The following is a 144179-nucleotide window of genomic DNA, read 5'->3' on the forward strand; positions in this document are numbered from 1 at the left end:
TTTAAAGTGTTGAGCTATCGTCGGAAGCTCTCGGTCGCGGTGAAGGTCAACGTTTCGGATGAACCACGGGGCTCCGGTTGCCATGCGCGTGAAATTATTTTGAACTACTTGCAAACGACGTAAGTAGCTCGGTCGGGTGTGCGCGAAAACGACGCTTGCGTATGACAGTATGGGCCGTACGATGGTTTTGTACAGCGTCACTTTGTGTTTGAGCGGAAGTTTGCTTCGCCCACACACAAGTGGATAAAGGCAACTGAGGACAAATCGGGCTCTATTGCATACCGTATCAATATTTTTCTTGAAGTTCATATTGCTGTTGAACGTGACTCCTAAGTATTTGTAATCCTTCACCCACGGTATGGGTGTTTCATACAATTTAATGACGTCGGTCGGTCGTTTATTAGCGCGGATGCTATTCGCGTTACCGAAGAGTACCGCTGCACTCTTGGTGGGGTTCACTTCAATCCGCCATTTTCTGAACCAGTTGCCTAGTTCATCGATGGCGGCTTGAAGTACTTTAATGTTCCTGCTCAAGGTTGAGCGGTTCAATAGAGCGGAGCCAAAGTAGAGTACCGTATCGTCAGCGTACTGAGCGTGCTGGACACTTGGAAATTTGGGAATGTCGCTCGTGAAGAGCGAGAAAAGAGTGGGAGAGAGGACTGAACCCTGTGTCACGCCAGACCTGATGGGTCTGGGTGAGGATAGGGTGCCCTCTTCTCGATATCGGAAGGAGCGATCAGTAAGGTAGGCTCGTATGATGCGCACGAGCCTGTCTGGCACTCCCAGTTGATACAGCTTCAATACTAAGCCGTTGTGCCATACCTTGTCGAATGCCTTCGCGACATCGAAAAACACGGCTGCCGTGGTAGCGTGAAGTTGACGCCGTACGAGAATGTACTCGGTGAGTCGGTGAGCCTGCTGGGGACACGAGTGAGCGGTTCTTTAGCACCAGGAGTTCCTAGAGGACTAGGGGGGCCCCCAGGTGCAGAACAGCGCCCGTCGGAATCTCAGGTACATTGGCCTATTATTCAGCCATAACTGATTGCAATCTTAATAATATCGTATGTTTTCCTACGCACTAATAAATAATAAATTGAATTTCTACAAATTTTGTAATTAACAAAAAATATTTTGAATTTTCATATGAAATTTTGTATATGATATGTACTAGCTAGTAAAATATAAATTTTGAATCCTTTCTCTTGGATTGTGTTGGTATCTAGTTAGTCGGAGGTACTTTCATTATTCCATGTGTATTCTATGAATGTCTGTCAATTACTCTGTATCGATTGTGCGTTAGAATTTAAGTTCAAAAACTGGGTTTTAGGCAAGTATTTTTAATAAAACAATCTTATTGATAAAATGTTCAATAAGATTGTTATTTCCAGTATTTGTAGTGAGTACACGCAGTTGCATGACAGCATTAAATTGAAAAGGAGGTAGAGAGATTTTGACAAGTTACAATAGAGTTACATAATTTCCCAAATATGTTTAGACACGGGCGGTTTTCCGTGAGTTTCTGTGGGGCCAGTTCCTATGAAAATGCGCAAACACAAACTATTTCCAATATAGGCATAAATTTGAGTGTGAATTCTTTTTCATTGTCTTTATACGTTGCTCAAAATAACTTCTATGTCCACACACGGACTAGAAAAAAAACAAGGACTCCGCGCCGTGATATAAGCAAGTGAAGCACCTTTATGCTAGTGTGTGTGCGGTTACGGGGTATAAAAGTTACACCATTTTTTCTCCCTTAAATAATCATATGTCTACAAATAATGTTATATTATTGTTTTTACACTTTATCACAACGCACGACGACATTTTAAAAATATTTTATTGCGACGCAAACTGATCTGTCACAGACGATGGCAAATCTCATAATGGCGGCCGATCGGCTTGTATTAGTGTAAGTGTATGCGAGGGGCTATGTATTTACACGTATTTACCGGTTTGGTGCCTCACTGTTATGTTAGTTCACACGGAGTCCTTAATTTTTTACTCGTCCGTGTGTCCACATTCCTGGATATTCAAATTCTATTTTGACTCACAGAGAAGTTTTATTGGAGAATATAGAGCAAAATTAGTATTGGTTGCGATTTCACGCCAGCAGGTCGTTATAGAATTTAAACTACAACATGCCTAAACAAACACGAAAGCAGTGGTGTAAATTATTATACTAACAGACAAACTATATTGACTGGAGGTTACTGACCACGCCTACTGAGCTAGAGGTCCAAAGTTCGAATCCCGGTAGGTGCAAGCATTTATATAGTATAGTTTCCGGGTCACGGATACCCCTCGGTTACTATAATATATTTATTTATGTTTTAGTTAGTATATTATATTAAATATATCGTTGTGTATGCACTTATTGCACAGGCTATGTCTAGTTTGGGGTAGATAATTAGTGTAAAAGTGTGTCACTATTGTAATAAAATGCCAATGGGATTTCTGTCCAGGTTGACAAAGTTGCGGTCTCAGCTAGTGTTTTAGATAAAAATACCGTACAATAAATGTTAACATTAACAGAAACAAATATGTCATGAATTCATATTCATTTCAAACAATAAAAAACTACTCAACCTTGTTAGAATAATTTAAAAAAAGAAAACAAAATCTATATAATAAATTAAGAAATAAACTACAAACATAAGAGAAAGTAAAAACATAATATTTATTATTAATAATGTAATCTGATTTATCAAATGATATTTAAGTTAAAATTAGGCATAAAGTAGGCTTTAGAATTGAATTGATGGATGGTTTGATTATTGAAATCAAACCATCGAGAATTAGTTTAGAGAGGACTAACGATAGACGATTAACCAAACAGATTGGGCTGATTAGCATGTCTGATGAAATAGATCGCAGATAAGCAAGATACAAATTGGAACAAGACCTCCGAGATACAACGCTAAGTAATAGGTATGGTGCTTAGTTGAGCATTGCAAGAATAACAATGCAATAATGCGACCATTTTTTTATATACCTAGTCTTGCCGGCCAGATCTTTTTCTGTCATAAATAGAGGTGGTCTCATTGTACCTATTATAGCAGTACACAAACATTTTACTAATACCAAGCGTATAGAGAGTTTTAAAAATTGCATTTGGCTCCATACCTACTTTTTGTAATGCTATCAAAGCGATTCGGTTCTCTTTATCATCCCACTCCATTTTAATATCGCAAAATATTGTACAATGTATTGACGCCAAAATGAGAAAACTCAATGAACAATCATATAAAAATGACAGATTCCAAATTCAAATGTAATATTTTGTATATATTTTATATGTAACAGTATTTATGGCCAGACTAAGTATATGACGGTGAAATGCCGGTCACATGATTAGGATCTTCGTGGTTGTTCATTCTTGTGGGCGTTGATCACGACAGCAAGTAAAACATAGTCAGACGTTCCACACGGTATCATTATAAGCAATAAACGTTACAATTACAATGGGAGGAGCACTTCCCAAAGCCTTATGATTAATAATAAAGTGCTGTTCCCAGTATGCCCGTGCGACACAACCACCTCGCTCGATAGTTCTTCTCTGACTGACTGCTCGGTGCTCACTCGATACCCGCTCTCGCTCGCACTCGTACTGTATGCCAATTACACCCTAGCTACGATACATAGCTAATCATCTTCGAACTACCTTCTTGGCTTGACGTTCTTGGCTACGACATATATTTATATTTAATAATAATCATATTGACACACTTTTACACAAATTATCTTGCCCCAAACTAGGCATAGGCTGTACTATCATGGGTACAAGACAACGATATATTAAATATAATATACAGGGCGTCCCAAAGTTATGGGACATGAAGGGAAAGTACCTTAAATATTGTAGATAGGGTATTTTACTAAAAGAAGACTTTATGTTATTTTTAAAAGCTAGTAATTCTGCATTCAAAGATTTTCTAAAAATTACATGCCTCGTCTGGGAATCGAACCGACTTACATGTAAAAAACAACCCTACTTCTATGATGCCAATCGAAAGAATGGCAAAAAACTAATAACTCTTCTTAAGTAACATAGTATTTTAAAAGAAAGGAACAACGTAAAATGTTTGAGACAAATTTCAAGAAAGTTATTTATTGCCAATGACGACGTTCGAAAAGTAGCGATAGTATCATTCCATAGATAGCATTTATTATTCGTAAATAAGTACCCACTTCACATGAAATTCTTTATAGCATCGTTTTCCTTATTATAAGTGGACGTGTAGATAAAATGATAAAACTCAGTATTTCAATACGTCCTCTGTTTTTTTTACATTTAAGTCGGTTTGATTCCCGGACGAGGCAAGTAATTTTTAGAAAATCTTTGAATGCAGAATTACTAACTTTTAAAAATAACATAAAGTCTTCTTTCAGCAAAATACCCTATCTACGATATTTAAGGTACTTTTCCTTCATGTCCCATAACTTTGGGACGCCCTGTATATTGTATTAAATTATAATACAATATACTTACTTAGACATACATAAAAACATGTATGACTCAGAAACGAACATCCATATAAATGATTGCACCTACCGGGATTCGAACCCGGGACCTCTAAGCTTAGTAGTCAGGGTTCGGCTATATCGGTCGTAAAAATATTTAAATATCAGGATAAATGCGGTTGAAGACAAACTATGATGCGATCTACATTCTTTTATAGATACGCAATTATTAAGATAATATAAAAGTCTGACGGAAACATAACGGATTTAATATGTAAGAAAATTACAACCAAGAGGAGGTTTAATGTACAAAATCATAAATTGAGTTTTTTTGTAAATCAAACAACAAAAGCAATATAAAAGTAACAAACCCGTTAGAAGCTAATATTAAAAAGTTGCTTAAGATCAGACAAATCAAAGACTTAATATTCTATTGTACAAATATTTGCCTCCGATATGAAAGCGATAACTTTTAAAAGAGTATCAAGTTGGAAAGCTCAGTGTAAGCTTTTTTCTTTTTCTTTTAGTTTGCTTGTCAGTTGACGGCAACCTTTCGTTTCTTCGAACTTTCGAAGCTTATTACTTTCGAAAGGCGCGATCGCAGACGTGGTTTGAAATATAACAGACCCGAATTTAAGTGCTAAAATAATGTCATTTCAGAATAAAATTTCTGTCATGACATTATTTTATTAAATTCACGATATCAATCATTTGATACATTTTATGAATGTATTCATAAAATGTATCAATATATTATTATGAATGTATATATTATTATGAATGTATTCATCTGAATCCTTTGAATTGAATGAGTCGGATAGAGGAATTCCATCATTCTTTTCGTTGATTCGAATCTGTAAACCAACGACGGAGTTGATAAATGAAAAAATAACTCTGTGTGCAACAGCACTATGATAAATATGTTTATAACGTTGGCGCCATTCGAAAGGGCTTGAAAAAACATAGATTTTGGATACAATTCGGGCCGGTAGAATTTATTCTTCTTCGCGTGCCTCTCCAACTAGCGAAAGTTGGCAGTTAGCTTTGTAATTTTAACTTTTTGTTCTTCGCGAGGCGAATTAGTTCTGCCGCACACGCGATTCCTGTCTACTCTCGGATGTTGCGCAGACTTTTCACCGTCTTACGCCTCTTCTTTCGGCAGCTAATCCCATCATGATGAGTTGTAGGAGTTCGTGCCTCTCGTGCCTAAGCACGTGCCCCAAATATGTGACTTTCCTCATATTGATAATTTGCATTAGTTCGCGTTTTTGATTGACGTGGCGCAGAATTTCCACATTCGAGATCTCAACTAATGCCCAACATAATATGTCTTTATGCTTACATTTCAATTCGATGTGACACTACGTCTTCCAGTATGTCACCATGGAATGGTGGTCATATGTGCCCTGCGCACTGCCACTGCAGTTTGCATACAATGAAGGGCGACTCGAATCATCGCCGAAAAAGTCATCTCCGATCGGCTTGATGCTTTGGCGTTGAGATGTGGGTTCTCTCCGCATCGTCTACTGTATATATTACGCAGAGATCTCAGAGGAGTTTTTCAGTTTGAAGCCAGCACCATCGGACATTTTTTTTTAATACCAACTACTACTACTAATAAGAGACGAGACGAGCAGGACTTTCAGCAGTAGGTAACTGATACGTCCTTTCAATTACGATGCAGTGTCGCTCAGGATTCTTGAAAAATCCAAAAATTCTGAGCGGCACTTCAATTGCGATCGTCTCCTTGAGACATAAGATGTTAACTCTCATTTGCCCAGTAATTTCACTAGCTACGGCGCCCTTCAGACTGAAACAGAATAATGTTTACACATTACTGCTTCACGGCAAAAATAGGTGCCACCCATTATCTAGTCGGCATCGTGTGCAAAGGAGCCTCCCACTGGTAACATTTACATCTAAATCATGTTGACGTATGACATTCCATAACCACGTGTTTTACGAGGAACTTCTTACCTCGCACAGCCACTTTGTGGAATCAATTACCGGCGGCATTTTTGCCAAACCGATACCACTTAGATACCTACATACATAGAGCATACTTTAAAGGCCGGAAACACATCTCTCTTTATCCCTGGTTTTGTGGATGTCCATGGGCTGTTGCTAACTACTTCCATTACGTTAGTTTCTTGCCTCTTTGCCCCCCATTATATTAAAAAAGCTTTAACTTTTGAACAGTCATTGCAAGTATTTGCATTAGTTTACTGAATCTCACTCTTTATAATCACTAACGATTGCAATTTATAACAAATAAGTTACTGGGATCCTTTCTTTACTCTGATTCAATTAAATTTGATACATAAAAAATGGTAATGGTGAAATCGGCGTATGATAAAACAAAGGCACATAACCACCATCAACCAATGAATCACCATTTTATGGGTACCACAACGGCACCTATTTCTGCTGTGAAGCAGTAATCTGTAAACATTACTGCATTTTGGTCTGAAAGGGGCCGTAGCTTGTAAAAATACTGGGCAAATAAAGACTTAACGTCAAAAGTCTCAAGGTGACGAACGCAATTGTAGTGCCGTTCAGAATTTTTGGGTTTTTCAAGAATCCTGAGTGGCACTGCATTGTAATGGGCAAGGGGAATCAATTACCATCAGCTGAACGATCTGCTCGTCTCGTCCCTTATTTTCTATAAAAGTAAAAAAAAATACATTTGCCAGTTTATTTCAAAAATTTCCACAATTTTCAATCCGTTCAAACTAACCTCTATAATATTCCTTAATAATAATTTTATATATAATATAATCTCCAATAATATTCTCCTAACTAACACTTTTATAAACCATGTTCAGCGAACAATCTATAAATAGTCTGAAGGTACATTGCAAGATACCTGTACATTATTGTACGAACTGAGTGCGCATTGAGTTAAATATACCTTAGTATATATACCACATAACACTCGAATTATTCAATTCACTTGTAAGGGCTTGATCGTAACTTTAAGTTGATTTGAGTTTTGGCGTGGTTAAACAGCTTCCACTTTGGTTGTGCCTTAGGCTGGCTACGCAAACATATTATTTGTTTGCATGTGCCTACAGCATCTAGGCTCGTAGCACAAGTAAATTAGTTTGCATTTTGCGAAGCGTAGCATGTTGCTACGCTACGCAAGTTATTCGATTAAACTGTTTTGTCACAATGAACAAAATCTTTTAGTATAATTTTTTAGTGAAAAATATTTAGTTACGCTTAAATTTATTATTGTTATGTTAAATATAACTCCTCCTATAAATAAAGAAAAATCTCGTAACACAATGATGGGTACTATGAACTTACAGACAACATAATGTTACGCACACTTTGGATAACATAGAAATCTTTATAAGGAGAACCTATCATTTTATTTTGTGGATATGGAATAAGATCACATAATTATATGCCGTAACTTAAATATGCCTGTTTTAATATGCCTGTTACTTTTTATATTAAAGTAAATATTGATTAATATATTATATTTTTATATTATATTTTTATATTTCCATATCTCAAAAAGAAAAATAGAACCTTTATAGGATTACTTTGTTCTCTTTCCGTCCATCTGTCAAGACTCTTTATCTCGGCAACGCGTGTAGGTATCGATTTGAAATTAAAATTATATACTAGAGTCTGCAGTCTTTTGAAACTGTGAAATATCAAATTTCTTGGTAACGTAAAACATGAAACGGCCTTTTATTCGGCATAAAACCATATATGATATCTCTCTCATGGGATGTAGAATTTATAGAATATTTTTCGTTGACATATGAAATTTGGAAAGTAATACATTTTAGCGTCTTATAATATAAGTTGTTACCTTGAAAAAAAATAGGCTTACAAGTTACAATTAATTTACTGTCTTCAAAGTCTTATCACAAGATTTATAGTAATTATTTACTTTATGTTAAGTTGACAATCGAAGTATCTACATTAAATTGGTTCTACCCTTTTAAGGTATCTATTAAGTTACAAATTTAGATTTTCAAAATGTATAGTATTAAAATACATGTCCCGTTTTTGTATGGAGTGTGGTTTTCTTTTTTTGTGGTCATTAAACAAAACCAAATTGTGAACGCCTATCAAACATTAAGTTAAGTAGTCTAAAAAGATACGTAAATAATTTTAAACACCTGTGTTTTTGTTAACATAAATATCAAAGTTAGAAAACTTTATAAGAGCAACATTATAAAGCAAAATATATAGCCTTAATGCTAGCCTTATGTCAACATGGTATTAATGTTATCTGCCTTGCAACTGTCAACGCCAAAATGTTTGTATAGCAAAAAGCGTAGATAGAAAACATTAATTTAAATGAAAAAAAATCTAGTGAATGTTAATTTTACAATAAAACAATTATTTCATCGAATCCATACTAAAATAATCATAAAAAATGATAGTTTTAGATATTAGTGAGAGTGATTTTCAAAATTATTTTAAAGTGAAAACGCAGATGCTAAAAATTATTTCAATCATCAAATAAAGTTAGATTGGAAAGCCTAAATCTAAAAAACTTTCAATTATAAAGTTAAAAAAAAGAACACTTATGGACTAATCCTTTAAGGAAAAGCCAACTGCGGTGTTATTCTTATAAGATAATAATACCTGGCTAGATTTAGAGTGAGCGTGGTCATCGGCTTAGGTAACCCTGATATACCATTGCTTACTAGCATAAAAAAACTTATATGTTCCCCAGTCCCTGGCGAGGATTCCAACCCGTGGCACTTTAGTACGGAGCACGGTTAGTTGAAATAACCAACGGGCCCCGTCATCTATTTCAACAATCAAATATATTTTAGCACTATCGGTAAAAACCCATTCAATCGTGGTGAAAATTGAATCAAACACCATCTCGGCGACGCGTCGTGCAGTTAGTGTTTTTCAACAAAATGTAAATGTGTGTCCTCATATAAGAATTAAGACTTAGAAGACTTTACCAGTGGGAGGCTCCTTTGCACAAGATGCCGGCTAGATTATGGATACCACAACGGCACCTATTTCTGCCGTAAAGCATTAATGTGTAAGCATTACTTCTGTGTTTCGGTTTGAAGGGCGCCGTAGCTAGAAAAATTACTGGGCAAATGAGACTTAACATTAACAGTCTCAAGGTGACGAGCGCAGATGTAGTGCCACTCAGAAATTTTGGGTTTTAAATAATCTTGAGCGGCACTGCATTGTAATGGGCAGGGTGCAGGGCAGGGCAGGGTCGTCTCGTCCCTTATTTCCATAAAAATATGCAAACTCTACATTTGTGATTAAATCATAAAAAAAAATACGGAACACTCGGAGGGAAAGGCGGAGTCGCACTTGTCAAGTTTTTCTTGTAAAAGATCCCGTGTGTCGAAAGTTGAAGTACAATAAAACCATTTAACTAACGACGTAGCAATGGATCTGTCATGTAGATAAGTGAGCTACAAAATCTTCCAATTCAATCTTACTTCGCCATTTGCTCGTTAAAGGAAACAAAAAAGATTTCAGCTGGAAGCCATAATAATAAATTATTCTCTAACGACATGGATGGGTTCCAAATAGAGCGGTTTGCAATCAATTGTTTTGGTTTGTATATTTTACTGTTACGTTTTCAGGCCTTGAATTATTGTACTTGATGACTGTGGGATTTAAGCGCGCATTTGAATTTTATTTGCTGATTTCGAGGCTTTGTAATATGTTTTGTTCTGAGTTAAAAGCATTATGATATACAACCTGAGAGTTGAACAAACCATACAAGATTTTATTACGATACGTCACTCAAACGGTTAGGTCAGTCGGAAGAGCACTCGCACGGAACGTGAGAGGTCGTGAATTCGAGTACCGCATCGTTCATAAAATTTTGTTTTCAAATTTTATTTGTGTATTAATCCTAGAAGTGAGGGTTAACACTTTAAAAACATACCAAATTGCTTAGATTTGCAAGAGCAACATCTCAAGTCAATATCCTAATATGTAAATAATGGGGTTGAGCAGGTCATCAACTGTAAATAAGATCCTGTAGATGAAGCCACAACCTGAGAGTTGAACAAAGCATACAAGATTTTATGGTGATACGTCACTTTACGGTTAGCTTAGTTTAAAGAGCACTCGCACGGAACACAAGAGGTCGTGGGTTCGAGTCCCGCATCGTTCATAAAATTTTAGAACTAGATGTAGGTATACTATTTTGCTGCTTTTTAGCGTCCACGCAGATGATGTCACGGGCAGTAGCTAGTTTTAATTTTGTTGGAAGAATTATAAATAAATTATAATTATATATATTTATCGTAACTGTTATCGTTTTAACCAAGCTATGTTTTAATAAATATTTATATTATAGAGCTGTTTGATCTGATTCCTGCCCCCGTATTCCATCATGGCCACGATCTTCAATCCTCACCACTAGGACGTGGACACCACACATTCCAAATTTAGTTATCATGGAACTTCCTTTTCTTTTACATACAATCAAGCTGTTAAATCAAATGTTTTGCTTTTTGTTTCCAGGACTGTATGGGCGATTTCAAAAAAAGCGCGTACACCTACCCAAGAAGCCAGTACCTATTCTGTTATTCACCCGGAGAAGAAATTATGGGCGGCAGAGATTACTTATTATCAGGCAATCCTACGCTCGTTTTTTTTATGAAATTAAGGGACGAGACGAGCAGGACGTTCAGTTGATGTTATTTGATACGCCCTGCACATTACAATGGAGTGCCGCTCAGAATTCTTACACAAAACTTCTGAGCGGCAATACAATAGCACACGTCACCTCGAGACATAAGATTTTAAGTCTCATTTGCCCAGTAATTTCACTAGCTACGGCGCCCTTTAGACCGAAACACAATAATGCTTACACATTATTGCCTTCACGGCAGAAATAGGCGCCGTTGTGGAAGTCATAATCTAGCCGGCATCCTGTGCAAAAGAGCCTCCCACTGGATCTTATTTCATCGACGTTAGTCTTCTTACATTAAAAAAATTCATATTAAAACGGACGTAAGCCAGAAAAACGTTCTAAACCACAATCATGTCAAATTGAGTTAAGATCACAAAACTGGTCACATGATTCATATTAACGGACTGACACATAATGACACTCTTTAAATGAGATTATGACTTACGTCCGTTCCCAATATACTACCTACAGATAGAGATAAATTACTACCTTCTACTGTCAGCAATTAGCTGTCAATAATCTGATGCTGTCCCAATATACACGATAAGTCATTCTTATCGCGGGACGCGTGAATTGCATTAAACTTTAAACACGAATTACTTAAAATGTGATGTTTGTGGCTTAGAACGTTTTTCAGGAACTACGTCCAATTGTAAGACTGTTTTTTTCAAATTGTGCATTTATTCATTATCATACGAAAACAACTCATAATATGATGTTTTTGGTAACAGTTATATTAAGTTTACTCTTGAAGCTTCTCAATAAAGCATAAATACCACAACTGTGTTCCAAACCTATCAATAAATCAAACGGGGTTCCAACCACTACCCCATTCATCTAAAACGCCCCAACAATGCTCATGATAATACAAAGACATACAAACCATTGTTAGACGCGAGAATAACTTTATGTGTATAATATATTACTTGACTTTCCCGAACATTAACGAACCCTCTTTAGCGTCTTAAAGAATTGCTGTATCCCTAATTTTATTGAATAATAACGCTTCGTCCCGCCACATTTCCACCCTAAGGAAAGAATGTTATGAAATGAAACGCAATTTGTCCAATAATTTATTAAAAAATTATAAAATATACATCATGGTTGTGCTATGTGTATTGTATGTATGACATTAAGTGTGAATTTATTGTGAATAAGTTATAATGAGACCGATAAAGAACCGTTAAGAATCATCTAGTAAGAAAGCTGAGATTGGCGATGAAATAGTGCGTGATTTTTGAAGATAGCCTTTTAAATTATAATTTATAATATTTTAAATAATAATAATAACATTTTACGCACTTTCACAAAAAATACGTAGTTTCACAAAAAGTACTAGGTTTCGCTTTAATTATGGATACGAGATAACAATATATATACTTAAACATATTACATATTGTAATATTCAAAGTATATTGTTTACAAATTTTGAAACTGATTCAAATCCGATAGCTTTAATAGCCAGGGACACAAAAGAAAAAGAATATATTTTAAGATAGATTAAATTAGATAAATTAGATTAATTATTAATGGTCTCCGCTGGGCTCCAATAGATACCGCACCACCTAAGAACATTGCGTGGCATCTTAACACTCAATGGCATCTTTCAAATTTTGTAACATACACTTTAGTGACACGTCAACGTACCACATTGTCTAAGACTGGCTCAAGTATGCCTACTTAGGCGTATTAGTTGCCGCACGTTGCCGTTGGAGCGCAGCGGAGACCATTTTTTAATCAAAGTATTAAAGCTACTCTGATAAATAATGCTTACTATAGTATAGCAGATTATATAGAAGACAATAGTGCATGGTTCTTGACAGGTGACCTAAATTAATATTACTTTATATTCGCTAAGCAATTTTCTTATTCTCTGATTTTAAAGAAGGGCTGCTTCTTATCAGTTATTTTACGAACTGATGTATCTTCATGACTTTTACCAACTATTTTTGCAATATGTTATGTTACTGTCACTCCTATGGTAAATAAATATATTTATATTCTATTTATATATATTGTATAAGCATTCATGTTTTAACAAAGTACATTAGTATTAATTAGTCACGGACAAGAAACGCTAGGTTAACAGACTCACTGTCTCGTTTCTAAAGAGAAAGATACTATGAAAGTGAGTTAAAATAAATAAGAAATCATTTGAATATTGAGTTCAAGGAGGAAATCTTACTAGACCATCTTTAATATACTTTTTTTGTACAATAAAATTGGAGTGAAAAAATGTTTTATTTCAAGGTGTAAGAAGTGTTGGTAGCTGATGTAAAGGAAGCTACGTCATTCCATGGTGATGTACAAACCATTCAATCGAGATGTATCAAATGCTCTATTATGATGTGGTTGCGCTGAGTAAAAAACCTGTGTTGCTCATAAGCTTCTGGATCCTAAAGGTTATGAGACGACGGCAGACTGCTGGAAGGCAAAGAAATTGCAACAGGCTCAAGTTGGACCAACGGCTATAAAAATGTCGCAGGAGTTCTGTATGAGTAATTTGCAAGACTGATTATAGTGACGAAATGGGGGGAAAGGTTATGCAAAAGAGGGGACTTTCTGGGAATGATGTTCTAGTAAAACTTTCTCTTCGAAGTTAAGTGCACACGGTCTTTTCTAGACAATTTTGTGGTCGCTTTCTGGATACGCATTGAATGGCCAAATTCTAGAAATTTTTTGGCATGAAGTAAAGTATAGCTTAATTCAGTTTAACATTCACATAGATATCTCTATAATTTGTGCAGTCAATATACAATAATCCATCCACGCTACATGACCAAATCACCCAAACATTCTCCATTAATCTATAGATTTCTAAAAGGCTGGATTTATTTCTCCTTCCAACTAAGGAGCTTAGGTAATTTCTATATACGGGAGTTTCTTAAGCGTCAAATTATACATTAATGTAAAATAATATTATAGTAAAAAGTAAACGATATAATATATTAGTACCTAATGGTAAAATAATTTACATTTTCGGCCTTTATGATCACGGTAATACTAATTCGATTTATAAGTTTCATAAACCTTATACACGTTATCATTTTAAGCTTTATAATATAGAGTAAATATTTTCAAATGGGAGACGAAATCTAAAATGTTAAATTATTCAAATAATCAATTCAATAATAGCAATTAAGAAGCTTTAGATATGTGCTCTGTCACATAAGTATGGGAGCAATAGATTAATTATTATGATTAATTATATTTTGCCCTGTGCTTCCCCGGGCGTAAAGAGAATCTCTGTGAATGGCTTGATCACTTGGCGTTGCGTAGAGATATCGCTTCATTGTGTGTCTTCTACCGCAACTATCACGGGGAGTATTCCTAAGAGCTGTTTCACCCTGATTCCTGCTACCGAATTGCACCTTCGCACGACACGAAACAAGTTAGGATATCATGACCACCATCTGGATGTGTTGCGGTCCTCCACAGCGCGTACTACAAAACTGGGTTTCATGGACGATAACTCATGGGTATCTTCAAAAAAAAGCGCGTACACCTTCCTTGAAGGCCGGCAACACTCCTGTGATTCCTGTGGTGTGGCAATGTGGGTGGCGGTGATCACTTTACACCAGGTGACCCGTACGCTCGTTTGCAATCCTTTTCCATAAAAAAAAAACATATTTTGAAGAACACGAATTTAAATACGAAGTACATTCATGAAATCGTCACCCATTATTTGAATTTAAACTATATTTACATAAAAATAACCCATTAAATAGGGGTGGGCGTGCTAGTTAAGTTTAATAACCAAACTTTCACATGCAAAAATGAGCTTTTTGATATTCTGATTTATTTATTAGTGTTTATTTTACAAAATTCTATTGATACAAATTCTTAATAGAATACAATAAATATGCAACACCTATGAAAGCACCGCGTTTATAATATTGTTATAACTCAGTGTCTACTTCAATTGATTCTTCATTTACATCTTTATGTCAGCCATAATTGAACTGTGTATTTGTGTAACCTCTCAAACTCTTCGGACTTAAAATTTCAGGATCATTTTCAAATCCCAGTGTCTGTCGGGGAACGTAATCCACTCCGTACATACTGGCGCCTGCAGTGGGATATATCGTTGATAGAGGCTTCATCGGTCTAAGATTCCTAGTGCCATAAATCATATCTGGGTGTGCTGGATCGTAGAATGTTTCAGATATATGAGTAACGCTGCCCTCATTGTCTATATCAGATACAGTATCGCTGAATATATTTGGCGCTTCCGTTGTGAACATATTGCCATTTTTAGCATTTCGTTTCTTTTTCCTGTTCATATAATATTTGGCTGCTATAATGAAGCTGATAAAAACAATAATAATAATAACAGCAGCGCCGATGTACAAGTAGAATTTCTCGTGCGCCTGTGAACGTTCTGAAAAGAAAACATTTTAGGTATTTATCATTATCATCATCCGGAAGACGTCCACTGCTGAGCAAAGGCCTCCCCCAAAGATTTCCACGACGATCGGTCCTGCGCTGCCCTCATCCAACGTATTCCGACGATCTTGACCAGATCGTCGGTCCATCTTATTGAGGGACCTACCAACACTGCGTCTTTAGGTATTTATACTTATGACAAAAAAAATTTTTTGAAAATGTCGGACTTTCATGCAAGCCTTTTTTATTTAATTTTATACCCTGAGGGATGAAACTTCTTTTAATAATAAACTCACGTAATTTATAGAAACTTATGATGAATCAATCATTCAGTACAGATAATTATTATATAATAATATAATATTGACACACTTTTACACAAATTATCTTGCCACAAACTAGGCCATAGCCTGTACTATGGATACAAGACAACGATATATTTAATACAATATACTTACTTAAACATACATAAATACATATATATCCATGACTCGGAAACAAACATTCATATTCATCATATAAATGATTACACCTACCGGGATTCGCACCCGGGACCTCTAAGCTTAGTAGTCAGGATCACTAACCATTCGGCTCTATGGGTCGTTCAATATTGTGTATAGATTTTATTCAAATTCAATATAATAAAACAAAGCCTGCCGCCACGTCTGTCTGTCTGTCTTTATGTCATCCCTTTTTTTCCACAATAATTTATTTGATATAATAGATCATAATAGTATGTCGCTAGTGCATTGGGTATAACATTATAAAGCAAATTTCCAATTGAAGCTCATACATAATTAGTTGCAAATCATTAGTAGCAGTACGGCGTATTATTAATTTCAACTTCATAATAATATGCAACTTGAAACTGTCAATTTTAGCCTAAATGCTAATTTGATCCAATACCGGGTAATAATTATCGGCGTTTAGAATTGTGCTTAATAATTGAATTTGGAAGTGGTTAACCGCTTTTAATTCCCAATATAAAGTCGGATCCAATGAATAATTTCAAACGAAACTTGAATGTGTTTTAAATTAAATTATCTTTGGCACTTATATTTGTATGGTATAAAATTATGAAATGTAAGATTATGCTGGTATTTTATGATTTTAATCAACTACCAGAGGGAGTGGTGCTCTTTTGTACAGAATGCCGGCTAGATTATGGGTACGACAACGGCGCCTATTTCTGCCGTGAAGCAGTAATGTGTAAGCATTACTATGTTTCGGTCTGAAGGGCACTGTAGCTAGTGAAATTACTGGGCAAATGAGATTTAACATCTTGTGTCTCAAGGTGACGAGCGCAGTTGTAATGCCGTTTAGAATTTTTTGGATCTTCCAAGAATCCTGATCGGCACTGCATTGTTATGGGCAGGGCGTATCCTTAATTTCATAGAAAAAACTAGTTTTAAGAAATATTGGATTGAATATTATGTGATTATTTTATATTTAAGACAACAAGTGACTAGAAAAGCATGGTGTTCACCTTAATACGGTAAGTGATATTAACTGCCCATTACAATACAGTGTCACTCAAGATTCTCGATTGGGCCCAAAATTCTGAGCAGAATTGCAACCGCACTCGTCACTTATGATGTTAAGAGAGCTACACATAAGATGTTAAGTCTCATTACTCCAGTAATTTCACTAGCTACGGCACCCTTCAATCGAAACACAATAGAACTACTAACACAAATCTAAAGAACTTAAGAACGAAACGACATGGGTATCTACAGAAAAGGTAGTGCAACATTCCAAAAAAGTGGCCAAGTGTAAGTCGGACTCGCTCATGTAGGGTTCCGTAGCAGCAAGTAACATAATGTAAAAGTTCTTGAAGTTCGTTGTAACTTTCATCGATCTTTTAATAATATATATATTTTTTTTAATTAAAATAAACTATTTACTAAATCTCGTTCAGACCAATTTTCGGTGGAAGTTTGGATGGTTATGTACATCATATATTTTTTTAGTCTAATCATTCTTATTTTAGAAGTTATCATTTTTGAAGAGCAATCCATAGATGACACGTATGGGTTTGATGAAAAAAAACTTTTAATTTTAGTTACTAAGTATTGAGAACCCGCAAAATTTATTGTTTTTCTCTATTTTTACGTAAAAATCTTAATGCGGTTCACAGAATGCATTTACTTGCCAAGTTTTAACACTATAGTTCTTATAGTTTCGGAACGCACGTGTAATTCTGGTATTGCAAGATTCTCCAAGAGAGAGTTACTCCTTTACTATAAATACGATTTATTATATAGTTTATTATCAACTACTGTGGTATTTTCAATACAGCCATTGTGGTGTATCATCATAAAGATTTAATTTATAAACAGTTATCGCTGTAACACAATTTTCTCGCTAACAGTTTTTCCAGCTTAATCGATGTTCAAATAAGAGTAAAGATATATAAACGCTCTAGTAGTTGATCTGGTAAAGAGAGGGGACCGGCAGTACTTCATTCAATATGAATAAATACTATTTAATTTATTTTTAAATGCTAGTCATCAAATGATTAGCATTGCGCTCAATTAACCATTGAATAGCCTTGCTAATTACATCCTTAATATATAGCCAATCTAGTTTGCTATTTTAAATCCTAGCATTGGGATTATGAACATTCAAAATCTAAAAATGCAATGCGCCTTTTGCCCTTGCATTAATATATTCACAATTGGTTATGTTATTAAATTCACTTCTGGGATTAATTGCACAAATAAAATTTGAAAACAAAATTTTATTTACGATGCGGGACTCGAACCCACGACCTCTCGTGATTCGTGCGAGTGCTCTTTCAACTGAACTAACCATTATAGTGACGATATCAAAAAATCTTGTGTGCTTTGTTCAACTTTCTACTCTCTGGTTGACATCTCAAGTCAATTTCCTGATCTGCATATATTGGGGTTGCGCAATCAATTGCAAAGTAGATCCTGTACTAGCCACAACCTGAGAGTTGAACAAAGCATACAAGATTTTATGACGATACGTCACCCGAATGGTTAGCTCAGTTGGAAGAGCACGTGCACGAACCGCGAGAGGTCGTGGGTTTAATTTTTTATTAATGAAGAAGTGGACAAAAGAGGATACGATCTGGTTGTATGTAACACCAAAGGAATCACAAGAGCGTTGCCGACTATATAAAGCTTCAAATACACGAATATGTGTATGAATTTGAAAACTGTTTACAAATTGGTACGGTTCTACCTATAACGCTAACGCCGCTGTTTAAACAACTTACCCCTTATTCATAATAGTCTGCTAACTTAAAGCATTGTTAATTCTCACTCTGTCTTCTTCTATTGACCTAAGTCAGAATTAGAAAAAACACTCCTAAGCGGCTGTTTAAAGTTAGCGGGTTAGACTTCTCGAGCAGTAAGCAGTAAACGAATAGATTCTGAATGTAAAGCATTTTGCTTTTTACACCGACTTCAAAAAAGGGGAAGCTTGTCAATACGTTGGTATGTTTTTTAATGTTTGTTATATCAGAACTTTCATTGCGTGAACCGATTTTGATAATTCTTTTTTTACTTGAAAGAAAAAAAAATAACAATAATCGTAACTAGAATTAGCTTAAATAATTAGATTGTATAAAAGTGCGCAATTAATTTTATACTTTTTAGTGCATATTATATCTATTGTTTTGGAATAGTGTTTTTGAAATCGGTTGTTTTTTTTTTTTAATTTTTAGGTTTAAACATTTTGGAAGAATTAGAGACTGGACACGAAACACAAGGAGAATATAAAGAATCAAGATCGAAAATTTAACGAGTTACAAGGGGATTACAATTGTAAAATAAAAAACAGTAGTCTTTCAAGCTCTAGACGAAAAGAAATAACTTACTATGACTGAGTGTTTCATAATATAATCTGAATCCGACCTTCCAATCTTTGTAGCACTTTTACATTAAGTACTTTCTTAAAATGACGTATTATATTTTGTTTTCGTACAAATTTTTTAATTTATTTTACGAAAAATTCCTAATATAACAGGTTGAATTTGTACTTGTATATTGGATGCGCCGCCATTAATATTTTTATGTTATTTGGTTATGGCCAATTTATAGCCGACGCCTGTAGACAGAGAAATACCATAGACAACAGACGCATAGTCATCTGTGAGGTTAGTATAGTGACAGTTGTCTACTTCGCCGCTTAATAATACAACTAAAATTATCACCGAGCAATATACTGCTCACGCAAATTCTTCAGAAGACTTCAACAGTGATCAACGATCTAATCGATAAGTTCTCAGTGTAAGGCATCGCAAAGTCTTTTTCTACACACCCGAGAGGAAGTAGCACGCACCTTAGCACAAAGAGTTTCTAGAGAACATACCTTTCTTGAATGTCCGCTATTATTTTTACAAAACAGCGCATTTACCCGTTATTGTAAAAATGTTTCACTCCGAGACCTCGCGTCATACTGATAACGCCAAATTACTTACTGATTATATAAGGCTCAGTAAGTGGCTTAAGGGCTAATGGTGAACACGACCTTTGTTACGAGTCCAGTGGTTAATTCGTCCAAGTTGTTTACAAAAAGGGCCCTTGTATAAGTAATATAATTATTAGCATAACACCTATTATTACCTGACTTCTCAAAATTTCCCTTGTTGTTGTTTGATTCTGAAGTGAACACCTTCAATTTGATGTCCTGTATTGTTGGCAAAGATCCCAAGTCAGCAATTGGCGACACTGGATTTGTCTCACCCCATTTTTCTCCAGTATCTGTACAGTCAAGCCAAATTAATTTATGCAAGCCAAAATAATTAATTTCAGCAGCGTTAATTATACTGTGCACTTTTTAAATACTACATTTTTTAGATGGCAATATGGCCATCTTAGAATTCACTTTCTCAGTTTTATGAGTGATAACTTATTCAGGGGTGCGATTCTGTGGCGTCGTGCACGACAGTGAAACGCTTATTCAGGTAGGGTCGGTTCGAGTCAATTCAATTCGGTCTTGTGATATTAAGCACACGTCGGTTTTTGGAATGCATCTCGCACACAAAGGGACTGACGTAGGGACAGTAGAGTTTCTTCGTTAGAGTTAGAGGTTCATCTGACATAAAGATTTCACCGCCGCCCACATTCTCTTGCAACACCACAGAAATCACACGAGTGTTGTCAGCCTTTTAGAATGGTGAAAACCTCTCAATTATGAAGAGATGCACAGGGCATCCTGTTAAATAAAAACAAAGAAGTCCCAAAGGGCATTATAGGCATATAAGTCTAATTCAAGACAAAATAAAAACCGGTTATATGCATTAAGCATGAACCAGCCACCGCTTCCCTTGACCATATTTAAGTGAAGAGATAAGGAATAATTGTCTATTATATTTACATTTTTATAACATAGTAATTAATATATACCAAAAAAAAGGTGTAGTGTACGAGTATTTTACTCAGGTCTTCCAAATGGATAGGCTCAAATAAAATTTAATTGTATTCAGCATTAAAACTGGGTCACGGTCTATCGTCAATAGCATTACACATAAATCGAACTCAAATGTAAAAATACCTGATTCATCAAACAGCCCTTCATCACTGCTGACGACATGAGTGTTTGGTACTTCATCCCTTTCAACTGGGCTCTCGTATCGCTCGGTGAGTACTCCCAATGGCACTGTCCACAATTCAAAACTACTTCATAAATGTGAATGAATTTAATTTATAATCTGAGGCTCCGTTTATTACTTCTTTAGACTTAAACAGCATGAATGCATAGCTTTAAATCTTGTTCAATTATGACTTTATATTTATCGCAATTCAAATTAAAATATTTCATTAAACCTGTAGTCGCAATTCGAAACTTTGATGCAATAGAGTATGATGTAGATGAGCCTAACAGAACTGAAATTAATGTGAAGTAAAATAAAACAGAAAATCATTTTTGCTTCGCTTCAGTGCGCAGTTATATATCATGCAATAATGGGTTATGATCGGTTCCCTGCAAGATCGAATCATAAATCCGTAGGAAAACCAAAACCACCGACATAGCCTAATAATTGCGAAAATGAAATGAAAGTGGGCAGGGCACATAGTTCAATGGACAGATGGCCGATGGGGCAGAAAGGTCCTCGAATGGCGATCACGTACTGGATACGGAATACGTTGGATGAGGGCAGCGCAGGACAGATCGTCGTGGAGATCTTTGGGGGAGGCCTTTGTCCAGCAGTGGACGTCTTCTGCCTGATAATGATGATGACGATGCAATAATGGTTGTGCAAATTATGTTTCGTACGTTAATAATAAAAATACTTATTAAGTTATAGATAGAACAATTTGTTATGTTCTTAAAGTGATAAACCTCACTTCTGCGATTAATACACAAATAAAATTTGAAAACAACATTTTATGAACGATGCGTCACTCGAACGGTTAGCTCAGTTGGAAGACCACTCGCACGCAACGCGAAAGGTCGTGGGTTCGAGTCCCGCAGCGTTCATAAAATTTTGTTTTCTAATTTTATTTGTGTATTAATCCCAGAAGTGATGGTTATCACTTTAAAAACATAACAAATTGCTTAGATTTGCAAGAGCGACATCTCAAGTCAATTTCCTAATATGCAAATATTGGGGTTGAGCAGGTTATCAACTGTAAAGTAGATCCTCTAGATGAAGCCACAACCCGAGAGCTGAACAAAGCATACAAGACTTTATGAAGATACTCACTCGAACGATTAGCTCAGTTGGGAGAGCATTCGCACGGAACGGAACGCGAGAGGTCGTGGGTTCGAGACCCGCATCGTTCATAAAATTTTATAGAGAGAAGCCACACTTTGTACTTTTACCATATAATATTACAATTATGATAAGAGTGCCTTTAAAGGCGTTATGCTCGTATCTAAGCACTATCCATTATTACTTTACAGCAGCACTTGTTCGAAACATTATTGTTAGCAGGTTATTTTTATTACTTACTTGATATTATATCTACTATGTTATACAGACTATTTCACAAGATATGTTACTGAAAAAACTATGATAAAATTGAATTGTATAATTCTCATAATTCCCACAAAATTTTAATTTTATATCGAAAGATTACAATTATGAAAATTGCAATCACATGACGGAAATAATCTTAGATTAAGGATTAGTCTCCGCTGCGCTCCTACTAGATACCTTATTACCGAAGAACAAAAGCTTTCTTATTACGGCAACTTTATAGTAAAGCGTGTATTGGCTATTTCAAACGATGCTTGTGTGCGTGGCAACGCTTCATGTTATTTTAAATTGGAATTAATAAAATACAAAATACTGATGATATGTGATCCCAGTATCTTTCTTATTTCTAATAGTATTCTTTTTACAAAGTTTTACTACGCAACCCGGCATTAGCAAAGTTTAACAGAACATGTGACACGTCACACATGGTTCGAGACTGACTTGAGTACGTTCATTCGGGTGTTGTATTAGATGCCGCTCTTTGCGACTACGCCTGCGGTATCTATTTGGAGCGCAGCGGAAACCAATCCTCACTCTAAGATCTTAATAGTGGTTTATGTGATTTTAGTAATGAAGGGCATAAAACACGAGTGGCTGCTCGATTCATAATAACATCACACGAGTGTTTTAATGCCTAATTATGTACAGTTATACACTACTTTATATACCCACATATTATCATAAGCCTGCATGATGCATTTCATACATTTCGAAAAGTTTTCTGTCCACTTTCATAGTTTTTTTAATTCAGAGACAAACTAGAGTCGGTCCCAACTATCATAGTGTTCGTGCAACATTAATTGTCAAATTTGTTTGCAAATAGACATTTCATTTCGAATTAATTGTCATCTCGACTGATATTAGAATAGAGGTCAAATCAAATTTCTTTGTTTTTCAGAGATGTTCGAAATTTGAATGAAATAATATTATCGAAATCGATGTTATTATTTAGAAATAATAACATTTATACCTTACATTAAGGATTGGTCTCCGCTGTGCTCCTACTAAATATCCCAGTGTCATTCTTAATATTTTTAAAATGTTTTACCACGCAACTCTTCATTATACGCTTTATATTAGCTTCACCTGTATTTTTGTATGTATGTTTGTAACCGACTTCTTTGAGCGCGATTTTGACCCACTTTTAACGGCTAGATTTCGTTCAAACTTTGTAGATTTATCGAGGACCGACGACATTACATTAATTTGACTAAAAAATTAAAAATAAATAATAGTTAAAAAAACTAAAAAGCACGCTTGTTATAAAATTCAACTAAAAACTAAAAAATAAATTTAAATTGAAAATAGTGTATAAAAAATATATTTCATTGTAAAAAAAGCGTGGTGTGCTTTTTAAGATATTATTAAAATAATAAAAGCGTGCTTTTTAGTTTTTTTTAACTATAATTTTTTTAGTTTCAACGTCGCACATTGTTGGTTACTGGCTCAAGTACGCCCACTTCGGCGTAGTATTGATTGCCCCACTTGGCGACTACGCCAGCGGTATTTAGTTGGAGCTCAGCGGAGACCAATCCTCCAATTACGGTCTCTATCGTTAGTAAAATTATGATTTAAACATAATTGAAGAGCTTACCAGCTTTAGGAAGCTGATAAAATATTTTACATGCAAACAGGATTAAACTACTTAACTTACCACACGCATACACAACCTTCAGATAACTTTGCAAATGTGGCTTACAGGGTGACCCGAATGTTTTGCCATTCGCCACAATATGGCACCTTCGTTTTCCATGACATATCTGCATAACAGTCTCCACAGCGTAAGGCGCGGTACAGGCTGTGGTGATTTACATAACATTAAGGCATTAAATTTATTTACTTCCTGCTTTTCTTACACTCTAAGAATGTTTTAGTATACTGTTATGTCTTGTCTTTGAAGTTGGTATGTAAAGTTTTCTTATTTGATATTCAAGACCAGTCTCTGGAATTTAAATAATCTTTTGTTGTTCCAGTTCAGTGGTTGGTGATCGCAAAGACAAGAAATTTCAATTGAATTAATAAATAAGTTTAGACTCGTAGATGATAATGCTTTTTGACATTAACCTTATATTTAATTCCATATCTACAAAAGTTTATACAATAAAAAGATTCCATGATTTAATTTAATCATTTACATATACATCATTAAAAACAGTTTAGAGATTTGATGTGAATTTTTCATCTGATACAGTGATTCCATTGACTGAGTTTGATGTAGTATTCCAAAGATATATTGATCATATTCAGATCAAAGTATTTATTCTACACTTTTGTTACCATAACGATCTTGTATCATTCATCGAAAATGTAAGCTCTGAGTCGGAATATATCTATGTAATATACACGAATAAAATGTAAAATAATTATCAAACTTTGTATCACTATAAACATTACTAAAACCATCAATTATTTGTCTCATTATCGTGAATCCAAAATTTTTGAAGGTGTAGAACCTTCTACGACGTGTTTTTTTAGTAGTATTATTATGCTTTACTTTGAAAGGCACTACATCTAGTGGAATTACTTAACATCTAATGTCTGATTGCCACGAAGCGGCACATTCATTTTTTTTATGAAAATAAGGGACGAGACGAGCAGGACGTTCAGCTGATGGTAATTGATATGCCCTACCCATTCACTAGCCACGTCACCCTTCAGACCGAAACACAGTAATGTTTACACATTACTGCTTCACGGTAGAAATAGGCGCCATTGTGGTACCCGTAATCTAGCCGGCATCCTGTGCAAAGGAGCCTCCCACAGGTAAATTTGTAATTGTAATGGGCAGGGCTTACCATGAGAAGAACGTATTTCTCGTCTCATCACTTTTCTAACAAAATAAGAATAAATAAATTACATTGACTTTTATTAATACTTTACTAACTCTGATCTGTAATTCCCTGTGCTCGCGGACACGTAACGGAATCATGCGCTGTCCGGCCATATTGTGCGCTAAATATTGCCACTCTCGAGTAAGGGTTGCAACCTAGCTTTATGACGTCATCCTCGCAGCCCGTTCGACTCCGGAACTCATCTGTTACGACACAAAATAAAATGAAAATTGTCAATAATTATTATTAAATTCAAGACAAGATGATTTACGGTACGAAGACCTGGTCGCTATCTATGGGCTTTATGAGAAAGCTCATGGTTGCTCAGAGGGCAATGGAGAAGGCTTTGCTCGGAGTTTCTCTGCGAGATCAAATCAGAAATGAGGAGATCCGTAGGCGAACTAAAGGCAGCGACATAGCCCAAATGATTGCTAAACTGAAGTGACAGTGGGCATGGCACATATAACGACGGACAGATGGCCGTTGGGGCGGTAAAGTCCTCGAATGGCGACCAAGTACCGGAAGACGCAGTGTTTGTAGGCCCCCACAAGATGGACCGACGATCTGGTCAAGATCACCGGAATACGTTTGATGGGCAGCGCAGGACCGATTGTCGTGGAAATATTTGGGGGAGGCCTTTGTCCAGCAGTAGACGTCTTCCGGCTGATGATGATGATTAAATCCAAATCCACATAGCCAAGTGGTTAGTGAGCCTCCCTATGAACTAGAGGTCCCAGTCTTGAATTCCGGTAAGTGCTAACATTTATTTGATGAATATTTTGTTTGTTTCGATGTCAGCGATATTTATATGTATGTTAAAGTATGTATATCGTTTTAAATGAATTATTTTCTTGCACCCATAGTTCAGGCTATGTCTAGATTCGGGCAAGATAATTTGTGTAAGAGTTTTGTGTATTATTATTACGTACTTTCGTTCATGTACAAAATAATGTGCCACAGCGCTAGTTTTAAGTCCAGTTACTTCGCAGCTTAGAGTTAATGTAGCTATCGATCGCTTGGATACAGTTAACTAGAGTTTTATTAACACAAGCTAATGAGCGCGTCGCTTACTTGATAAAAGTGGAATTTTACTCGTTACAGCAGCAATAGATCATTTGCAAGTAGTCATTAGCATTTTTTTTATGAAAATAAGGGACGAGACGAGCAGCACGTTTAGCTGATGGTTATTGATACGCCCTGACATAAGATGTTAAATCTCATTTGCCGAGTAATTTCACTAGCCACGGCGCCCTTCCGACCGAAACATATTAATGTTTACACATTACTGCTTGACGGCAGAAAAAGGCGCCGTTGTGGTACCCATAATCTAGCCGGCATCCTAAAAGCAAAGGAGCCTCCCACTGGAAAGGTTAATGCAGATATTCTTTGAAATATTTCCAAACTCCAATCGATGATAGAGAAGATAACCTTATCAAAACCAATAGGGTCCAATCCGTCAGTGAATGTTCTACCGCTAACCCCGGAGACAAAACGTTTCAAAGAAATAGTTCAAGATTTAGAAACCATTTTATTGATTTTCAAATTTAGATTGTTTGTGCTTAGATAATTTATACGTCTAGATAGAGTCTCTTGCTGTTAAACAACCAATAAAAACAGGCCAGGAATATTAGTTTAGTGTGCGTGACAAGCTACGTCTTACACTCGCGATTTGTATGACTTTTTGTTAGTTTGCTTAAGAGTTTGTAAAGTGGTAATAACATTTTTCTAAATTCATGATTGTATTTATATTTACAAAAATCTACTGGTAAATATTATTATTCATATTTTAATATGCAACAGCAATTTCAGTAACGGTGATCAGTCAAAAAGATACTATTTACTACATTTTACCAGTGGGAGCCTTTGCACAGGAAGCCGGTTTGATTATGGGTACCGCAACGGGGCCTATTTCTGCCGTGCAGCAGTAATGTGTGAACATTACTGTGTATCGGTCTGAAGGGCGCCGTAGCTAGTGTAATTACTGGGCAAATGAGACTTAACATCTTTAGTCTCAAGGTGACGAGCGCAATTGTAGTGCCGCTCAGAATTTTTAGGTTGTTCAAGAATCCGGAGCGGCATTACATTGATATGGGTAGGGCGTATCAATTACCATCAGTTGAACGTCCTCCTCATCTCGTCCCTTATTTTAATAAAAAAAAATTGTCATAAAGCTTGTAAAGGAAAAGTGGTAAACATAATTAAAGAAGTAGCATATAGTTTTCCATACTTAATACCTACATCATTTAGATATATTTTTAAAGTACCCACACTTTCACTGATCGTCTTAAATATTGACAAAATAACATAATAAAGGAACAATTGTCACTCGCAATTATTCCAATAACATAAATTGAAGATTTTTTTATGGCAAATGGAACCTTCTGTGCTAGAAATAGCCTAGCACTTACATAATTTCAGTCGCGCGACGCGCAGTGAACATTATAGTATTGTTTACGTTTAGCAAAATAATATAATTAATAATTGCGTACTCGATTGTTTTGTTACTACCTAAATAAAGTTACAAATTGGCTACTAGTAAACTCCTTGTAGTGATCAATTAATAAGAATAACATATTAGTGCATTCTACAAGCATAAAGTGTGTAAATATTGTTTTGAACCTCAACTCAATCAACAACACGGATGACATCTTGCCTACTGCCGCTACATTGAATTTTCACGCTTAAGTACAGCGAAGACAGGTCAGAATTGCGTCTTTAATTCATTCTTTGTGTTCAATTGTAATGTGCGCCTACGGAAACCGGTCATAGATCCAGATTACAGAAGTGATATTCAACTAATAGTGATCAACTAATAACAATTCACCTTTTGCGTTCGACAAGCATAAGTGACCGAATATTGTTTTGTACCAACTGCCACTGTATTGAGCCAGAATCGCTTAAATAAGTACTGCGAACATATCTTGTGCTAACTTGTATGCATTGTGTACTCACGGCATCCATTCATAGACCGTGAATTATTGAAGCACTTTCTCACCGTTGCTTTATTATTTTCTGCGTATTACAGGCATACATATATATAAATATAGTCAAAGTATTATTATTTTCTAAAAATGATGACCTGTAGTCGCTGCGGAGATGAAGCAACAGAAACGATAAAATGTTCGGTATGCACGAAACAGTATGACTTTGAATGCTCTGGAATTACAGAACGCGGCTATCGCAGACTCGGTGATCGGCAGGCATCTTGGCGGTGTCCGGCTTGTAAAAACCCAGGCAATTTAAGTGTTGTGACTCCTACCCCAGTTTCTTCACCGATATCGCCATCATCGATAAGCTTGGAAACCATCATGCAGGAACTAACAAGCATCAATTTAAAACTGGCGCCACTCTCCAGCCTTGTAGCGGATATGCAGGTCGTAAAAAAAGAGCTTAGTGACCTTAAAGCCTCTGCTTCTGAATATTCAACGAAAATCTCGTCACTTGAAGCAAATCTCGCCAGGGTAGAGAAGGATCAAGAATGTTTGCAACCACTCAAGGTTCTGGTGACCAAACTAGAGGAAGAGCTTGCTGACAAAGATCAATGGCTTCGCTCTAACAATGTGGAGATAAAAGGCGTACCGATCAGAGACAAAGAATATCTTTTTGATGTAGTTAATAAAATTGGTAATAAGATCTCATGTCCTGTATCTAAAGATCAAATAAACTTTGTACATAGAGTTCACACAGGCACCAACAACGTCAAGAATATAGTACTATCATTCACAAACCGGTATAGCAAAGAAAATTTTGTTGCTGCTGCACGCTCCGTTAAAGACCGTCTCACACCTCAGGATATTGAGATTTCTGGATCTGGAAAAATTTTTGTAAATGACCACCTCACCACTAGAAACAAAATGCTGCTTACGAAAACTAAAGCACTCGCCTCGCAACATTATTTTCAGTTCGTGTGGGTCAAACATTCAAAAATTTTTGTTCGGCGCGACTCTACTTCAAAATCTTTTACCATACAAAGAGAACAGGATATTCAAAAGATACGATAATAATACTGCCAGAATTACTTATTTTACTTATAAGATTTTTTATTTTAATATTTTACATTACTTGTATTTCTTCTACCATACTTAAATATGTTATTATTTATGCTATTGGCATTACTATTGTATCTGCTTTTAGTATTATTTGTAGTATTTATAGAATATGTCATTACTACGCTAAAAAAGTTACTGCGTGTTTTTTCCATTTGCTGATAATTATGTTTATTGTTGTTCATGAGTATATTTGTATTTGTTATTTATCTATTTCGGGTAGCGCTGACTGGTATATGGAGTATATGGTTCGGTATACAAATGATTTATTCCAGTATATCATTGATCTATTTAGAAATTGTCTTGTCGGTAACAGTGTTTAATCTTAGTATTTATCACCAAAATGTACGGGGGTTACGAACTAAAACAGAGGTATTCTCAAGAAATATGTCTTTGAGCGATCATGATGTGATAACACTCACTGAAACATGGCTGACTGAATCAATCTCTGACAGTGAGCTATTTGATAGTAGGTATTTAGTCTTTCGGCGTGACCGTGATTACTTAGCACAAGGGCAATCACGTGGAGGTGGTGTCCTGTGTAGCCATTAGACGTGATCTGTTGGCTACACCCAGAATTGAATGGCAGTCGTGTGCCGAGGATGTGTGGGTTACACTGTTGATAACTGCATCTAGTCCGAGAACAACATTTAAAATACACATATGTACTCTCTATCTTTGCGAACAGAACCTTGGGAATAATTTTGCTGCTCAGCATAACAATTTTCTATGTAAACTAACATCTTTGATTAATAACAATCCGCTTGATAAGTTTATTATTATGGGAGATTTTAACATGAGCTCCGTATCGTGGGTTCCATGCGAAACTTACCTAAATCCAATTGCACCAACCACGTCCCACATTTTGCACTTCGTAGATACACTCAGTCTGTGTGGACTTAGACAATTTAATAGTAATTATAATGCATTTGGCAAATTATTAGATTTAGTTTTAAGTAACAATGAGCTCACTGTGTCAGCATGCACTGATCCGTTAGTACCAGAAGATCCCTATCATAAGTCATTAATTGTGCACTTTAACTTTTCATATATACCACACTTGAAACCAGCTGAGCGGACAATTTTTAACTATAACAAAGGTAATTTTGAGGAGATGAGTGCGGAACTAAGTCAGATTGACTGGATTAATATTCTTACTCAAAACTCTGTAGATGATGCCGTTAATCATTTTTATTCAATAGTTTATGATATAAGAAACCGTCACGTGCCGAAACGGATCATTAAAAATAATAAATATCCAATTTGGTATAACGCGGCCTTAATTAAAATCCTCAAAGAGAAAAATAAATATCTTGTGAAATATAAAATATATCATAATCTCAATGACTTACATACTTTCCACCTACTTAGAGACAGGGCTAAAGTTATTGAGCGTAGTTGTTTTGATCACTACATTAGTAAAATTGAAAATGATATATCTAATAATCCCAAGGCATTTTGGTCCTTTATGAAAAGTAAACGTAATTGTTCAAATATACCATCTAATATGATCTATGGAGACACTGAAGGCAATAAAGGACAGGACATTTGTGAGCTTTTCTCAAGATATTTTTATTCGACTTTCCAAGAATCCACTACCACATCCAAATCCTATAATTGTTCAGATGAATCTATTATTAGTAATATAAGTTCTATCGAAATTGATAATAAACAAATAGAAAAGCTCTTAAAATCACTTGATCTAAATAAATCACCTGGGCCAGATAGTTTACCAGCACTGTTCCTCTTCAAATGTACTGAAGTATTGGCATTACCTGTCACCTTGCTTTTTAAGAGATCAATTAATGAAGGTATCATGCCGATCAGGTGGAAGGCGGCATTCATATCACCTATACATAAAAAAGGTCAGAAAGACAAAGTGGAAAACTATCGACCGATTTCAAAATTATGTCTTCTTGCCAAAGTGTTTCAGCGCATCATCTATAATCAACTTTACCCTAGCCTTAAAAATGTGTTAAACCAACAACAGCATGGTTTTATAAAAGGAAGATCAACGATTACTAATTTACTTGTTTTCACTGACTTCTTAACTGATTGCATGGACGGTGGTCAACAAATTGACGTTGTGTATACAGATTACACCAAAGCTTTCGACCGCATAGATCATAGAATCCTTCTTCAGAAACTTGCTGGTCTTGGTATTAGGGGTAACTTATTTAGATGGTTAAGTTCGTACGTAAAAAACAGAACTCAGGCAGTTGTTTTAGATGGCTACACCTCCTCATGGATCACGATACCTTCTGGAGTTCCTCAGGGCTCACTCCTAGGTCCTTTATTATTTATCTGTTTCATAAATGACATCGATACATGCTTTCATCATTCCAATTATTTACTTTTCGCTGACGACATGAAGATATTTCGGCCTATCAACGATATCTATGATGTTGATCTCCTTCAGGAAGATCTCAACAGACTAGCAACATATTGTAGTAATAATAAGCTTTGGCTTAATATACCTAAATGTCTTTTTATAAGTTTTTCCCGTAAAAAGCTAATCATCAAATTTAATTATACTATAAATAATCAATTTCTATTGCGGGTCGATTGTGTCACAGATCTAGGTGTAGCTCTTGACTGCAAGCTAACTTACGAATGTCACATCGACAATATTGCAAATAAGGCATCACAAGCACTTGGGTTTATAATACGTTCAGCGAACTGCTTCAAGAGAATGAAAACATTAAAAATTATTTTTAGCACTTATGTTCGTAGTCATTTAGAGTATGCTAGTCAAATCTGGAATCCGGTATATATGATACATAGTAAAAGAATTGAACAAATACAGAAAAAATTTACGAGATTTTTAAAATATAAGTTCAGAATTCCCAAAACAGATTACAAGACTCGGTGTACTCGATTTCATCTCCTACCATTAACACTCCGTAGATCCATGGCTGATATTACGACTATTATGAAAATTGCTCAGGGTAAAATTGACAGTCCAACCTTGTTATCTAAAATAAACCTCAATATACCGTACCAACATTCTAGAAAAAAGAATCTCCTCCATATTCCACTCATGCGCACAAACTATAGATCACACTCCTTTATACCACGTACTTCGTATAATTTTAACAAACTAAAATCATCCGAAATAGATCTTTTTTGTTCCAGTTTAGGTAGTGTTAAGAAACATATTATACAAGATTATTTGCAAGTCACAGAAAAGTAATACAATGACAACATAATATATGTATACTTTTAGTCAATTTAAATTGCAAAAAAGCGTAGTTAACTAGTACATAGTAATGCCTTTAATTAGTTTAAGCATTTGTAAAAACGTAAAAAAAAATACTATTTAATACCTATTTGTGGAGGCTTTTAATTGGCCTATATATAAACATGTAGATATATGTTTTTGTATTGACGGCTGTTAGCCACCCTATGAAAATAAAATAAAATAATTTCTGTATAAATTTATATAATTAGATATGGATATTTTAATAATAAACTACATCGGTAACTGAACTAAAGTCAATCATGGAAGGCAGTTGCTATTATATGTATTATTCAATAAGGCTACTACTAATTAATTTATTAATACATCAGCTAATTGATGCTTACTCCCGGTAAATTAGCCGTATTAATTGCAATGTAAGCAAACTCTGACGTCCAACCCTTTCATTACATTAGAAATCCAAAACCCGGCACATGTTAAAAGCTTTGAGTATTCGTTGATCAATTAGATCCTGTCTGAGTGTTGTTAAGTAATGGAGTGTTCTATTGTAACCTGTAAAAGTGGTTTGGAGTGAACGAGCGTTCATTTCACGTCGATAGTTTTACTAAGCTATTTAAAATACCAACTATTTTAAACCATGTTTTTAACCGAATATAAAAGCGATAAGGCATGTCATGTATTGCTTACTTCATATCTCCGTCGTTTATTTTGATGATTATTTATTACGATTTGAATTATTTAAAGGTTACTAAACTAATATGCTACCAGATTGGTCGTATTCTAAAAAAATGAAATCTGGTTTACTGTTATTAATTTCCCTAGTGTTACATTATGGTTTCTAGTTTTTTCGGCACCAAAACAAGCATTTGTATATAGGAATTTAATGATATATGTCAAGGATGGCGATGAAATGATAAGCTACAAAAATAAAATATACTAAATAAATAGTAGCGTTGAGGTCATGTGCTTAGGAAGTTATAAACCATTGAATGCAACGCGAGCTTGTTATTATTTAAACTGTTATGAAAGAATTTTCTAGAGAATTTTCGAATTTGTGTGTCAGTTAATATTAATAAAATAAAAATATTATTACCAAAGAATAACCGACTTCAAGCACATAAATTCCTTACAAGAAAATGTAATTAAAAAGTAATTTCCCTTCAATATTTTGATGTTAGTTAGTTGACATACTTTAAATTATTCCCATCTGTAACCGCTGTCACTCTTAAAATGTTTTGAGTTTTCTTGAGCATTAATTCCACCAGTATCTTCAAACAATTAGACACGTGTAGAGGACACGAGGCATCCTCAGGAAATGATAACTCGCCAAACTCTGGCACGAGACGAAGTATTGCTCGAGCTATACAGCCATAATCGACTAAATAAATATATAACAGATTCAAAAATTCCTATTGTCAATGAAATTCTCCTTAATGCAAATATTCTCACAAAATACCAAGAAATTACCACTTATTTTCACATCTAACGGAAAAATGTTTTATGTAACTTTTGTTCACTCAAAGATCAGAGCTTTACATTTAATTAGTTTCAAAACTTGAAAAATAAGGAAGCGTTTCAAACGCTCGTTCGCTCTCCCGTTCTCATAATGATAACCACACCACACCTATGGCCGCTCCCAACCGCGCCCAGGGGCGGTGACCTCTACCCGGAATTTAATAACATCACATAAATCACACCAATACACTCGCGATGCCCTCGTAAAAACCATTGCTACGATTAGGGAAGCTCCATTGTTTCGGATAAGCGGGAATTACTTGACAATATGTGGATCGTAAGCCAGGAAATATCTGCCGTTATTAATTCTGAAATCTTTATTGTTATATGAAAAATTTGATACAGGCGAAATTTAATATTTTGGGATATTAACAAATTAAACATAATATATGTCCAATGTCTAAACAGAGCATGGTAGCTTTATATTTTTAAACAATGATGTTACAAACTTGAAATTTCTCAGAAAGATTTCCTTAAATATGACTTAATTTAGTCCCATATAGGGAGTTTTGCAAAATATTATGGTAGGTACAGATATTTTGATTAAATATTTATAATATGAGTACGACGACCTGTATAGCCGAGTGGTTAGCGATCCTACCTACTAAGCTAGAGGTCCCGGGTTCGAATCCCGGTAGGTGCAAGCATTTATATGATGAATATGGATGTTTGTTTCCGAGTCATGGATGTTTAAATGTATTTATGTATGTTTATATGAATTAATGTATGTTTAAGTAAGTATATTGTATTAAATATATCATTGTCTTGTAACACAGGCTATATTTGCTTAACTTGGGGCAAGATAATTTGTGTACAAAGTGTGTCAATATCATAATGACGATTAAAAAGCGCTTAGTAAGCCTTTGTTTAAGTTTTCAAGTTAAGTTTAAGTATTTGAATAAAGTTTATTTGACTTTGACCTGACTTTACCCCAAATGGAATACAATTATGGTTGTATGTCATTTAGACATCTTTAAAATTAAATTGTACAGAATATTATATATTTTGGTGTTACTGTTCCCTTAAGTGTATGCATAAGATGTTGAAAGAGTAAGTAGTGTTTTATTATTAATTGAAACGGCGGATGTGAATTAACAATATGGTGTATATAAATATATCTAGCTGCGTAATTTCTTCCAAAACCTGTAAAAATACTTATCAAAATAATTATTATTTATCGGTATCTCAATTTTCAATTTCAATTTATTGCAATTCCATAAATACAGTCCTTGTTGTTATATTTATAACATTTGGAGTTATTACTATAATTATACAAGGCAGTATTATGGATACCCAGTTTGGGTGTCGCAATTTGGTCTGAACAGCAGACCGTAGTAGGGAGACCCATATTTTTAATTAATTTAGTTTGGCTCGTTACAGCATAGTAGCACTTTTCTAATAATAAGCTTTTCAGAATTTTAATAAATTCATTTTCATTATTTATGCTTCGAATTTTGTTTGGCAGATTATTATATATTTTTATAGACATTACATAAGGACTCGATGTATGTAGTACTAAATTTGATTGTGGGAGGTTTATTTTATTTATATATCTTTCGGGAAATCTACGTGGCTTATTTTCTTTCTTTGTGTAATTGTGTAGATTACTTTTAACAAATTTGCATATTTCGAAGATATATATGGAGGGTAGGGTTAGAATATTTAATTCTCCTTTTTATCTTACTTGCTGTTTTATTATAAAATATATATTGAAAATTTTTCACAGTGAAATGAATTTTTTTTATTTGAATTGATAGTACACATTAATTTTCGAATAACCTAAAATAATATTTATAAAGGCGACAGACAATAAACAAATCTGGAAGATTAATACTACCTATACGTTAAAAAAATGGTCCCAACTCGGCATGTTTGCTGGTGTCAAAACCAACGCTGGTCTTCCGTTGGGCCATTTGGAGATAGACATTCTTCGTTTATTTGTATTGGCGTGATGCGTGGCCAGATTCTGGTAATCTGGTACTAAACAATATGTTATGTTTTTTAAAGTAATAACCCTCACTTCTAGGATTAATACACAAATAAAATTTGAAAAACAAAATTTTATGAACGATGGGGGATTCGAACCCACGACCTGCGGCGTTCCGTGCCGGTGCTCCAACCAACTGAGCTAACCGTTCGAGTACCGCCTCGTTATAAGATTCTGTTTGCTTTGTTCAACTCTCAGGTTGTGGCTTCATCTATTTGTCTAATCTGGTATTAATAAATGGAGAGTCATTTTTTCTTGCTAACGACCAATGTCTTGTTTCATATTTAATTCACTTACAGACACAGTATGGCAGTGCAATCGCATAAATCGATTTAGAAGTGTTTTTTTTCTAATGGCACTCCTACACTACTGTTTTAAGATGTTTACCACCATTTTCAAACACTAAGAGTGCAGAGTGCGATCCGTATCCATGGAAATACTGTCCAAAGTAATCCTAGAAGTATTTCTAAGGTTGACGGAAACAAATCAGATGACGGAAGCCGGATGTAGTGCGTTAACTATCATAGAAATAGTTCTACGACTACTCTAGACCATGTTTCACGGATACGTATAGGACTCTGATCGGACGGTGTGCGAAAGCGGTCTTATACTTGCTAAAAAAATTTTTTAGATATGTTTATTGGCATTACCTAACATGAAAACATTTCGTCACATGATCAATGTTTGTGAACATTTTATAACATAAATGTGGGAGCATCATAATTTCACACAAAGCCAATATCCGAGGGAAGATGAGAGATGGAGTCTTCTATCATTTAAAAACAATCCGCTTATTAGCGTATTATAGAATTCTGTTTACGATCTATATGATAAATAAAATGAAAAATTAACAAACACAACCGGCTTCAAAAACATAGTGTTAAACATAGTTCTAAACAATATAATATATTTTATGCACTAAAACGTAATTAAATAATTGCGTATTTTTATACAATCTAATCAGTTAATTTAATTCTAGTTACGATAATTGTTCAATAGAATACGGAAAGCACCAGCTTTCGAATAAAAATAGAATTATCAAAATAACAAAGATAAAAACGAAAAACATACCGACGAATTGAGAACCTCCTCCTTTTTTGAAGTCGGTTAAAAAGTTTTAAGAACTGATTAAGGACCGTTACCAATATACTATCTACAGATAGAGATAAATTACTAGATTCTACTTAGCAGTCAATAACCTGAAGCTGTCCAATATACTCGATAAGTCATACTTATATCCTTATATTGGGACGCGTGAATTGAAATTTCCATACAAACTTCTATCGCTGGTAAGCTATACGTCGTCCCATTGACAGACAGCGTGTACGGATAAGGTGAGTTACCGTCGATAAGTTTAATGGGACAGAAAAGTCGTAAAATCGTAACTATCGTAAGTTAGGATTTTTATCTCAAGTAAAAGATAGACTGAATATTGGGAACGGCCGTATCAAATACCAGCACAAACGTAATAAATCAAAAGAAGAAAAACAGAGAGGTACAGATAATGATGATTTTGATGTCATTTGAAAAAAAAAGGTCTTGTGTAAAAATCTAAGGAAGCAGTCGACAACGTTTATGGGGTAAAATTGCTGCTAATATTACCTCTCGTACTTTTAAAAATTCTTCTGCTTTATAAAAATATATTACCCTACATATAGGTTACAATGACGTAAGAACGGATTAACTTTAGCCTTTTTATTTTTTAAAACAACATTATGTTTTATACTTTAAATCTGAAAATGGGGTTTTGTTTTCGTATTAGAGAGTCCGCGTCGCGTAAAAGGATAAACACGAAACACAATAGCCCAAAGGCTTCGGTGGGTTTCATGTGAACTAAAATAAAGGATCTAATAACTTTCCTATAACGACTGTGACGACTAAAGGCTTATTCGCTTAAATAGAAAATTGTGTAGGGTTGATCGTTGTATATTTAGATTTTTTGTTGAATTTAAACACCAATTTTAAATGTGTTAGTTATTATTTTGTTTTGTATTGAACGGGAAAGCTGGTTTAATGGGAAGAAAAAACCAGATGAAGATCGGAACAAGAAAATTAATAAACTTATAACTTTGTGAAAAAGTTTACTCAATATTAACAATAATTATAAATTAATTACTACTCTACTCCATGGTATTATAACACAAATGCCTCTGTCCCCTCTCAGATTGTGATGTTATTAAATTGTTATTAGGTTATTAATTAGGTATTCATGAAATTATTTTATGGAGGCACATTAGAATAGAAGTTGATATTTTTTTCAGATTACCTACTTGTTTTTCCTTCTTAAAGATCTTGAAAACAATAGCTACGGTAATACCGACAGAAATTAATGTAGGTAATATAAATCTAAGTGTTAATTCCTTGCGAGACCACACACATCTTACACACTACTGCTTTGATGGTAGAAAAAGACGTTACATTCCAAATTTAAAGTATGAGGATGCCCGTGTAAAAAACAAGCCTCAAGTGATGGGTGTAGTTTGCACTCAATTTTTTATTAAAAAAATCCCTAAACTAAACTGTGTATGCAGTTGTATCTGTTACCACATATTTATTACCCATGAATATTTTTGCCCATACTCGAATCTATAACCCTCTATATTTTTATAATAAAATATTTTCCTATCAGCTCTGTGGTTTATTGTTTATATTATATCCAAAACCTGGGACGGGTTCGTATCTCGCCGGGTAGGTGCAATCATTTATATGATGAATATGAATGTTTGTTTCCGAGTCATAGATGTTTATAAGTATTTAGGTATGCTTAGTAAGTATATGGTATTGTAATATATCGTTGTCTTGTAACCATAGTGCAAGTTATGCCTAGTTTAGGGCAAAATTATTTTTTTAAGAGTGTGTCAGCATTATTATTATTAAGTAATCACCATGATATCATAATATACTCAAACCTTCTCCGAAATATGCTGCATTATCGTATAAGTATTATTCCGATAAATTTCTTGCAGTTTTCGCAGTATAAACGAAGAAAAAAGATCTCCGGTCATTTATTAGTATACATTTTCATTTAAAGTATTTTTATTTATGTATTGCATACGCATACGTACAAAAGCACAGGCGCAGTAAGTTTTATTAAGAATTTGTAAGCAGAATTATTCTGTTAATGTATGAATAAAAAATTAACTTTAATTTTGAGAATTTTACGACGTTTCTCGAATTCTCTCGGTTGAAAAATCACAATACTCTGTTGAATTAAGGATCTGACATACATCCTTGCCTCTTCAACAAGAGTTTGCCATTAATAAAGATTGCGTATGCCTTGCATGTTGTTAAGCCGAATGGCCCGCAAGTTTTTCCCCGATATTCCTTGATATTTAAGTTCGTTGAAAAGTTTCTCTTACTTTCGTTAACATTCACAATGTGATTCACATAAGATCTGTCGGCTCTATCAAAAACAAAGAGATTTTAAAATGTTAATAATTGTTTTTGTAAGAAATGACGAAAAGAGACATTTGGTAAGTGATACTCTTGATGGTAGTTTTTTTGACTTTCAATAAGTGATTTCACATCCTATTTTGAACAAAAATATTTGAATTTGAATTTGATGATGACTATGCAATGCCGTTTGGGATTTTCGATTGAATTCAATCTAGAGAAGACATAAGATGAATAAGATATAAGACGTTTAGTATCATTAGCTCAGTAATTTGACTAGTTAAGGAGCCCTTCAAACCGAAATATAATAAAGAATACTCATTATGCTAAGCGGCAGAAAAACTGGAAAAAAGTTTATAATTCTTTATAATTGTCATATTAATAAGTTGAGTAACATAAAATACTCAACATTTAGGTTTACCCGAACCGATACGCCTCAGGGACCTTCAAGAAAAGAGCATACTCCCTTAAAGGCCGGCAATGCATCTCTTGCCTCCAGGTTTTGCGGATGTCTATAGGCGGTTGCCTCACTACTACCTATCACGTTAGCCTCTCTCTCACTTAAAATTAGTTAAGACACAGTTTATTTATTTATTTACAAGTAGGTACAATAACAGATAAAAAGATAAAACTATCATCTAATAACAAGTACAGCATATTTTTATGATCCTGAGATCCAATTAAAATTGTACACATCATTCACCAAATACAGTAAAAAAATAAAAAAATAATAAGTGGACACAATAGTAATTACAGTATAACGAAATTTAGTTAAACATTAAATTATTTTACGTAAACTAGAAAGTTTTATAAAGAGTATTTTTAAAAATGTCTACATTTGTAAAGAATATATCAAAATCAGCACACACTTCGTTAAATTCTCTACAAATTCTCATAATCGGGTTGTTATGCGATACATTATTATTTGAGGAATTGATCGAAAATAAACATGGAATACGCACAGATCGTGTTGGAACTTTAAAGTTTATCAAACTTAATAGATGACTATCCATAAATCCATTCGCAATGTTATGTAAGACGCACATATCAGATACCCATCTCCGTTTATCAAGACTATGCAAGTTAAATTTACGTAAGCTCTCAGAGTATTCGGGAATTTTACGTCTAAAACCCCAACTCTTACAAACCGCCGCTGAATTGACTCTATTCTATCACGGTGAACATTATAAATTGGAGACCAAATCACAGAGCAATACTCCAGGATACTTCTCACTAAACCTTTGTATAATAATATCCAGGAGTTTTCCTGTTTAAATGGTCTGGCGATTCTAATAACAAAGCTTAACATCCTATTTGCCTTTGAACAAATATCATCGTAATGGCTTTTGAAGGATAAATCCGAGTCAAAGATGACGCCCAAGTCCCTTATCACATTCACACGATCTAGAACATTACCGTCGATAACATAATCATGAACAAATGGATTTTTCTTGAGAGTAAATGTAATCAGTTGACACTTTTTTATATTCAGCATCATTCGGTTACTTTTACACCACTGCCAAATAGTCTCGATGTCCCTTTGCAGCAATGAGCAGACTTCTGGACCATTTATTTTACGAAATATTTTTATATCATCGGCGTACGCCAGACACTCACATCGAATTTTGGATAATAAGTCATTTATAAATGCCAAAAAAAGCAAAGGACCTAGATTTGAGCCTTGAGGCACACCAGAGCTAGCAAGAAATGGGACTGACTCGAAGCCACTCAACGCAACTAGTTGCGTACGAATTGAATTCCCAGGTAACGTAACAATAACTTCTTACCTATATTTTGTTATGAAAAGAACTTTTGAAAAGCTTTGTCGTATCGGATAGCTACCAAAAGTGAGCAAAAAAATATTTTTTATTTATAAATGGGTTTGTTTACGTGTACAGAATATGCATAACATTACATACGCATACAATTTGCTATCATGAAGGTATTTTACATATTATTATCCTATTTATTAATTAATACATTTTACTGTTGGTTCATGTTTCATGCCAAATGTGAGCAGAAAATTGTTTTTAATGATGAATGGGTTTGTTTATTGTTTACGTGTACAGAATATGCATAATTTTTAGTTTATATTTGCTATCATGTAGCTCTTTAACATATTATTTTATCTATACATACAAATAAAATTAGAGTGTCTGTTTGTGATATTGAAGTAACCGTTTTTAATATATGTATATATACGGTACATAGGTACATACACCAAAATATTTTTTTTTACAATTTTTGTCTGTCTGTCTGTCTGTTTGGTCCGGCTAATCTCTGAAATGGCTGGACCGATTGTGACGGGACGGGACGGGAGTAACTTAGGCTACGTTTATTTTAGAAAAAACCTTTTATTTTAGAATAATAAAGTAATATTGCAATGTGTAAGAAACGGTCTAACTCTTAAAATAATTTATATAGCAAAACAACGTTTGCCGGGTCAGCTAGTTTTATAATACATTTCACTGTTGGTTTATGTTTTTCATCAAAACATCCGATTTTACATGAAACAGATCCTTATTGTTTCTCAGCCTTAATGAAAGTAAATAAGAGCCAAGCGTAGTTCAGGTAAGTTAGACACAATTCCAAAACCGCATATTCGGTTCGCGACGAAAACTTTATGTTTTTGAGTTCTTTTCGAGAGCTATATTGGAATAATGTGAGCAGATTATTCGATGATAATAGCAAACGTTGTATTTTCGATATTAAAAGCACGATACAAATGTAACTGTTGATCGTAGATGGGTGAAAATTTGAATTTGCATGTATTTTTTGATGTTGACTTAGAATCAAACAAATTTAAAAAAAAATCGTGTGGACCACCCTTAACATTTAGGGGGATGAAAAAAAGATGTTTTCCGATTTTCAGACCTACCCAATATGCACTCAATATTTCATGAGAATCGGTCAAGCCGTCTCGGAGGAGTTCAAAGTTTAACACCATGACACGAGAATTTTATATATTAGATGACAGTTTTTTAGAGAAAAGGCAAACTCTTCGTAGCGTTTCACGAAAATAAAAGTAAGAGTTACCTTTGAGAATAACTACGACCTACGTGCTATAATTTTACATTTTATGCGTTTGTAAAACGGAATATAATATAGTCTTAAAGTGTAAAACAGAGTCCATGAATAAAAATATGGCCATAATAATCATATTAAAAAAATACAAAATGCATTTTTTTTTTACCAGTATTTGTATAGTTACATAATTAAAATATTTATTTTATGTAAATACTCAGTTTTAATAAACAGGTTTCTTTTCATTCAAATTTATCAACCATTTATTTTACACAATTACTTTAAAAACATTTAACATTCAGTACGGGCCCACAACATGGAATACGCGCCGTAATTATTAAAAATAGAAATAAGAAAAATTGTTTCGAAGTTTTATAAATCTAAACCATATATCGTCTTAGTTATACTGTAGAACCTGTAATAAATTAAATTGAAAAAAATTCTGAGCTTAAAATACTTACACGGTCTGCATTTGTAGGCAACTTCAACGAACTTTCTGGCGTGGGGACACGGGTCGACGATTCCCGGCTTCGACTTTGTAGTGAACTTACATGCCGGCTTCTTTTGACACGCCTCGACCACCGTTTGCAACAGGGAATACTGTTCAAAATTCAGTGACATTAAATATTTAAATATGGCGGAGATGTGTACTCTACTTTGTATTTAGAGTACTTTCAATACTTTTTAAATTTTAAACCATTACATCCGGGTACTCTAGTAGTGGTTTTTATTTAGCATAAGTTAGCTTCTTTTTAAATTTGTTTTTATACTGAAATCATTTCTTGTTTTAACATCAATATATATATATATATATATATATATATATATATATATATAAATATACGAATGTATTATGTAACTGCATTACGAAATATATTTATATTTGTATTTATTTATTTAATACACCAACAAAGTATACACTAATACATACAAAAAATTATAGACAAAAATACAAGTTGAATGCCACTTTAATTATAGGCGCAAATAACATTCATATGTATTAAGCAAATTTATTTATTTATTTAAAACATCACAAAATCCACAGAACTTAAATTAGGTTATAGAAGTTAAATAGTTGCATTTTAATATGGTTGCCAATGGATTTTTCTTGCATTAATAAAAATAAAGGAATAATGTGGACTTGATATTACAGATATCATGACATCAAATCTTTTATTATAAAAAACAAATAAAAAAACATGCCGACGAATTGAGAACCTCCTCCTTTTTTGAAGTCGGTTAACATAGACAATTTGGACGCTTTTATGTGCAGAATTGTAGTTCTTTTAACATCTAGGTACCACAGCGGCGCCTTGGTCTGCCGTCAAGCGGTTTGAAAGGCGCTACATTGTCAAATTACTGGGCGAATTAAACTTAACTTCTTATGTCTAAAAGTGACAAATGCATTTGCGATACCGCTCAGAAAATAATCAGAGCGCAGCCTTATTGTTGAAGGCTTGGCTAAGATTTTTTGGAATGGTTTATTACACTCTTGTGAACATGATGTATCAAGGGTTGATTTTACAAGACTCCTTGGGACATCACAGAAGGGTTCAGGGCCGAATTGAGTGCTTCTAGCACCACCTCTTGTATATTTTTGAAGACTCCAAAAAGAGATTCTCCTGTAAACACGTTATGCTGAAAATTTGACAATACGTCGGGGTACATAAGTAATGTAATTATAACCAAATAATAAAATCAAAAGTTTATAACGTATTCCAAAGCATTTCAATCCCTCCTATTCCTGTCTCAGACTTCCAGTTTCGTACTCCAGTTTATCTTCATGATCTGTGTGTGTCATCCAGAGTGCGGTTCTAAAGGAAGTTTCTCCGAAGTTAAACCAAACATTGGAACATCCTTTCTTCCAGTTAAATATAACATGGAAATTTTCAGTATAAACATGTAAAATGTGGTCGGTAAAGCCAGAAAACTTAAAAAAATTTAACTCTTAGAGTAAATCATAGTTAAAATTTGTATAATAATATCTTTTTGAGATTGTTATAAATGAGTGATATACTTAATTTTATTTGACATAATATTTGTTTCATAAAAATTCTATGAAATTTTAGTTGGCTTCAGGTTTTTTAAGTAAAATAATAAACGATTATCTCATGGTACTACAATATATTATTATATTAAAAAAGGGAAAGCTTTCTCGATAACATCTTAGTAAATATAAAATTCCTGTATGAATTTTATTTACAACTCTTTGCTATCAAAACACACTGATTGGCTTACAAGCCATACAAAATAATGATTAATGCTAAGAGTTATGTCATTTCATTACCTAAAGACATATTAGTAACTCTTATTTATCAATATCAAACATGTTTAAGAAAACCACTTATTTCGTGTACTTTTAAAGAATGGATCTCCATAACAGTAATTTTTATTATTTTCATCTCCTTGTCTTTTCGGTTTCACCAGCATATTACGAAGTCAGTTTAACATTTTTTGGATGAGGTCACCGATCTATTAAACTTTGTTATGTTAACAAAGGTTTAAGTATTAAATTACCATTTTGATGTAGTTTGGATAAAAAAGAAAAAATTAAAAAAATGTCCAACAATGAATTGTATAACTCTCAATTGTCTTTTATTTGGCTTTAAAAGTAAAGGATAGGGAAGGAAATTAAAGTAAGTCATGAATACGAATTCCATATATAAAGCTATCATGTTGAACCAGCTCAGAAATGAAGGGACTCTGAGATTATTTGTGACTTGTCATGTAAAGGGGGTCGCAATGGCTTGCGATGTTGGAGCTTCGGGTATTCAATGATAACTTTGATTGCTATTGTAAGCTCCTTTATTGTACTATGGAAGTGCTTATATAATAATTGGAGAGATGAGTGTGTGCATATGTGTATAAAGGTATCACACACACTACAAAACTTCCGCAACATCACCCTAAAGCGAAGTTTACTCATAAAAAAAGTGATTATAGTTGTTTGTTGATAACTTCATAGTCTTATTAACTACAGCTTCCTCAGATCTGGTCAAGAAATGAGAGCATTGGAATTAAATTCGAACAATTATTAACTACAGCTTCCTCAGATCTGGTCAAGAAATGAGAACATACATGTCTATTGGAATTAAATTCGAACAATGATTAACTACAGCTTCCTCAGATCAGGTCAAGAAACGAGAGCATGCATGTCTATTGGAATGAACTTGGAACAATGATTAACTACAGCTTCCTCAGATTTGGTCAAGAAATGAGAGCATGCATGTCTATTGGAATGAACTTGGAACAATGATTAACTACAGCTTCCTCAGATCTGGTCAAGATATGAGAGCATGCATGTCTAATGGAATTAACTTGGAACAATAATAATTAACTACAGCTTCCTCGGATCTGGTCTAGAAATGAGAGCATGCATGTCTATTGGAATGAACTTGGGACAATGATTGACTATAGCTTTCTCAGATCTAGTAAAGAAATGAGAGCATGCATGTCTATTGGAATTAACTTCGAACAATGATTAACTACAGCTTCCTCAGAAATGGTCAAGAAATGAGAGCATGCATGTCTATTGGAATGAACTTGGAACAATGATTAACTACAGCTTCCTCAGATCTGGCCAAGAAATGAGATCTATGGGAAAGAACTTCGAAGAATGATGACGAAAGTCACAGTGAGACAGCATAGACTCGTCAATCCATCTTTACCATTATTGCTTTATGATAACACAAGCTATTCCACGGCTTGATATTCTCTAGTCTTCCCTTTTTTTCTTCAATAAAAATAAGGGACGAGACGTGCAGGATGTTCACAGTTGATGGTAATTGATACGCCCTGCCCATTACAATGCAGTGCCGCTCTGGATTCTTGAGAAACCCAAAAATTCTGAGCGGCACTAAAATTGCGCTCGTCACCTTGAGACGTAAGATGTTAAGTCTCATTTTCCCAGTAATTTCTCTAGCTGTAGCGCCCTTCAGACCAAAACACAGTACTGTTTACACATTACTGCTTCACGGTAGAAATAGGCGCCGTTGTGGTATCCATAATCTAGCCGGCATCCGGTGCAAAGGAGCCTCCCTATTCGAGGACGCAGATCATGAAGAGTCACATACCAACCGACTACCCTTTCATCCGTAATTTAAGCATTTTTGTATACGGTAAATAACAATTAAGAAGTGATACAAATTGCCTTCACAGAGTTTGTCGAGTCAAGATAACCAGAGTTCTATCACGAAAGCATAACAAAACTTCCCGTGATAAGGCAGAAATGTATATGTAGCGCGGAAATTTTTGCTTGCGAAATGCTTCAAATTAAGATGTATTGTTATTTTTATTTGAATTTTTCAGTAAAGAATGCCAATTTCAAACTTATACCCCTCTTATTTCAAACAGCTTGGAAATATAATGATTTGTCAAAATATATAATTATGAATTTGTCGCATACAAAGGTACGGGAAAATTTTTGTACACAGTATTGCTGATCAAATCTAAAGGTACACAGGGCTAAATATATTAACATGAGCTGATACTGAAATTATGAACCGTTTTATCTACACGTTGCTACGCTGCTACGAATAGTACCTCTGCTACGTTGCTACGTTGCTACGAGTACTTGATGATATTAGCTAACGACTTTCGATCGCAAAGCAGAAGCTTTAGCTCTGAACTCCGGAACTTTGGTGTCATCAACTTAAATGGATAGAGGGTAACGAGAGATTGCACTGAAAATTTCAGATTCAAAAACCTATAACGTCAGCAAACTTTTCAAGCATTACTATTACAATTCGGAAAATCGTATTTTGTAATATTATCACTTAAGTTAATTATTGTATATAATACTGTTATAAATATTATAATATAATTGATTTTCTATTTGATTTTACATAAATTTATTGCTGGAAGAAATATTTAATCGCCACGGCAATATCAGACTGATAAGCTTTGTAAATATCTCGGGCACTCTCTTATAAACTCTGGAGCTAGACTGCCAGACTGTCAGTCTCGTGCCAGAGTTTGGCGATTCAACATGTCCTGAGGATGCCTTGTGTAGGACGGAACATGTATTGAATTGTTTAAAGACAAATATTGGCGGAATTAACACTAACGAAAACTCAAAACACTTGGATAATTATGGATTTCCACAAAGTTACGCCTACTTCAATAAATTTTCCTATGCTTTATAAAATTTTGTTTTTATCGTTAAATCAAATAGGTTAGAATACGTTGGTTTCAAGAAATAACATAAAAGTCATACCTGCATAGAATTAGGCCATAAGCATCTCTCACTGTTCTCTAGTTCTTGAGCTGGTTCTGCAACACAACCGTGTCCACCTGGAGCGGCTTTTCCATACTGAGCTACTTGGATACTTATTGATGTTCCTCTCGGACAAGAGAGGGAGACCATTTCATCATCACAGGCAGCTCTTTGCATTGTCTTTAACGTGCCCGCTAATAACGCTGTGAACAAATAGAACTTGTATTTAGAACTATATTACCATAAATCTTTATTACTGAACACCCAAAAATTTGTGGTTCGAATGAAGTAGATAAAACCATAATAATTCTTAAGTCTAATAAATATTTCAAACATGGGAATATATTTTTGATACTTATTATCTATTTTATGTCTTTTCAATTAGACGCAAATTGTTCCTTTATGGTCAACTTTAGCAGTCTCAGAAAAGTATGAATCAATATTATTTTATTTTAGTTTTTTTATTTTTTAGAAAAGTGAAGTGGTTACCACTTGGATTAATGTAAAATTGAGTAAAAAAGCTAAACATCAGGTTCAGCGGCGTGTCCAATCCAGCAGTAGAGTAGTACTGGCTAATTCTAACTTTACCCAGTCATAATTATTCTTAATAATTTGTTTAGGTTTCACTTCCCTGGAGGTCAGGCGTACTTGCTACCATCTAAAAATTATGTGTCAAATTTTTATCTTCTCTCACAAAAAAAATAAACTTTACGTAGTCTCGCTTTATCGCATTGTTGCCCGAGCCATAGCACCTATACCGCGTTCATTGTCATCTTTCAACGCGCTCTTGGACAAGAATGCTCAATGAAATACTAGAGGTACGTGGAGAGCATTGAATTTGTTTAATTAATTCAATTATTCTGTAATATTCCTTTATTGTTTGTAATTTTTTTGTGTTTCTTCTAATTAGTGTAAGTGGCACTGCCATGCTAATTGGAAAATAAATAAATAATTAAAAAAAAAAAAAACATTCCTTCCACCAGAATACAAGGACATAAAAATTAAGAAAGCAATTAATCGAAACACAATTACTTATGCAAACAACGGCTTCGTACATCATGTGAAATAGAATATAATATATTTATTTGACTGTATCTTATGACAAGTATGGAAAACTAGAACGTATTTTCTTGTTGTATAATATATGCAGATTGACAAATAAAACGGAAAAACCTTCATCCACAAACATGGAAATATGTGTATTAGAAGCATCGTCTTTTGGGTTTATGTGTCGATTTCCGCGTCGGGAGCCACAATGTTTATATAAAGACATTTCTTTATACAGCCTATCATCATTGATACAGCGTAAATGATACATAAACCCTCTAAATTCTTAAACACAAAAACTTTAATATTACATCCGATCAACCATGAATAATACCCATTCGAAGATTCAACGCAAGCGTTTGATCGAAGCGAACGTTTGAAACCAATAGGCATGGCACAGTATGAAATTAAATGATTTATGTTTCACACCTGCCGAGTTTAGAAATGAAATTTCGAAATTGCAACGTTTCTGTACGGTATTATGTCATTGCATATCTTCAATTTTCAACCACATCTGTGCTTTGATACGGATATTGAGTTTGCCAGTGAGTCTTAAAATGAGCTACGACTAAAAACTATTTTTAGTATTCTGTAACCAATAGGAATACTTTTATTCAGATTTCGCTAAAATTCCCCCTGAGTATTTCCAGGTCTGTAGCTCAAAAACAACAATAGTTAGAAACATTATATTTCTTAGATTTACAAGAGCGACATCTCAAGTCAATTTCCTTATACGCAAATAAATATTGGGGTTGACCAGATCCTGTAGAATGTAGATGAAGCTACAACCTGAGAGTTGAACAAAGGATACAAGATTTTATGACGATACGTCACTCGAACGGTTAGCTCAGTTGAAAAAGCACCCGCACGGAATGCGAGAGGTCGTGGGTTCGAGCCCCGCATCGTTCATAAAATTTTGTTTTAAAATTTTAGATGTGTATTAATTCTACAATGGCCTTAGTGCGATCATTTTGCCACATATGTAAATATAATACGAAACTTAAGTCTTCAACTTAAAAGTCCTTAAAAAGTTCACAATGTTAGAATATCTTTCACGATGTTATGGAATTTGATTACATCCTAAACCTATTATTTCACTTCACATATTACTGTACAACATGTTATTGATTTTTAAGGAACAAGTATCTCCAATAAGCATTAATTCAAGCGACTTAGTATCTCTTTCCGATTTTCCGATGTCCTCATTGGTATTGTTCCACACCATTCACTTTGACACACCATCTGCGTCAAACGAAATGTTCCTTCTTGTTAGACTCCTAATGAACGTATTGTCGTTTGCTTTACATATATATATTGATTTATAAATATATACATACAGGGTGTCCCAAAGTTATGGGACATGAAGGGAAAGTACCTTCAATATCGAAGATAGGCTATTTTACTGAAAGAAGACGTTATGTTATTTTTAAAAGTTAGTACTTCTGCATTCAAAGATTTTCTAAAAATTACTTGCCTCGTCTGGAAATCTTGAATGAGTTCATTCATTCATTATTTTAATGAGTCCGCTGCCTGTTGATTTTCTTATCATTTTATGGTGAATACTCGATATGATATGGCACAATTCTGTTTGTAACTCGCCCACGTTCTCGTATCGTTTTTTGTATAGCATATCTTTCACGTATCCCCAAAAGAAGAAACCTAATGGTGTAAGGTCTGGGGATCTGGCCGGCCATCTAATCGGTCAATTCGTACCAATCCAAGTAGGAAAACATTTTACGTTGTTCCTTTCTTTTAAAATACTATGTTACTTAAGAAGAGTTATTAGTTTTTGGTCATTCTTTCGATTGGCATTATAAAAGTAGGATTGTTTTTTTTTTACATTTTAGTCAAATAATTTTTAGAAAATCTTTAAATGCAGAAGTACTAACTTTTAAAAATAACATAAAGTCTTCTTTATCAATATATATATATATATATATATATTGATTTAATGTTATTTAAGAATACATTACATTAAAAAAGATTTTTAGATTAATTGTCTGGTTTATAAATACACTTATTTGTAAACACATTCCCCCCTTGAATATTGTTTTTTTTTATGAAAATAAGGGACGAGACGAGCAGGACATTCAGCTGATGGTCAGTGGTCAAATATATTATCTGAAGTGCTATCTATTATAATGCTATGTAGGCGCAGGTCCACATATAGGTAATCACTCTTATTAGGTCTCGTGCACTTTCATATCAGGTCGCAATATTTGACCCTGTATAACATAAGTTCTGCTCAAAATGGTCGGAAATCTACGAATTGCTTCAATTTGCATCTTCTGAATCTTTAGTACAAGTTTTAATTTGTTAGGATTCGTTTAAAAAAGCTTTCGTGAGACATAATTTACATTTATTTATTTAAATCGGCTTTACTACCGAATCATCAGTGGTGTTACCGACTAGTTTCAGACCATTCGAAGGTTCTGAGTTCGCGTCCCGTCTCACACTACAGATTTGCGCTCACTCTTACTCACTCACTTATCTTCCTTTAACATGCGTCGCACAGCACTCATGTTATCTTCAGTAGTCGCTGTTAAAGGACGTCCCTCACGCGGACACTCATCATTGAGATTGCTACGTCCACGCTAAAACTCGTTAAACCAAATTTAAAATTTAGTTAAAGTCTTAATAAATCATTGACTGAAAATTTTCCCGCGTTAGGGTTCTTTTTCACGTGTAACAAGAGTTTTAGATTTGCCGCCAATTCACAAAAACAAATGACAAATGAATGCAATATACTACATTAGGTTACCAAAGAGTTCTAAAATTGAAATTCAGAAATGTTTTGATTGGCAATGTTTCTAACTGGCCAGTTCTAAATATTTTCAGTGTTACCCACATACATGAATAGAATCCAGAGGTAATAATAAATTAATAGGAAATTTTTCAGTATCGTTATTAGTAAATACGTATAATAATTATTATATTACATTATAAATAACTATCAAAACTAACACACCTTGGAGGAATTAATGTTGTAAGACAAGAAATTTGTACGCAGATTTACACAAAATAACTTAGTTTTCTAAGCTTTGGTCGGTAACTTCGCTGTTCTTAAGTTATTCTCTTCACAGTCACAACTGCAAACTTAATAATGTTATATTCCGAGTAGTATTATAATAAATTATATAACATACACATTAAAAAAAGACGATATGGTAAAACAATATGTTATGTTTTTAAAGTGACGTGATGTTTAGAGGTGAATTCTGGGATTAATACACAAATAAAATTTGAAAAACAAAATTTTATGAACGATGCGGGATTCGAACCCACGACCTCCGGCGTTCCGTGCCGGTGCTCTAACCAACTGAGCTAATCATTCGAGAACCGCCTCGTTATAAATTTCTGTTTGCTTTGTTCAATTCTCCTTATTTATAATACCGAGCCCAATATTAAAAAAATTAAGAAGAAAATATAATGATTCGGTAAGTAAACTATTAGCATTTCTTATGGCAATCTAATTTTTACGTGAAAAGTCAAGAAAAAATGTTGAAAGCCAAGCTGTAGACCAATCATTTGGAATTGATTACTGAAACGTCTTTCTCTGTCTAGACACTACAGCAAGTATGAATAAATAATGGGGTCATACGAATCAAGAATGAAAAAAGCCAAGAATTTAGTTTCTATATTTTATATCGTTGATGACGATCGATATACATATAATATGGAATTTAATATGAATGGAATTAATATGAATGGAATTAATATGAATGGGCAAATAATACAAATTTCTTTTTGATATACTAAATATTTTTGAAGCTATTAAATTTTCATTGTCATTTATATCTACTAATTTATAACTACGTCCTGCTGGCCTACCATGAACTCTTATTGTGATTCAATTGACATGCAAAAATTAACTACTTTGCTATTTCGTACCACGATGTGATTATAGCTATCTAATTAAGGTTGACGTCAAATCAAGTCGGAAAGTGAATCGCAAACTGTTTTAGTTCGTTCATTTATTCCTACCATGAACTAATATATCAACCTAAACTGGAAACTTATGTATCAAAGTAAGCGATTCCAAAAAAGTTACTATTTATTAGCGGAAAGTGTATCGTTTTGATATCAACTTGTGAAAAATAGCGAAAACATACAGAAAAGGAAAATGATAGTAATGAAAGATGAGATGAGAACACTTTATCGGTCCATTTTGTAAAACAAAATTCTGAAATAAATACCGAAAATGAAAATACTAAAGACGAGGCAGTAAGGCCGCTGGCTATAGCCAAGCTATAGCCTGTTCGCAAAAAATGTGCTTCTGTCAAATCAAACATGAATGGAGGTGCGCTTATAACTCGTTTTAATCAGATTATTTTTACGATAACACTTGAGAAAACCTTTAATTTGTAATTCAAAGAACTATACATACATATATATATATATAACTATTATTTAATAAGTACTAAAAAGACCTTAATTGTTTATAATTTGACGCTATAAAGCGCAATTTTTAAAATTGCTCTTGTATTTGTAGTAATTTCTACGCAAAAAAAAACCGCCAAAATCATATCATTTTAGGTATCGAAACGCAACGCATATGGTTCAAGTAAGAGAGACTTATGCAACGACTGTACAGCGTCATCTCTTTCTCACAGTGCGGACAACAGACAATTTTCTTTCGTTCATTCTTTCATGTGATTTAAACGCCATTCAGCTAAAGGCACTTCATGGTACGAATCTTAGCGATTCAGTTTAGGTACCTAAACTGAACAGCATCGGAATCGAATAGCAAATTAAAAGTTGATGGTAGGCCCTCTGATCTGTGGTGATACCCATCTAGCCAACATCCTGTATAAAGGAGCCTCCCACTGGTAAATATGTATGAAGTCGTTATACGCATTGAAGTTGTAATAATAAAAAAAACATCAAAAAGATAAAAAAAAAGTCATCCTCCGGTGACATTATCTCAAGCGAGAGATATTTAAATAGTTAAGTAAATTTAAATATTTTTTTATGAAAATAAGGGACGAGACGAGCAGGACGTTCAGCTGATGGTAATTGATACGCCCTGCCCGTTACAATGCAGTGCCGCTCAGGATTCTTGAACAACCTCAAAAATTCTGAGCGGCACTACAACTGCGCTCGTCACCTTGAGACGTAAGATGTTAAGTCTCATTTGCCCAATAATTTCACTAGCTACCGCGCCCTTCAGACCGAAACACAGTAATGTTTACACATTACTGCTTCACGGCAGAAATAGGCGCCTTTATGTTACCCATAATCTAGCCGGCATCTTGTGCAAAGGAGCCTCCCACTGGTGAATTTAAATGTTAAGCCATTGCAGGTTTGTAAATCTGCAATAATAATAAAATTCATCGCTTGAAAAATATTATTACATAGGAATTTATTTTGTTACTTGTCACTTTACAAACTATTTTATTTCTTATCAACAGTGACAAGGGTCTACAGAGATGAAGTATCTAAAACTCAATATCAATGGTTGTCTATCTCAACTGAACCTTTATAAAGAAATACTTCTTGATAAAGTCCTTACTGATGGATTGAGTACTGAATTTTATTATAAAATATCTGCAGAGCATTTATCTTGAGCCGCAGTCAGATGCTAAGAAGGAAATGACACAGATGCGGTAAGATTTGAGTTGAAATATTTTATCGAAGGTTAAGAAGGAAAATGAAAACTTATTACAAATAGAGCCTATACAAAGGTTTTATTTGTATTTTATATGATAAAATATTAGGCTTATCTATATATATAAAAATAAATTGCTGTTCGTTAGTCTTGCTAAAACTCGAGAACGGGTGGACCGATTTGGCTAATTTTGGTCTTGAATTATTTGTGGAAGTCCAGGGAAGGTTTAAAAGGTAAATAAATATGAAAATGTTCGGAATTAAATTAAACCAACAATTTTGTTTTTCCTTTGAAGTGTCCCCGTCGTTCAGAAATCTAAACTAATTAGAATTTTATATACATCTAACTTTCTTAGGAGGTAATAAATAAACATAATTTTAGCTAACTATAGTTGGTAGATTAACTACAGTTGTTAACTATCTATCAGATTATGTTTATGTAGATTGAGATATCTTAAGTTTTGTCACAAATAAAATTTCTGAACGCAAACAATACGATTTGACGTACATACAAAAGTTTAGGTCTTTTATTTATCGATTGAGGCAGTACGAAGTCTGCCGGGTCAGCTAGTCTTTGATAGATTTTGAATGATAATTCTAAACATTCAAATTTGTCTTGCTTTTAGAGACATATTTTGTAAAATTCACTATTGCATTTAGATTAGTACATTAATATTATAGGTACCAAGGGTGACTATTTAAGTGGCCAAAACTGAGAATTTTTAAGTCTTTTTTATTGTATGAAATCCTAATGTCGGCTAGATTATGGGTACCACAACGCCTATTTTTGCCGTGAAGCAATAATGTGTAAGCATTTTTGTGTTTCAGTCTGAAGGGCGCCGTTTCTAGTGAAATAACTGGGCAAATAAGACATAGCATCTTATGTCTAATATAACTTTTTATTGTAGTACCGTACAGAATTTTTGGAGTTTTTTCAAAAATCCTGAGTGGCACTGCATTGTAATGGGCAAGGCGTATCGATTACCATCAGCCGAACGTCCTGCTTGTCTCGGCCCTTATTTTCATTTAAAAAAATATACTTTTACAGCCCTTAAAAGTGTCAAAACAAAAGGACTATTTCGCTTATACACTCACGGGTGAAAGAATCATAATAGAATATTAAGTTGACTAAAAGGTACAAGGAAAACTCATCTCGAACAATAATAATTTTCAGCAACTACATTTATGTCTGTCATCTACAACCGTGCCCTTCAATTTTCCCTTAGCACTGAACAAAACAAAATTTATTAGATTTTCTCATTTCTTGACGTTCGTTGGACAACTTGGCAACTTTATTAAAAACAGAAAGCTTAAATTATTCACGAAAAATATAAAATGAATGCGTACATGATTCTTGGTATTTCGCTGAATCATGTTCTGCCATCTGAATTACAAAAGGAAATGAGGTTCCATGTTATTTCTTGGCTTCCATTCATAATTAGCTTTGCGCTGTAATAAAAATGACAAAGAAAAACAATAGAACGAAAATAACAACAAGTTTATAAACATATTATTTTGAACTTTAACATTGTAACTATTATCGAAAAAAAAAGAGTACCCGACTCTTTTTTTTTCGATCGGCCTCCAAGGCCCCCGCCCGGCTTTGCTGTAAAAGCCTTTAGGGCTATCAGCACAAAGGAGGTTTTTAGTCGGTAGGGAGTGTTTACACCCGAGCCCGTTTCGGGGTCTTAATACGTAAGTATGTATTTTCCTCCTCTCGAAAAAAAAAGTCGGGTACTCACGATTATATTCGTCACGTGTGTCGCGATTATATGTGTCACGATTCGTGTGACAGCTGTAAAATCATAATCGAGATCTCCGTAAAAATAAATTTGTTCAATAAAAATAGCAATCAGTAGAAGTTACCTTATTAATAATTCTGTTGTGCAGTGTTCAAAATTTATCAGTAATTGTCTTCCACAAATAGTTTCCAGTGACACTCAATTTAAACACAAAACAAAATCTGTAGTGGAACTCCCGTGTTAACGATACAGTAAGCAGAACAGTGACAGTAGGTATATAACTTTAAATTAACAAAAAAAAACTATATCTAAATTGTTATTTATACCAATAATTAAATTGTTTATCGCACGGTTGAGGATCGTGCACTGTGATACATTATAAAAAAGTGAAAATAATAAGTGTAACAGGTAATGTGGAAAAAATAAAGACGGTACTTGTAAATTTATTATTAACTGTGAATATAACTGTACTGTTCTCTTCGTTCATTCCGCGTCTACGTCATAAGTTACGATACTGTGTTTACCGCTAATTAGTTATGAACTGCTTGGGATGTAAGAAAGCTGTCAGCCAGTCTGACTTACTTAAATGTGTTGCATGTAAAGCGTGCTATCACTACCAATGCATTGATTACTCGTCATCATATTAGAGAACTGAATCGATCGTGGCGCTGCGAGTCATGTGCAAATATTACTCGTAGAACTAGAAATGATGATACTCCCGTAGGATCGCGACATAGGCTGAACAATGTTCCAGTGGCTTCGGCTCAATCACTGCCTGCTTCCCAACCCTTTCATGGCAAAATTTCAAGCAATGACTCACTTGATAACTCTTTTTCTAAATCAATTAATTTGAATAATGGGTGTGAACCACTCAATATTGATTCAAGAGCTACAATCAACATGAGACAATTTAGTGAGCTTATTGATTTAAAGTTAGATAGTATCAGATCTACACTCTCCCTTGAAATTCAGGAAAAAGTGAAATCTGAAGTGAAAGCTGTTGTGGAAACAATTAAACAAGAGTTTACTGAAACTACAGACTTTATATCTAAAGAACAAAAGGACACAAGAACAAATCTTGATCAGGCTATTAAGACAATTACTGAACTCGAAGCACAGAAAGCAAAGGTACAATCTGATATGGCTAAGTTGGAGTATCGTCTTTGTCAATCCGAAAAAGCTTCAAGGAGCTGTAACTTAGAGGTTCAATGTATTCCAGAGCGCCGGAATGAGAACTTAGCCATGTTGTTTAAGAAGCTTTGTGAACAAATAAAATTGCCCATATCGGACAGTGATATACGCTCGTGTCGTCGAATTGCCAAACTTAACCCCTCATCTGACAGACCTCGAAATGTACTTGTAACACTTCCATCTGAACGTCACCGTGATGCAATTATATCAGGCGTCAAGAGATACAACAGAGGTAATCCGATGGATCACCTAAATTCCGTTCACATTGGAGTTAGTGGAGATAAAATGCCTATTTTCGTGGGTGAACACCTTTCAAAGCAATGTAAGGACTTGCATGCAGCCGCGCAACATCTGGCTAAGGATAAGGGATGTAAGTACGTATGGGTTAAATTCGGCCGAGTATATATAAGAAAAGACGACATCTCACCCGCTATTTACATTAAAGATATCATGAGTCTTGAGAAGCTAATTTTGTGATATATATTACTTATTGTTTTGTATAAATATTTAGTTTTAAGGTTATACGTTTATTACGTTAATTGGATTTCTAAATATCAGTTTTTTTTATGAAAATATTTTATCAGAATGTTAACCGAATAAGAAGTAAATTAACGGAATTGTACAAAAATATCCTAATTGAGAATTATGATATTATCTGTTTATGCGAAACAAACCTAGATAGCTCTTTCTCTAATAGTGAATTTGTGGATGACAGGTATACCGTATTTCGTAGAGACCGCGAATCTACTTGTTTGTCAAAGCAATCCGGGGGGGGTGTTCTGTTAGCACTTAAGAAAAATCTATTTGCAATTAGACATCCCGAACTTGAAAGCTCATTAGAGGATATATGGATAACAGTACGAGAGAACCGAGGACCTCGTGGATTTAACTTAAATATATACCTTGTATACTTACTTCCCGATCTGAATGTCACTCAATGTCGCACTTTTTATGATAATTGTTGTAATACGCTTAATTATAATTAAATCTAAACAATTCTGAAACTATTATTCTCGGCGATTTTAATGTGCCTGGTATTACATGGTCGTGCGATAACATTTCCATTCCTCGTCTGTGCCCTAGTAAAGCCTACGATACCAAATCTTCGCTACTTATTGATCTACTGGAGGTGGTAATCGTACTCTGGACCTTTTTATGACAGATCTGACAGACGTATCTTTATCTGAGAGTTCCCCATTATGTGTGCCCGACCGACACCACCCAGCCATTGAGATCGATGTGTCTATTGAATCCAATATTAAAAATATACAAAACAAATCTATTATGGTGCCTAACTTTCGTAAATGTGACACAAAAAGTTGTATACTACAACTTAATAATAACACATGGGACAGTATTTTAAGCCATAGTGATGTCAACTTGAGTATTAAATATTTTTATGAAATACTTAACGACACAATAAAAAGAAACACAAAATATAAGCGAATAGGTCGATTGAACTATCCTATTTGGTTTTCAGAATCTTTGAAAGCCTGTATAGAAGAGAAAAATCGTATCCATAAAAAATATAAATAAAAAAATAATCCGAGGGACTTCGACGAGTTTTGGTTATTACGCTCTAGGTCCAAGGCTCTGATTAAGGCTTGTTATAACTCATTCCTTTTAAGTGTGGAAGAGTCGCTTAATAATTCAACCAAACTATTCTTTTCTTATATTAAAAGTAAGAGACTTGGACCGTCAATCCCCGAGACCATTAAGTTTGGTGACAAAATTGCAACTGGTGGTGAAGCCGCAGCCGAACTCTTCTCCGAGTATTTTTCATCAGTTTTTGAACCAGATAGGCACATGAACGATTCTTTATCAAGTCAGCCTACTATTACTATACTATTTTCAGTGCACATATCTAAAGAGGATATTTTAAAGAAACTCAATGCATTGGATCCTAACAAAGGAGCTGGGCCAGATGGCATTCCTCCCTACTTTATTAAGCATTGCTCAGAGGCTCTGATAGACCCTCTTTACTTGATTGTTAACAAATCTATACAAACTGGTGTTTTCCTCATGCTTGGAAAGAAGCACACATCATACCAATACACAAATCGGGTGACCCTAGCGACTGTACTAATTATAGGCCTATAAGCATCTTATCCAGTTTTGCCAAAATATTAGAGTCCTTAGTTTACGACCACCTATACCACCACTTTATCCCGCATATCACTCAGAAGCAACACGGTTTCTTAAAAGGAAGGTCAACCGCCAGTAACTTTACGGACTTTATATGTAGAGCTTTCAACGATCATGGTCAAGTTGACTCTATCTATACTGACTTCCAAAAGGCTTTTGATAGAGTAAATCATAGAATATTGGCCTGTAAATTGGAGACTATGGGTCTGCATGGTTGCCTCTTACGTTGGATAAAATCTTATATATCCAATCGTAGTCAATTAGTAGCTCTAAAGAGATTCTTTCTATTCACGACGAGTCTCTATAATATCCGGCGTTCCTCAGGGATCCCATCTCGGCCCATTGATGTTTATTATATATATTAATGATCTGATCCCTAGGCTAAGAAATGTTTCCCTGCTTTATGCGGATGACCTTAAAATTTTTAGTCGAATTAAAACTGTTGAGTATTGATCTACAATTGGATACTTGATACTCTACTCGATTTGTGTAGTGCTAATAGTATGAGTTTGAGTATAAAAAAATGCTCCATTATATCTTTCCCTCGTATTAAAAACCCAATTTTGTTTGATTATAAAATTGATAATATACCACTTGAGCGAAAGTTTGTTTTACGGGATCTAGGTATTGCTTTTGACTCGAAACTAACTTTTAAATATCACTATGAAGAAATAGCCAAGAAATGTAATAAGCTATCTGGCTTCATATGCAGAGCTACTAAAGAATTCAAGTCACCAAATAGTTTACTGTTACTCTATAAGTCGCTAATCCTGAGCCAAATCGAGTACGCCTCCATTGTCTCGTCACCTCAATATAATACATATACTGATATGCTTGAGTCTATTCAAAGACGTCTTCTTCGCGTATTGACGATTAGGTTTGGTCTAAAAAGGGAGCTGACTACATATGAGGAAAGGCTATCTCACTTCAAGTTACTGAGCCTCGAGGGTCGTCGCAAATTGCATGGCCTAACGACTTTATACAAAATACTGGATGGCACAATTTCTACTTCCCTCTTGTCGAATATTCATCTAAGAGTTCCCAATCGGTCTTCAAGACATGAACAGCCTTTTATCATTCCGTTCTGCAATAATAACGTGTCCTTCCATAACCCTATCTATAGAATTTGTCGTCACACTACAATGCACTACTACTCGAAATCAGTGAAGTACCTGAGATCCACAGTTCATCTGTTTGTAAATGGAAATCTAGTTTATATAAATTCCTTTATTAGTTTAAACTTTTAAAAAAGCATCTTAATATAACTACCATAATTATTCACTTCTATTTGTCCAAATATATATTCTCTCTATCTTTTTCTTTTATAATACTACATTACCTCAAGTTAGTTTTAAAATCGCTATTACTGTTGTATTTGCATAGTTATTAATTTATGCTAAACATGCTGAGTACACACCCTCGTGGAGTTGCAGCCTATCTTGTATTTAGCTGATAGTTTATTTTTTTTATTATGTATTTGTTGTAATTCTGTTGTGTGTACCTATTAAATAAATAAATAAATAAATATTATATATACAAATTAATAATATATATATCGGGAGTACCCGTCATTATAATTACATTATAAAGATATTGTTGAATATATTGATGGTATTTATTTGATAATTCCACTTTATAACGATGAGATAATGTAGTGAATTTTACTAAAACTGCAAAAAAAAAATATTTTAATTCAATTGATTATTCTTGTCACTTAAGTAAATTTCTTATGGACGGTTTTGAAGTTTGCTGTCTCTTTTATCTGGCATTGATATAAAAGGAATACAACCATATTAAACCATGCCCATGCCGTTTCCGTTATTATGACATGGAAATGGAAATGTACATATTGCAATATTGAATATATCTAAATAACAATAATTATATAATCAAAATGGCGACTACGGTGAATAGAAATTTATTATTGGTACATCACAAACATTTTTGTTGATTATTACCAATAACGTTCTATAGTCATATAAAGACATCATGCACAGTCTGATAGCGGAACGGCATAAGTGTGCTTAAAGACAATATAAGCACACTTTTCTCCTTAGTCGTGTGTCAATTGTCACTGTCCGAATCGGGTTCTAAATGTAACATAGGTAACCTGTACTTTCCCCGGGGCGTAAAAATAATAGGGGAGTCCCAGGCCCATGGGTGTCGTAAGAGGCGACTAAGGGCTTTTTAAAAGTGGGAGAGTCACGCTGCCGTCTTATGACGTCAGCACAATCGGGCCAGACTCGTTCGGGTTAATTACCACACTCGCACAGAATACCGGCGTGAAGTAGCGGCCTAGTGCCGCTATGTTTCGCAAAGGTTAGTGTCGAGGACCGGAGGCCATTCCTAACCCCCACCCCCTCACCCCAACCAAATATGAGAGCGGTCCATAAAGAGATATTACCCCAGGAGGGTACCGGCTCTACCATAGTTGGAGAATCCCTCCCCGGGCACTCTAGCTCGGGCTGCCCTTCGTATTCTGAGGAGGGTACAGAACCGCGCATGACCAAGGACAAACGAGGCAGTATCACCACGGCACCCCGCTCCACACTCAACGTGGACTTTTGCAATATCAGGGGAATTCACTCCAATTTAAACGCCGTCCACCACCACCTTGAGACGGCGCAGCCGGCCTTGTGTTTCCTTACTGAGACGCAGATATCTCGACCTAGCGATACGTCATATTTAACGTACCCCGGGTACAAAATTGAGCACAATTTTTTGCCTCATTCCGGGGTATGTGTGTACGTTAGGGAGGATATCTGCTGTCGCCGTCTCGGCAATTTTGAGGGTAGGGACCTGTCCACTCTCTGGCTCCGCGTAGATTTAGAGGACCGCGTCCGCATCTATGCGTGTGTCTACAGGTCCCATAGTGGTAACGCAGAAACCGATCATCTCATGGGCAGCCTTCAAGCGGCAATTGACGACGTGCTTGCACAGATCCCCTCCGCTGAAATCGTAGTCTTGGGTGATTTCAACGGGCACAATGCCGAATGGCTTGGATCACGTACCACAGACTACGCAGGGCGATCTGTGCATAATTTTGCATTGGCGTATGATCTGTCCCAATTGGTTGAGTCGCCAACGCGGCTCCCGGATGTGGATAGCCACATGCCGTCCTTATTAGATCTTCTGCTGACTACACATCCCGATGGTTACCAGGTCTTTGTCGACGCCCCTCTCGGAACGTCCGACCATTGCCTGGTCAGGAGTGTAGTGCCTATCCGACGCCAGCGTCAGCGAGCAGCTTTCCAGTTACCCGACCGGAACACGCAAGTTCTGGTCGTTGTCGAAAGCTGCTCTTGGTAACTTCAACCAGCCGTCCATGCCGCCGTTGCACATGAGGAATGACACCCTGGCCCATACGGCAAAAGAGAAAGCCGAGCTCCTGTGCGCTCTTTTTGCCGTACAGTTCAGACAGAAAACTGTTAGGCGAGCTCTGTTTTCGTTGGACGTCAGGAAGTCGAGCGGGCCGGCTGGCATTTCTCCAATCGTGCTTAGAACGTGTGCCCCTGAGTTGACGCCGGTGCTAACGCGTTTATTCCGGCACTCTTATTCTAAAGGCGTAGTCCCTGACTCATGAAAGTCAGCTCTTGTCCATCCGATCCAAAAAAAAGGAGACAGTTCGTATCCGGCGAACTATAGGCCTATTGCTATCACCTCCCTGCTCTCTAAAATCATGGAGATCATAATTAGCCGCCAGCTTTTAGTATACCTAGAGGGTCACCAGTTGATCAATGACCGACAGTACGGCTTTCGCTATGGACGGTCGGCAGGTGATCTTCTGGTATACCTAACACATAGATGGGCGGCGGCTATTGAAAGCAAGCGGGAAGGCCTGGCAGTTAGCCTGGATATAGCGAAGGCCTTTGATCGTGTATGGCACAAGGCGCTCCTCTCAAAACTGCCATCATTTGGGCTTCCCGAGAGCTTGTGCAAGTGGACCTCCAGCTTCCTCACTGGGCGTAGCATACAGGTCGTTGTCGACGGATATTGCTGGAACCCGAAGCCCGTGAATGCTGGAGTGCCCCAAGGCTGTGTGCTATCTCCTACGCAGTTTCTTCTGCATATCAATGATATGTTGGACACCTCCAACATACATTGCTATGCGGACGACAGCACTGGTGATGCCGTATACATGCAGGTCTCTCTCGGGAAATCGTTGACCAGTGCCGGGAGAAACAGCGCCTAGTATCGGAATACTGGGTCTCGAAATCTCGAGCGATTGCCAATTCCGTGGCCATCTGGAGGGCAAAGCCAAATTGGCTTCAAAGAAGCTGGGCGTCATCAATAGAGCACGGCAATATTTCAAGCCGGCCCACATTCTAGCGCTCTACAAAGCGCAGGTCCGGCCACACATAGAGTATTGCTGTCATCTCTGGTCTGGCGCACCCCAGTATCTGCTCGATCGGGGACTCAGTGCTCTGTGAACGGCTGGATCTTTTGGCGTTGCGTAGGGACGTCGCATCATTGTGTGTCTTCTACCGCATTTATCACGGGGAGTGTTCCGAAGAGCTGTTTAACCTGATTCATTCCACCTTCGCACGACACGCCACAAGTTAGGATTTCATCCCCACCATCTGGATGTGTGGCGGTCCTCCACAGTGCGGTTTTCAAGGAGCTTTCTCCCTCGTAGTACAAAGCCATGGAATGAGCTTCCTTGTGCGGTGTTTCCGGGACAATACGACATGGGTACCTTCAAAAAAAGCGCGTACACCTTCCTTAAAGGCCGGCAACGCTCTTGTGATTCCTCTGGTGTTGCAAGAGAATGTGGGCGGCGGTGATCACTTAACACCAGGTGACCCGTACGCTCGTTTGTCCTCCTATTCCATTAAAAAAAAAAAGGTAACCTCAACTGAATATATGTTTTACATTGCTTCTTATTGACCAATAATATTTTAAACAACTGGAGTAAATGCGGCAATGTATAGAGCAGTCGAAGCTTAGCATGGTGTTATTTATGGCATGTTCTATATTTCACTTTATGTTTATTCGACGTGATTTGTCTATAGGTTAAGAACGCCATTGATTGGTATCTCATATATAAAGTTCTCGTGTCCCAGAGTTCGTTACCAAACTCCTCCGAAACGGCTAATCCAATTTGTTTGAAAATTTGTCGGTATATCGGGTAGGTCTGAGAATCGGCCAACATCTATTTTTCAAACTCCTTTGTTGATAAGTGTCAGTCACCCCTAAATATTTTTTTTTTTGACAAATTTGACTATTTTATTTTATTTTATTATGATTCAGCATTAAACAATACATACTTTCACTCATTTACGATCAACACCTATTTTTGTATCACGATTTTAATATTATACTATTCAATCCACAGATACGCAATAGAGTTGCAAGATGGCAATCGAATATAATGATTATTGTAGTACGATACATTTTATGTGCGATATACAAATATATCAGATCAGATCTACCAAAGTAGATCTGGGAATCAGTCGTCATCTATTTTTTCTAACCCAAAAATTTTAATTATTGATTTTTTATATTACTTTATATGGCAATACAATATTTGCTGGGTCAGCTAGTAATACATATAAATAAAATATCACGAATTTGAAGCAAACACGCATCTGTAAAAAAAGACACTCGGGGTCTTGTAGTTGCTACATTCTGCAATATTACAAGCAGACGGTACGATGTACTATAATTGCATTAATCCCAGTTAGAGTATTTATTTTCATTGAAGTATTTCTTGTATTAATCTAATCTATACCTGCACGTTTTATGTCGAAATTTCTATTAAAATGGCTTTATTCCAAGGCAAAAGGCATAAAAGGCATTTATTTTCTCAAAATTGATACTTCTACCGCTTCGGAAACAAATGATTCTTTTTTTTTGCGTTATTTTTAATGAGCTATTGCCATTAAATAATCACAATCTAGTCCCAGGCTGTCCGATCGATGGCAGGCAGTTAGATATTCAGCTGTGGAGTAGTAGGATTTACGGCAGAGTAATTTTTATTAAAATATTGTTTTTTTTTTTATACTTATTGCCTTAACAGTGGCTGGGACCTTATCATAATAATAAAAAATGAGTGTATACATTTACCTTTAAAGCTATTATGTATCTTATGAAGCCTACTAGAATTAGTTACAAGCAATCCCTTATTTCTAGTATAATCTTATAATAATGAAAATCACTATTAAGAACAAAAAGGTGACGATTTCTGTGAACGAATTTTAAATTTTCATAAATGTACTGACTTTATTTCTTTAAATTTTTCTTTGAGTCTGTCTATAACCAAGCTGATATATATCATAAACAGCTCTCTTTTGCAGAGCAAACACTATATCAATATCAGTAGCATGATATCACAGCAAAATATCGTACATCATGATGCTGTAAAAAGGATATCTTTATCCTGTTTCGAAGACACTTTTCTGTCTCCTTTATTTGTACTAATTTTATTTAAATAAATAAACCACAATTATACAACTTAATACACTCGCTAACAAAGTTACAGATCAATCTCTAACTATCTCGATCACAGGAATACAAATACCTAGAAAACAAAACTTAGATTAAAAGGTATCCAACTTGAGACAACAGAACCTTATTACTGCCGCATTAGCCGAACCGAATTAGTAGTTACAAGTAAGTAATACGGCGAGAGTCTTAAAGAAGATCTCTAAATGTATTTGTTGTATTTAAATTTACAAAACATATTCGCTAAAATGATTATGTGTGTGATGTGATGTGATGTAATGAGTGTGTTGCTTACTGTAATTTAATAAACTTATTGTAATCGTATATCTAGTAGCTAGCTAACAAATCGAACACAAATGCACCTTGTTCGCACACTTGTCTGTCCCATCGCTCTCTATGGTGTGGAAGCGTGAACAATAAAGGCCACCCTTAGGCAGAAAATTGACGCCTTCAAAATGTGGTGCTGGCGCAGGATGCTGAGGATACCTTGGACAGTATACTGCACAAACGTTTCTGTACTTAAGGAGCTGAAAATAAAGAAAACTCAGCGCTTGCCCACAATCTGCCTGCAAAGAATAGTGTGATACTTTGGCCAAATTGCTCGCAGAAATGCCAATAATTTGGAGCGTCTTACGATTACAGGGAAGGTAGAAGAATAAACCGAAAGGCTGGAGTCCCATATGGTGGTCTGAACAAATTTCCAAAGAGCTGGAGGTGCAAATAAATGTTGCAAAGCATCAGGCAATGGAACGCAACCAATGACGACAACTAGTGGACAAGATCAGAAGGAGTCTCCGATCCTCAGCAATGAGGGAAACGACTGAGAAGAATTATCAACCAGATGATTACGATCCTTCCCAAATCAGCAGTGCCCCACTACACACTAGATTTTTCAGATGCACCAAAACCGAGTGTGTCGTACGTCACTCTATTCCTTCTCCAAGTTCTGATCCTTATTTTGTTAATAAGATGGTACATTTTGCATAGTCTTAAAGCATGTTTCAATAGCTTTCAGATACATTCACTCAAATCATCCTAATTATAAGCAATCTATTGCTACACGTAAAATAAAAAATCGAGCCGATCTGTGGCATGGGGGGGCTCCTTTGCACAGGATGCCGGCTAGATTATGGGTACCACAACGGCGCTTATTTCTACCGTAAAGCAGTAATGTATAAGCATTACTGTTTCGGTCTGAAGGGCGCCATAGCTAGAGAAATTACTGGGCAAATTAGACTTGACAACTTGTGTCTCATGGTGACGTATCAAGTATTGTAAGTGCAAGCATTATTCTATGTGTGTGTGTCAATAGCCTAAACACATGGTTGGAATTGGTACGCACCAATTGGTTCGACGTTGTCCTCGGTACGGTCCGGACGGTAATAATAATAATTTTGTGCGATGGATAATGACATACCTTTGAATGTGATCCACTAGCAGACCGCGTCCAATGGTTCGGATTACCAAATCCGATCATGTGTCTAGGCTTTAGGCGCTTCAATTTGAAAGCGTAAGTAGTAAAATTTCTGCGGTAACGAGACTTAACATCTTGTCTCAAAGTAACTCTGAAATTTGAGTTAAAAAACTCCTGAGCGGTACTGCAGTGTAATGTCCGGGGTGTATCATATACCATCAGATGGACGTGTTCCTCGTCTTTTCACAGATTCTCATAAAAATATTAATACGCCTGGCAGGAATTTGATACACAAACAAAACGTAGTTCTCACTATCAAATAAAAAAAAAACTTATTAATAAGCGGTCAAACAAATTTGAATGAGACAAAATAAAACTTAAACTCAGTTAAAATTTATGACTGATGTTCAATTCATTAAATGATTAATCATATCTAAAATTTAAGTATCAATTGATACTTTAATAGTTGCGACATCTGAACGAAATGAAATGAACGTTCAAAGTAAATTACGTTTCCAAATTTACAAGAAAGGCTGTTAAATTAATCTAGTATATAAATAGTAATTACGTTATTAGTGATGACTATTAACTTGGCAAAAGTGCTGATGTGTGGGCGGAGAAAGGCTTCCACGATATTAACGATGAAATGGCTTCTGACGCCGATCGATATTCTGAAGTAGGAGGTCTTATTTTAGTGAAAATATAATCCTGTATTGAGCAGAAGCTATTTGTAGCATAGGGAATTTTAAATAATTGACTAATAACAAATTGTTAATCAATTATGTCGGTGACTATGTACTATATTTGAGCTATGTCGGTGACTTATCAGTAAGCTCGAATGATTGCGAAACTGAAGTGGCAGTGGGAGGGCACATAGCTCGAAGGACAGATGGCTATTGAGGCAGTTAGGTCCTGGAATGGCGACCATATACCGGAAGGTGTAGTGTTGGTAGGCCCACCACAAGATGGACCGACGATCTGGTCAAGATCGCCGGAATGGGTTAATAATAATGTTTATTTGCATTCGAATAAGGTCAGTTTTACAATCGGTCTTATTTTATTTAGATTATGTTTCTCTTATTCTACCTACAAGGCATGCAGATATATGTAGTATAAACTTTTATGATACACGAAATTGAACCTAACCATTAAGTATTATAAAATAAGCAATACAATTATGATTCTAATAAAACAGTAATATTCATGTCAAATTTTATATGTCAATTTTCGCTAAATTTAAATAGTCATTTATTAAATAAAAACAATTTTTTGTTAGTCATGTTGTTAATCTATTCTTAAGATGTAACATGTCATGTCTTTTAAATGGTCGGGTAACTTATTATATATTTTTATCGCCATGTAAAGAACATTTGCTTGGCAGAGTGTCAATTCACATTTGGGTACAAGTAATTTGTTTGGGTATCGAGTGTTCCTAGAAGAGTGATCTTTCATTTTGGTGAAATATTCCGGGTGTTTATGTACAAATACACACATATCCCGAATATACAGAGAGGGTAGTGTTAATATTTTCTTTTTGATAAAAAGTGGCTTGCAGCTATCCATCCAGTGTGCATTGCATATTGCACAAATACATTTTTTTTGAACTCTGAAAGCGCGAATTGCGTCCGAAGAATTTCCCCAAATGATGAGTCCATAGCACAGAACGGTTGACACATATCCGTGGTATGCACACCACGCGGCTTGTTCTGATGCTGTCTGTCTTATTCTCCTAATGGCAAAAATAAACCTATCCAATTTATTACAAATGTCTTCAATATATTCTCTCCATTTAAGATTTTTATCAATTATTACGCCAAGAAATTTTATATTATTTATGTGTTCAATCATTGTACCATTATATTTTATGTTCAAATTATTATTTAAATTTCTGTTAGTATTAAAATGGATTATTTTAGTTTTTAATATGTTTAAGTTTAAGTTATTATTATTAAGCCATCTGGTAATATCATTAAGTGAATTAATAATTGTATTTTTAGTGTAATTATATTTTATTCTTTAATAATTAATTTGGTGTCATCGGCAAATAGCACACATTGATTATTTGTAGAGTCTGGGAGGTCATTGATATATGATAGAAATAGCAAAGGACCGATAATGCTACCTTGTGGAATGGCGCAACTCTGATTTTTTCTAAATTCCGAAGTGTATAAAATTTTGTGGATTTATTATGACACTTAACTATTCTTGATATTTCGGTACGTTGTTGCCGACTTCTTAGGTAACTTTTAATCAAGTTATTGGCATTACCTCTTATACCGTATTTTTCAAGCTTATCCAATAAATTTTGATGTAATACCAAATCATAGGCCTTCGACATATCTAGAAATATCGTTGTTACGGGTTTTCTATTATTTAAGCTTTCGCAATTACTTTTAATAACGTTAAATGAAGCTAACGTTGTGGAACTATTTTTTCGAAAGCCAAATTGTTCTCGTTGTAATATATTGTTTTCATGGAAGAAAGATAACATTCGACTGTTCATCGCTTTCTCTATTACTTTTGAAAATATTGGGATGAGTGTAATGGGCCTGTAATTATTTACATAGCATTTATCACCTTTCTTAAATAAAGGTTTAACTACCGATTTTTTAAGTTTTTCCGGAAAACATCCATCACATTGGCGCACACAACACCCTGTCCATTACAACACCCTGTCCATTACAATGGCGCTCAGGATTATTGAGCAGTCGAAATTCTGAGGATTGGATTTGAGCTCATCACTTTAAGACCAAAAATGTTAAATCTAAATAGCTACGATACCTTAGCGCCCTTCAAAACCAATACACAAAAATTCGTCCTCATTACTGATTGATATGAGTGCTTTTGTGAAGAACTTATATTTATAAATTATTCACCGCTGTAAGGCATTTTAAGTAAATTAATGTTACGGTCTTACAACAAAAACTCAAATTCTTATTCAGGGGTTTTAATAAGAAAAAGTGTCGTCACGAGCAAAACGTTCACTTGATGATAAATGACAAAGCCAATCCTAATAATTACCGTTCATTTAGTTGACTCATTTATTTGATTAACTTAGTTCATTTTATCATATACAAACACTTACTTAGTTATTTTTTCTTTTATAGATACTTATAATAACCATGTTAGTACAAAGAAAAGTACAAGATTGATACCTTTTAATAATTCCTTACAAAGTTTTTTTTTCCATGAGATAAAGTGAGACGATGAGAAAGAGGACATCTTTCTCACAGTAAGTGATACGCCCTTCCAATTACAACGTAGTGCTGCTCAGCATTCTAGAAAAACCCAATATCTGAGCGCCACTGCGATTGTGCTCGTCACTTTGAGACATAGTAATTTCACTAACTATAGAAACACAAATATAGTATAATATTATTATATAATTTATATTATTTATAGTATAATAATATTTACTTTTTATATCTCAGATTTAACATAAGTATGTATCTGGAGGAGGCATATGTCGAATTATGAAGAAATTTGCGAGTAAAACAACTGCCGTGTTAATGTAATGTATTGATTGCAAATAAAAGCTTTCATTCATTCATACAGTCATTCAAAGACGACCTGTATAGCCGAGTGGTTAGCGATCCTACCTAATAAGCTAGAGGTCCCGGGTTCGAATCTTGGTAGGTGCAAGCATTTATATGATGAATATGGATGTTTGTTTCCGAGTCATGGATGTTTAAATGTATTTATGTATGTTTATATGAATTTATGTATGTTTAAGTAAGTATATTGTATTAAATATATCATTGTCTTGTAACCCATAACACAGGTTATATATGCTTAACTTGGGGCAAGATAATTTGTGCAAAAAGTGTGTCAATATTATATTATTATATTATATTATTCATTTATTGTTATCATTATAAATCACATCAAACTTAAATTAAAATAAAATAATGTTTGTATTTACATAACACTAATATCTTCATACCGGTTCGAAGAACTTATTTAATACTGTATCTATTTGGGTTGTAAAGAGACCGCCCATACGTAACGCGTAACTTTTACTGTAATTAGATTAAGATCTTTTTATAAATGTTTATTTTTAAGTCTGTATGGCATGCAATAAATTGCCTAACTATTGTCACGCCTTAAACTAAAATATTTAAGAATTATAAAACCTACTAAAATTATGAAATCTCACGTGTATACAAAAAAACGGAGCAAACTTTTAATAACTACATAAAACACGCATAACAGCTCTTTGTTCAAACTCTACACAGCAACGGTGGCCTGTCAGTATTTTAATTAATATATGGGTGGGCTGGCGTGCCTCATTTTTACACATGAAATTCCCCTATTACACAGATATTGTTTTACAAAAGTTCATAAGTTATTATAAAGGGGACGCATGCCTAAAAATGGCCAAGAACCACGCGATATATTAGTATCTAATTAGCATTAGTGAGTATGATAGGAGCAAAAATAGCTCCATATAGCAAAAATTAACAGTGGGAGGCTCCTTTGCACCGGATGCCGGCTAGATTATGGGTACTACAACGACGCCTTTTTTTGCCATGAAGTAGTTATGTGTAAGCATGCTGAGTTTCGGTTTGATGGTCGCCGTAGCTAGTGAAATTACAAATGAGGCTTAACATCTAATGTCTCTAATTTTTCGGTTTTTCAAGAATCCTGAGCGGCACTGCATAGTAATGGGCAGGTCGTATCAATTACCATCAGCTGAATGTCCTCCTTGTTTCATCCCTTATTATCATAAAAAAACTCTTGTCGTTTTTACTTACTCTTGGATGTCATGAAGTTTGAGTATTTTTGTTGAATGTCTTCATAAAGATCGTAATTAAAATAATAAAAAAAATTATGAAGCTGTAAATATTGATTTGAAAGTGTGGCAATGAGATTTTTACCACTTCTTCTCATTAAATTTCAACCTTCACCGAGTTAAAAGTGATTTAACCTGATTGAATAAATCTGATTTAGATTGATTTGAGATCGTAAATTAACAGTTAGTTTTTTTTGTATTGCATAGTAACCAAATAATTACAAATAACACTTTTCAATAATCTTGACTAAAATTATACAGATGATACTCACTAACAACGTAAATAAATACTACGTTCTGGTTTAGAAAGTTAACACTTAATGTAACGCGAATGAAATTAGAGACATTGATGTTAAGTCTCATTCGCCCAGTAATTTCACAAGCTACGGCGACCTTCAGACCGAAACACAGTAATGCTTACACATTCCACCTTCGACACGCCACAAGTTAGAATATCATCCCCACCATCTGGATGTGTGGCGGTCCTCCACAGTGCGGTTTTCAAGGAGCTTTCTTCCTAGTACTACGAAGCTGTGGAATGAGATTCCTTGTGCGGTGTTTCCGGGACGATACGACATGGGTATCTTCAAAAAAAGCGCGTACACCTTCCTTAAAGGCCGGCAACGCTCTTGTGATTCCTCTGGTGTTGCAAGAGTATGTGTGCGGCGGTGATCACTTAACACTAGGTGACCCGTACGCTCGATTGTCCTCCTATTCCATAAAAAAAATGTTTACACATTACTGCTTCATGGCAGAAATAGGCACCGTTGTGGTACCTATAATCTAGCCGGCATCCTGTGTACAGAAACCTCCCACTGGTATAGTTAGTGAGTGTGTTCATATAGCAGATATATCCATCCACATACCCTCAAAATAATTAAACATATTTCATCAACATTATAAAAATATACATAAATATAAAATCGTTAGTGCTACTACTCCACAGCTGAATATCTAAGTGATCTGACAGCCTGGGACTAGATTATGATTATGATTATTTTATAGCAACAGCAATGACAATACAATATTGTTAATTTCATTAAAAAGGGCGCAAAAACATGCTGGGAGAGTTTATTGCACCGCTTCTTCTCTCTTTGACCGCCATTTGTTTTCGAAGCGGTAGTAGTGTTTAGTATATTAGAAATGACATCAAAAAGAGTTTATTGAAGTAGGCGTTACTATGCGGAAATACATAATTATACAAATGATTTAAGTTTTCCTTAGTGTTAAATCCGCCAATATTTGTTTTTAAACAATTCGAGACATGTTTCGCCTCCATACGAGGCATCCTCAGGACGTGTTTTCTCGCCAAAATATGGCACGAGACTTGAGTGTCGTAAAATCATTTGAATAATCAAAAAGAGTTCAAAAGGATTCAATTTTGAGAAAATAAATGCCTTTTATGCCTTTTTATATATTACCAACTCTACGAAAAAGATCAATACTACTCGTGCATTAACTTTTTCTAATACAGAAAATGTATTCCAAATAGCGAGGTACGGCGGTGGAAGAGTAAATGCAATTATCATCACAGGGAATAAATAATACATTCAAGGGAGTGGTTTTAAGGATGATGCTTTACCCGAAATACCTCCTAAGGAACACGTCAAAACTTTTCGAGCACCTACCCCGAGAAACTCGAAATGACGTAATAAAATGCAAAAGTTTTAAGTGCAGTACAGTAATTTTATGAATGTACAAATTTAAGTGCTTCATACGTGTATTTACTTTGAAATTTCACAAGTTGGAATACTTTTGAATGATAGTTACGGAAAGCAAATTCGTGTCAGCGTTTACAACTTTTCAATAAAACTATTAAATTTAAACTTGTAGAAATTCGAGTGTTATCATCCTAAATGTGTATAAGACCATGTATTTAAGTAATTTAAAGTTTAAGATATTGATTCACCTAAAATCATTTATATTTCTTATGAACACAGTGAAACGACGAGCAAGACGTATATGTGTTGGTATAGTGCACTCAGGCTCATAAGATGTTCAGTCTCATTAGCCCATACATTTCTCTAGCTACGGCGCCCTTCACACGAAACACAATAATGGTTGAACATTACTGGTTCAAGGCGGAAAAAAGCGGCTCTGTGATTGCACAGCAACCACCGGTAATCTAATACAGCCTAAATTTTTTTGGTGATTTGTAAAGCGATATCAATAAATTTATAACCAAATATATAAATTTGTAACCAAAATTTATGTATGATGTGGGATTTACGCATAAGATCATACGACAGAACTGGAAACTATATCAAAACGAGGTTAGTAAAACGAAATTCAACTATTTTTGCTTCTATATCTGTTCGAAGTAAATCCATCGAACAGCATTATTTAACAAATATTGCTTAGTAGATAAAATTTATTATTTATAACCATGTGTTGCCTTCAGTAAGGCAGTACGCGAATGAACATTGATCGGGCTTTTCCTAGTTACCATTCGTCTATAACCATCACAGGACCGGCCCGAGTTTAACCATTATTATGCATAATAGAGATACAGTACGCGTGTAACCATTGTTCGGTCCGGTCCTAGTTACCATTAACCATTCTTCTATAAACATTACAGGACTGGTCCGAGTAACCATTTTAACCATTATAACCAATTAATAATAGAGATCTGCGTACTTACAAGTAGAACCATCAATTATAGTTATTTAGCAAGTGTCATAGATTAATTTAAGTAAATAAATATTTTTACCATAAAAACCAATTTATATATATATATATATATATATATCTACCCCTTAGTGCACCCCTTTTATATAACTTTTACAACACAAAGTATAATTACAATAACTTTAACAGCTCTAAGCCTGAAAGTATGAAAAGTACACCAGAACCCAAAAACTTTTCTAAAATTGAATATAAAATCATTACTCAAAAATTAATTTTCCTTTTTAATATAATAACTATAAAAATATTCCTCTAAGTCAATTGGAGGACCTTTGAAGATGCTCGACTATGGGTACTACAACGGCGCCTATTTCTACCGTGAAGCAGTAATGTGTAAGCATTGCTGTGTTTCGGTTTGAAAATCGCCTTAGCTAGTGAAATTATTGGGCAAATGAGACTTGACAACTTATGTCTCAAGGTGACCAGCGCAGTTGAAGTGCCGCTCAGAATTTTTGGGATTTTCGAGAATCCTGATCGGCACAACATTGCAATGCGCAGGGTGTATCAATTACCATCAGTTGAACGTTCTGCTCGTCTCGTCCCTTATTTCCATAAAAAAATATGCCTAAAGAAGTTTTTGATACATGAGAAAAAAAGATAACGAAAACTAGCTAACTATAATATTTCGGTTGATGGAAAGTATTTTTCCAGCACACATGTGTCAAGAAGATCGATGATACGTTAGGGATTTAACATGAAAATATACAACTTTTTTGGTACTGGTTACTATTTATTATAAGCATCTTCCTTGACTGTATTATCCTGTAAAACAACCTCGCAATTATCTTCAATAATAGTATTTAATACTCCCCTTAAGCTTTGGTCCACGATTGCGTATGCGTGAAATTTAAAATGAAGTATCTTTTTTGTAGAGACAGTCGAGTGTATTGTTATTATGGCCTTCTGTTGCTCTTATAAAAACCCTTTTATTACTATTTCAATATATACGGACAACAACTTGTTCTAATTGTACTATACGTATAGATTATTATTAATATAACTTTGTCTGAAACAGATAATTAAAAACGAAATATTTTTACAAAAAAAATACCGACTGCAAACTAAAAGGAAAAAAAATATTTTCTGAACAACACTTTGGTGCCAAGTCAAACACAGAAATTACGAGATTAAATTAAATATATTTATGTTAGTATGCATTTTTAAAATGGATCCTCATTTTGTAAAATGTGCTTTTATTGTAATGTAATGTAATATATAATAAGGGCTTTGAAGTTACCCAATAGGGCCCTTCTTAAAAGGCCGACTAAGTCTCCTCTTCCATAAAAATAGCAACTGAATGAAGTTAAATAATTGGTTATATTTTTAAAGTGATAACCTCACCTGATTTTATGACGATACGTCACTCGAATGGTTAGCTCAGTTGGAAGAGTACTCGCACGGAACGCGAGACGTCGTGGGTCGAGTCCGAATTAATAAAATTTTGTTTTCAAATTTTTATTGTGAATAAAGATAATCAATTCCACGCTTATAATAAGTATTTACATATATATGCCTACTAGAAGCGAGAACAAGAAATTGTTATAACGCGAGACAGTAACTGTTAATTTAGGGCGCGTATTCCGATATACCCAAACACGGCTAGCAATCAAAATTCCGGTATTTTTAATGAAGAGAAGCAATGATACTGGTGGTAAATGATACTCCCCTCGTTATAATTCATTACAATGCAGTGCAGTTTAGTATTCCTAAAATAACACAAATAAAATTTAATCAATTAAACTATAACTAATTATATAAACTACTCGTACTTTATATAAGGACTTTGATATTGTTTGTGAAACAAACAATAGTAGTATTCTTTTTAATATTCAGTTTACCGTAAAAACAGTCACAGTAAGTTTTGGTTAATTCAATTCAAATTCAAAAAATCTTTATTCACTGTAAAACAATAAGTTATTAAGAGCAAGTCAGAATGAAGTACAAAACAAAACAAGTTATAATAGCATTCAAGTGAGTAAAACAATATTCATTAACAATAAATTTAGAAACATTAATTCCAACTTTCTTTACCATTCAAATAATCTTTTACATTATAATAGGCCTAAGATGTTAATTTATTTTTATGATAATTTAAATTTTTTTAATAGGTAATATTTTAATAAAATTTGGCAGTTTATTATAAAACATAACACAATCCACTTTAAAAGATTTAGCAATTTTACGGAGAGTAAATAGTAGATGGAATTGCAAGTTTATGTTTATTTCGAGTATTGGTTAGAAATTTAATTTAACAATGTCCTATATTGCACCCCGTTTATATCGTATTTAATCGTATCTTCCACAAACAGGCGCGAATAATAATTTAATATTTAGCATAAGCTAACAGGTATAATAATTACCTTATGATAGATTATCATTCCTAACACAATATTGTTTATTACGATAGACGAGCGACTACCTTTGCATTGATAATGTTTGATTACGCCAGTTGAGAGTCGTTTGTACTCAGACTTTGCTTTATCGGGATGCTTTACAACTTGATATCAATGATCCTCAGCTAATTACTACACGCTTCATTTTAGCTTCACCTGTATGTTATTGTTTGTAGCTGACTCATTTGGGCGCAATTTTTACCCACTTTAAACGGCCAGATTTCGTCCAAACTTCGTAGATTTATCGAGGACCCATGACAATACATTAATTTGATAAAATTATTGCTTTTTTCAATTTGTAAGATACGATTTTTGTCAATTTATATCATTTTCATGTATCGTTTTTCTATATTTTAGTACTGTTTCCGATAAAAAGCGTGTTTTTTTGTAGTTTTTTAAACTATTATTTGTCATTCATTAGTAACCTTTTAACTTGCACGTTTTGATCATCTCATCATTTCACCCGGAGTACGTCCACTGCTGGACAAAGGCCTACCCCTAAGATCACCATGACGATTTGTCCTGCGCCGCCCTCATCCAACCTATTCCGGCGATCGCTTTATACCCATCCCAATTGTAAAATAGACATGAATTTCATACTGGATTTTCCATCCTAAATTAAATCCCCTTTCTTTGTAATGCAATGGTTCCTGTCCCGCGTTATAATGACTTATAGTTCCCACTACGAGTACTAGCTATCCTATCCTACTAGACTACCACCCTGCGACTTTGCAGAGTGCGACTATCAGAATATTGGGTTCAATCAAGAATACTACGGGACAATGTATTGTAATGCCCATCCAATATTTTAGTGACGAACTTACCAAGTCTCGTCACTTTTTCTCATACAAAATAATGAATTTCCTTATATGGGGAAAAAAATATTTTAGTCTTACCAACGTACACTTTCTAGATAAAGTTATAATTTAGAATCGGTCTATTTATAATGTTGAACACAGTAACAAGCTCGCAAGCGTAACGTTGAGTGCAAACACACCCTAATGACGCAGAATATAGTTTCATAGCACGTATTTTACCTTTCTAGAACTCTGCGCTCCTCACAGAGAGAATCCATTGAATTTTTAATTAACAGAAGTAAATATTATAAGGTCAGCACGTTTCAGTCCTGGAAAATGTTTTTAAATTGGACTGAGAGAGAATATAAACACGTTTGTAATAACAGTCAGTACTTAAGTTTTAATCATAGACTAAGTCAAAGTCAAATTAACTTTATTCAAATAGGCTTTAATTGGGCGTTTTTGAATCGTCCTTATAAATATTTAATTTAATTTACTGAATCTACTTAATTATATTTGGAGAAAGCAAACATAAAATAAATAATAAATTTGCGCTTTTAATAACCTAGGTCCTTAAGAATCGGCGCATGAGTACCGAAAACTATTCCAACTCAATTTTATTATGCGATCCTCTTCAAATGGCCCGACCGATGATATAAATGCATGTTTCCATAGGGCAACTCCGTGCCGTATTGTTAAAATCGAAATTGTTTAAAGAATTGCGAGGAATTGTTATTTTTCAACCGGCCAACTTATTTAATTACGAATCGGCGCTTGAGTACCAAAAACTATTCCAACTCAATTTTATTATGCGATCCTCTTCAAATTGGCCTACTGATGATATAAATGCATGTTGCCATGGGGCAACTCCGTGCCAATATGGTAGTATGTTAACCGAAATTGTTTACACAATTGCAAGGAATTGTGATTTTTCAACCAAGCAATTTTTTAAAATATTTTTTATTAAAATACTAATAAACAAGGTGCTAAAGTTAATATTTGTACACATATGAATTTTTAAAGGTTCGAAAATTCTTTTCTTAAAAGCTTGTTTAATATTCTCAATCAAAACCGAACACAATCACAATAGATCTTCTTCTTTTCCATATTATCGTATGTCCGTTACAGCTGTTCTTCTCTCTTGCACGCTTCGTTTGTCTATGCTATAGTATATGGTTTAAATTAATACATTCCTACATTCAAATGGTATTTCCTTATTTCTTAGTTTTAATTAATTCAAACGTATTTGCATGATACTTTGAATTAATTTTCAGCATATTTGACCTATTAATTAACTTTAATTCTGACCCAATTCGTTAAGTCGTTTAACACTACACACTGTCGATTAGTGTGGTCGATATGCAAATTACGATGACTGTTGTAGATTATAAATTAAATGGACAAATGCGAGTCTTATTAGAATCTGAAGGTAAAGAAAATAGCTGAAACATGGAAAAAATATTATTCTACACTTATAAACCACAAAGAAGAGAGTAATGAGTTTTGTGGTAAAATAAGTAAACAAATACCAATCCTATCTACCTATTAAGCTTAGAGAACAAGAAGCTAAAAGGGCCTTTGTGTAAAGATATCTGATAGCTTTAAAAATATAAATAAAAAACAGCGAGGCACCAAAACAAGCCGGTAAACGTGTAAATACATAGCCCCACGCATACACTTACACTAATACAAGCCGACCGGCCGCCATTATGAGATTTGCCATCGTCTGTGACAGATCAGGTTGCGTCGCAATAAAATATTTTAAAATTGCCGTCGTGCGTTGTGAAAAAGTGTAAAAACAATAAGGGAGATAAAATTGTGTCTGGTATCCCCCGTAACCGTACACACACTAGCTTATAGGTGCTTCACTTGCTAATATCACGGCGCGGAGTCCTTTTTCTTTCTAGTCCGTGATTACATCGTATAAGATTTATCTATTCGATTATTTTTAAACAGTGAGAAAGATATGTTTGTTTTTAGTTTATATCTTATACATATAGAAATTTATTGAATTCCCGTCCATGGGTTGTGGTTCAGTATATATATGAGTTACAAGAGGCTTATTATCTGAAGTATGTTTCGAATGGTCTAGTTCACTAACCAACGATAGGTTGTCAATGTGCGTGCGCATCATAAAAAAATACTTTTATAATTTTTCGATCGCGCCAAAAGACTAAATTGAAAAACACAAGTGGTGTTAATAATTTTGATTAAGGCGCGGTCATACCTCAATATCCACAAAAACTTGGTTTCTTAGAGAGTCGATTGCAACCTAAAGCAATGAAAATATTCTAATGCAAAAATTACAGTGCACAAAGAAGGACTTAAACAAAGATTTAAACTGAATAGAATATTTATATATAATTTGAATATCCAATGCTCCAAATATCCAAAATAATCTTTGGAGTCAAAAATCTCTGAATATTCAGCGCTAACAACATTCTTTTTTAAAGAATTTGATAGAATTAGTACTTCCCTAAAACTTAAACCGAACAATTATTCAATTTAATATGTAAATTTTGAATACACAAAAAAATACGAGTAAAATTAATGCCCATTTGCAGCTTAGCCTGATCAACAGAAATATATATTATACCGTTGGTTGTAACGTTTACAATCCTAGTCAATCCGCGCCTTAAATTAAGTAGTTAAATAGAAGAAGAAGTATTAAGGTATGTATCAGAAGCCAAGGTTCACCACAGGGCACTCCATTCTTATTACGTTCAGAACTGGAATTCTCCAATCGCGCATCTTGCAGAAAAGTTTTTGGCCACTCCCTGGGTCTGGGAATGGGAGTCTTTGTGGAAACAAATGTCGAACAAATTCCCAAACTGATACGACTTAGCGACCTCCAGAGCATTTTTCATGAAGAGACGAGACGACCAGGATTTTCAGCTAATGGTAATTAATACACCCTGCTAATAATAATCCAATGCCACTCAGGATTATTTAAAACCAAAAATTCTGAGTGGCACTACAATTGCGCTCTCGTCACCTTGAGACATAAGATGTCAAGTCTTATTTGCACAGTAATTTCACTAGCTTCGCCCTTCAGACCGACACAAAATAATACTTACAGATTACTGCTTTCCCACAGAAAAAGGTGCCATTGTGGTAATCTAGCCGGTATCCTGTGCAAAGGAGCCTCCCACTGACTTCAGCCTTGACTGGTAATGCATCTCTCCAGTATTAAAAGAAAAAGATTGTTTAGGTGGGTGATACTTATGCTGGTCTGAAGCTCTTCAAATTTAATATGTCCTCATCACATTAGAACCTTTATTTCAAATTCATTAGTGGTTGATTCAGTCTGTAGAAAGTTCCTATCTATATAAATAAGAAAAGCTTTCACGATTGTTGAATTAAAAAAAAACTATTCATTGGAACGAATTGCTTAGTGAAATTGTAAAATATAAATATTATAAAATATAGTTAGTCTCTAAGATTAAGGATTGCTCTCCGCTGCGGTCCAAGTAGATACCGCAGGAATAGCTGCAAAGTGCGGCAAATAATACTACGCCAAGTGGGCGTACTCGAGCCAGTCTCGAACAATGTGTGACATTGACGTGCCACATGTGTTAAACATTGCTAATAATTAAAACTAAAATTTGCGTAGTAAGTCTTCAAAAAATAAGAAAGACACTGGGATAACATATCATCAGTAAGCATTTTATATTTTATTAATTTCAATGAAAAATTTGAAAGATGTCGTTGAGTGTCAAGATGCCACGCACACAAGCATCTAATAGTAGCCGTAGTAAAAAAGCTATTGTTCTTAGGTAGTGCGGTATCTAGTTGGAGCGCAGCGAATACCAATCCTTAATCTAAGGTTAGTCTTATAATTTTGTCGTCGTTATGCTCAATTTTTTTTCTCCCCTTTTTTATGCGTTACGTATCTAACTATATAAATATAAGTTGTGTGTTTGTCTATATGTCTATATTTGTGTTATGTGTGTATAAATATATCATATAGTAATACTTAATTAATTGCCTTATGAAAACCCTCCTATAGGTTGCCTGGAAGCGGATCGCTGATTAGCGATAAGGTCGCCTGATTTTACTACCATAACTGTAAAAACTGTTAAAATTTAAACATTTTTTCTATTAGTGTAATAAGAAATTTTCATTCATTCATTCATTCACCCCTTGATCTTTTAACGACTCATTTTATATTGTGAATGGCCATAGGCACCTGGTTATTACCTCTCCACCAAGTCTTTGATATTAAAAAAAAAAAAACCAACAGAGAGTATTATTAAAAAATAAATATCAAACACATATAATAAGTTTTCATTAGCCATTTCGATACTTAGTCATACCAATTAAATTTATCATTAATTACTATTGTCCAATTAATTCACGTGAGAATACAAGAACGAATGAAAAGGGGTGAATAAATAGCTTTGAGTCTAGCACGTGAGTTATGTTTAACAAAAGCAACACGACTCGACAAAAGCAAATAACGGGAGGCTCTGTTTTGACTAGAAGGCTTCAGAGAATGCAAAAAAATACGAAGCTATTTAAAACTTCAGGGTAATTCATAACAAATGGACCGACACGTGAATACATAAAACAGCTTATTAAACAAAGGCATTTCATACATGACCTCAATTAATATTAAACTGAACTCTATAGCAGAAAAATGACGCAAATAAAATATTCTATTTCATTTTATAGCACTAATTATCAAACAAAGTAAAACCCATATAAAGCAAAAACAATTAAATCAACCTATTTTATTTTTAGAGTCAACTATTTCTCTGAAGGCATTCATATAAACTTATCCTTTTATTTTAGATCATTCATACATCTAGATAGATTGCGGCAGCTGTGATAACGTCAAAAAAAATTGAGGTTGACGGTTAACCTCTATTTTTAGCACACTAACACAGTGTGACTTACGAATCTCGAGTGTAAGACGTAGCTTGTCACGCACACTAAAGTAATAACCATGGCTAGCTTACATCGGTTGTCTAACAGCAAGAACATCTATCTAGACGTATAAATTATATAAGACTTCTTTACATACAGACATTACGTGAAAGCTTGGCAATCCAACAAAGAAAAAATCACAAACAATCATTGTTTGTTTTGAGGATTGAGCGTTGCCATGGTAACTGTCCCAAACTGTAGAAATAAAAATAGAAATCCAAGCGTAACAAAGTACCATTCTTAGATGAAACAAAAATAGCAACACTACAGAAAATATGCCATATCAAAAACAAATTAATAATAGATAAGTAGTGTATTTGAAAACAAAAAAGTGCATTTGAAAAGTCTTAAAGCCACAGACCTAAGTTGTCAGAGTTTGTACTGGAAGGGCCAGGCACCACCAGCATGATGGAAACAGCGATAATTATCGACGACTTCATGTTGCTTCGTCGCATCACGTCATTGTCACTTCTAGTCCCATAAGTCCGTGTTGAACTAATTAATCTTATACATCAAAGAGTAATTAACATAATCATTAATCCTTTACTACATATTAAAATAAACAACTATTAATTCACTTAAAATTCTAAAACAATTAAGTTAAGTACTACTTAATCCCCAAGGGACGTATTCCCCAAGGCATAACCCCAAAAGAAAGCAATAAATACTAATTTTTATAAAGGTTATTGCGCACGCGGCAAGTCACATGGCTGTCAGCCACATGGCGAGTTGTGTCCACAAAACAGAAACGTGTGGCCACACTGGCTACGGAGGAGCGACTGCCGCGAACGCTAACCCGCCTTTAGCTTTCAACCAACGGTCAGAAGCCTAGCCCATCAATTTAACTTGACGTTTCATTGAAACTTGCACATTTCCCTCGTGAGAAATTAAGAGGTTGCGCTCGTAATTAATGAGCTCAATGTATGGCTTATAGGGTTATTATTTGAATTTTTGTTACCAAACAATCATATCAATATCATTATATATACAAATTACGTGTCACGTTGTTTGTCCGTGATGGACTCCTAAACTAATGAACGGATTTTAATGGGGATTACTTCATGGAGTACAGTTTAGTCCAACTTGAGAGATAGGATAGTTTTTATTTCGATTTGGGACCCATAATTATTTTTATTTCCAATATCTGTTTAGTATGGACACACTTTCTGTAAGAGAATTTGTTGACGTACGGTTTGACAGTTCTGCTGTGAAACAATTTCATTATACCACTGCAGAAGGCCTACATCCCGATGTAAAGATGTATTAGATGTTGCCTATGCAAGAACAGTACATGGAAAGAACAGGTTTATAATTCGGGCATGTAGCTGTTATAATAGAGCATACAGTCATATTGACATATTTCATGAAAAAGTTAAATGTTTTCAGATCATTGGTTTGATTTAAATAATTACTGATTTTTTTTAACCCCATTCTTACATTTTTTTTCTGAATACTTATCTCATTTGTAACTAATTCATTATAGTATTGTATAATAGGCATGTAAAGTATTGTGTAAATTATATAGCTTGTAATTAGTTGTTAATTTGTATTACTTTTGTTTTGTGGTTTTTATCTTACCATTGCTTACCTTTTAACTAAAAGTGTCGTATAAATTGTTGGAAACTTCACTGGTGAAAGTGTAAGTTTTAAGATATGTTAATATTTAAGTATCATGAAAAAAAAATTATAACAACAAGGAGCATATGTTACGAAATAATTCTTGATGTTATGAATTATTATTGGCAAATTCATTAAAAACAGTATTTTATTTATTATGTACAGAACAACATCTGTCGGGTCAGCTAGTGTTAATATTAATAATCCCAGACGATGTTAAGACAGGTTTTTAAACATTGTCAAAACAACACTTTTCCTTAAAAACAGCCATAGCATGTGTATAAAATTATATAACAAATTGCCCGAGGACCTAAAGTACTATCAAATTAAATGTTTAATTCAAAACTTTTTGGCTGCTAGAAAATAATTTTAATAGTGTTAATGAATATTTAAATTAGTGTGGATAGAGGACACATTGTATATTTAAGATCTGGATTTCATATCATTACAATAAACTTTACTACATTGTAACGCTGTTAACATTAGATGTCAGTAGAGATTAGACTTCATCTGCAGTCCCCCTGAAAACGAGATCTGGAAAGGTCTTGAACTTAACTAAAATAAAAATGTAACTTTTACGCAAACACATAATGTAAAAATAGTCACAATTACACGCGTTTTAATCCTTTAAAAGTGTTTTATTTATATGTGTAACACTTGCGTAAATCAAAGAAAATACTATGTGCAACTTTACTACATATTTTATAAACGATCAAACGTGGGCTCACAAAATAAATTATGATTATCTGTGCAATATAAAAATGATTTTTTCTACCTAATAATAAATACAGTAAATGATTGATTACTATAAAGTCAATTAAATCAAATAAGCTTTATTCAAATAGGCTTAAGCTATGAATCGTTACTATAAATATTTTTTTTAAATCACTGAATGTTCGAAAAAAGTAGAGCTCGTGAGAAGAACATACAAGAAACACAACGGCCACTCTTTTGAATCAATAGAGTATTTTACAATGGCTGTAATTAACAAAGTGCTGCTTCCAATATATGAATGTTACATTACAAAGCGTTTTACATACCAAATATTTCATACAAAGTAATAAAGAGCAATTTGTGTTAATATAAATTATCATATACATCTATCATCTCTCAGAGCGCCATTTATTTCGGAACGGTAATTCCGTGGTAGTACTTAAACTGATCTTGAATGAGTTATATAAAAATATAATTGAAGTAATAAATGGCTTATGTCATTATTGCTGTCTTGATATACAACACGACTCTGTTAGTAAAATAATCGTTACAAAATAATAATAATACTTAAAAATAAATTTATTATTTTAAAGATTTGGTGTTTTGGTCCTAGAATATTTCCTTGTTTTTTTTTTTATGGAAATTTTTGTCCTCCACAAACGAGCGTACGGGTCACCTGGTGTTAAGTGATCACCGCCATTCTCTTGCAACTCCAGAGGAATCACAGGAGCGTTGCCGGCCTTTAAGGAAGGTGTGCGGTTTGTAAAGGCATGTTTTAAATTAGTAGTTTATATATTTTTAATAGAGAGCTTTTCTTCGAAACGGCTGGGCAATTTTGATAGGATTTTTAACGATTCATGTTGTAAGGCTACTTTTTAATTTTAATTCCACCCAAAAAATAAAAGTCAAGTGAACAAAAATATGTGACCACTCGCTCATAGCAATATATTTTTTGTAATTAGCAATTAAATAAAAACATATTTATTTAACAAAATACTTTTTGAAAGACTAGATATTCGACTTTTAAGTCGTGATATTGAAAGTTATAACTGAATTTTAAAGATAATTATTACATAAAATTAATATTTTTTATTTATACAGACGTTTCTTTGGACCTTCAACTTAATCAACATTGACTCGTGACCGTGTTATTATAATTACAAGTAGATACTCTTGAAAGAAAAAACTTTAACTTAAAATTTTTATTTTTAGCTACCAAAGCTTTTCAGTATGCCTGAAGGAAAAGTGACCTAAGAACGCTATAAATATTGGCCGATATTATTAAACCTCAACATAAGAAACCAATACTTATAACACGTTTCTTATATTTCCAACTTATTAATAATTTAAATATTTCCCCAAAAAACATCAAACCCTTCTCATTTATGAGACATAAATACAAGGTTGAATCTCATTTACTCACTCATAATAAATTTATGATCGACTGATAAACAAACATTGCCAGCATTTTTACGTGGGTTCAAAATTATTCGAAGTTCTACTGCGACTTGCGGTGGGAGTTGCCTTAAAGAAATTGTCACATAATGAAAAGCGCTATGCCTGGTTCGGTTCCCTCCGGCGTTCCATTAAGCGCTGGCCGAGATACTCCTTAAGGCTGTGTTGCATCATATAGCTGTTATAGTTAAAGTTTAAGCCTATTTTAACGTTAGCAGTAACGCTGACCTTAACATAGACTGTAGAATGCGTTGCACCATCGTATTCCTTGGCATAGTTAAATTAAAATAAAATAGTGTAATATCAAGTGAATATCGAATATTTATTTGAAACTTTTGACAGGTCACTATTTAGCTATTATTAATTCCAGAAGTAAGGTTAGCACTTTAAAAAAATAACAAATTGTTTAGATTTAAAAGAGCGATATCTCAAGTCAATTAACTAATATGCAAATATTGGGGTTGAGCAAGTTATCAACTGTAAAGTAGATCCTGTAGATGAAGCCACAACCTGAAAGTTGAACAAGATACGAGACTTATTAATAATACGTCACTCGAAAGATTGGCTCAGTGGAAGTCCGCTGGCACGGAATGCGAGAAGTCGCGGGTTCGAGTCCCGCAACGTTCATAAATTTTGTTTTCAAATTTAATTTGTGTAATTAATCCCAAAAGTGTGGATTATCACATTAAAAAAATAACAAATTGTTTAGATTTATTTGTTACTGTGTAGCCTCATAAGCCTAGCGAATTTTGAATGTAAAGCCTTGCTGGGATCAAACCTTTGGGAAATTGCCAATTTTTATTTCGTGTTATTTTTTAGGTCATAGTATTTTGCATCCAATTTATCAATATTTCAAATCAATTGTTTACTAAAATATTAAATTTAACTCTTTGATTTTATTCGTAAAAAAAAGATATGAAAAATACTATATAAAGATTACATAAAGAGTGAAAGAGAGATAACTTCATGGTGGGTATAAATAACGCTTTATAAGTTTAAAAAATCAAAATATTAAAATCCGATCACATGTTCAGCGTTGAAAATACGTGAGGAATTCCGTTCGTGACGGGGAGACTGAACTCAACTAGTGGGAGGCTCCTTTGCACAGGATGCCAACTAGATTATGGGTACCACAACGGCGCCTATTTTTGTTGTGAAGCAGTACTGTGTTTGCATTACTGTGTTTCGGTCTGAAGGGCGCTGTAGCTAGTGATATTATTGGGCAAATGAGACTTAACATCTTATGTCTCAAGGTGACGAGTGTAATAATTGTAGTGCCGCTCAGGATTTTTGGGCTTATAAAGAATCCTGCCACTGCATTGTAATGGACAGAGCGTATCAATTACCATCAGTTAAATGCCCTGCTCGTCTCATCCCCTATTGTCATAAAAAAACTGACCGCTCACGAATATTATCGAAGAAGAGTTCTATTACTTGATCAGATCAACTGAAGGTGATCACAGTTTCCCATTATTTCGTGCAACATCAGAGGAATCACATTGTCTTACCATAAACATCATGTTATATCGTGCTAAGCTGAAGTTGTTGTGTCATTCTTTTTTTTTTCGTGTGTAGTTTTGTTTTATCGATATTATTGCTGTTATATTACTAAATCAAATAATATCAAAAATATTTTATTTCGTAGGTAAAGTGCATTACACTTGAAATATGTAATTTTTTCATACAGCTCGTTGGGAAAGCATATTTTCTTAGAGACGAACGAGCAAGAAACTCTAAGGTTGTTCTTTACAAAAGAGAATGGTGCTATACAAGATCTTATTTTCAATTAAATTTTCAAATCATTTCAATTACAATATATGCAAAGTGATGCAACAAAAATACTCAAACGAAAATTAGTAAATGCCTTCCACGGCTAAGTCAAAAAATAATAATTAATTAATAAAAACATAGTTATAGTTATTGGATACATACATAATGCAATGCAATGCAGTAGATGCATCAATGCAATGCAGTAGATGCATCAATGCAATGCAGTAGATGCATCAATCCACACATACCGTCAATGACGTTCTATGTTTGCATACCGTAAATAAAATAAAGGCAATTTGCGAACATACTATTAAAATATATAATAACTTTAATAAAAAATCATCCAGCCACCACAACTAGCGCCCGTTCATGACGCATGGACCAGCTGTATATACCAGCCATATCCCTCGACTATATTTTATTTTTTTATGGAATAGGAGGACTAACGAGCGTATGAGTCACCTGTTGTTAAGTGATCACCGCCGCCCACAATCTCTTGCAACACCAGAGGAATCATAGGAGCGTTGCCGGCCTTTAAGGAAGGTGTTCGCGCTTTTTTTGAAGGTACCCATGTCGTATCGTCCCGGAAACACCGCACAAGAAAGGTCTTTGTTCCACAGCTTTGTAGTACGTGGAAGAAAGCTCCTTGAAAACCGCACTGTGGAGGACCGCCACATCCAGATGGTGAGGAAGATATCCTAACTTGTGGCGTATCGTACGAAGGTGGAATTCGGCAGCAGGAATCAGGTTAAACAGCTCTTCGGAACACTCCCCTAGATAAATTCGGTAGAAGACACACAATGAAGCGACGTCTGTACGCAACGCCAAGTGATCCAGCCGTTCGCACTGGGTCCCCGACAATTCGAGCTGCTCTGCGTTGCACGCGGTCAAATGGATCGAGCTGATACTGGGGTGCGCCTGACCAGAGATGACAGCAATACTCCATGTCTGGCCGGACCTGCGCTTTGTAGAGCGCTAGTATGTGGGCCGGCTTGAAGTATTGCCGTGCTCTATTAATGACGCCCAGTTTCTTTGAAGCCAATTTGGCTTTGCCTTCCAGATGACCACGAAATTGGCAATCGCTCGAGATTTCGAGACCCAGTATTCCGATACTAGGCGAGGCTTTGAAGGAAGTGTTGTCGAAGAGCGGTGATGCGACAAATGGGGTTTTTTTAGTGGTGAACGCGCAAACTTGAGTCTTCTGGGGGTTAAATTGGACAAGGTTCAATTTTCCCCCTTCCGCGACCTTCTCAAGAGAGGACTCGATAGAAGACATAAGTTTATCCCGGCACTGGTCGACGATTTCCCGAGAGAGACCTGCATGGCCCGTGTATATGGCATCACTAGTGCTGTCGTCTGCATAGCAATGAATATTGGAGGTGTCCAACATATCATTGATATGCAGAAGAAACAGCGTGGGAGACAGCACACAGCCTTGGGGCACTCCAGAATTCACGGGCTTCGGGTTCGAGCAAAAATCGCCGACAACGAGCTCTCGGGAAGCCCAAATAATGGAAGTTTGGAGAGGAGCGCCTTGTGCCATACACGATCAATGGCCTTCGCTATATCCAGGCTAACTGCCAGGCCTTCCCCCTTGCTTTCAATAGCCGCAGCCCATCTATGTGTCAGGTATACCAGAAGATCACCTGCCGACCGACCATGGCGAAACCCGTATTGTCGGTCGTTAATCAACTGGTGACCCTCTAGGTATACCAAGAGCTGACGGCTAATTATGCTCTCCATGATTTTGGAGAGCAGGGAGGTAATAGCAATAGGCCTGTAGTTTTCCGGATCCGAAATGTCTCCTTTTTTTTGGATCGGATAGACAAGGGCAGACTTCCATGAGTCAGGGACTACGCCTTTAGAATAAGAGTGCCGGAATAAACGTGTTAGCACCGGCGTCAACCCAGGGTCACACGTTCTAAGCACGATTGGAGAAATGCCATCCGGCCCGCTCGACTTCCTGACGTCCAACGAAAACAGAGCTCGCCTAACAGTTTCCTGTCTGAACTGTACTTCAGGCATAGAGCTCTGACACCGCGGGATGGTCGGCGGTGTTATTCCGTTATCGTCAAGAGTCGTGTTGGAGGCGTAAAGAGTGCACAAGAGATCGGCTTTCTCTTTTGCCGTATGGGCCAGGGTGTTATTCCAGTCATGTGCAACGGCGGCATGGACGGCTGGCTGAAGTTACCAAGAGCAGCTTTCGACAACGACCAGAACTTGCGTGTTCCGGTCGGGTAACTGGAAAGCTGCTCGCCGATTTTGACGACGTGTTTTGACTTTGCACGGGCGATTTGCCGCTTAAAAAATCTGGAGGCACGGTTGTATTTCCTCTTAAGAACTGTGCAGTTCGGATCCTTTGTGCCCAGCGCCGCAACCCAAGTTCGATACACCTGTTTTTTGCAGTCAGATGCTGCTTTAACTGACGCATCGAACCAGGGCTGTGATCTGCCACCGATGGGTACTACAGAGTTTGGTATAAAAATATCCATACCCTGTAGTATCACATCGGCTACTGCATCGGCGCAGGCACTAGGATCATCCGAAGGGAAACAAACCCTGCTCCAAGGGTAGGATGCAAAAAAGGAACGCATCCTATCCCAATCTGCTGACTTGTAGTGCGGGCGGGTCGCTGGTGGTCTGCGACGTTGGCGTCGGATAGGCACTACACTCCTGACCAGGCAATGGTCGGACGTTCCGAGAGGGGCGTCGACAAAGACCTGGTAACCATCGGGATGTGTAGTCAGCAGAAGATCCAATAAGGACGGCATGTGCCTATCCACATCCGGGAGCCGCGTTGGCGACTCAACCAATTGGGACAGACCATACGCCGATGCAAAATTATGCACAGATCGCCCTGCATAGTCTGTGGTACGTGATCCAAGCCATTCGGCATTGTGCCCGTTGAAATCACCCAAGACTACGATTTCAGCGGAGGGGATCTGTGCAAGTACGTCGTCAATTGTCGCTTGAATGCACCCCATGAGATGATCGGTTTCTGCGTTACCACTATGGGACCTGTAGACACACGCATAGATGCGGACGCGGTCCTCTAAATCTACGCGGAGCCAGAGAGTGGACAGGTCCCTACCCTCAAAATTGCCGAGACGGCGACAGCAGATATCCTTCCTAACGTACACACATACCCCGGCTTGAGGCAAAAAATTGTGCTCAAATTTGTACCCGGGGTACGTTAAATATGACGTGACGTATCGCTAGGTCGAGCTATCTGCGTCTCAGTAAGGAAACACAAGGCCGGCTGCGCCGTCTCAAGGTGGTGGTGGATGGCGTTTAAATTGGAGTGAATTCCCCTGATATTGCAAAAGTCCACGTTGAGTGTAGAGCGGGGTGCCGTGGTTTGTCCTTGGTCATGCGCGGTTCTGTGCCCTCCCCAGAATACGAAGGGCAGCCCGAGCTAGAGTGCCCGGGTAGGGATTCTCCAACTCTGGTAGAGCCGGTACCCTCCTGGGGTAAAATCTTTTTTAGTTCCGCTGTCATATTCGGGTGGAGGGGGTGGAATGGCCACCGGTCCTCGACACTAACCTATGCGAAACATAGCGGCACTAGGCCGCTACTTCACGCCGGTATTCTGTGCGAGTGTGGTAATTAACCCGGACGAGTCTGGCCCGATTGTGCTGACGTCAAAAGACGGCAGCGTGACTCTCCCACTTCTAAAAAGCCCTTAGTCGCCTCTTACGACACCCATGGGCCTGGGATTCCCCTATTCTTTTTACGCCCCGGGAAAAGTACAGGGCATATTTTAGGGAATGCAGCGACCCGCCCCACATTGCCGCCACAAGCATGGCGTTAAGCGAGCATGACGATGCCTGTCACGAGAACTCTATTAACTAACAAAAAATAATATTCATCTGCATATATATTATGCAATACCCACTAAATGCCCTTACTTACAATTTTACCATTTTGTTTAAATTTACAATAAATAATAAATACATTTACAACAACTAATAATTAAAATATAAAAAATAATGTAAGTGATGAAATAAAATTAAATTTCTTTATTAGTTCCCTATTGCCAAGATTAATTATTTAAAAAAAATGAATACGTATTGAATAGAACGTTTACACTTATAGATATGTATTTTAAATAAAACATAAAAAAATGGATGGTGGCTTATAAATTAATTTATTTTAGATGCTGACGTAAGGGTTTCGTTAATAAAGATGTTAATGAAACTGTTACTCCATGACGTATCAAAGTGACTTGCAGCTAATTGTATTTGTTCACAGAAAGTTTTACCACGAATTCATTTATTTACTAGAGAATAGATAAATAATTTATGTGCTTTCAAAACATTAAAATGCTTTGTATCCATACTTAGACAAGTATGTAAAGTTTTATAAAACTAAATCTAAATCTTAAAAAATAAGTTGAAACTTTTATGATCAACAAATATCACATTTCTCTTTTAAAGGATTGACCAGACACCAAAAATGGCGCTGTGATACCCGCCAGCACCATAAACATGAAACCTCGCACTGGTTAAATGTACTTATTTATAAAAGTATATATAGAATATATTTGCAATGTACAAATATAAATATAGATCAAAACAGGTTGTGTTTCGTATACTTATGCATACACCATATGATAAAAAATATAAGGATAAAGTAGAAATTAGAACTCTAACGTAATTGAAATTTTTAATAAATATCAAATATATATAAATAAGTATATATTTTTATGAATAATGGCTCCTTTAATACTATAACATTAAGTACAAACTAGAAATTCTAAAGTACTTATAAAATAAATACAAAATATAAATAAGTAAATATGCTAAGCAATAATGGATCCTTTCATAGTATAAGATTTAGTAGAAACTAGAAACTCTAAAGTATTCCACAAACTTAGTTGATAAATTCCAAGAAGATATGTTGGTAGAGTGTGTGCACAACAAATGACTTGCACAAGTTAATTAGTTTAGACTTATTGCTGTTGTTTCGTTCACCTGGTCCCGACACTTAAGAGGATTGATCACAATATATCCCGATACACTTCTACACACGTCCCTGGAGGTAATGTGAAATATTATCACAGGAAACGTTTCTTTGAATTTTTATTGTAATCAATTATGTTATTATTTTTATATACAGGGTGTAACTTTAATAACAAAAGCACATTACCTAATCAGTAAAATGGCATAAATAACTTTTTAAAAATCAAACGAGAAGTATCCAAAATTTTGATATGAATCACTCCCATACATTTAGTATTGGTTGAAAGGTTGTGAAAAGAAAAGTACTGAAATAGCAGTAGTAGTATATTTAAGGAAACTGTTTATTAACCTAACAAAGTAATTAAGTAAAAAACCTTTTATTTGAATAATATTTATTTCTTACAAGCTGACCCGACAGACGTTGTTCTGTATATAATAAATAAAATAATGTTTTTATATGAATTTGTCAATAATGTATCATAACATCAAAAATTACTTCGTAAAATATGCACCCTGCTGTCGTAATAAAATTGTTTCACAGCAGAACTGTCAAACCGTGCGCCAATAAATTCTCTCATAGAAATTATGTATGGACACATCAAAGTAAAAACAAATTTGTTGTTTTTATTTAATTTAGCAGCATTTTCCTATTTATACACCTTTAAAACCTTCTCTGGACTTCCACAAATAATTCAAGACCTAAATTTGCCAAATCGGTCCAGCCGTTCTCGAGTTTTAGCGAGACTAACGAATAGCAATTCATTTTTATATATATAGATTAAGTACTAAATTTTGTATTCGAAGTTATGTCCTTGTTGAGCGATACTTTGACTTTTCTATTAATCTAATAAGTGTATGGGAGTGTTTAATATCAAAATTTTGGACACTTCTCATTGGATTTTTTTAAAACTTTCTTATGTAATTTTACTGAATAATTAAAATACCTCAAAGTGAAAAATTATTCCCACACATTTTATTAGAGAAAGCAGCAATTTGGTTACGAATAATACTAAATCACTACTTACTGGCTGTCGTTCTATAAGTCACCTGTGCAAGTTTCGTTTGTATGTTGTTGAAGGACGGGTGGTTTTCCTAAAATATGTTTGAGGGAGGTAATAGCTGGTACACTTTTAAAATATAACATACTTATATTTATTGATTTTAATAATATACATATTCAAAATATTGATATAATGCGCTCATAATGTACAATCTTTATTTATGTACAGATCTTTGTGAATTTATCCATTTCTGTACTCTTGTGGCTTTTTAAATAAGTTGCATTTTTTTATAAGTCATGGCATATAAGTTATCTTTTTCATCACTTCACGTATGTTAGAATTAAAATTATTTGTAAAAATAACCAAGTTCGAAAAGTAAAAAGTATTAAATAACTTAATAATGATTTAATTTAATACACCTCTTCTAAAAAACGTAATAAATACCCTTTTATATTAATAAAGTACTATTTTTGTATGTGCTATCTATTCATAAGTTTTGAGTCGGTGCCAAGCCTAAGCATTATAGATCCCAAGAAACGGGAAAAAAAAGGAATCGACTCCGAAAAAATCCTGTTCAAAACTATATTTCACGTTCTCCTGAGACAATGAAATATCGTGAAGAACGTTTGTTAACTAGTTTGCGCGTTTACCACTAAAAAATCCCCATTTGCCGTATCACCGCTCTTTGACAACACTTCCCTTAAAGCCTCGCCTAGTATCAGAATACTGGGTCTCGAAATCTCGAGAGATTGCTAATTCCGTGGCCATCTGGAGGGCAAAGCCAAATTGGCTTCGAAGAAGCTGGGCGTCATCAATAGAGCACGGCAATACTTCAAGCCGGCCCACATTCTGGCGCTCTACAATGCGCAGGTCCAGCCACACATGGAGTATTGCTGTCATCTCTGGTCTGGCGCACCCCAGTATCAGCTCGATCCATTTGACCGCGTGCAACGCAGAGCAGCTCGAATTGTTGGGGACCCAGTGCTCTGTGAACGGCTAGATCACTTGGCGTTGCGTAGAGACGTCGCTTCATTGTGTGTCTTCTACCGCATTTATCACGGGGAGTGTTCCGAAGAGCTGTTCAACCTGATTCCTGCCGCCGAATTCCACCTTCGCACGACACGCCACAAGTTAGGATATAATCCCCACCAGCTGGATGTGTGGCGGTCCTCCACAGTGCGGTTTTCAAGGAGCTTTCTTTCATGTACTACAAAGCTGTGGAATGAGCTTCCTTGTGCGGTGTTTCCGGGACGATATGTCATGGGTACCTTCAAGAAAAGTGCGTACACCTTCCTTAAAGGCCGGCAACGCTCTTGTGATTCCTCTGGTGTTTCAAGAGAATGTGGGCGGCGGTGATCACTTAACATCAGGTGACCTGTACGCTCGTTTGTCCTCCTATTCCATAAAAAAAAACGAATGACAGGTAGCCTAAGACCTACTTATCGGGACATGGGTTTACAATACTATATTGACAACCTAAATGGAAACTCCTAAAAAACCCGTACACAAACTAAAATTACATCGTCCACGTAAACAAAAATATTCACAAAAAATAAAATTACTGGAACAAACTATACTAAATTTTTATGGGACCAAAAGGGAACTATTCCGCATCAAACTAAAGAAAAATCACGTAAATTGGCTCATAAACTCTGCGTATTCGGTGTACATACATAAATAAATATAGCAATCGAATTGAGAGCCTCCTCCTTTTTGAAGTCGTTTAATAATGACTCTGTAATTATTGATTTAAAGGAGCTGCAATGAGTTTCTTGCCACTTCTTCTCTTAAAGCATAATCAAGCATTTGGAGTTGGTGATAAATGGTGAAATGTACAACTTTTGACCTTTTATCTGTAATTTTTGTTATGAAATTTTCTTTAGAATCGTTGGTTTTTGAAACTCGATGAAACGAAAAAGCGGGACGATAGAGACACAAACAAGTAAATATATATATAAAGGATTCAGCCAGATAGAGAATGAGATAGAATACATTATACATTCTTGGCCTCTTGAGTCTATGTAATATATAGGTAACAATGAAATTTAAAATAATAATCAAACTTTGTATCACTATGATCATTCCTAAAACTTACAATTATACTCTTCTCGAAATTTTACATTAGTCTCATTATCTTGAAGCCCAAATGTTTGAAGGTTTCACTTCTACCACGTATGAATTGCTCACATATATTTTTTTGGTTTGATTTGATTTCAGCAATTGATTCACTGGCAAGGCATCATATTTAACTTAGCTACGTCACTTGTAGTATGTTCTTATTTACATTTCTTTAGTTTGAATACTATATATATCACAGGATAATAATTAAAGTGTTTAAATACCTCAGCAACAACAGCAACAGGATTTCGTATCACCCAATCAAAAGACTATTCTAACAACTATTTATAATTATAATAATAATATCCGGACGATCGAGCCTTGCTCGGATTTTTAAGAATGTACAAAACTTGAACAAAAAAAAACTAATAGGACATCTGGATTCGAACCGGGGTCTTCTGCTTTCCGGATCACCCAATGTCCCATCTGAGCTATAATAGTCTTGTATATAGTGGCGAAATTTACCTTTGTTTTCTAATGTTATTGTAGCTGTTTCTCATTCAAACATGGATAAAACCATTTTTTTTTTAATTGAAATATAATATATATATATATATATATATATATATATATATATATATATATATATATATATATACATATATATATATATACAAGAATTGCTCGTTTAAAGATATAAGATATATATAAATAATTATATAATTATATATATATAATATATACATATATATATATTAATATAATTATAACAATCTATGAATTATTTAAAAATATCAGCCATATTGATGGTCAAATATTTTATTTAATAGCTTTTATTTGTATTTATCGCCGCAATATATTAAAGAACAATGCATCTTCTCGATAATGGGATTGCTGTATTCCAATATATTACCCTTATTTTCTGATAGCATGGCACGTAAATTAACAAAATGAAAAGCCATATAAAGTTAACAAACTTAACATGAGTGGATTGGTTCAATATTATACGTGAGTTTTTATTCAATATATTGCTGCATTGCAGTAAATTACGTTGTAAAATCTAAATATATTCACTAAGGGCAATGACTCCATACACCTTTTAAACGAATGCTATGCTCTTATTTCATTACAACCTAATACTATTATAATATATTTTTTCATGTTCTATTATAAAAAAATTGCTTCAAAATAGTTATTTGCTTCAGCCTCTTCCAGAGCGAATTTTATAGTATGAAGCATAGAGATCTAGCCTTTCCTTTCCGGGAAACTCTGATCGCGTGTTATGCCACAGATCGGCGCGATTTTGGCGCTCACGCAGCGTTCTGTCAATGAGTATTATTTTACGTGTAGCAATAGACTGCTTATAATTAGAATGATTTGAGTGAATGTATTAGAAAGCTTTTGAAACAATGAATAAAACCATGCAAAATATATGATCTTATTAACAAAATAAGGGTCAAAGCTTGGTGAGAGGGTAGGGTGCCGTAAGTACACAACCTATTGTCGCATGAGAAATTCACGTACACAAAGTAAACAGAATAAAAAACAATATTTTGAGAAGTGTGTGTGTTATGCACACAAGGAATTGAGTGGCTACTACTCATTCGCACACCAGATTGCTAGTAATATAAAGACTTATATATTACTAGTGGACCCAACAGACGTTGTCCTGTCGGAAATTTCGTACACACGTCTTAAATATGAAAAATCGGTCCAGCCGTTAGGAGGAGTCCACTAAAATACACTATATGGACGGAATTGAGAATCTAAACCAATCTCAAATACACTGGAACACACAAAAAATATCATCAAAATCGGTCTAGCCGTTTTGGAGGTAGTTCAATTGTGAATGTAAACCATTCTTGAATCCACCCGAAGACACACATCAATCTCAAATTCACTGGAACACACAAAAATCTCATCAAAATCGGTCCAGCCGTTCAGGAGGTAGTTCAATTGTGAATCTAAACCATTCTCGAATCCACCTGAAGACACACAGAAAGTTTCAATAAAATCGGTCCAGCCGTCTAGGAGGAGTACAGTGACATACACACGCACACAAGAATTATATATATAAAGATAGAATATATTTGTTCACGATAGGGATGGCTTATCGATAAACGAGAAACGATAAGTGGTTAGACTTGAAAATTAAGATGAAAAGAACATGGACATCATGGATTATGATATACATGTTATGAAGTCTATATACCTACCAATATACAAATGATTTAAGTTTTCTTTAGTGTTAATTCCGCCAATATTTGTTTTTAAACAATTCGACACGTGTTTCGCCTCTACACGATGTATCCTCAGGACGTGTTGTCTCGCCAAAATTTTGAATTTGCGGAATTAACACTAAAGAAAACTTGAATAATTTGTATCATAATTATAAATTTTTTCATGATTTCCGCAAAGTAACGCCTACTTCAATAATTTCTTTTTTATTTACCTATATGTTTTGTTTGCTTATGTCATGTTGCTTGTGAACGGGCGCTAGTTGTGGTGGCTGGATGGTCCTGTTACCGGGAGGTTTACATTTAACTTGAAGGAATTAAGAGATGAAAATTGGAAATTGTTTTCTCCTATAAAAATGTTTTTTACTAGAATTCATTTAATTTATTATAAGAATAGTACTTACAGTATAAAGTACTTATAATCAAAAGGCTGTTTTCGTCTAGAATGTTTATTTTTCATTTTTTTTTCTTTTTCGTACTAGCGACCTGCCCCGGCTTCGCACGGACAATAGAACTTTAGGATTGCATCAGCCAGTTGCACACAGCATGTGGATTAAACTTAAATGAAACACATGACAACACAAAACTAAAATGCGACCTTGAAATTTACCTTAAAATATTTCATAATAAATAGGTTAAAAAAAAATAAGAACTTTCGTAATTACAAATGCAATAACAATCTCCCAACAATATTAAAAACCTCAATAAGAGAACATTTATAAATAATCAATAATGCTTTTGGTGTTTTTATTTATAGTTTTATTTGTATTATACATGGGGCACACTAAAAGTTTTGTACTTCTAGCTAATCGATACTTTTTTCGAATTTTATACTTTTTGAAACATTGCAACCTTCTTGGTAATAAAAAATTGATGGGAAATCATTTGTCAATTGTGTTTTATCCCACATCAAACGTACCTACAACCAAAATACAATTAAATCGATAAGATTTTAGAGCGATGATTTATTATGATTTTAAAAGTTCTCTCTCTCCACAAGACTGTGCCGCTCGTCTTCAGAATGCTTTTGGGAGAGAAGCACCTTGCTTGAGCACCGTGAGGCGATGGTTTGCTAAATTTGAGAGAGGTTGGGTTTCTTTATATGACGAATTTCGTGAAGGACGGCCTTCAACTGCCGTCAACGGAAATAATGTGGATACTGTTAAGCGGCTGATTGAAGAAAACCCAAGGATTACCTATGAGACAATTCAAGGACTATTGGGGATTGCTATGAGAAAAATTTAGAAAATTTTACACGAAGAATTGAAAGTTCGGAAACTTTGTTGTCGTTGGTACCCTCATGAATTGACAGCGGCGCAGATGCGGGTGATTATGACATTGTCACAGGAGACGAAACGTGGAATTATTCTTTTGAACCCGAAAAAAAACAGCAATCTTGTGAATGGGTGTTTGAAAATGAGAACAGGCCAACAAAATTGAGGCAGGCGAGAAACATTCGTAAAAAATGATCGCATTTTTTAAGTTACGCAAAACTTTTAGTGTGACCTACGTAGAATAATTAAGAAAACAAATAAACTCAACGTATTATTCGAAGTCTTCATCTATTACGAAGCACTATAAACTGCTAATCTATTGCGCATGAAATTCTTAAGTTAAATAACGTCTCGTATTTGAATAGTCTTATACTCAATTCGTCTTAATAGCTTTCCAATTAGCGCGTTTACTGTAATCATTTTCGTATTTTTAAATAAGAGTAGTATTAGTAATTTATCATTTAAAGAATAGACATATACCATTGTGGACCTTTGTTGACCAACAAAAGATTAATAATCCCACTTCACATTGTTTTGTTATATTAGACAGCGTTGAAAGCTCCTGCTGGCTAGAGTTTTTTCTACAATCATCGTCTTATTTCAACCACTATACACAAAACCTTAACATAACATTATACACCTTTCTCATGCATCACTCCAACTATAATCTTTAATCATTTTAAATCGGTTGAATAGTTTTTTGTTTGCATAGGATTCATTTCTGAATTGATCTCGCTGGGAAACTCCGAGCATAGCCCTTCTGCGTTCCATATGTCATCACTGGAAAAACACATTGGTTAAAAACCTTCGTCATCAGACACTGTGGTATTCTTGAAGAGAAGAAAGATGAAGATTTTTTCCTTTACATATAAGGTATATACAGACGTACCTAACAAAAAGGATACAAAAAACAGATTTCGAAAATGTTTTTCACCAATTCACAACATCGTTAATCCAAATCATCCTACAAAGATCACTGGAGCTGGCAACCGAAGGAGAGGAACCCCAACGCAATTAAGAAATTATTATTATTATGCGTATATATTGTTGATAAAAGTTTGTTTTTAATCTCCCGGAGCTATAATAGCCTTAATTGTTTCGCTGCGGACAAGAAAGTCACAACCTTGGATTCAATTGATTTTAAAACAGCCCGAAGGTGATTTTACATTATCATCAAATTAACGCAGCATTGCTTTTATTGCATTTTGTAATTTGTCCCAAATCGTTGTTATTTGTGTTGTAACCAAAACGGATATTGAACGTACGGAAGGAATGGATCGGAATAATATTTTTTGTTAATCGTAAAACAATATTCAAAATCTTTTCGTCTAGTTTAGTATGAGTTTACACATTCAAAATCTTTTCACTTAGTTTAGTATGAGTTTACACATTCAAAATCTTTTCGTCTAGTTTAGAATAACTTTACACATTCAAATCTTCATTCATCATCATTCAAAATCAAATTTCAAGAAAGTTATTTATTGCTGACGATGTTCGAAAAGTAGAGATATTATCATTCCATAGATAGCATTGATTATTCGTTAATACGTACCCACTTCATAATTAAAATACTTTATAGCATATTTTTTTTTAGTTTAAAAGCGATACGAGAACGTGGGCGAGTTACAAACAGAATTGTGCCATATCATATCGAGTATTCTCCATAAAATGATAAGAAAATCAAAAGGCACCAGACTCATAAAAAAAATTGGCGATTTGCGTAAGACCAGAGGGATCACACATTTTGAGCATTTAATTAATAAATTTAGCAAAAAATACCCACTTACATACCATAAAAGTAGGAATGTTTTTTTACATTTAAGTCGGTTCGATTCCCAGACGAGGCAAGTAATTTTTAGAAAATCTTTGAATGCAGAATTACTAGCTTATAAAAATAACATAAAGTCTTCTTTCAGTAAAATACCCTATCTACGATATTTAAGGTACTTTCCCTTCATGTCCCATAACTTTGGGACAGCCTGTATACATATATAATTTCATTATTCTTAGTAAAGTCCTTCAATATAATATTTTTCAAATGTGATTAGTCATCAAATTTTTCATTTCCCATTTTGTCCATTTTGCTTTTCCTTGTGGTAACTTCCATGTTTAACTAATTTAATATTCTTATTGAGACGTAATATGCAAAAGACAGTCGAATATCATAAATCTTATTCATTTTTATAATTAAACAGAGGGAAAATTTTAATAATGTATCGCATTACGTAAACCGCACAAAGAGATGAATAATAACAGCATTAATTCATTTAAAATGAGAAAATCTACAACCTCTCATAATAATTTAATATCTCAATGTAGGCGTAAACGTGATGTTATAAATGTTCAGTTAATGTTTGCATTTTTCTTGAACAATCTTAGTTACTAAAAAACCAAGAAAATACATGTATGATTTTTATAGAAAAAAACTAGCTGACCCAGCAAACGTGGTATTGCCATATAAAGTAATTAAAATAAAATTAATACTTAATTAAAATTTTTGGGGTATAAAAATATATGCAACCGATTCTCAGACTTACCAAATATATCGTACATGAAATTTATCGTACTACAATAATAATTATATTCAATTACCATCTTAAAACCTATTGCGGATCTGTGGACGGAACAGAATAATATAAAAATCGAAATACAAAATTAGCTGTAGATCGTAGAAGGGCGAAAGTTTGAAATTGTATCTATTTTTCAATGCAAAAGAAAATAAATAAAAAAATATATATTTAGGGATGGGTCCACCATCATTAGTTAGTTAATATCTCGAAAACAAATTGAAGTATCAAAATAAATGTTTAACACTTTTTTTATATTTTCTATAGAGAATACGAATAGCTAAAAATCAAAGTTAGTGAACATTCTTCATTGTCTCAGGGAGAAAGTGCCATTACTTGACTTCGTCTCCTATCTACAATCTGCTTGCTCCCTAAATAGAAATGGATCACTTTCGCCCTAGTTAAACAATTTACAATTGTTTTAAAATGTATTTCACCTGAGCCTTGCACAGAGACAAATATACATTAATTTACAAAATTTCCTTCTCAATTCTGCCAGTTACAGCCAACGTCTATGCAAATTATTTATAATTGTATTTATATACGGACTGATCCTATAACAATATTGTTCTTGTATTTTAGATTGTGTGTACATTTGGAATGAGTATTAAATTGTTTTGTTTAAGTTAACGTTAGACAGACCATGCATACTTTAGGCTGTATAGGGCTTAAGTAAAATAAACCTGTAATAATAATACATTTTACATACTTGAAATGAAACATAAAGTAATAGAATCTGCCTCGAGTTCAACTACACATCGTACGATACCATGACCGTTCTATGAACGTAACATGACGCTTTGACTTTACATTCTTTAGAGGACGCAATTTTATTTTTGAGACATGTGTGGCAAGTCAATAGAAGCTTTACCTGAAGTTTGTGGGGTCACAACACTTGTCCCCCGGCCGCCATCTTGGAAAAGGGGTGAAAACACTTTTTTCGCGATATCTCGGATACTATGGCGACTTACAAAAAAAACACAAATACATAATTTGTAGCAAATTGTTTAGCCTACAAATGTGTTTATAAAACTATTTGCCCTAAATTAAAAAATAAAAAAGTTATGACCAAAAAAGTGAGAGAAATTTTATAAAAATTTTCTTTCTTGCTCTATAACTTTTTTTATATATATGTTACAAAAAAAATACTTGTTCTTCTTATTCTGGTGGAGGCGCACTCTGCTGTACCCCGGCTTGACTTCCAATACATTATAAGAGTCTTTATTATATGGAGACTTCTTCGCTATTTCACCGGGATCATCCTTTTTTGTATATAATGTTTATTATTCATATTTTTTTTTATATTGCAGTCTTTTCCCGGTTTTAGCATCACCACCTCACCTACTTTCCAGGCATTCTTCCAGGCAACAATTTTCTGACTTAGCTAAAGTTCAAATATAGATTTCTTTCTATTATCCATAAGAGTTGACTTATAAGTTGAAGAAAAAGTGTACCCAGAAGATCGGTATTGCCTTTTCTTCAAGACCAGGCTGTTATACTCCATGTGGACAAGTTGAACGTATGTCTGGCTAGAGTTACCAAGAGCAACTTTGACAACGCACAGAATTGGCTTGTTTCCGACGGACGATGCCTATTTTGACGATGTGCTCAGTATTTGCACGGTCAATTTACTGCTCAAATAATCTGGAGGCACGGTTATATTTACTCCTCACATATTTAGTCAGTAATAAAAGAAAAATATTTAATTAAAGTACAAGGAACAATAAAATGTGAGACGGGATTTTGAATCATCTTAAATGTTAGACTAAACAAAGTACTGCATACATTACATTATGAAGACTCGAGAAACAATGTCTCACAAAAGACAAATATTCAACAATACTTGAGTACGACCAAGTACAATTCTTTTGTGAGGGAAAATATTTATGCGCCCCTTTTGACATTCTCCGACGTCCTTTAACAAATGAGGGGTAAATAGTCGAAGACAATAGTAATGCTGGATTGATTGATGAATATACGAAATATTGGGAAGTAAATCCCCTTGATATAAATCGTAGGAACTGTAGGATTACGTAATACTATTTTGATTCACTACAGTAATTGATTTACGCCGGTATAACCTTTTTACACGCTTTTTTTTAGCTTCCCCTGTATGAATGTTTGTTTGTAACCGACTCATTTGGGCGCGATTTTAACCCACTTTAAATGGCTAGATTTCGTTCAAATTTCGAAGATTTATTGAGGACCGATGATAATACATTTATTTGATAAAATTTTTCAATTTCCAAAATAAGATTTTTCTTTACTTATATAATTTTCGTCTATTATTGATGTGAATTTTAAAATATCTTTTCTATTTTGTAGTTCACTTTTCTATAAAAAGCGTGCTTTTTAGTATTTTTAACTACTATTAATTATGCTTGTTTTTCATATACTGTTTAGTATCTGTCATTAAACTACAGTCCCATATAATACTTATCAAGTTATTTAGCGTATCATATGAGGGTTAGGGTTTAGACTATGAACTTGCCGTTATTACTTTGTATTACTTTATTTATTTATTTATAAATACCAACATTTGCTCATATTGATGCATTATATATTATGTCACGGACAAAATAATTTGTACTTAATGTAACAAACAATTATAGGTAGGCTTTACCAGTTGGAGGCTCCCTTACACAGAATTCCGGCTAGATTTGGTACCACAAGGGCGCCTATTTCTGCCGTGAAGCACATTGCTATGTTTCGGTCAGAAGGGCGCTCTAAAGGAAGCTTACCAGTAATTTCACTAGCTACGACGCCCATTTGCCCAGGCAAATGAGACTTAAAATCGTATGTCTCAAGGTGACGAGCGCAATAATTGTAGTGCCACTCAGAATATTTGGGATTTCAAGAATCCTGAACGGTACTGCATTGTAATGGGCAGGGCGTATCAATTACCATCAGCTGAACGTCTTACTCGTCTAGTCCCTTATTGTCATAAAAAAATGCTTTAATAATTTTCACAAGGTAAATATCAGTTTAATATTCAGAAAAAAAAACATTAAAAACAAGAGAAAAAACAAACATACTTAAGAATTAATAGTTAATTGTTATGATATTAAATTATTATTATATAAGCCTAAGAAATATAATTATAACTACATTTTATTCGCTAAAATTTCATACAAATAAAATTTGAAAACAAAATTTTATGAACGATGCGGGACCGAAACCGAAACCGAAACGACCTCTCGCGTTACGTGCGAGCGCTCTTACCGACTGAGCCAACCGTTCAAGTCATTGTTGATAAAATCTTGTATGGTTTGTTCAACTCTCAGGTTGTGGCTTCATTTTTTAATTTTATTTGTGTAAGTTATCCCAGAAGTGAGGGTTATCACTTTAAAATATAACAAATTGATTTCATAAAAATAATTTACGTAGTGTATGGAGAGAAGACGTAAGATTAATATCGGTGATATCACTATACGTGTTAAACATCTTGCACAGCCTTGTAGTAGGAGAGTTCGCTCTAAACATACACTAGGAATAGGAGAGTTCGCTCCAAACATACATCTTCGAACTGGTGGAACTGGAGGAATAATTTTGCTCCCAGAAACTAGGGACATGAAAGTTAATTTTATTCAGAAGATGACGCAGTCACTCTTGTTATTTTAAAGTTTTAATGCAAAATTAAGAACGGTTAGAGTTGGCCGGTCTTTCTCTACGAGTCTGTTTGCTAATAGACTCCAAATGATTACCTTGAAAGACCGCCAATAGACTCGAATTTTTCAAAATGATTACCCTGGAAGACCGGAACCTAGGAAGACAGACTATTTTTTGAAAGTCCGTTCGAATAAATTAAATGCCAAATAAATCTTTTTTTGATTAGATCGATCCAAACTACCGATCCATATTCAAATATAATCCATCTTAATTTATTCAGCATTATACGAATAAATCTATATAGTTAAAGATTAGCAATTAAATTATCGCTTGCTCGATTATGATCTGGCCAAGATCGCCGGAATACATTGGATGAGGGCAGGACCCGATCGTCGTGGAAATCTTTGGGGGAGGCCTTTGTCCAGCAGTAAACGTCTTCCGGCTGATGGTGATGATACCGAACGATTTTTTCCTGATCAACACTTTTTTGACCACGATAAACATAGTTTTAAAAATAAATTGCACTATGTTTTACAAATAAAAAATTAGATATTCAAATATCAAAGGAAGGAAATATTCTTGTTTAACATTTATTTTTTTAAACATCCGGACAAGATGTGTTGGACTTGACGGATTAAATGTGATGTTGGATATAAAATTATCAAAATCATATATCTTAGTAAGCGGATGAAACTTTAGTTAGAAAGACTTCACAGCAGAAATGTTATAACACAAGCAATCGTAGATAACACTATACAATAATTAACTTATTATAATATGAAGCACCCGGGTCCGGCGCAATGAAAAAAGTAATGAGTTTACAGGAAGCGTATGAGGTTTGTAAGGAACGATGCGTTCTATTGTCTCTGCCTACCCCGACGGGAACAAGGCTCCAGTGTGACTGTGTGTGTGTGTGTGTAAGTGTGTGATATCATTTATTTATTTACTTTATTTGAGACAAAAACAAAAACAAAAGATTAAATACACATTCAAATTAGAACTAACTAAAATAATTACAATTTTTCCCTTGGAACGTCTCACTGAGAACATAGATGTTAAAGATAAAAGCGACATCTGCCTAAGAGCAAGCGTGCACATACAATTAACAATAAAAGTTAATCAACATTAAAATTAACATTAAAAGTTAGAATATTGAAATCAAAAATAAAAAAATTTAAGTTTGATTAGAACTGAATATTTTTAAGATTAGTTTTATAGGTAAAAAGAGAGCATATACATAATAAATATTCTGAATTCTTATTTAATTACTCATACAAATATTATTTCAATACAATGCTTAACAGACTAGCAGACGAACTATTGAATATTACTAATTAATTTCCTATTCGAATACCAAAACCACAATGCTATAAAATACGCAATACCTTCTAGATTTCAACTCAATGAAGCAACAGGCCTTAATTAGCAAATATTCAACTAAGCTGAACCAGAGAGAGAATTGGTTGAAAACATCATTAACAGAGTTCAAAATTAAATGCATACAGATTATGCACGTAATGTCTCATAATAGGCGTGTGAAGTACTAAATCTAATTCATGATCTGATTTATACTAATTAGTTCTAGGTATGGAAAAAGGATTATTATCTCATTTGAGTTAATTTTATTGAATTAGGCGTTACTTTGCGGAAATCCATAATTATACAAATAATTTAAGTTTTCTTTAGTGTTAATTCCGCCAATATTTGTTTTTAAAAAACAATTCGACACGTGTTTCGCCTCTACACGAGGCATCCTCAGGACGTGTTGTCTCGCCAAAATCTGCTCGTGCCAGGTTGTTTTTTAAAAACAAATATTGGCGGAATTAACACTAAAGAAAACTCAAATCATTTGAGTTATATTGATAAAATATATATGCCTCAAAGCTGAGAAGAACGGGCGCAAGAAACTCAGTTGGACTCTCTTATATAGGTATATTAACCAGTGGGAGGATCCTTTGCACCGGATGCCAGCTAGATTATGGGTACCACAACGGTGCCTATTTCTGCCGTGAAGCAGTAATGTGTTAGCATTACTATGTTTCGATCTGTAGGGCGCTGTAGCTAATGAAATTACTGAGCAAATGAGATTTGACATCTTATGTCTCAAGGTGACGAGCGCAATTGTAGTGCCGCTCAGAATTTTTAGGTTTTTCTAGAATCCTGAGCAGCACTGCATTGTAATGGGCAGGGCTTATCAATCATTTCTCCCACTGGTATACATTTGTTGCAGGTTATTCATATTTTCGGCATTTTTCCTGCATGCATTGAAATTATAAATATTACTATAAAAGATGCAGAAATATTAGATTCGGTAATTGTATTTCTACGTGATAATAAAATCCAGATTGATGGTACAATTGTTATCAGAGATGATTCAGCTGAATTACAAAATTTCATAGCGTCCACAAAGTTGCCGCAATGTCAAAGACAATAAATTAATACCTATTTAATCTTGTTAAATCCGGAACATTTTACTGAACATTGCTTTTGTCGATCTTTAGGGACTCTTCTTGCTGACACTGAGCTTAGAATAGACACATAGAAGAATCGATTGAAAATAAAAGAAGGATTGCGTCAGAAAAAAAAATATTTAGGTAAAAATTTAGATATATACTACACTACACCCTTTCATCACCGACCAATACCGTAGAGTGTCATGCCATCAAAATTTGTTTTGTCATTATTCTATCGATGCCCAAAACGCTCAATGCTTGGTCATGATATGGCACGATGTACCTAATAGATAGGCTCCTTTACGGCCCTTCGAAGTATGCAGTCTATCTCCGGTTGTGGCCTACTTGAAATAAAAATCGTAACTAACGTTGACTTTTCTGTCCTAATAAACTTATCGACGGTAACTCACCTTATCCGTACACGCTGTCTGTCAATGGGTGGACGCATAGCTTACTAGCAATAGAAGTTTGTATGGAAATTGCAATTCACGCGTCCCAATATAAGGCGATAAGAATGACTTATCGAGTATATTCGCACAGATTACTGATAGTAGAAGGTAGTAATTTATCTCTATCTGTAGACAGTATATTGGAAACGGCCGTTAAACATGACATAAAACCTATCTAATACTTCTGTCTTTGATTGTAAATATTGATTGCTTCTAATAAACTCTTGCAAACAAATCAATATAAATTCCAAGTAAATGTAAATCTAAGTAGCTACCATAAATAAATTGAGATTGAAACGGCCTAACTTGTATTTTTTGCTTTGACAGGATGAAATTTCGTTTCAAAGGATTCCGTCTCATTTATATATTTTTTTAATCCCCGGAGCGATCGGTGCCTTTGTAGAATTTTTTCGTGTTATTTTTCGGACATTTTAGACTCAAAGAGGTCGAGGTGAAAATTATGAATAAAAATATCTATAAATTATTATTATATATTGTGTTGTACTTCTGTATTTGCTTTAGAATTTATACTTATTTGGAGAAAAAAATATTTGATGAAGGAAAAATGATAAAATGAACAAAAAAAAACATATAATTTTATTTTTATTCCCAATATAAGACACTTATAATATTCAGAAATATTTGAATAACCACTTTAAATAGAGTTACTAATAGTGTATAATCTCTAGTACAATGGTTACCAAGATAATTTAATAGATATTAATAATCCAACTACATCCTGTTTTTGTAGTGAAAACCTCTTTACCGGCGTTGAGCGCTTTTCTTGGGATGGGTATAAAATTTTAAACTTGCGTCATGACACGTATCCTGATCGAAAATTCGTAAGATAATTTTATTCAGCATTTTGGTACCAGGCAATCATAGTTGGAAAAGAGAATGTTTAATGTATGACCCGAGTATACCTTAATATATTCTGACGTCATTCTCACGATGTAATTACTGCATAGATACCAGGAGAACATAAAAATGGTAGCAGTGACAGTAATGTCTTTTGAAGTGTAAGCTTCTTTAGCAGCTTCTTCTTGAGCACTTATCTTAGGATGCACATAAAACAGTGAACGGATATAAATAATGATTAACTCGCGTCAGGACCTGATTGAAATTAATTTTCAACAGTGTTTTGGTACCAGAAGATCATAGTTGAACAACAGATTGTCTTATGTATGACGCGAGTATACCTTAATATATTCTGACGTCATTCGCGCGAACTATTAGAAATGTACATATGTAAGTATCTATCCCTACTCTGTCTTTCTTAGCAGTTGAAATCATGTGTCATCCTAGCAACATGTACCAGGACTTCATGTGAGATAAACTTTTTAATGTAAAATAATTGTAAAAGTTCTGAATCGTTAATTTTTTTTATTTAATTGTCATTGTAATTTGTAAATTATCATTTTTTTTGTACGATAGCGCAACAAATGAATATTGTATTTAACCACATAAATGCTAATACTTTTATTCTGATAAATAAAGAAATTCGTGCGAAATTATTCCCTAACCATTCCAAAACATTAAAAACTGCACAACGGTAATGTTCAAGTTTTCACTTCTGCCGTATTTTCATAGATGTCGTGTGCGCGCGCAACATAAAACCCTATTCACTCCTATCATTTTTTCCTAACGGCCCAAAAGACGTATAACTAATAATAATATTTTTATAGAAATAATAAATTCAATAAATAGTATTTATATAAGCCACAAGGAAAACTTTATTAAACAAATAATTGTCCAATGCAAACATACATTACAGCAATATTGTTTCAGATTTCTTTTCCAATTACTACGCCACTACTTCAGTACTAACTTCTGCCGATTGTCGTACCGTTGTCTTGTAAACAAAACAATAAAAAATCAATGTATTCGTTTATTAGTTTTAGAAATCCGTAGAGTTTAAATATCCGTGTGGTATCGCCCTAGTACATTCTGTATAAACCTTATCAGTATGTCTGTACTGAATTTATAATATGAGATTGCGGTGCCTCTCGGGAGACGCTTCAGCGCTCTTACCAACTAAGCAAACAAACCAAATGACGCATGATCCATAAATCTAGGTATGTTGGTTCAACTCTCGCGTTGTGGCGCCATCTATAGGATCTTCTTTACAGTCCATAGCCCGCTCGACCCCAATAATACCATTTAATAAATTTGATTTTCAAATCAAAAGAAAAAACATATTTTTATACGCTTTATATTAGCTTCACCTGTATGTTTGTATGTTTGTAACCGACTTCTTTGCGCGCGATTTTGACCCACTTTAAACGGCTAGATTTCGTTCAAACTTTGTAGATTTATCGCGGACCGATGACATTACACTAATTTGATAAAATTATTCAATTTTTCAATTTGCAAATTATGAGTTTTGTTAATTTATATAATTTTCATCTGTTGTCGATAAGGCAGGAATTGATGTTAAAGTACTTAATAGTTTTAAAAATACGCTTTTATAGAAAATTTAACTAAAAAATTAAAAAAAATAATAGTTAAAAAAAAAACTAAAAAGCACGCTTTATATAAAATTCAACTAAAAAATAGAAAATAAATTTAAATTAAAAATAGTGTAAAAAAATATATTTTATTGTTATTTTATATAAAGCGTGCTTTTTAGTTTTTTTTAACTATTATTTATTTCTTTTACCTTAGGCTTTAACATTTTTTCTAGAAAAAGCAATCATTTACTCTTTAAAAATATCGAGCGATTGCAGGGATTGGAAGGCATGGCTTTGAAGACACTTGGTGGTCCCAATAGAGCAAGCATATAGCTTTAAGATACCCCACATTCTAGTGTTCTACATAAGTCCGGCGTTGTATTGCTCTTAACTATGGTCTGATGCATCCGCTCAAACCATTGCAACGAATTTTCGAAATGTCTGCGATCCATTACTCCGTGTAGTACTCAATCACTTGCGTAGCACAGAGACGACGCTTAATTGCGTGTCTTCTACCGAATTTATCACGCGAAGTATTCAGAGAGTTGTGTGACCTTTATCTTGCATGAAACGCCACAAACTTGAGTATCATCCTACCATCTGGATGAGCGGCACGTCCTCGGCACGGTTTTCAAAGAACTTTCTTCCACGTACATCCAAACTATATAGAATGAGCTTGCACGGTGAAAAAATCGCCTGCAATGACTACGCTAATGTGATTTCTGATGTCAGGCTTACATAAAGTAGGTTTTGTTAAGTTGTATAACCTAACATGGAGTAAGATTAAATAAAATTCTAATTTCAATCCTTTCTAAATCGTGTGTGCGATCTTTAATGTAGACTCTGCTATGTACACGCTAATGCAAACATTGGCAACGCGCCCGATTATTCACACACCGATAATCAATGTTTAACGAAGATCAATGTTAGGAGAGGTAATGAGAGGGTGTTACACTACGGGACAATGTCGTCCTAAGTCAATAAACCTACATGATAGTGTGCTAAATATTTTATACAAACAGTCACCCTCTTCTTCAACCTCATAGATTTACTTACAGTTTCCATTTGACAATCAAATCGGATTTAATTCACAACTAGCAGTCGCGCGTTACTTGCCATGTAGATTTCAGCGTAGTATTTCCATTGGCATATCTTATTTGTTTGTAGGGCGATTCGAATCAATCAAACACAATCTTAATATAATATCTAGATATCATATCAATATTGCCATTATACATAAGTGTAACCATATAAATTATTTAAAGATTGGGAGCCTTCTTTGGATAGGATGCCGGCTAGATTATGGGTACCACAACGCCGACTATTTCTGCCGTGAAGCAGTAATGTGTAAGCATTTATGTTTTTCGTTCTGAAGGGTGCCGTAGCTAGTGAAATTACTGGGCAAATGAGACTTAAAATTTTATGTCTTAAGGTGGCACTGCATTGTAAAGGGCAGGGCGTATTAATTACCATCAGCTGAACGTCCAATTCGTCTCGTCCCTTATTTTTATAAAAAAGAGATGAATAATACTAAAAACCAATGTAAGCCTTGCAAATGAAAAATGAAATTCAAAAAATCGATCCATATAAAAAACTTAAATTTGATAACCTCTCACTTTAAGTGAAGTCGATTTATAAAACTGAAGTTATACGCTTGAAATCTATAGAGCGTATTTATACTTTGCTCAGACTTTACTTGCGAAAAACATATCTGAGTGCTTTCTTTTAATCATAGTATTATAAATATAGTTATAAGACTTGTTTTGTTTTAATATATTTGATTTTGTTTTTATAGTCATTTGACAGCTGAAATTGTACTGGGCTTAAACACAATACAAAAGTCAAGTTTGCATTTTATCCACTGACCTTTACTATATACCACTGGTCTGGCGGCTGTCAAAGTGCTTCGTGCCTGTTTGATATTAGCCATTTTGGTGCTGTTGGCCACGTAGCGAGAGTCTGGGGTACTAAAACTAGTGATGACAATCTCAGCAAACATCGATAGATGGTGGGAAACTATTTACAAAAAAATGTGTACTTTATAACGTTGATTCTTGAAGTATAAATAACATTAAAAACGAACGAAATTAATTCAAAATGTTAAAATACTTCAGATACTTGTACCTTCCTTTGCTAACTAACTAATTTTGACGTATATAATGCACTGGCATTATACGTCAAAATTAGTTCTCTGGACGCTCGCGCGTGGCGCTTCAAATAGGCACAATAATTTGCTGTCAATTATAATTATGGAACATCCATTCTATCTATTGAGATATGAAATGAACACAAGGGTCGAACTACTTATTTGAAATCATAATAAAAATTCTCAGTGAGTCATACATCTTTGTGCCGTTCGGTATCGAGACACTTGGCCCGTGGGGCTCAGAGGTGCGGAGAATGTACAAAGTACTATATTCACGCTTTAAAAAGGCTACTGGGAAACCAAGCACTGGCAGCTATTTCGGTCAACTGATCAGCCTAGCTATCCAACGCGGAAATGCTGCCAATATTCTTGGTACGCTTCTCCGTAGCGATAGTTTTAATTTTATGCACTCATATTATTGTAAATATAGTTATAAAATTTGTTTTGTTTAGTTAAATGATTAATTATTAATAAAATAAAATAATTGAAATTTTCAAATAAACAAATTATATTTTTAAAACATAATGTTTCAATCACTCTTATCACCGACGAGTTCTGAACGGCTACAGAAAATATACATCAGTGCCTACGTAAATGCGCGGACACATACAGATTGTTCTGAAATGATATAATGGGAAATTAATATATTTAAGTTCTTTCATTTAATGTTTCTATAGGTTTCTCTAGAAACCCGGAAACTCGTGTTTATTAATTAATTTTAAAAAGGATAAAAGGTGTATTCCTAGCTTAACTTCCTGTTTGCTGCCGTTGCCATATGAGGCCACCGTGTACTACGATGTTAAAAAGTTAGCGCACAAGACATTAATAGTTCCATTTCTTCTAAAATCATAGTGGAAAAATGATATTATTAATTTATCACTTGAGTGAGAGGTTAAGATTCACGGCCTGCGTAAATTTTTATTTTTTGAGTTATCCTTCATATGACATATCAAAACAGAATTGATTTATTGATTTATTTATTTTGTTATGAAATTAGAAAGAAAACTTGTCTTAACAATGTAGTTTTCGCACAATTTTCAAATAAAGCGCCCAGCTGTAATCATATACTGTAAAATATAAACTTTCTTCCTTCAGCAATCATAAACAAAGAGTTATTTGCTAGCTTTTTATAGGATTAGTTACTCTGTACATTTGCCTTTAAAATAAGACTAACATCGATCGCCTACAGTACGTAGAACTTAAACCGCCAATTTTTTACAAATTAAGTAGAATTCTGTTAAGATAAAAATAAAAGTAGCTGTAGACTGTATACCAGTGGGAGGCTCCTTTGCACAGGATGCCGGCTAGATTATGGCATTACAACGGCGCCTATTTCTGCCGTGAAGCAGTAATGTGTAAGCATTACTGTGTTTCGGTCTGAAGGGCGCCGTAGCTAGTGAAATTACTGGGCAAATGAGACTTAACATCTTGTCTCAAGGTGACCAGCGCAGTTGTAGTGCCGCTCAGAATTTTTGGGGTTTCAAGAATCCTGAGCGGCCCTTCATTGTAATGGGCAGGGCGTAGCAATTACCATCAGCTGAACGTCCTGCTCGTCTTGTCCCTTATTTTAATAAAAAAAAAAACGGTAGGGTTTTGGAATCAAGTGTACTTTGTAATACCCACTTTCAATAAATTGTTTTGATTTGATTTGATTTGATTTGAAGGGCGCATAAAAGGAACGATAATGCAGTGGACTATCATTTTTGAATCTCAGTGAATTTCAAGTCATCTCGTAAGTGGTGAGTTTAGTATACACGTTTACAATAAATAACGAAACACAAAAAGCCATTCAGGTTTTTCCCTCTGCGACATCGATCAAAGCTACTTGAAAAACAAACTGTTTGTATTTTTTCCAAATTCGCTTCTATCTTTCGTTTTAACTATTTATTTGTCTCTTTTCTAGTTCATTTTCTTTTTTCTGTACGTAAGCTGTAGCAAGTATAAGGAACTTTATTCTATAATATGCAATTTTTGTAAAAAGAAAAGCTTTATTTTTGAATCACCGTTTACCGTTAAGAAATGGTTTTACTTATTCGCTATTTTGGCCATTTCTTGGGATAGCGGCAATTTGGTCATGAGCGTGAATTTTTTTACGATTTTTAAATGGACTTCAGAGTATATTTAACTAAATTTTGATGGACAGGATTGCGTTATTTTACTTTTCATTAAAGGAATATGTCTTTTTAGCAGCTATAAATTCATAGCACACCCAATCAAAAATAAATGAACTATTAAAAGACCTATTAAGGAAGTGTAAATACATAAGAGCTATTTAAAAAAGGTTTATTTGAAATAGTACTTTTATTAGTTAAATCATTAAACACGATTTAGTAAATTATATGACGTATAATAATATAGAATAAGATAAAGTCTTGTATGCAACTGTTGATAATTAGGTTTTAAAACACTCATGTGATACTATTATCACAAAATAAACCCACATTCGTGTTTAATACCCCTTATTACACAACAGTTGCTTAAATAACTATTATTTTATTTTGATCTATCAAATCATAACAAACGAAGCATAATGGCAGGTCTTTTTCTTTTCATAAATCATTACGTAAAGCCACGGACGAGTAATAAAAGAAGTTACATAGCAGTGAGGCACCAAAACAAGCCGGTAAACGTGTAAATACATAGCCCCACGCATATACATACACTAATACAAGCCGATCGGCCGCCATTATGGGATTTACCATCGTCTGTGACAGATAAGTTTGCGTCGCAATAAAATATTTATAAAATGCCTTCGCGTTGTGAAAAAGTGTAAGAACAACGCTATAAAAGTATTTGTGTATATATGATTATTTAAGGGAGAAAAAATTGTGAAACTGGTATACCCCGTAACCGCACACACACTAGCATAAAGGTGCTTCATTTGCTAATATCACGGCGCGGAGTCCTTCTTTTTTTACTAGTCCGTGTGGAAGCATGAGATACTCAAAAGAAACAAAAAAATATTTGTGTCTATATTTGTAGGAGACTTAATTTATATTATACTTTTCATGTTATTCGAAAAATACTGAATCTCTGGCAAGTTTTCAGTTCTTTGAAATACTCAATAAACTTGAAAACTCTAAAATAGAATCAGCTACAATGTGCTCTTAAATTGGATGTAATAATTCAAGTAACTTGAAATTGTTAGTATTCCTGTTTTCCGCGAATAGATCTATTGTTTTGTATAAAACCTTTGTTCTAACAAGTTCTTCGAAGATGTTTGAAACATTCGACAATCTATTAACTGATGCAGAAAACGCTACTCGCAGATCACTGAATTTTCTTTGAGAAACAAATATTGTTACAAACAACAGATGAGAGTACAACAGCATTTTATATTTACGAAATTCCATGACATATGATTCGGAATACAAAATTTAATAGCCATTTTGTAAAAAAAGTTATTTATTAAGTTTATCATAATACGTAGGTCACACTCAAAGTTTTGTGTAGCTTAAAAAATCAACATGTTATAACCAAAATATTATGTTTATTGCTATTCAAACTCTCCTTTTAGCATTTTAAACAATTTTCATGAGATCGAATCATTATTAAAAACAGGAGGACCACATAATATCTGAAGGCATGTTTTCTACGTGCTGATTGAACGCTATCACTGCCTCTTCGGAGTTGGTAAAAGTGAAACCTCTCGTCAAATCTTTGATTGTGGGGAAAACACAGACATCACAGAGTGCTAGGTCGGGGCTACGCGCAGGATGGGTGACGAGTTGTACTTTTTCGGAAGCTAAAAATGACTTAGTTCTGTGTGTGAGGAAGCGTTGTCGTGATGTACGAGAACGCGGCTTTCTGGTCGTCTTTCACGAACTTTTTTTAACACCCTAGGTAAACAAATGGTAGAATACCACCCGGCATTAACACTCTTTTGATCTTCAAGTGGAATTGTGCAGATGGGACCCGCAGCTGAAAATAAAATGCGATCATTTGTTTACCAACGTTTCTCGCCTGCCTCACTTTTGTTGGGCTGTTCTCATTTTCAAAGACCCATTCACAAATTAGCTGTTTTTTTCTGGTTCAAAACAATAAATCCACGTTTCGTCACCTGTGACAATGTCATAAGCAGCATTAGAATGTCCGTGGTCGTACTTCATTAGCATCTGTGAGCACCATTCCACGCGAGCCCGCTTCTGCTCCGCTGTAGGTTCGTGAAGGATCCAACGACGACAAAGTTTCCGAACTTTTAATTCTTCGTGTAAAATTTTCTGTGCTTGGTTCATATCAATTTCCAATAGTCCTCGAATTGCCTCATAGGTAATCCGCTGGTTTTCTTCAATTAGCCGCTTAACAGTAGCCACATTATTTTCGTTGACGGCAGTTGAAGGCCACCATTTACGAAATTCGTCATGTAAAGACCCGACCTATCTCAAATTCAGCAAACCATCGCCTCACGGTGCTTAAGCAAGGTGCTTCTCTCCCAAAAGCATGTTGGAGATGAGCGGCACAGTCTTGCGGAGAGAGAAAACTTTTAAAATCATAAAAAATCATGGCTCTCAAATCTTTTCGACTTAATTCCATTTTCGTTGGGTACATTGATGTGTAATAAAAAACAATTGACAAATGATTTCCCGCTATTTCTTTTTTTTATTATTACTAAGAAAGCAACGTTTTAAAAAAATATAATATTCGAAATTCAATGAGTTTCGGTTAGCTAGAAGTGCAAAACTTTTTAGTGTGCCCCATGTAGCTATTACATTCGCTATTTTAGTTACTATAATTTATAACCTGATTAGGAATATTTTTTGAAGTGAAAACTTCTATAGCGGCATTTAGCACTTTTCTTGGGATGGGTATAAAATGTTAAACTAGCGTCAGGACATGTGGCCTGATCGAGAATTCGTAAGACAGTTGTTGAAATTATGGATGAAAAATTAATACTTCCAATAATTATAGTTCGGCTATTTCAACTTAATGATCATACGGTCATTGTACCAGTGGTTGAAACATTGTAATTGCGAAGCTAAAACACCGCGAGGTTGAGGGATCAAATCTCAGCCGTGAAATATTTTTACAGTTTAATTATTTGGTTTGTAAGCTTTGTCATTACCGAAGATTCTCCCTAAGGCGATAGTTATACTTGTATTTCTTTGTTCAAGTTTTCACTCGCGGAGTGCAACCCGTATTCTTTTTATTTAAAACGGTCCACATGATTGACTATAAACAGCCAGACTCCTAATCATCTATTAAAAGGTCAATCAATCAAATATGTTAAGATAACAATATTAATACATTCATTCGAAAATCGGTAGATGAACCTCACCACATCGCATGCACTTAATTTGCCTGTGACAACCGTAAGACGAGTGGCGAAATCCTTGGCAGCTTGGTGGAACTGAGCTGGTCCTTCTTTCGAGTGACAAACTTCAAATATAACAAAGTCGAGGATGGGAGTCCACTTTACGACCACAAATAACGTACGTGGTCGGCTTCTTCTGGCGTGCATACGCTAACAGTACTCGGGAATTCACCCCAATATACTAGCGCAATACGTCTTGTTTTTCCCTTAGCACGATAGCCACTTCTTGCGGACCCTAGATCGCATACCTATGATCTGCCGGCTTCTAGTCACTGAATCAGGACACCGTTCAAGAACAATAAGAGTAAGAAGACGCCTCTGCACTGGAGACCAAAGCGGATTCGATAAAGCGAGTGTTCTGTGGCGAGCCTGAGTGACCCCGAAACTTCTTGTTGTGTCTCCCACGAGGCGTAAAAGCGGACTCCATCCGGGTTTCGTAGCTGAGAACGTACATCACTACCTAAGCTAGGCGTCGCTGCGGTCGCACCAGCTGTTCTGGAAGCCGGGTAGTAAGCAGGAAGCCTGGTGGGCAGCAATGTAGCCGGAAATTTTTATTTTCAATATCTTACATCAAAACAGACCAACAGATAAAAGAAAAACATGTGTGAATGTTTGTAAGGTTGCAAAATCCTATAAAGACGTAATTGTAACTTTTCATGTTACACTCGTAATTTATGCAGGGTTTCAGAATCATTTAAGCAAGGGTGAGCCCGCTAAACTATAAATAACCTAATTACAAAGTTACAAAGGATGGCGTGACGACCAGAGTTTTGTACCTGCCTTAATTACGTTACCTTATCACCCAACCCTGACATTACTATGTAGGATTGTACGCGACAACACGACGATAAATTGTAGTAGTTACAGGACCGAGATAATAATAATGAAACCGTACCTTCTCTTGCGTGTTACTTTCTTAGTTTTTATTCAAATGAGAAGAGTGAAATTACTGTGTTTAAACATCTATTTAGGTATTGCGTAAACAAAGAGAAGAAGACAATATTCATATATTTTATTCACTTAATTACTTTATGAGCAATTGTTAAACACATTTCGAATGTGTTGTTTAGCGCTGGGCCCCATTGTTCAGTTTACAGTATAAACTAGTATCTTACAACTTAACAAAGTCACTGATCTGTGTATCTTATATTTATCTAGAATGTAATGGACCTATTTTAAATATATGTAATAAGAATGTGTAATAAGAATATAAATGTCGTACATATATCAAGTAAACAATGTTTTGTGGTTTATCTTAAATTCAGGTATGACGTTAATATTATTTCACCACCACATTCACAATACAACTCCGTTGAAGGCCGAATTATGTAAAAGTTAGAATAGTGAAATTGCTGTTTTGTACAGAACAATTTAAATATTTATTGTAAGGCTATATATAGACGAGTCTTAACATAAGGTCTGTTACAAATAAAACTTATTTTTTGAAGTGTCAGCAATAAATAAAAGTAGTTCTATTCGAAATACCTAACATTTTTATGGAAAAGGAGGACAAACCAGCGTACGGGTCATTTTATGTTTAGTGATCATCGCAGCCCCTATTTACTTGCAACACCAGACGAATCACAGAAGCATTGCCAGCCTTTTTTAAAAAAGGTGTATGCGATTTGTTGAAGGTACCCACGTCGTATCGTCCTGGAAACACCGCACAAGGAAAGTCATCTTCCACGTGCACCGTGGAAGAAAGTTCCTTGAAAACCGCACTGCGGAGAAATTCCACACATCCAGATGGTGAGAATGATATTGTCATTTGTGGCGTGTCGTGCGAAGATGGAATTCGGCGGTAGGAATCAAACAACTCTTCGGAATACTCCCGTGATAAATGTCTTAGAAGACACTCAATGAAGCATCTCTCTACGCAACGCCAAGTTATCTAGCCGTTCACAGAGCACTGGATCCCTGAAAATTCGAGTATGTCTGGACTAGACGGGGACCAGTCTTCAGCTTGTATATTGTCTGAAACGTTGATATCCATCCAAGCTTGGGGAGTTCGTGCCTTGAGAGTCTTACTAGAAAGACCAAGATATTATTTTAAAATGAGTATTGCTGTGATGCTACGATCCAAGAGATTCTGTTTATACTTTGACCGGAAACTCTTTTTTTCACATAAAATGATGATTTGTGACTCCTTGGTGAGACACCCCCCATTAAACCATAACATATGAAAAATGAGGATGCCGATGCATATTTCCGACCACTTGTGAACTTTTCTTGGAGCATACACTTTGTAATTTAGCCTTTTGTAGTTGCTCTGCAGTCTTGTAATTTATTCATAAGGAAAATTAATATTTCTGTAGTTTTTATCGAGACATTTTGAAGAAGCCACTCTCTATAACTTTAGGGTTTGACTTAGGACATACCATATATCGACGATAGGCGCACCAAGGTTCAGATTTTCTTAGATGATACGTGAAAGAGTTCTAGCGGGAATCTTTATTTGTAGCGATATTTTTTTTTTGTTTCCTTTTAGTTACTAAGCGAATTCTGGTTTTAACAGCAATAACTGTCTTTTCAGTTCTAATAGCACGCGGCGACCCGATTTTCTATGGTCTTCTACAGGGAATATGTTGGTATATATATGGTATAAGGAAAAAACCGCATTTCATGGGCACTACTCCATACCGATATGTTTAATAGTTAGTTATAAAAAACTAAAATAGCGCAGAAGGTATCACTTGGTGTACATACAAAAACCCTCAACAGCTGTCAAGAGTTCCCAAAAAATCAAGATATGGAGTCCGGTAAGTTTAAGAAAAGGAAAAAAGTATTGGTACTGTTGTTATTTTACAAAAAATAATTATAAACTAAATTTGACGATTGGGTTTACAGTTTATATTATATAAAAGGCATAAAAGGCATTTATTTTCTCAAAATTGATTCCCTTAGAATTCTTTTTGATTTCTTTTTTTTCTTGATATACTTGTTTAATCTATTAATTTAAAGGGTTTGTGCTTATTATTCCATTGACGAGTATCTGCTATTCTTATAGCAATACTAGCTGACCCAGCAAACGTTATATTGCCAATTAAAGTAAAAAAAATCAAGTACTAAAATTTTAGGGGTATAAAAATACATGACGACCGATTCTCAGACCTAACAAATATATCGTTTATAAAATGTATCGTGAAAATTTGTATTTATATATATATACTTTCAATGCTGAAGCATGATAAAATAAAAATAATCAAATTGTCAAAAAAATATAAAAAATAAGTATTTAGGGGTATGAAAAATAGATGTTGGCCGATTCTCAGACCTATCCGATATGCACACAAAATTTCATATAAATCGGTTTCGGAGGAATTTAGTAACAAGTACCGCGACACAAGAATTTTGTATCTTAGATATCATTTCGTTCCCGCAAATTATTTTCCAGAGATATCGTCTATACTAGAAAATTTACTTTACATAGTCATACCAACTATGCAAATAATACTTATTGTAGAACAATAGCTATTAACATGTACAACAGTACTCTTTTATCAGTTAAAATATTTCATCTTTCAATTGGTAACTTTAAGATAAGTATGAGAAAAATATTGTACTCTTTTTAGATTAAATTATAAAAAAAAACTATGTATAAGTTGCGTCTATACTAGAAAATTTACTTTTGTTTAACTTGTATGTGACTCATTGTCGATATTAATTTTGCATATTATTTATTTTTGTATATTTATTTTTTTGACAATTAGGGACGAGATGAGCAGGACGTTCAGCTGATGGTAATTGATACCATTGCATTGCCCTGCCCATTACAATGCAATGCCGCTCAGTATTCTTGAAAAACCCAAAAATTCTGAGCGGCACTACAAATGCACTTGTCTTCTTGAGAGATAAGATGTTAATTCTCGTTTGCCCAGTAATTTCACTAGCTATGGCGCCCTCTTGACCGTGACACAATAATGCTTACACATTACTGCTTTACGGCAGAAATAGGCGCCGTTGTCGTACAAATAATCTAGCCGGCATCCTGTGCAAAGGAGCCTCCGACAAATAACCAATTTGTTTAAGATCCTTTCGTGTTCAATGAAAATAAATTAAATAAAAAAATATTTTCGCTCCAATTAAACACATAAAAATTCGTGGCGGGTCGCTACTAAAAATATAAAACTCTCATTGAAATGTGGCGATTACACTCAAATCTTGATTCAATTGCCGTTGTAAAGAGCCCAATAAAAATAATGTCTGAACAGAGTGTTTGTTCTCAGCCGTCAAAAACTTTATCGCTCTCATAAAGTGACACCGACAACGAGCTTTTGTTTAAATTGAAACGTCTGTAAGTGAATCATTATTTTATAAAATATCCGCAGTATTATATTAGTAAGAGGTAAAAAGAACACGTGTCCTGATTTATTAAATTACAAATAAATTAAAGTGATTATTATAATATATTTTACATTGTATTAAAATAAGAGTATTACATTTGACTTGTATAGTAACCACTGACCTCTACTATATACCACTGGACTGGCGGCTGTCAAATTGTTTTTGTGCCTGTTTGATATTCGCCATTTTGGCGCTGTTGGCCATGTAGTGAGTGTCGGCGCACTAAAACTAGTGATGACAACCTCAGCAAACATGGATAGATGGTGGGAAACTATTTTCAAATAAAAATGTGTACTTTATTACGTTGATTCTAGAAGTATAAATAACACGGAAAACGAACGAAATTAATTCAAAATGCAAAAATACTTCAGAGTACTGTACGTTCCTTCGCAGCCATTTGTATAACAGGTCAAAATTAGTTCTCTGAACATTCGTGAGTGGCGCTTCAAATAGGCACAAAAAAAATTATGTGAAACATATGAAACAGCCTGTCCAATGGTATTTATATAGGTCGGTGATAGTAACGAAAGAAAGTAAAGATTTTCGGTCATTTCCGGGGATTTTCATTTGTCGATTTTAAGACGCGGCGGTGCAGTTTTTACGGAGATCGTATATTCGGACTTTAAGGTATTCTTGAATATAAATTAAGTAAATTTGAATATAAAATTTGTTACAAAGCTATCAAAATAAATAATTTTAATACTGTAAGTATTGTATTTCCTGACACATGTAGTATACTTCCTAGAAATATACGTAAAATTATAGCAGTGTCGGTTTATTGAAGACTATTTTCGGCACCAATCCTCGTATAATAAAACGTAATAATTAACGAGTTTTTGAAGTCGTCCACTAGCCTGGAGTTTTTGAATCTATCTCCGCTAAAACAACAGACAATCAAAACCAACATGACGAATTTAAATGGCTAACAATTAAAATAAAATATATAAGGAAAATATTTAAATGAGTTATAACTAATACAAAATTCCTTACATCTTACCTCCATTTCACGCTTTTCGTTAGCTTCACATGTATGTATGTTTATTTGTAACCGACTCATTTGGGCGCGATTTTGACTTATGCCCAGATTTCGTTCAAATGTCGTAGATTTATCGAGGACCGATGACAATACATTAATTTGATAAAATTATTCAATTTTTCAAGATTTTTGTTAATTTATATAATTTTATCTATTTTTTAATACGATTTTTTAAAAGCGTGTTTTTTAGTTCTTTTTTATACTATTTATTATTTAATACTCGCTGCAGTATGTAATACTAGTTTACAAATTAACAATGTTTGACAAACACATAACATATCATACGATTGGAAAGTTCGACATGTGCTAGAGATCAGTTACACTTGTTTGAGCTATCCACGTCATGTCGACTGTCAATTCTACTCGGTATTAATTGCATGATGGTTTACCAAAGAGATTTAAATATGTAGAGCGGACATTCGCATAAATTTCACACAATTTGAAGTTATACTTTTTTAGGCACGTTATGAAAAAATGATGAGAGTGAAATTGTAAGGTGCGCACAAAAAAAATAGGTTGAATTTGGTTCCTAAAATTTTCTGGCGTTTGCGTCATTCGTTATTTCTTTTTCTTCGTCCATTATTAGGACAGGCAAATGGTTTAAGCCCATACAGCCGTATTCATTATTTAATAATTAACTGCAAGATTTTTACAAAATTGTTACTTCTGAAAACGTAGAATAATAGCACGAGAAATAAATCATTTTAAGGATTTTTGCTTCGTTACGCCAAAGAAGTATAACTTCTTGTGTGCACACATAAGCACACACACGCTTTTTTATAGACGAGGAGGACATACAAGCATGGGTCACGTGTCACGTCATGTTATGTGATCACCGAGGCTGATGAAATACGAATAATAGTATATAACATACCCAGGGAGAAAAGTACGCCATTTCAAACTGCGTGCGAAATAACACGCGAGCCGAAGGTGAGGGGGCAAGCATGTGGTTTGAAATCGACTTCATCCCTCCCGTGTTGCTTTTTAACACACTTCTTATGAAAAGTTCAGACGTATTTGTTTAATTTGCTTAATTAATACCAAATTCAAATGTTTTTGTTCAAAATACGATATAATATACTTACCTAAATTCAAAACTACAACCCATTCGAAAAATTATGACTTAGATTTTTCTTTCATAATAAGTAAATATATACCTAAGGCAGTAAGGTTAGAAGTATCTACGATCACTTTTTCTTTCTTCTCTATTGTTCGAAATTTGTATATTATGTTCGGAATGAAAGTCAACGCTTCCGAAGATGAAGACGAAGGTCGGAAAATTTAAGTCCAACAAAAGGCATTTCATAAAGAATTCATACCTGTTGTTTCGTAGCAGCAAAAATATGGATTACGATGAAGCAAATCTATTTATAAATGTAAAAAGGATAATGATTCAGTGTTAAATTAACCTTTCTTTTCAATTTTATTGATTTTCAAATCCATATTTTTGGCGCTATTTAATAACAGGTGTGAATTCATTATGAAATGCCTTTTGTTGGACTTAAATTTTCCGAACATTTACAATTGTAATTTATATTTTATTCACACCATCAGAAAGTAAATATTTCAACGAACAAAAAGCCCCCAAACTTTTTGAAAAAAGCTGATATTTTGACGTCAGAATTTTCGATTGAAAATTAGCGTGCTTTTTTGATATTAAGTTAAAATAAGGCGAAAAAATAAATATTTTAAATCAAAAAAATCACAGTGTATTTGGGACATAATAAGGTAAGTTTTCACCAAATTTCGTAGAAAAAAAAAATTTTTTTGAAAAAGATATAAAAGAAAAACCAAAAATTTGGTTTTTTGAATTTAGCACCTAAATTTTGAGGTTATGTGAAAACAGTGTAATTACAAAAGTTGTAGATCTCTGTATTACCTACAACTTTGCCGATTAACTTTTAGCCATAGGACTTGTAGTATTGCCGGAAATCGAGATAAACCGTTTTTTACCCTAAAACAACCCCCCTTTTCCACTTCCCGACCTCAGATCGCCCCTAATTTATTTTTCCTATAATTTTTGTTATATTCTCGTCGTTTACCAATGGGTTTCATCCTACTGTATTTTTTTTTGGTTTCAAAAATTATCGACCCTGGTCTAAAGGCAAAGAAGTAAGAAGTGTACATTACAAGCTTCAAATTATAATATTATGAGTGATTAACCGTATTATAAGGGTCGCACCGGAAATAGTACTACTCCAGCTAATTTTCATCTACATCGTTAGGGTGTGTTCAAATAGACGGCGTGTGGCGTTTATTCATATAATTTTACTCGTAGTTCTTTACTGAGTATGATAAAACGCAAACTTGACCTTTTCATTGGGCTATCTTAGCTTAAGCCTAGCATAATTCCAGCTGTCAAGTAACTATAAGAACGAAATCCAAGATTATGCCCTTCCACTCAGCTTAAGGTAAGTAAAGTGTACAGCCTCAAAATGACGAGCGCAACAGCTATGCTCAGCTGAATAGCACTGCTTCTCCCGGGACGTTAAAGGAATAGGGGAGTCCCAGGCCCATGGTGTCGTAAGAGGCGGCTAAGGGCTTTTTAGAAGTGTGAGAGTCACACTGCCATCTTATGACGTCAGCACAAACAGGCCAGATCCGGGGACTTTCCCTTTCGTCATTTTTATTCATAAAAAACATTCTTGAAAACGATTTTCTTGAAGATACAGAAATGTCGCATAAATCTATATTGCGTATATAACTTTACGCGATTTTATCCTTTAACTGTATAAAATGTGTGCGAAATCCCTCAAATATGTACGAGAGGAACGATGGCTGGTCCTTGCGTCAACTCGTGAACTGGTGCTGCTTGTGGTGCCAGGTCGACCTGTTATAGTTAATAAATCATTGTATTTATTGGATGCAATGATGACCATCATGTTCACGAAACATCCATACACAAACAATGACTTCAATCTCTAAAGGTTGATGCATCAAATATACGGTAATTTATATTAATGCAGCGAATTCTTTATTCCTCTTTATGAAATAGTTTATATTATTTAAACACTTCCTATATTGGATGCAGCACCTTACAAACTAATTTGTTGTGTATATTACAGCCATTGTAAAATACTCTATTTAATTGAAAAGAGTGGCCGTTGAGTTTCTTGTATGTTCTTCACACGAGCTCAACTTTTTACGAACCTATGGTAAACTCAGTAATTTAAAAGAAATATTTGTAGTGACGATTCAAAAGTGCTTAGTTTAAGCCTAATTGAATTAAGTTTATTTGACTTTGACTTTGAAAAAGACCTTGCCATTTAATCCATGCCATGCCATTATTAAAGCACTAAGTATTGTAAGTTCTATATTTAGTGGAGATCAGTCAGATTATGGAGTTTCCAGTTGTGGTTTCCTTTAATTGGGCCTAAGTATGTTGTGCAACGTACCGTTGTAGATTATTATAGATCATAATAGTACAGAATATTCTTGGATAATAATCCCTTAATCTCTCACCATAATGATGACACGGTGCACGTGCTTTTGTGAATATATTTTTGCATTGCTATTATTAGCTGTTTCACCTGATTCCTGCCACTGAATTCCACCTTCGTACGACAGTGCGGTTTTCAAGGAGATTTCTTCCACGTACTACAAAGCTGTGGAATGAAAAAGCTGTGATTCCTCTTATTATTTTTAAAACCAAGACCAGTACGCTCGTTTGTCATCTTTTCCCATTAAAAAAATTTAAGCAGTTTCAAGAACCTATGTAAGCAGTACATTTATTGTTATAAGGAGATCTTATTCCTATATTTTATTATTACACTGTTAGCTACAAAGCCTATAAGTAGAAGATGATTTGAAATATTTGATTAACAGGATAAGAAACAATTGAATCATGTGTTGAAGTTAGAACGATCGGTATTTAGCCTTATATTTAAGATAATACAAAATAATATAGCATAGAAAGAGTGTAGAAATAATATGTAAGAACAAATAGATAAAATATAGAAGAAAAAATTTAATATTTCACTACTCTTCGATCCCACGTGTGATAGAAGGGCTCACACGTCACAATGTCTACTTTTGACGTGGATTCCTAAGACAATCTATCGACCTTAGCAGGAGTTAATTACTAGTAAATATCTTGTATATCTATGCTATTCTTTAATATATCTATTTTGAATATATCTGTATTTCCTCTAACGATTTCAATAAAATAACTACACTAAAACTTTTTGGGTGAGAAAACCGATTCAAATTTAAATATTTTTATTCAAAATAGGATGTGAAATCAGTTATTGAAAGTCAAAAAAACTACCATCCATTCCAAAATGAAGGAATGCCTGATCTGGCTAGGTTTATCTGGGAAATCGCGTTGTCAGGAAAGCAATAACCACAGTCAGGTTATTTAAATTACAAATTTGATTGTTTGGAAATTTTATGAAAAACAACCTGCTGAGTTTCTTGCCTAGCCTTCTTCCCCTCTTCTCAGGTGTTACGGATATATATCCGAATGGGTAGAAGTTTTTGAAGAGAGAATAAGTGACTTAAGATCATATTTTGAAAAAAAAAATTGAATTTGAATTTAAATATAGTATTACATCCATCTTCTAGACAAGTAAGCAGAGATCCACCAACATACATACTGGGTCTGAAACCTCCCACTGAGAGTGAGGCTGACTTAGAGACAGGACTTAAAACTTTTTAAATCAATTATAAATGTTCGGTCACAATGTAAAAAAAAAACAAAAATCATCACATTATATAATTATTTTGCACATCGTATTAAATTAATTTTTTATCGACATATTATTAAAAAAAAGAAAGAAAAGAAGAATTGGTGTTCGAGAAAATCTTCCATTTTTTCGACTTATTCACAGCTTCAATCGCTCAAGCATAATAATAAATAATAAACTAGTTCTTGACAATATGTTTAATTTTACAAGTTATCTCTGTTCCTTAGCTTACTTCTATATTAGCAGAGACACAAAGCTAACTGTAATCTTCAATTAATTCTTCACAACTTGAATAGCGTTTTTCTTTATGCGAGAGCCTCAAGCGGTTCCCTCATCAACATCACTCTAAGCTCTGGATGATCCGTAAATTTGTAAAACAGCCCTAATTTGTTGGTAAACTTATCTGAAATTAACTTTGGTAGGAAAAGTACACTGAATAAATTATGTGTAGCCGTAACATCAGGCTAACAAGGTTTTAATAGGCTTATAAATGTGTGTGGGAGTTCTATTTTCTATCTACTTAAATAGAAGTATATTTAAAAATAAAAAATTCAAAGATGCAAATAGAATTGTCCAATTTAACGCATTTACCAATAATACAACCCCATTTGTCGTGTCACCTCTCTTCGACAACACCTCCCTTACAGAGTCGCCTGGTATCGGATTACTGATTCTCGAAATTTCAAGCGATTTCTTCAAGCCAGCCCACATTCTAGCGCTCTACAAAGCGCAGGTCCGGCCACATATTAAGTATTGCTATTATCTCTGGTCTGGCGCACCCCAGCTCGATTCATTTGACCGCGTGCAACGCAGAGCAGCTCGGGGACCCTTTGTTCTGTAAACGGCTGGATCACTTGGCGTTCCGTAGCGACATCGCTTCATTGTGTGTCTTCTACCGCATTTATCACGGAGAGTCTCCCAAAGAGCTGTCCCACCTGATTCCTGCCACCGTATTCAATCTTCGCCACAAATGAGAATATTATCCCCACCATCTGGATGTTCCTCCACAGTGTGGAACTTTCTTCAACGTACTACAAAGCTGTGGAATGAGCTTGCGGTGTTTCCGAGACAAAACGACATGGGTACCTTCAAAAAAAGCTCGCACACCTTGCCCATGAAGGGATTCGCAGCAGCAAGTATAAAAGTTCTTGTAGTTCGTTGTAACTTCGCTCGATGTTTTTTTTTTATTTTATTATCCTCGTATTTTAAAATTAATGAAATTACAGGTGACACACATTTTACCACTTTGGAAGTGTCTCTCACGCAAACTATTTAGTTTAGAAAAAAAAATATATCATTTTTGAAGACTTAGTTTGATGAAAAAAAATGAATTTTATTTCTAAGTACGGGAAACCCTCAAAATTTATTGTTTTTTTTCTATTTCTGTGTGAAAATCTTAATGGAGTTTACAGAATACATCTACTTGCCAAGTTTCCACAGCATAGCTCTTATAGTTCAGACAGACAGATATGAAGAATCCATAAAGGTTCCGTTTTTTGCCATTTGGCTACGGAACTCTTAAAAGCTAAGCTGCAACTGATGATCTTATGTTTTATATAAAATAAAATATTATCCAATAAATATTTAACTATTGAATCAGTCTTGAAGAAAACGAAGCTAAGAATATCAGGATCGTACGTGACAGCATTATAATTTTATTAATTCCTACTCAGACTTATTGTACATTTTTTAAACTTTAAACTGGTGCAAGCAGCATTATAATCGTATAAGCAGGAAGTGAATACAGAATACTCACACTTGCAAACAACAAAAACTATAACAAACGAAGTAGGAAACAAATTTGTAATGGAAGTAGTCGTATGTATTATATAAGTGCATGCTAACTCATTAGGAATGCAAACAGTTGAGTCATAAAGCTGTGGGCGAAGCATTGTATAGTCCAAGAGGCAACATAAAATAATTTTGCATGATATTTAGTGACTACCGTACTTCCTTGTTTTCGCGAAACAATATTTAACAAAATACGATATTTTTCATCTTATTTGTTTGTTTACGTATTTTAAAATGAAAAATCTATTATACAGTGGAATAAACTCTAAAATAAATAATTACTGAATTGGCTACACAAACATGGCAGTACTGAGCGATATCAATTATTTTTTTATTATTATAAGTCAATAATAAATATATGATGACGGATAAGATACCGACAAAAACTCATCAATTCTAAAATACTCAACTAAAAGGCTGATAAATTTCTTGTCGTTTAGGAAGAGCTGGTGGTAATGATTTACATCAAGTGACCCATATGCCCATTCTCATTCTATTTACCACCAGATCAATAACAAGAGAACCAAAGATATACCAAAATGAATGAAAAAATCAATGCAGTTAAGGTTTTATAAATTGAAATGTACAACAGCATGGCATTTCATTTAAATTTTCTGTACTCGAACGGTAACTGACGGTACTCTATTACTAAATCTCCGCTGTTGTTCCGTCGGAAAATCAGTAGCTGTATCTCATGAATCTCAAAACTAAAAAGCTTAAACAGTAAAAAGTGGCCAAGTGCTAGTCGGACTCGCCCATGAAGGGTTCCGTAGCAGCAAGTAACAAAATATAAAAGTTCTTGTAGTTCGTTGTAACTTTATATTTGAGTTGATTGAATGAAAGGTAAATTGCGGTTTACGATTTATGACGTAATAAAAAAAATCAACTTACTAGATCCTTTTCAAAACAATTTTCGGTGGAAGTTTGCATGGTAACGTACATCATATATTTTTTTTTTAGTGTTATCATTTTCGTATTTTAGAAGTTACACACGTTTCCACTTTGGAAGTGTCTCTCGCGCAAACTATTCAGTTTAGAAAAAAAATGATATTAGAAACCACGATATCATTTTTGAAGATCTATCTATGGATGACCCCACAGAGATCCTACACGTATGTATGGGTTTGATGAAAAAAATTTTGAGTTTCAGTTGTAAGTACCTACCTCCATTTTTATTTTATTTTTTCTATTTTTGTGTGAAAATCTTAATGCTTCACAAAATTCATCTACTTACCAAGTTTCAATAGTATAGTTCTTACAGTTTCGGAAAAAAGTTGCTGTGACAAACGGACGGACAGACAAACATGACGGATCTATAAGGGCGGAACCCTTTATTTATATTTACCCTATATTTTTCTTTTTTTCTATTTGGCTACGGAACCCTAAAAACCAAAATGGTGAGTTCAATAAAATAAATCTATTTTCGTATTTCATAGTATTATACCTTGTACGATGGTATGAAAGCCTTCGTGTGTTATTCCGACCAGAAATTTGAAAATTTGTTCTTATAATCTTAAAATAAATACCATTCTCTCCTGGAGTATGTAGTACTATGTTGGAATAGTCGCAGACTGTAAAAGCGCAGAGGTGTGTTCGCGAAACCATTAGGTAATTGAACGAGCTCCAATACAAATTGTGGGCAGACTTTTCTGTTTATTTGTAATTAGACTTGGTGCTTTCATGAACAAAGTTTAGTACAAATAAGTCTTTTATTTTTATTGGTAAGGTCTGACAATAATATTTTTGAATTATGTAAGCAGTCTTGCAGTGATATTGGGGGGGACAAATGAGCGTACGAGTCATCTGTTGTTAATCATACTCTTGCAACACCAGAGGAATCACAGGAGCGTTGCCGGCCTTTAAGAAAGGTGTACGTGCTTTTTTTAAGGTAATCATCTCGTATCGTCCCGGTAATACAGCACAAGAAAACTCATCCAACAGCTTGGTTGGACGTGGAAGAAAGTTACTTGAAAACTATACTGTGGAGGAATGCCAGAGAACAAGTAGGAGGCTTGTTTGCACAGGTTTCCGGCTAGATAATCGGTAACACAGCGGCGCCTATTTCTGCCGTGAAGCAGTAATGTGTAAAAATTATTGTGTTTCGACCTGGTTCGATTTTTGGCTTTCTCAAGAATCCTGAGCGGCACTGCATTGTAATGGGCAGGGTGTATCAATTACCATCCACTAAACGTCCTTACTATCATAAAAACATATGTTGAGATGATATTCTAATTATTGGGGTGTGTTCTAAGATGGAATTCGGCGGCAGGAATCTATTTCTAGCAGTTTTCACCTATAATAATTATTTGCTGAATTTTACTGGAGTTTTCCGCACCCTGTAGTCCTCAAACGCAACAATATTACGTAATAATAAAATATTATGATAATAGCACAGAGTATGTATGAATATTAAAATAATAGCATAATAGAATCATGTCACGCCATTATTCATGCTAGACAATGTAGATCAGGGGTGCTCAAACGGTCGATCGGGATCGACAGGTCGATCGCGAGTGCTTTTTGAGTCAATCTCGAGAAAAAAATCCGGTATAATAATCTAAAATCGGTAATTACGTACCATCTTATGAAAAGTATGCTCAGGACATGCAGTGTCACGCTTCAACATCCAAAGTCACTATTTAGTTAAGCTTAGAACTTTAGAACGCGTTTGTTTTGTAAGAACCAATAAACTCGCAATTTTGAATAATAATTGTGTGTTTTTGTTGTGAGTTTTTTCATTGACATTTAAGAGCAGACCTACACTTACCTTGACTAAAAAAATGCGTATTTTGCGCAAAACTAATATCTACCTCATCGTGACACTGTACCTAAACAACAATCCGTCATCACACATACTTGAAGCCTCTCACAGGCGATCGATCGTAGTCTAACAATTTTGAGGTAGATCGCCAGCAGTTCAAGCTTGACCACCTAAAAAACTCTTGATATTAAAATATAATCTACACCTTTATTATATTTTGAATGTAATTTTTTTTAGTATTATTTCATAATCCATAATTTTCATTTTATAAGAACAAGTATCCGTTTTTATTGAATTTCTGTTGTAATTTGTACAAGCACTTTGGCTACGTCCCTAAAGACCCAGCGAAAAGCTCAATTTGCTAAAACAAAGATTTTCAAGTTGGCAGATATACAGAGGTTTCGTATAAAAATCAAATATAATTAATTTAATGCATTTATATGATTAATATGGATGTTTGTTTCCGAGTCATGGATGTTTAAATGTATTTATATATGTTTATATGTATGTTTACATGAATTTATGAATGTTTAAGTAAGTATATTGTATTAAATATATCATTGTCTTGTTACCCATAACACAGGCTATATATGCTTAACTTGGTGCAAGATAATTTGTGTAAAAAGTGTGTTATTATTATATACTAGTCAAAACAAAATAAGGGCCACATAATTTATTTTTTATGCATTCTCAAGTAGCTGATAATTTATTGTGGTGTTACCTTATTTGCTTACACACATTTTTTGAGCATTCCACCCGCATAATTGTTTAAAGTGGGTAGTTTTAGATAATTTATTGTAACCACTTGATTTTAGTATTGTTTCATAATCCATAATTTTCATTTTGTAAGAACAAGTATCCGTTTTTATTAAATTTCTGTTTTAATTTGTAAAAGCACTTTGGCTACGTCCCTAAAGACCCAGCGAAAAGCTCAATTTGCTAAAACAAAGATTTTCAAGTTGGCAGATATGCAGAGGTTTCGTAGAAAAATCAAATATAATTTATTTAATGTATTTTTTTCACCTAAGCCTTATTTATTGGGACATTAATAATGAGCCGGCCTTTAAGAAAGATGTACGCGCTGTTTTTTTATGAAAATAAGGGACGAGACGAGCAGGACGTTCAGCTGATGGTTATTGATGCGCCCTTCACATTACAATGCTCAGGATTGTTGAAAAACCCAAAAATTCTGAGCGGCACTTCAACTGCGCTCGTCACCATGAGACATAAGATGTTAAGTCTCGTTTGCCCAGTAATTTCACTAGCTACGGCGCCCTTCAGACCGAAACACAGTAATGCTCAGACATTACTGCTTCACGGCAGAAATAGGCGCCGTTGTGGTACCCATAATCTAGTCGGCATCCTGTGCAAAGGAGCCTCGCACTGGTAAAAATGTATCCAAATCGTATAATCCTGGAAACAAAGAAGCTCATTTCACAGCTTGGTTGTGCGCGGAAGAAAGTTCCTTGAAAACTACGACTAGTTAGATCTACAGTGCCTACTTTGCTAGAATAAAAATATGTACGCCAATGCATTATACCATATTCATGAGATAGAGGTGAGATGTTGTGCTTCAACAATTACACATTATTATTCGATCAAATATGTATTAGATTGAGATACCTTATAGTCAGCAAATGAAATATGGCCACTAATAACAATTTGCCACTATAATATGTCTGGTATGGTCGAAACAGCCAATATGCGGATGTATTAGTGCTCCTTTAAGTATTGTAAAGAACACACTTTTAAGACACAATTGTCATTCTCATTGAATGATGAGGATGAAGTTTAAGGATATATTTTAGAGGATATAATTTATATGGCAAAACAACATTTGCCAGGTCAGTTAGTAACAAATATACGTTAGTTAAACGTTACGCTATATGTTAGTTAAATACAATATAGCAATCATACTGAAAAATATACATACAAGCGAGGACAACGTTAAAAGTAAGTTTTTTATGGAATTGTAGTGCTATACATATGTAGTGGGTATACAGGGTGGCTGAGAAGTTGACGTCCAAAGCTAAAATTTGAAAGCCTCATTTAAATAAAATTAAATAAAATTTGAGTATCCGAACCACCCCTATGATTACCCCACCCCCACCTCTAAGATTTTGCGTAGTTTAGGAGATAATTTTTTTTCCCCCTTTTATCCGCTTTTTTCACCTAATTGTGGTTTAGGACTTTTTTCTAATTCTTTTAAACACTTTAATTTAATTTTATTGTTGATAATTATTAACTACAGTTGCAATAACCACATGAGAAACTATAAACAGTTCAAGATAGCTGCTCCAGCCAAATTCATGAAAATGTCAAATAAAAATAAAATGGGGAGCCTATGGCTTCTAACTATTTTTAAAAACTTCCCAGAACATTGGCCAATAAAATGAGCCAAATTCAAATTTTAGCTTTGACATCAACTTTTTTAAGAAGGATTTAACTATAGAAACAAAACGTTACAACTAAACCTACTAACGAAAATTGTGCGATAGAAATAAAAGCTTAATTCTTATTAAAACTCACCTACCTAAAACAGGAACTGACTCTCAAATTCGGCAACCATGTTTTTCCATCCCGCCAAGCTCAAGTAAAATAGAACTTAAATTAAATTTTTAATAACAGTTCGTTCATTATTACAAAATTATTATTTAGCAGCCACACCGAGCATATATGCTTTTAATTAATCATACGATATTCCCCTGACACGCTGAGAGCGAATAAAAATACAGGTCGCCACACTTTTAAATAAAATATGGGTTACCTACTAATGAAACTCGAATCGATTTCAATAATGCTAAAAATTTGCAGATGGATGTTGAATAAAAAAATTAGCAAACTGGTTGCTAGGTTTTAGCAAACTTCACTTACGTATGCGTTTATTTTTATATTTAACTAGCAGACTCGACAGACGTTGTTCTGTTATAAAAAAAACTCTTGCGGATGGAATTTCTTTAAATCCGTTCTTAGCTGACCTCTACTCGGCGAAAGGAATCTCTTATATATATATAAATATAGATAGATAACAGACCGCAATGCAGCAATTGTCAGAATCGTAATTAAATAATCGCATGTAAGTTACTTATCAATAACAGTTAATATTACAGTTTTAGTAAAAATAGGTATTGGAAACGAAAATCAAATAGATAATGTAGAGACACAAAATTTTTAAACTGCGGAATAAGTATGTTTAGTACAATGGATATTTAATGCATATATATTCACTTATTTACATATGTGCGTATGAATTGATTTACTATTGTGTCTAATACGTGGGTAATACTGAAAATTCTTAGAACTGGCCTGTTAGAAACATTGCCGATGAAAACTTTTATTGAATTTCAATTTCAGAACTCTTTGGTAACCTAACGTAGTATATTGCATTCATTTGTCATTTGTTTTTGTGAAATGGCGGCAAATCTAAAACACTTGTTACACGTGCAAAATTAACCTAATTTACTATGACTTTCGTTGTGGGCTTACTCAACAACAAAGCTATGATAGGCTGCGATAAGCATTTTTTAATGAAGCTCCATCTCGTGCCACTATTTACAATTGGTCAAACGACTTTAAGCGTGAACGTAGCAATCTCAATGGTGATCCGCGTGAGGGACGCCCTTTAACAGCGACTACTGAAGATAACATCAGTGCTATGCGACGCATGATAGAGGAAGATAAGAGAGTGACCTATCAGCAGATACGGACAAGCCTATGCATTAGTATGAGTCAAATACAAAAAATAATAACGAACATTTAGGCGTCAGGAAGCTATGTACCGGATGGATTCCCCATACTTTAACCGACGACCAGAAACACCTTCGCATGGACTGGTGTCGCCAAATGTTAGATTAGTTCAACGGCGGTGACTCAAATGCTGTATTTAACATCGTCACAGGTGATGAAAGCTGGATATATTGCTACGAACCCGAAACCAAAAGACAATCAGCTCAGTGGGTGTTTCCTTTCGGGGATCGGCCAACTAAGGTAAAGAAAGGAAGAAGTCAATGAATAAAGATGATTGCCTCATTCTGTGCACGGAAAGGTCATTTCGCGACAGTTGCGCTAGAATATGGAAGGACACTGCAGACTGGTATGTCAATCGCTGTTTGCCTGTTGTCTTGGAAAAAATTCGACAGCAGCGCCCTAGAAGCAGGTTCCTCCTTCACCACGACAATGCTTCAGCGCACTCCGCAAAACGGACTGTTGAATATTTGACTATGGCAGGTGTGGAGATAATGAGTCATCCGCCATCCATCCCTGACCTGGCGCCCTGCAACTTTTATTTATTCCCAAGAACTAAAGATAAAATTCGAGGTATTCGCTTTACGAGCCCTGAAGATGCGGTGAAAGCGTACGAAAATGCCATAGAAGAGACCCCTGAGGAAGAATGGGCCCACTGCTTTTCTCAGTGGTTTCATTGAATGCGACGATGTGTAGAGAGGAACGGAAATTACTTCGAAAAACTATAAAAGTATTGGCAACTTTCTACATTAAGCCGTTTTTCATTTCCTAAGCATTTTCAGTGTGACTAGGTACTTCGTTCTTTAATTATTTATTAGCGCTGGCCGTAAATATCTTGTTTAACAAAATTTATCAATTTAATGTTTAATAATTAATTCTATGATGTATAGTTTAATTTAAAATATTTTTTTCGTATGTAAAATAATGCTTCCTTAAGGTAGTGAACAAGTTAATAAAATCACATTGTATATCTTAACCATTTCACGAATAACTGATAAATATATCCGATATTATCATATAACCAAGAGTATGCTTGTTAGTTTAATTGAACTAGAGTTGGAGACCCAAAGGTGTTTCTATAATTGAGGTTTACTTAAACACCTTCACAAGTGTAAGGGAAAGGTAAATGAAGCAATCAAAGGTGATTGAATTTCTCCCTTCAGCCATGAATACACATTGATTAAATGGTCTTGTGATCAATTAAATTATTCGTGTTATGTTATTGTTAGGTTGCTTTAGTTGACTAAATAACTTCCGTAGACTTAATAATAATTATTACAACGTCTATATGTTTGTTTTTTATTGTTCTGCAAGTTCAATAAGTATTAATTCTTTTTTTAAAGAGATCATGCACTACCTGTACTGAATTACGCATTCGTAGGAATCTGAATAAAGCGCAATTTAGCGCTTATTATACGAGGGGCGTTCAATAAATAGTGGAAAAGACTTTTTTTATGAAAATAAGGGACGAGACGAGCAGGACGTTCAGCTGATGGTAATTGATATGCCCTGCCCATTACAATGGAGTGCCAATCAGGATTCTTGAAAGACCCGAAAATTCTGGGCGGCTCGTCACCTTGAGACAAATGTTAAGTCTCATTTGCCCAGTAATTTCACTAGCTACGGCATCCTTCAGACCGAAACACAGTAATGCTTACACATTACTGCTTCACGGTAGGAATAGGCGCCGTTGTGGTACCCATAATGTAGTCGGCATCCTGTGCAAAGGAGCCTCCCACTAGTGCAGAAAAAGGCGTCGTTGTGGAATCCATAATCTAGCCGGCATCCTGTGCATAGGAGCCTCCCACTGGTATAACGTGCAAACCCTTTGGAACTAAAAAATAATGCAAAACATAGAACACAGATAATGATGACATTAATCTTGTTTCAAATTAATTTTGATCTAGGTTAGTAACCAAGATGAGGAGAATCGAGAACGTTTGTTTTTTTTGTATGTAAGAGGGGGCAAACGGGCAAGAGACGGGATGGGGAGAGGTGAGGCAGCCGCCCATGGACATCCGGAACAACAGGTGTCAAGAAATGTGTACCCGGCATTTAAGGTGGAAGTATGCTTTTTGTATAGAAAAATAGCAACCAATGCATACTCTATCCTCCTATCTATCCTAACCAATTGAACGTGAGTGAAGCCCTTTTCAACAATTTGTTATTTTTGAAAGTGACCCTAACTCACTTTAATATATAACAAATTGTTTAGATATGAAAGAGCGACATCTCAAGTCAATTTCCTATTATGCAAATATTGGGGTTGAGCAGGTTACCAATTGTAAAGTAGATCCTTTAGATGAAGCCACAACCTGAGAGTTAACGTTACGTCACTCGAACGGGTGGCTAAATATAAAATAAACAGCTTATAATCCCCAGAAAAGTTTAAATAAATTGAATTTAATTTATTTTATTGTGATTGAAACGTTTTATTCCGATTTTTAACCGATATCTTTATAATATTATTACGTGTAGTGAAAATTTTGGTATTTTTTTAATTATCTTGTCAGATAGAAATTAGTGTGAGTTTTAGTATAGTTAATATTTAATAATGTCAAAAAGTATCAGGTAAATAACACATAATAAAGTTTAATATAAACTATTAAGTAAATAATTTTGCTCTGGTTTTAATGAATATAAAACCTTTTATGTTGTAAATGTGTTTTTTTATAAATAATCCAATTTACAATAATGGCTGCACTGATGATACTATGTTTAAAATGAGACGTTGCTGTTGTGCAAATATTTTTGATTCCACAAGAAATGCTCAATAAAGTTCAAAATGTTTAAATAATTTGCTTGTTTTTGAAGTGAAAAAGTCTTGAGCGGCGTTAAGCCCATTTCTTGGGATTGGTATAAAATGTTAACCTCGCGTCAGGCCACGTGGCCTGATCGAAAATTCGAAACACAGTCATTGAAATAATGGATGAAAGTTGATTTTACTGAGATAAACTTTTTAATGTGAAATAATTGTAATTTTAAAAGTTAATTTTTTTACGTCATATAAATTGTCATTGTTGTGAACGATAGCGCAATAAATGAATATCGTATTTAACTACATAAATGCTAGTACTTTTATTCTGATATATAAAGCATTTCGTGCAAAATTATTCCCTAACTATTCCAAAATATTCAAAAATGCACAATGTTCATGTTCAAGTTTTCACTTCTGCCGGCACTTCCTGAGTGCGACTCATTATTTTTTCTCCAAAACTAATGTTTGATAATTGTAATATATGACTTCAGCAGAGCCTTTAGTTTACACAAATACATTTACAAGGTTTACTCATAATCCGGCTTTCATCTGCTCCGGAAAACCGCAAAAAGTTCTCGAAACGGTTTCAGACAAATCGTTTTCCGTATTTCGTTCACGTCTCCACGTCGACTGTTTTCTGTTTGGCTTATGTGAAAGATTTGTTCGGTTTATCTGTCTAATATACGTATCTATGTGATATAGATTTATAAGTTTATTTAACTGATTAATATGTTCAGAAGTGAAATACCTCATTAATGACTTACAATGACTTAACGCACGCTTACTTACCAGACTGACTTGAAAAGCAGCGGCAATGCATTACATTGTGCAGAACACAGGCATTATATCGAACCACTGGTAATATGTGAACTAGCAGGCTCAAGTTGCAGCTACATGTTTTTTTTATAGAAAAAAGAGGACAAACGAGCGTAGGGTCACCTGAAGTGATCACCGCCGGCCACATTCACTTGCAACACCAGAGGAATAACAGGAGCGTTGCCGGCCTTTAAGAAAGGTGTACGTGCTTTTTTTGAAAGTACCCATGTCGTATCACCCTGGAAACACCGCACAAGGAAGCACATTCCACTGCTTTGTAGAACGTGGAAGAAAGGTCCTTGAAAAGCGCACTGTGGAGGACCGCCACACATCCAGATGGTGGGGATTCGAGTTGCTCCGCGTTGCACGCGGTCAAATGGATCGAGCTGATACTAGGGTGCGCCAGACCAGAGATGACACAACACTGTGTGTGGTCCGGCGACTATCGAGATCTATTTACGACGCCCAGCTTCTTCGAAGCCAATTTGGCTTTGCCCTCCCGATGACCCGATACTAGGCGAGGCTTTAAGGGAAGTGTTTTCGAAGAGCGGTGATATGACAAATGGGGTTTGTCAGTGGTGAACGCTCAATCTTGAGTCTTGTACATGTAGTGGATATTGCCCGAGAAATATTTCTGAAGTATTTTATGAGGGCTGAACAAACGTATACAATTAAGGGGGAAGAATATATGAGTTTTAATGAGTTTGAATTCAACATCAAATCTAATCGACTGGTCTGTATGTTTTTTCACAAACTTAGATGTTAAACAAGACTATTTCCGTGCTAATTTCATATCCATATATTTTTATTTTTTAAAACAAAGTGTAATTTATTTTTAAAGACTTATGGCTAAGCTTTACCAGTGGGAGGCTCCATTGCACAGTATACCGGCTGGATTATGGGTACCACAACGGAGCCTATTTTTGTCGTGAAGTAGTAATGTGTAAGCATTATTGTGGTACGGTCTGAAGTGCGCAGTAGCCAGTGAAATTACTGGGCAAATGAGACTTAACATCTTATTTCTCAAAGCAGTTGTAGAGCCTTACGCGAATACAACATTTCATTCGTTTAAGTATATTTTTTTGTGAAAATAAGGGACGAGATGAGCAGGCCATTCAGCTGTTGGTAATTGATACGCCCTGCCCATTACAATGCAGTGGAGATCAGGATTCTTATAAGACCTAAAAATTCTGAGCGGCACTACAATTGCGCTTGTCACCTTGAGACATAATTTATTATTAAGATGTTAAGTCTCATTTGCCCAGTAATTTCACTAGCTACAGCGCCCTTCAAACTGAAACACAGTAATTCTTACACATTACTACTTCACGGCAGAAATAGGCGCCGTTGTAGTACTCATAATCTAGCCGGCATCCTATGCAAAGTAGTGGGGGGCTCCACTGGTTGACCGAGTATGGCGCTGCGCATGTCGGGGCTGCCACTCCCAAAAGTTATTAATAAAATCATGGAATACTATTTCATCCCTAATGTTAGGTGATAACGTATTATAACGTATAACAGTTCAGCTATATAATTAACCTGACCTGACAGGTCTATTTTTTGTAATGGGGTGCTCTTTATTATTGCCCTTTCTTCTCCTAAGTTATTGAAGAATATTATTACATTAAGCTATGAATATGTCTGTCACGTTTGTACAGATACATAGAATTGATAAAATGAATGGTTAGTGATTTTTTATCGGCTGCCATCGTCAAAACCGTTGCATTTCTCTTTCAGTCATAGATCCCATGCCCACTTTCTGTTTGATCTTCATCAAAGAGTGAATCGTTGTCACACTGAGGCTAGGCGAGACCATTTTTCCAATGGCGCAACTCTAAACACGGTCATATCTTATTTGCTCGATATCCAACTGAAATCTTTAATCTTTCACTTTACATTTATACTCACGTTGTTTTTTTTTTTTATTTATATGGCAGAACAACGTTTGCCGTGTCAGCCAGATATTACATTCTATTAAACTCGTCATAACATTATCATAAAAAATACTGTGAAGATAGATTTAGATTAATATTCATCAAGTACTTAGACAAGCATCGAGCTGAGCTGAGATATGAGCGCTTCAGTGTTGGACTTTGAGATTGATCGCAAACAATCGAAGTTTTGCTCCAACGATTACACCACAGAGAAACTTTGTACCAATTTCGATAAGCTCCTATTGTTACCGGCTACATGGCTGGCTTTGTTTTATACTTAATATTCTTTTAAAAATGTACGTTTTAGCGCCATTTGTAGGATATTCTACCATTTATTTTTATTTAGTAAAGATTTAAACGCACACATGTTACAATATTATTGACTACATCGTGAAAATAATTGTGTTTTTAAACTAAAATAATAACCAGTGGGAGGCTCCTTTGCATAGGATGCCTGCTAAATTATTGGTACCACAACGGCGCCTATTTCTGCCGTGAAGCAGTAACGTGTAAGCATTACTGTTTTTCGGTCTGAAGGGCGCCGTAGCTAATGAAATTACTCTTATTTCTCAAGGTGACGAGCGCAATTGTAGTGACGCTTAGAATTATTGGGTTTTTCAAAAATCCTGAGCGGCACTGCATTGTATAGGCAAGGCGTGTCAGTTACCATCAACTGAACGTCCTGCTCGTCTCGTCCCTTATTTTCATAAAAAAAACCATATCTTACTTTCTCCCCTAGGTATTTAATTACTCTTTCATCATTTTTGCTTTGGGGTCGTGCTGCTGACATTGATATAGTTTTCGCTCTGCAAAAGAGATCTGTTCGAACTATATATCAGCTTGTTTATAGACAGTCTCTCAAAGAAAAAAAAATTGTAATATTTAATATACGTTCGCAAAAATCGTCACTTTTTTGCTCTTAATAGTGATTTTCATTATTATAACACTAGAAATAAGGGCTTGCTTGTAACTAATTCTAGTAGGCTTCATAAGATTCACAATAGCTTAAAGGGTAAAGTCGCAGCCGTTCGCTCACGAACATCAATTAGACCTATTCTTAGTGCAAGAGACATTTCTAAAACCACGTATACGCGATCCGCGTATCGCTAATTATAACTTAGTCAGAAATGATCGCGCCACCCGTATGGGCGGTACCCTCATTTATTTTAAAAGGTCTCTACACTGTATACCTATAGATCCTCCGGTCCTCACTAACATCGAGGCCTCTGCCATCCGAGTCAGTATGGCGAATCACCAGCCGATCACTGTTATTTCAGCTTATCTTCCGCCTAACAAACAAGTATTAGACACAGATATAGAAGCATTACTCGGCCACGGGGCCGCAGTCATAGTGGGCGGCGATCTTAACGCCAAACACTCTAGCT

At 34.8% G+C, this 144179-nt stretch overlaps 1 protein-coding gene across 2 annotated transcripts; it reads right to left on the bottom strand.

Annotated features, from left to right (window-relative positions):
• Window positions 1-12227: 12227 nt before the first annotated feature.
• LOC126969431 (uncharacterized) lies at window positions 12228-94458 on the bottom strand. Of its 2 annotated transcripts, none has more exons than XM_050814843.1 (8): window positions 94396-94458; window positions 47668-47870; window positions 42914-43052; window positions 25342-25491; window positions 24112-24255; window positions 21029-21133; window positions 20098-20235; window positions 12228-15497 (listed from the first exon to the last, which is right to left on the bottom strand). In XM_050814843.1, exons 2-8 carry the CDS (start codon window positions 47842-47844, stop codon window positions 15064-15066), a joined length of 1287 nt encoding a protein of 428 aa, XP_050670800.1. In that variant the 5' UTR covers window positions 47845-47870; window positions 94396-94458; the 3' UTR covers window positions 12228-15063. The 2 variants fall into 2 exon arrangements, with proteins under 2 accessions (XP_050670800.1, XP_050670799.1); XM_050814842.1 differs by lacking the exon at window positions 94396-94458 and adding an exon at window positions 83215-83605.
• Window positions 94459-144179: the final 49721 nt, after the last annotated feature.

Source organism: Leptidea sinapis, chromosome 18, assembly GCF_905404315.1.
Source record: "Leptidea sinapis chromosome 18, ilLepSina1.1, whole genome shotgun sequence".
Classification (NCBI taxonomy): domain Eukaryota; kingdom Metazoa; phylum Arthropoda; class Insecta; order Lepidoptera; family Pieridae; genus Leptidea; species Leptidea sinapis.

Bases quoted from the DNA above. Each gene is read 5' to 3' on its own strand.
- LOC126969431 (XM_050814842.1), bottom strand. From the start codon at position 83,308: ATGCGACGAAGCAACATGAAGTCGTCGATAATTATCGCTGTTTCCATC. The intron at 47,871-83,214 runs GTCTGTGGCTTT...ATTTGTTCACAG, and splicing joins TACAAACTCTGACAACTTAG to CGTTATTAGCGGGCACGTTA. The intron at 24,256-25,341 runs GTTAGTAAAGTA...AAATCACCACAG, and splicing joins ACAGGGAATTACAGATCAGA to CCTGTACCGCGCCTTACGCT.